Source organism: Accipiter gentilis, chromosome 21 (genome assembly GCF_929443795.1).
Source record: "Accipiter gentilis chromosome 21, bAccGen1.1, whole genome shotgun sequence".
Lineage (NCBI taxonomy): Eukaryota > Metazoa > Chordata > Aves > Accipitriformes > Accipitridae > Astur > Astur gentilis.
The window spans coordinates 12424274-12553432 of NC_064900.1; the positions used below are offsets into that span (position 1 = coordinate 12424274).

Here is a 129159-nt window from a genome sequence, read left to right on the forward strand (position 1 = left end):
AGCCCTCTCAAGCCGCTTCCCTCGGCGTCGAGGGTGCCACGTTCCAGGCGTAGTGAGGGGTGGGGGGGACAGCGCTGATCCGCTGAGCCTTGCAATCGCTCCTTGAACCCACCGACGACGGGAGCTTCCTTTTGGACCGCTGCTGCTGCATCAACCTCCCCCAGAGCTCAGCGTGCAAACGCTGGGCAGCAACGGGTGGGTAATGAGAGTTAATTACTTAAGCACAAGGAATGGGGTAAGGATGATTCACCTTGTAAGGAAGGGCCACGCAAGGCTCTTCTGTGTGGCACTATTGAGATGCTCCGTGACAGGGAGACTGTGAAACGGGGGCTCTGAAAAGGACATTCCTCCCGTTGGATTTGCTGACTTGAGGTTTTTGTCAGCTGGATCTTTGGGCTTCTTGCCAGCCCAGAAAAAAAACTAACAAAGGCCGTTTCTTCAGTTGCACAGGACCAGGGAAAAAAAAGGAGAGGAGGAAGAAAAGAAACGAGGGACGGCAATATTTTTAAAAGAGAAACATTTTTTCCAGAGAAGTAAAAATGTCTTATTTATATAGATACTCAGCCTCTGGTTACTGTGAGCCCCAGCATAATTCTTAAATCTCTGCAAAGTGGCACGGATCATATCACTTTAACGTAGTACAGATGCCATTTGGCACTACATGGAAAGTTAGGACAGTCTTGAAACTGAACCTACAATCCCACTGTGGTCAGAAATTAGAAAAGAAAAGATGCAACATTAAGACTGAGAGGGAATTGTTTGAACTGGATTTGTCCATCAAAGGCAAATTTATCATTTGATATATCAAATTAAAGGCTTATTTCAACTTACTCAACATTTTTTTCACTCAGTCTCCTAGGTTCTTCAGAGTGTTCATGCTCTTAAGACAGCGTTTATCAGGGTTGCATGATTTCTGTGCCTTCAAATAAAGAAATAAATAGGGTACTCATATGTCCCTATTTTTCAAAACTCCTCTTTCGGTTTTTTAGTCATTTAAAAGCTGTCCAGCTGAGCTCAGTGATTTCATGGTGCTCGTAGCCCCTGGCCACGGCATATTTGATGAAAGTTGAGCTGTTAGATAGCCTTTCCCAAACAAATTCCTGTACAGCTACATTTTCACATTCTCTTCCGGAGCTGTGACCAGTTACAAGTAGCACCATTTTCAGCATTGCCAAATTCTATCCAACTTCTCTTTAAAAGAAATAAAAAGAGAGAGAGAGAGAGAGGTGAAAACAACATATTTAATAGTGAAGTATAACTAACTATTGCTGTCCTTCCTCTGTATAAGCTGTTATCAAGTCTTTGAAGTTCTGCCAGCTTGTTTCCATTACAAGGAAAACCTGATACCAGCTGGAATTTTTGGAGTACAGAGGGAGTGATGGCAATGGTCCTGTTGACTTAAAAACTGTGCATAATGTCCAGTTTTTTATGAAAACAGAATAAAGAAACTGGAAACAGTTTTCTTTTTAGGCGTCTCTGCCTTTTCAGCAGTACTGCACCCCTAAGAAGCTCTATCTCTTTAAACTTCTTTCTAATGTGATACCCACAGCAACTTTTCTCATTCCCTCGTTTTCAGGGCTTTTATTTTTCGTCTCTCCTGCCCGTCAGTACTTCAAGCGATCAAATGTTCCAGTCCTGTGTTTATCTGCCCCACGAGAAGCCTTCCGGCTCACATAGCATAGCTTCTACTTTGTGTTTTGGGTGTTAGCTTCTGGGTTTTTTCTGCCATCACTACCCCTGAGAGTCTTTGAGTCTTCCATTTTGCTTAATGCAAGCCTGGGACTGATGAAAATGGTTATTAACACTTTCAGTCTAACAGCTGGCTGCAGCTAGTGACATAAACCCCAGCTGCCATGTTCTGTTGATCGCATGCATCAGTGGGCAGGTAAAGCTTTATAATCAAGATAATCTGTGGTAAGGATCCTTCCTAGTATACACAGCATGCACAAACAAGCTGTAGCCCTGTTTTATCTACAAAACATGGTTCAATTTCAGCATATGTACTGTATTAAGCTTTCTTTGCATCAATGTAAAAAAATCTTCTGCAATATGTCATGATTTGAGCCATATGGCGTGTGAGAAACAGGTGGAGCAAAGGCTGAGCAAAAAAGCACAAAAGGAGGAAAAAACCAATTTTTTAATAGTCAAGATAAAGGACTACACTTGTGGCCATCACCCTCCCAACAATTATTATCAGAATAAATAGTCAAGCCCTTCCTAATAAAGAACTTATCCAGAGAATGGAGGCTGAATATAAGAAGTTATCCACCAGCATGCTGCATGCTTGAGAGAGGTGCTGCTCGCAGTTTTTCGGTGTGTGTTATATATGGCTGTGAACTGCTACAGGACCGTTGTCTCCAACTTGTATGCTGAGTGTTCGCAGTCTGCTCTTTTTGCTACGATTTTTTTACCTCCGTCAGGGAGTTTTAGTTCAACGTCCCGACTGCGTGATTCTCAAACCCGCTAAGACTCTTTTCAAAGTGGTTGCTGGAGCAATTCCCAAGTAAATATTTGTTGAAGTGCTTATTAGCAAGACGATTTCCTTGTATATTTTCTGTTTCCATGAACATTCTTATTAGAAATGTTAACAGAAATGAGAGGCAATTTGCAAAATGTGTTGATATTTCTAGCATAGTTGAATAGGATGGTTTAATCAGGGTATTTACAATTGCAAGCCTTCTTTTTATTGTGCCTTTTGCTTGATATCTGTTTTGTTTTTATAACAAAAAAAAAGTAGGCAGTTGCATGTTCCTATGGCATGTAAAAGCCAAAGCAGTCATCCAGCTGTTAAAATTAGTGTTAGATCTGAATTTTCTATGGATTTCCCACTGCATGGCAGGAAATCAGCTTTCATTTCTGCTTCCCCCTCCTCCCCATCTAGCCTCCTATTAGATTAATACCAGAAGCATGAAGTAACGTTTAACAGAAAGTCGTTGCTTTTAGCTCTGGGAAAACTTGGCAGCCTCTCCAGAAATGAAGGGGGGAGGGGGAACCTGAAACCTCCGTTAACTAAAGAGGAGATCTGAGGCATAAAGAAACATTTTTCTCCTGTTAAATTTCTGAGGTTTAAAAAAGCATGCTAATGACAAACTGTTCCCAAGTCTAACGAGGATCCGCTGTCAGCCCTTTCCTCTCTCTATGCCTTCATCGCCTGGCTCCTACGGATTACTTTTGTGTCCCTGTTTCATATTGTTACCTAATTTATGTCCTGTCAGCAAAGCGTATCACTAAGATAGTGCATTTATCTTCTGCGTTAGAATGGGTTTCTAGTTTACAGGACAGTCCGGGGAGCTTGCAACAAAAATTAATGTTGCTCCTCATGAACGCTGGGATGCCTCCCCAACTGTTTTAAGGTTTCAGTAGTACAAAGAGAAAGCAAAAAAAAAAAAAAAATGCAACGTGCAAACAAGGCATTATGAAAAAGAAGCGAGACCACCCCTAGGCTCCTATCTCAGATTTCACAGTGGTCTTTAAACTACAGTACAAAATAATAATTTATTAAAACAATGTGTTAAAGATTGTCATATGTTAATTTCCTGTGATAGTCTGGGATCAGCAAGCATATTTTATTGCTTCCTGTGGGCCTAATCCTACATCAGTCAGTGGGAATTTCATTGGAAGCGTGTGGTGTCGTGGCCACAGCGGTGCAAGCCCAGACTGACGAGCGCGTCTAGGACTTCTTCGCAAACAGGCTACCCAGGCTGCCGGGAGCAGCGCTGCAGGACGGAGACGGATGCTCTCAGGTTAGCAACGTAGACAAGAATACGTGCATAAATCAGCAGGCTTTACACAGTCCAGCTCCTGTAAAATAGCATTTCCAAACTTCTCGTATTCCCTGAATAGCTGAGTTCGTTTGCTTTTCAGTTTACCGTCGTACCAGTAGCCGAGGTGGTGCCCTGTAAAGCTTCAGCTGCTGGTTAAAACGCAGGCGCCCTAGCCACTGTAGACTGGGCAGGTGGAGAGATGCGGGGCTTTGACTCTCAAGTACTCGAGTGCATTGCTTTCTTTAAAGAAAGTAAGCTCACAGGGCCAGCAGTTCTCCCAGCAGTTTGCAGCCTCCCTGCAGGTGCGGAGGGCAAGGTCGTCCGGAGCCCTCCCATGGTTTCACCCCCTGTCCCGCCTGCCAGAGGCCGATCCTGTTCCTGGCATGCCGACAGACCCCGTGAGGAAGGTGGCGTATCCCACAACGGGCATAGGGAAACGGCATTACCGGTAGGATGGTCCCCCATTGTTCCCCAGGGTAACCCAAAATGGGCCTGGCATAAGGGGAAAAGGGAAGAACGGGATGTGGACTCATGTGGCAGTGGGCATATGTGAGGTGTACGTGTCGTATCGTGCCTCGCACGCCAACACGCTCCCTGGTGCAGAAGCTGTCCTGGCCTCAGGAGCCAGATTCCTACAGCACACATCAGTTAAAAAGCCTGCGGGGAGATGCTGGTCCATCTTCCCCCTTCTCCTGTAGATTCTAACAGGAGCCAAATGTATTCGATTCTGCAACCCTGCCCCCTACCTTGCTACATTTTTAGGTTTTTGTTGAAGGGGTGTAAGTGCAGTGGGGAGGTTAGATGGTGGGTTGTCACTTGCCTACCATTTTGGTTTAGGGTGATTTTGCACTGGGCATTAGTGCTTCTTCAGGATGTTTATCTTTGAGTTTTGTATATTTTGTCTAAGCACCTAAGGCAGTTTTGAGTAAGGGCTACAAAGGGAGAAAATGGTTATAATTTATGGGTTTTAGTTGCTTTTAATCACACCCTTACTTGAAGAAAAATCCCCAAAAGCTGAAGCTAAAATATATGTCTGCATCTTATTCTGCCTCTATTAGTGCAGGAAAGTAGTAGCTATATTGTGTCATCCTTTGTGCTGCTAATGGGACTTAATTTCACATTTGGAGGCCATCTGCTGGGAAAAAGAACTCTACAACCCTTCTCAATGCACATATAAAAACTTGTCAGCAAAGGCAGCTTCATGAATCAGTTGCGAGGATGTATTTTATCTAAGCTTTGTTAGGCGGAACTTTTTCCTTTATGAAAGCCGCTACATCAATTCCAGCCTAAATGACTCCAAACACAATGAAGGAAGTTTTGGCAACCATCTTTCCTTTTGGTAGAAATGCGTTGTTTAACCTCTTTTGACTCTGTACTAATTAATTGAGTTTCACCTGAAGGGGAGGAATATTTTTTTTTTTTGCAGGAAGAAGAAACCAAATGAGTATTTCAACACAGAGATCTATGTTTACACAGACTAACTGTGAAATTAAAGTAGTATCTTGGGTTCTTGCGTTCCACACCTTGCTCCCACTGAGATTTCCTGTGTAACCTTGGACAAGTGGCTTAAATGCTTTTAAATTTATTTTAATTTCCTACTAAAGAAAGTACTAATTCACTGACATGACCCACCACATAGTTAGATATGTAAAAGATTTCTGCATCCAGGTTTGATAAATAAGGATAGAGACCAAAGGAGAACAGAAAACTTCCCTGGCTCGACATCAGAGGCAAATCATAAGGCCCCAAACTAAGATGCGTATGGGAACTTATGAATCAGCTTATTGCTTGCTGGGAAAAAGATAAGTCAGAAGGGGCAACTGTAGGACGAAGATAGCCTTGTATCCAACCAGTGAGTACAAAATGATTAGCTGCCTTAATCTGTGACTATAACTGTAAACCAGTGTAGCTATGGCATTTGCACCATGTCTTCTGCCAACCGTTTGCCTACTGACTTAACATCTATGAGGAGCACGGACCAAGGTTTTGCCTGTAGACCTAGCGCTTGCAGTTTTCAACACGTTTGCTCGCAGACTGTATATCAGAAACGTACTTGTGTACAGAACAACTTCAGTGACACCGTAGGGAGTTTAGCTGCACTATCAGAGTTGGCTAATTAAGCCCTAAGCCACTCCCATTTAGAGAAGCATGCTGATTCTAGCAAAGGGAAGCAATTAATCAGCTGCAAAGACAGATAGCCATACGCAAGCTAACAGGGTAGTGCTCTTGTGATTTGAAGCAGAGTAATGTCTGGCCTGTGTTAGAAAAATCCTTTTGATTACTAAAATGTTCTATTTAAAGACGAAAAAGAATGGTCTTTTATTGCACTAAATGGTCTAGTTGCTTTAATAAAAATGGTTACCTTTCCAACAAATCTTGTCTTGTTTGTATCTTTAGGCTATTAGGGTTACAACATTGCTACTACTTAAATGAGTCATTATGAGTTGCACGATTTATTGATAGAGACATTTTTAAGGTAGCTACTTATTATTAACGGAAGACTAGCCTAGATTAGTCGTATCCTCACTTTAATGGTAGTTCTGCAATGCAGCCATACTCTGAGCTAGGCAGTCAGCATCAAAGAAGAGCAGACCTCACAACTGCGCTGCAAATCTAGGCAAAGCCTCACAGAAGTGCAACAAAACCCATCTACCAGACCTGTCCCTTAAGCTCTGAATTCAGCTGCAAAAGCAGCCAGCACTTGACGATTCAGAGGAATGCAAAACCTAACCGCTTTCTTGCCTTGCAATTACAACTTAGTTAATTGTGTACAACTGTGCAAAGGAAGAGAGTGAGGAAATTCCTTTCTTGACCCTTCCAGCAATTGACTTGTGCCCTGGAGCATGAGATTTGATTACTCATGTAACTTATTTTCCCCAGGCAGTTTCTTCTTGATAGCTCTCCTGTGACAATTTCAGAAAGTTTCAGCCCAAGCAAGTCACAAGAACACTCCATGATGGAACCTCAGCTTATGTTATTTTATTATTGTTTGATATGCCTCTGTACTGTGTGCTGCATTAAAATATTTTTAGATTTTTAACTTGGATGACCAGTGTAACTATTGGGCGTGATTTTTTCACCAGAATGGTACTGATGAATGCAGTCATGCTCCGGGTTACCTTTTTATTTTGCAGAGGTTCCCAAGGAGCCTTAAAAATCAAGTTTCTTTCAGTACCTAGAATCCAGCCTGCTACACTGCCTCAAAACGTCTTTGAGGAAGTTAAAACAGAAGAATCACTGCTTGCTTTGAAGTTTCACCAGAAGTTCTGGTTGTGACCATTGTTATTATTTCCAAGCTATAAACAATTGTGTAGTTTTATTCCGCAATGGCAAGCAACAGCTGGGTTTCTTCACTGAGGCACTGGTTCAAAATGCTCTGGTTACATGCTGGAAAGCACTGGACGCTTACGACTTCATTTGTTGTGACACGTTTGTTCAAAAAGGGTGCAATTTAATAATCCATTGGTGTATTGGTGATGCCGGTTCAAGAAACAGAGGCTCAGCCTCAAGCACAGCTGCTTAGATCTATGTTGTTCCTCTTCTCATCAATCGCTCTAACGCAAGTACTTAGTTGGACCTTTTTCAGAGGTGGGAGAGGTGCAGGGAAGGAAGAGGTTTCACCTGGATCATTTTCTTGATCTGGTTTTCACAAATAACTGCGTCAGCCCACCAAAGAAGGTCACAAACTATAGGTTGGGAACCCAAATGAATAATTAAGGCAGGAAAGGGAAGAAACCAGACCAGTTTTGCCACCAGAGAAAAGATTGGGTGTAACTACACCCAGTCATCAATGGGTAGCTTTATCTCAACTGATTTTGTCAGGCTGGGTATTGTCACTCATCCTGCAGGTAGAATAAAGCCTGAACCAACTCCCAGCTGTGGGCTCTGGTTCATTTGACAGAAATGCAGTCATGTCCACACCTGATGTGGATAAAATCTGTAAAGGTAAGGGACCAGGTAATGCAGAGGTTGCGATTGTGGATGTCTGCGCAGAGGTGACTTCAGTTCTGATGTGGCTGAAGTGATCTCTCCTTCCAGAAGCATGGCACTGAAGTATTTTATTACTGTTTTCAATGCTCCTGATTAGAGCATACTTTTTGCAAACATTCCAACATTTGATTTCTACTTACATGAATTACCATGGAAACTAAACTTTTATTGGGCATGCTTGCATGCTCAGGGGTGGAGAATTTTAAAAGCCTCTATGATATGCAGTACAGTTGATGTAGCTGTGCAACTGCCATGAAAACAGTTAAAGCTAGCTAGGTAGACTGTTGAACCCATCTACAACTTGTAGCTCTTGTGCAAGTTTCCATACCCTTTTTCCTGACTTTCTTGAATAGTAATATCGTTGCTTTTGTTCCAACAAGACTTTCCAGCTCTTTAGTTTTCAGAGTTTCACTTGTTTGCTAATTTTCAAGTATTTCCTACTCATAAAATGTCCAAGAGAGTATTTTTTTGTTTGTTTTAAATGGCCAGACTCTTGCCTGTTAGACATTCCAACTTACCAAGTTATTTTAGGGCCTCAGCTATGGCTGGTTCTGAGTACCTCTTGTTATTTTAGCAATAAGCTTTATTCCTTATTTTTCTCTCCTTTGCTGCCAAGAAACAGATGACACTGTCTCAGATAAAATTTTCCCAGCGTACATGTATGAGGGGAAACACATGCTCTGTCTGACCCAGCCTTGCTGCCACCTCACCTACTGTGTAGGAACTAACTAAAAGAAAATTTCAGCCAGCGTATCGAAAATCCTTCAGAGTAACAGTTTAACCGCAAGTGCAGACTTACTCCTTTCTGTACTATTAGGCATTGTTTTCCCTAGGGAGATTTTTGCAGACTATTACTTAGAGTTTTCCCACTTAAAAGGAAAAGGAAGATCACATGAGATGAGGGAGAAGGCTGGCTGCTTTTTGGCTCTGGCTCCAGCAGGGTTAAAAGTCATCCTCGCCTCTTCCAGCTGCGAGCGTGTCCTTAACTCTGCATTCCTTACACGTATATGCCTTTATTTTTTTAACCGCATGTACTCCTTCTTGCTTGTTCAGTGAACAAAACAGAAGAGCCAGGTTCAACACTAGCAGCAAATGAAGCGCTCCGATGTTTGCGGAGGCATCATAGAAGAAGAGCTCGTCTAGGTTCTGGCCTGTTAGAGTAATTAGTCTCAAAAGCTTGTCAGCCAAGGACATTTCTCTTTTTTTAAAAAAAAAAAAATATTCTCTGGTACTGTGGGTGTTACTATACAGATTCCAGATTTTAATGAGTTTTTACAAAGTTTATATTGTGGTAAAGTCACAGTTTTAGCCAAGTAAAATATCCCCTGGAATACGCAAGGCAGGAACCGGATCACAACGAACCCCGATTCCCCACGGCAGATGGGAACAGTCAGGAATCACGGTAGCGGTTTACATCTGCCGAGCGCCTGTGAGCTTCGACTCATCCCGCGGGACCCCTGCGCAGCAGGTACGCGCTGCAATCCCCGAATTTCCTCTTTGGGAAACAAACGGGGAAAGGTAGAGTGACGAGGCCACACAGCACGAAACAAGATCGCTACGCAGGATACCCTGGCTCTCTGCCCTGAGCACAGTCCTCCAGCCTGGCTCGCATCTCTCCTCGCTGGAGGTTTCCTTACCAGGCTGACACTACACGTGCCCTCGGAAGGCGAAGGTTTGTTACGCGCCCCCGGCTCCCAGCACCCACTGATCCTGGGAGCGGGACGACGTCTCCCTGGAGGCTCTTCACCCTTTTTGTTTTCCTCCGTAACGGCTGCAACCCAGCGGTTAGCCTCGCCGCCTCGGTCTCCGAGCAGCCTCCCGAGGGGGAACCGCTGAAGGGGTGCGGGTCGGTCAGTGCCCCCCAGCCCCTCGCCAAGCACGCTTTGCCGAGCGGGCGTTGGTTCGTCCGCTTGCCTTTTTGGAAAGCCCCACCGCTGAGGCCCAGCCGGCCTGGCCGCCCTGCTCCCCGCTTCGGGACGGCGACCTGCCCGTGGTGGTGGCAGCTGCCACCCGCGTCCACCCTTGGCTGATGTGTGGGGCCTGTGTGGGGGCGTCTTTTGGGGGTCCTGTGTGGGTATATAGGTACACACAGGCATACGCAGGTGTGCATTTTCTTCAGGTAAGAGCAGAGGGTGACCCCCGGGCTGGGGCGAGCGGCGGGGACGCCCTGACAGGACACGGAGGCAACCGGGCTCCCCTCAGGAGTGGGGAGGGCGGAGGGCAGCCCCCTCTCCAGCACGGCTCCCCCGGGGAGGAGGAGGAGGAGGAGGAGGAGGGAGGGCGCAGGTGAAGGCACCCCCAGCCCTCGGCAAGGAAAACCGGGCCGGCGCCCTCCCAGAGCCGCCCTGTTTCCTCAGCTAATCTGGCGGGCAGGGAAATGCCTCACGCCTGGTATTTAGGGATCGGGAAGAGCCCGCGGCGGCCCCTCCGCCGGCGGTCCCCCGGGGCGGCCCCGGCAAGACCCCGCCGCCTCGTCGGCCGAGCCCCCCCCCCCCCCCCCCCCCAGCCCAGCCCAGCCCAGCCCCACGCCGTGGGTATCTCCGTGCCTCCTTCGCCTATCCGCCTTCCCCCCGTTCCGCCTCCCCTTCGGCCGCCCCGCTCCCGCGACCCCGGCCTGAGGGGAGCGAACCATTCCGCCCGCGGGGGTGCCCCACGCCCCGGCCCCGCCGGGGGGCGGGCGCGCCCCATGCGCGGGGCGGCGCTGGCTGCCGCGCGGGGGGCGGCTCCCGGTGGCGGCGGCGCTGGCGGCAGCGGCCGGGCGGGCAGCGGGATGCGCGGGGGGCGGCGGCGGCAGGAGGCGGCGGTGAGTGCGGAGCCGGGGGGAGCGCCGGACCGCGGAGGTGGCCCGGGGAGGGGGGGGGGGGTGTCGTGGCGCTCCCGGGACGCGGCGGCTCCGGTCTCGGCGGCGGAGCCCCGCGGGGATGGGGAGAGGGTCCCTCCCGGGAGGGCAGAGCACGGGCTGGCGCCGGCTCAGCTGCGCGCGGCTGTCCCCGGTTTTGGGGTACTTTTGGGGGAGTTTGTGCCAGCACGCGCCCCACGCTCCCGGCCCCCTCTCGCGTTTCTGACGGGCGGGGGCGGCGGGGTCTACCCACCCCCACCCCCCCTCCCTCCCCCTTGCCGCCCGGTTCGGCGGAGACCCTGCAGCTAAAAGGGACGGACGGCGGTACCCCCGCGTCCCCTTCGGCACCGGCCGCCTCTCCCTCTTTGTCCGGGTGTTTCCCCCCCGGTGCTGGCGGGCGCTGTCGCGTCCCCGCCGGCGAACAAAGCCTCTGCCCCTGCCGGCGGCGGGGGGCGGCGGGGGCGTCCGTCCCCGCGCGTCCGTGGGCCGGGGAGGCAAGGGAGGAACGGCGGGGCTTGGCTTGGCTTGGTTTTCCATCGGCGAGGATCTACCTGATGGAAGGGAAGAGGCAGGACGGGGCTCTTTGTCCGCGCTTCTTTGTTAGGCTGGTGGCTTTTAAAGCCTCCTGCGGCTGTGCGAAGGCTGCCGTGCCCAGCGGGGATGGGTTTCTCCCGGGGCTGCGCTGGTGATGGATGCCGCCTCGGCATCCACGGAGTTCAGCAACAGGGATCCGGCATTACGTCTGATTGGCTTGCGGGAATCGAGGGTTTGGGGCTGGGTCTCCCCTGACGGATTCGGAGCTCCTAAGTCACCCCCCCCCCCCCCCCCCCCCCCCCCCTCCGTGGAGCCCTGTCAGCAGCCGGGGCCGGGGTGTTGCTCGGCGGTGAATTCGGCTTGGAGAGCAGAGCCCGGTTCGGAAAGCTACCTGCTGCCCGCCAGCAATAGGAGGAACGGGCTGGAAACCAACAGTCCCCGCTCCTTGTCCTCCTGCCCCAAAGCTGCCGGAGGAATTTCCCCATGTGCAGAAGTGTAAACAGACCGGCTGTGCTTACATAAAGGCTCAAGAGATGGGCTTTCTGCTCCTGCCGCTGAGCGCTTGTGTGATCTTAAACACATGGCTTTTGTCACCGGTTCCTTTTCCCCCAAATGCTCGTCTTGTCAATGTGTCATCTTGTCTACCCGCCTTGACTCTGCACGTGCCCGAATCCTGCGCGTCTGCATCTCCAGGGCAGCTGGGTGGACGTGTTGCCAGTCACAACACGGTGAATATTTCATCTTTGTGCCGCACGTTCCGTTCCCTCTCCTTTGGGGGAAGAGGGAGATGAGAGAGGCGGTTTTGCAAGTTCTCTCATTTGGTGAACTTCTCAATTTTTTCCTTTCTCTGCATTCTCACAGATGAGGTCCCCAAAGATAAGGTATTAACATGGGAAAGGAAGAGAGATGGGAGGAGGTGAGGCATGGTAGTGCCAAATGGAATCGCAAAGGATGAGGATGGGCTTGCGTTCCCCCAGCAGAAGGAAGCGATGTAGGAGAGAAAGGAGATGAAGTAATCAGGAAATGGAAGAGTGCCTACCTTTGCTGTCAAGCGGAGGGGTAGGCTGAACTAAGAGGAGAACAGAGAAAGAGATACTTTTAGGGCAGTCAGATAGTAAGACTGTATCCTTTCCAGAGCCAATCATACCGTTTTCCTTCATTTTACACAGTTCCTTTTCCACACCAGAAATTTATTTCCCTTCCATTTTGACAAATGCGTAATTGACTCTTTTGTGTGTCCATGTTTTTACTGAGGGAATGGAAATCTTTGGCAGCAAGTAGGACAGGAAGAGTAGTCATTTTTTCCATTTTTTTCCATATCAGTTTCTGTCTATGCTTATCAGATACAATTAGCAACCAGCTCCTTGCAAGTATGCAAAGACACCAGTTGACCGTTGTTGGGAAGGAACAAAGTCCGTCATGAAAAACTTGGGAGTATTTTGTTTTTAGATAGGAAGCGGAGGATGGGTGAGGTAAAGATTGCAGGTCCACCTTCAGGCTGGAGTTGGATGAGACAGACTAAAGGGGTTTGGATGGGAAGATTTTGTCTGTCGTTTTCCACTTGAAGATACAGAGAAAAGCTTAAATACTGGAAGTGGGTAGGGGGAAGTGCTGGTGATTGTTTGTGAAGGAATTAATGCTGTGTTCTCTGCACGCGGAGTGTATTCTCTCCATTTTCAGCTGTTAAACAGTTAATTCTGATGTGTAGTAACTGCTAGTATAGCAAACAGTGCTTCCCATTGAATCAACTAAACAGCTACAAGACGATGCCCTGTTTTGTGTGTTCAGAGCAGATGCTGTTCATTTAGGCTTTGTTTTAGACCAGTGGGGCATATCCAAGATGCCAGGGCAATCCAAGGGGAGTTTTCCCCTGTAGAAGGTCCTCCAGAGACTGCAATATAGGAATGAACTCTCTAAATGTGACCAGGCTTGTTTTTTCTTACTCAAATCTCATGCAGGTGGGATCGGTTTTTAAGGGAACCATTTTAATTAACTTCCTTAATTATATTAAATGGTGTAACTGCAGGTATAGTACCTGTATTCCTGGCCTGAGGGAACGCAGTCCTGGGACTTGCAGGTAAAGGCTGCCCTGTATTTGTGCAGGCAGACCCATGGCTTGGTAGCACAGCAGCCGCGGCGGACGCCACTTGTGCTGTCGCTGTCACGATGTGGTTTGCCAAGCAAGTGTGATGAGAAGCATTTAGTCTGGGGGCATGCTCGCTGCCCTGAGAGTGCTGGAAAATGAAGAAGCGTTAAAGAGCTAGAGGGGACGTTTGGAAATATGGGGCAAGCATCTCGAGAAGGAGACAAATTGAGGAGAAATGGACAAACGAAATAAGAGAGACAGAAACTGTCAGAATAAGTGGGCACTGGAGGGAACCGATTAACGAAAGGAAGTGACAGGCACAAAGCGGCAGTGAAAGAAATCAGCACAGAGGAAAGCAGATCATGGGCAAAGGTTGCCTGAGAGAGTGGGAAAATGCAATAGACAGGAAAAAAAGGGTAACGACATCCAAGAAAGAAAAAAAAAAAAACAAGGGGGGGGGGAGTAGATGATCTTTGAAGCTGTTCTGATTAGTTTTTCTAGCTGCTTAGATTCTGGGGGGACTTGCCTACCTGCTGTGTACAGCAAGTTCTCATTGAATTTGTTAGGGGCATCCTAGAGGCAAGTTTATCATGTCAGGTAGGATGGGAAAGGAGAAACTTTTCTTTAGGGTCTTTCTGCTCTCGTACAGTGAGAATTTCTGCTCCTGTACAGTATGAATTTGGATTCATAATTGTTTTTCACTCAGCCGCCTTCCTTCAATTTTAGATGAATAAAGTCTGCATTTTCTGGGCTTCGGGAGTGAGAATTATATTGGTCTAGAATATTTATGTGCATTTATTACTACATGAGCTGTGGTGTTTGTTTTGGGTTTTGTTAGTCTGGACAATGAGATATAAGCAATCACAGTCCACCAGCCACCAGCAGAGCTTTCTGTTTGCCGTGTCGGTGTGAATTTTTTAAGTCTTGATTTGCAAATCTTTTGAGCATGCTCAAATTTTCAGTAGGAAAGGAGTTAATGAAATAGTGTCAGAATAATACCAGTGAGCTCGTTATTACTGGCGTGGGATGAATCAGTCATTGGGTCAGATAACCGACTTTTAAGCTTAACTGCCAGAAGGGTACCAAGATAGAAGAATATGACTTGAGGTTGGTTGTCCCTTGCCATCCCTGGTTTTCTGCATGAAGAAAGGAGTTCATTGTTTTAACAGAAATCTCTTCTAATACATTTCTATCTGTTGGTGGCTTTTGTTTGGGCAGAAAAGAATTAACTCTCCTTCTCACCTCAACTTTTCTCAGTGAACTTGTCAAGATGAAACGGTGGTTTGTGTGACTGCAAAATAAGGAGGCAGCAGTGATGTCTACTAAAATAATGCGGTTTGAGTAGGTGGTCTACTCTCCTGTGCTACCAAATGCATAGGAATGAGATTAGATTCATTGAAATTGAAATTCAGTTTCAGTTTCAGGTAAGAGTAGCTATTATGGCACAAAAGTCGTAAAGTTTCAACATTTTCACTGTCACTTTTGTTTGGACACACTCAGCAGTCGGCGTCTCTTATGTCAATGGTTTAAATCTCAATTTGTACTCACCAAACTATGGTATTTACATGGTAATGAATGTTTTCATTTTGATGTGCATTTAAAATTGTCAGTCGTCATGACCTGATTGAAATGATTACATCCACCTACTGGAAAGAGCAGTTGATGTGACAGTGCCTACAACATCAATCCTTATCAAGTAGGAGAGAATCATGTTTATATAGTAGGACAGAATAATTTAAAATGTCATATTTGGGTGCAATTTTTTGAGTATTTGGGGTAGTTATTCCAGTAAAATAGATGTGGCTTATGAAGGGAATAAAGTTATTTAGGGTGTTTTCTGTTGTTGTTGCATTGCCCTTTTTCTGCTCCTTCTCCAATATCCAACACGATAGTTTCTCAGAGGAAGAGATAAGCTGTAAGAGCGACTTCCTCTGCCGCTCCCTTTTCCACATCGGAAACCTGCAGGATTACAAGGGAGTGACTTAGTTAAATCTGATTCACAGATATTTGATTTTTAATTTCTTCAGTGTTGGTGAAGGTGCCAAGCTGTGAGCTTTGGGAGGTAAAACACCCTATGCCTGTAACCAGACCTTATCCTCACTTGCACTGTGGGGAACAGTGTATTGCAGGACCTATATCATGAAAAGCCAGGGAATGAGCAGATTTCAGGGCTGTGCTGGCAGGAAATTAGCTGTAGATTAGGGTCTAGTATATTGTGTTGTGGGGGAGGAGGAGGAGGAAATGAAGAAGGATGTTTAAGGCGACCTTTAGATAACAGCCTTGCGGAGTTGCCCAGTTTTTGGCAGAGTTGGCTGTGCTCTCTCTTAAGGATGTGTTCATTCACTAGTTTATGGGTACAGAATCTCCACCAAATTATGCAGGTGCCTTTCTGTGAATATATTGTTTTGGTTTGACAGTAGGCTTTAAGGGGTTGGGGAAAAATGGATTTACACTTAACTGGTTTTGGAGGTAAGCTATAGATCCCAGTGAGTTTTACTTTCCCATCAGTTTGAGCCTATCAAGACTTCTGTTTGTAAATAAGCAAAGTAAGTCGGGGGGGGGGGGGGGGGGGGGAGGGGGGAGGATGCGGGACAGGCTTGATTTAATCAGGAGCAAGTACATTGTCCTCTGATTATGCAGGAAAAAGGTAAAGCAGCTTGGTAATGGAGCAGTCCATTTATGCACGTAGGTGTGCTAAACTGTGGGAAAGTTAAATCTCCAGGCACCAAAGCCATCAGCACTCATTCACCAAATTTTGTTCAGGGTGTCAACATTTAAGAGGTTTTCTTGTTTCCAAAACAGCATGTGTTTTATTGGAATGGTTGAAACAGACCCTAATCATTCGAAAACCTTCTTGTTTCAGAACAAATTAAACTCTAATGGTGTTGTGTGGACGGTGGCAGTGATGGGGTTTTGTCCTCACTCTTCATCCCATCTGTTTTCCATGGGTTGCTGTACACTGCTAGATTTTCTGAAGAGGAGTGTCAGGGACAGGAGAGGGGACAGGAGCTGGCAGGAGCCACTGGGAATGTTTTGTGAGAAACTGAAAATGAAGAAACAAGAGCAGAAAAGCCTTAAAGGAGAGGTGGCCAAATTTGAGAGCTTTCTTTAAAATTGACTGTTTATTTTCAGTCAAAGGAGCACTTTAGCAATGCCTGAGGCACTGCGACCCAGTTGGTTGGTAATGTAAGAGCAAAGTGGGTGCCACAGCAGACTCTGCTAAAAGGAGGTGGGTATCAGCCCAGGCAGAAGTAAAGGAAGGGGTGAGAAACTATGTGCTGAGAAAATGTGACCCTAAATCTATGGCCTGAACGCCGCCGGGTAGAGCTGGACCTGCAGCATGGCCGAGCTGTAGCTCTAGGCTCCTACGCCGAGGGAAAGGAGGTTTTGCTGTAAAGCTACCCTGTGTTATAATATCTTAAAACCGGAATCCTTTGTTTGACTCGCCGCCTGTTTGAGTCGTGAATCACTGTTTCTTCTGGTTGTTAGTGAAACAAAACTTAATTTGGCCTGGGCACTGTAGAGATGAAACATGATTGGTAATGCTGTATACATTCACTTCAGATGACTTTATAAATCCCAGATGAAAGCATTTTGCTTCGTTCCAGCCGAGACAGAGTGTGGCATGTGCTCTGTAACGAGAGTCAGCCTTGCTGGTTGTTGGATGAGGCCCTGCAGAACCTTCATCTGAAAGAATATGATTTCATGAGAGCAGATGAACTGTGGATTTTGAGCTGTTCATTTGCTTAGCTCATTAATTCATTAATTGTTTCTTGTTTATGGTCACAGTGGAGAGTTTTAGAAAGTTCTTCCCCCCCCCCAAATCCAATTATTGCTAGGTGACGACTTCTCTGATCTTTCCTTGTCCGAGACGTGTAATGAGTTCTCAAACTTGAACTGACGCCATATAAATATTTAACCTTAAAAAAGACATTTTTCCTTTTGGCTATTAGCAAATCCAGGTATTCACCAAGCTGGACTGAAGATTGAATTTTCAATTACATAGAAACCCTTCCCTCTCAGCTCTTCTCTCCTTAATGTTTGTCACATTGATTAAGTGGTAGCCATCATCTTATGAGATAGAAAGGATGGGTTTTTTTGAGATCTTACCAATGATTTTAACCATAAAGCAGCACTGTTAGAGACACAGGAAATCCAGTTATACCTTTTCCTTTGTTTCAAAGGAACCCTTCCTTCTGTCTTTTAATTCCAAGTTGTCCCTATTTTAGTTTTCTGTTTGATGATAAAATTATACTTTTGTTACAGAAGAGTCTGAAATGTTGAGAGTCACTAGTTTTCTGTGTCACACTGAATATGTCCTGAAAAGTTAAATTCTTCGTTCTTTTCTGGGGAGCTCTGGGCTTGAAGTACAGTATTTTTAATAGAGATTACACAAGCGATATGCCAAGACGGCAACGTAGCGGCAGTTTTAACAGGATTTCTGTCCCAGTCCTTTGTGTTCCGTAGGCAGGCAAAAGGCAGAGAGCCAGTTCGACAAGCGGGAGAACCGCTGTTAACTCTTGCCGGGATGAGGTGCCTGTCGGCTGCAGCCCTGCCGGGGGGTCCGCAGGCAGCCCCCCAGCCCCACTCCTGGCAAGGAAGGCACCTGGCACAGGTTTCGAGTTTGGAGGATGAGAGGCAAGCTGGAAGGAATTAGGGAAGGAGTCTCTCCATGGGGTGGAAGACCCAGTAAGGTGAAAAGGACAGTGAATGTTTTATGTCAACAAAATAACCTGTTGAGGATGAAACCGGGGTTGAAAAGCTATCTGCTGTCCAGGCTGTTTCCCACCGTCTGCTCTGGAGAGCTTCACTCCTGTGGTGCTGGAGAGGGCAGGCGGGGTGGGCGAGTCCCCCCAGGAGGTACGTATGGCGCTCTGAGGGTCTCCTTCCTCGCCCTGGCCCCTTGGAGGGCAGCACCGTTTTCGGGGAACGGTAGATTGCGTGCTCTTGGAGGAGGCTGTCAGGGTGAAGCCCACCTCGCGCTGTGAGGTGGGGAGAGGTGCCCGATGGGGTGGAAACTCTCTCCTTAGGAGTGAGACGTGACTTCTGCAGAGGAAGAAAAGGCACTGTGAAGTGAGACCAGGGCAGGGGGATTCCTGGGGGAGCAGGGCAGAGGGACAGGACCTGGCCCCCCGTGGGTGAGGGAGAAGCCAGAGGTCATGGTGAAGGAGCGTCCCTCTGCAGAGATTAGCAGTCAGCTCCCTTCGCCCAGGGCTGTCCTCCCAGGAGGAGAGCGTGAAAAAGCATGGCGCGAAAAGTCTGTGCAACAGAGACCTGAAACGGTTGCGGCTGTTGACGACTGCGGTTAATTAAATAGGTGTCTCGTCTCTAGACAGCCCAGACATCTGTCTCCATTCTTCACTTGTTTTTCTGCCGCGTTTCTATTTGCTTGTCCAGAGTTAAAGCCCAGAGGACCTACAGATGGTCACAATTAATTTTGTCACTCGATGCGATTTTTTTTTAAAGCTTTTTTGTCAACCTTTTACAAATGTGTGTGTATTTAAAAAAAAAAAATCTTTTAATACAGAAGCTCACTAGAGATCTTCTATTTGGATTTAGATTTAATTTTAGTCTTTAGTGGCTGGGATTTAATTTTCACTTTTCTTTTAAGCCAAGTCTCTCTTGTAGCCATATAATTTTTATTATTATTTTTCTTTTTTTTAATAAACTTTAAAGAATCTCTGCATTCCTGGTCTGGCCTCTTTGGAACCTTGGAAGTCATTGCATGCCGAAACAGTTTCTGTGTTTTGGATCGCATACCTGTTGTTGCATAGGTTTCTTCATGATTACAGGATGCTGGTGTTGTGTGGGCTGAAATTGGGCTATGGGCTTTCAAAAATAAAATCTTCAGCAGAAAAGTCCAACCTCGCAACAATTTCTTAAGCAAGCCACAGGATCACAGACAAAACTCGGGAGCTGTGACTAGTAACTGCCTACACAAAGTCAGGATCATAGATAATAGCTGATTATCAAATCAAATTATATGGACTTTTAAGCTTATAAAACAACTGCAAACAGGTTTTTTTCCACAGTCTCCACGTTAAACATGGAGTGTTCTTTCCAAATATCTTTTAACATATTTCTGTTGGAGTTGTCTCTGGAAATTTTACCATAAGAAAACCCAATTTTGCTCTATACTATACACTTAAAAATATTCTCAGAATACACTTCTTAACGTAACATTTTTTTCTTTTGTTACTTTATTTGCAGGTCAAAATTTATCTGGTTCACTCAAATTAGCATTGTGTTAACCAACCTGTAGAAGACGAATATGATGCCAAACAGAAGTAACCTCTCCTCCTTTCAGAATGTTGGATCAGGTAATCAATTAATAAAAATGAAGTTTGTTTGTAAATGTACTGATATCTTCTAGAATTTGTTACTGATTTTGGTCCTTTAATTCTCCTGACACATAGATAAGATCAGCGCTTTGTTCTTATTCCGTGTCTAACTCCATTTACCAGCCAAAATAAGGCCACAGCTGGATATGCTACAGACAGCCAACCCTCCCCCATCACTTTAATGCCTGGCCAGAATAGATATCAGTGACCCCCAGCTAAGCAACTCCGGAATGGAAGAAAAGGAATGAGGGGAAAAGAAAGAAAATAAAAAAACCGGAAGAATTTCCTTCTGTATAGCTCCAGGCAGCAAATACTTTGCTGAACAGAGGAGCCTTGCGCTGTGCGCTGAAGGTTGGGAAGCAAAAGCTGGGGCTGACCTGGATGCAGGATGGGTTTAGGGCACGCCACGTGCCGGAGCTCCCAGCCTCAGTCCCTATAGCTGCATGTGAAGGCGGCGTCAGCCAGGATGTGTAGCGCATCCTGGCATATTTGTAAAGTCTCATCCCAAGCATTACCCTAAAAATAAACAAAACAAACAAGATCTGGTTTGTGGGAAGCAGCTATGGTTCAGCTAAACACGTGCTGTCGTCCAGTTGGGATTTAACCGTATGATTGCGGGCACTGTGGTGCTGGAACCAAAAACGCAGAACTGGCATAAGGTATGGTAGAGAAAAGTTGAATCCGAGTGGCTACATGAAAGTATCGTGACCTTTTCTTACTCTTACTGTACTTGCTTGGATTTCAAGTACAATGAACCCTTCATTGCTGCGGTGAACAGGCCTGAAAGTTTCCGTGAGCTAACTTGTTTTTTTGGCAAAAGCATCCAGTCTTTGTAGGATTAAATGTGCCCTACTGGTGTTACAAGGGAGTAATAAACAATAATTAATGTCCCATTAATGTGTCTGCTAAGCTATTTATATAGGAGCCAGTGGAATCTATGCAAAAACATTTGAACTTCAGCTGTATTCAAGTTATGATTTGGATGGTGCAATTTTGATATGAGATTAGCTTTCAATTTTAGGAGAGGTTTGGAAGAGGGAAGGAGAAAGAGAGACGAGGATGGAAATAAGGTTCCATTCCACAATGGAAAGTTACATATACAAGGCGTACACATTGTGCTTTATATCTGTGCTCTTAAATAACTTTTACATCTTGTTCTTCTTCCTTATAACACCGCTAATATGATGAATGCTTGATCTTTTCCAGATGATTTTGTCTTGTCCCGACAAGAGTTCTGTTGAACGTGTGTCACGTTCCTGCTTTTGTTCATTTGGACTTCATCATTGCTGTTGATCAAAAATTATGAAAAATAGCTAAAAAATGTCAAGGAAAATGTCAAATTATAAGAAACTGCAGTTTTACTGCTCAGTGGTGATGGTCTGACAGAGTTCTGTGAACTTAGTGGTTCAAAGGCAACTTAGATAGTTGTATCATTATAACAAACATGTTAAAACTACAGGAAAAAAAATCAGTCAGAATAAAAATATTAAATTCTGTGTAGTAGTAAACCTGAGGCTTGGTTTTGAAGCTGCAAGTTAATGTTTTTGGCCACTACCAGAGCTTGCATTTAACACATGCTTAGCCAGGTCCACTATGCTCAAGATGGTGTTTGGGTTTTGGTGGGGTTTGGTTTTTTCTTTTTTGGGGGGTTTGTTTTGTGGTTTTTTTTTTTGCTCTCCCCCTCTTCCCAGTGCTGCCTCCTATTTATCTTCTGCCTCTTCAATTACATTATTAATGATGGTTACCTTTGTTCTTAAACTTATGGGTTTGTTCCTTAAGAATTGAGGAGAATGTCTTGTTATGCACTTAGACTTACCACAGTTTGCGTGGAGGAAGCCTGTGCAACAGAGGTCTATTGAATGATGCCCTGGACAGTAATGAATTCCAGGTTTTTTTGCCTAGTTAGCAAGGAAGGTCCCAGAAATGAGGACCTGCTCAAAGAATGCATTGCCACCTTTAACTAGATAGCGTAACTTAGCGGTCCTCAATGAAACCAGATTGTATCAGCTCTGGTGGGGGTGGGAATCCAAGTTTTGTGTCTAAGTTCATATAATTGTCTGAAGTGGTACTTGGAAGAGGATTAAAGTATTGCCGCTGAGGATTTTAAAGGCACTTAACACATTTGGATGTTAGGTTTTCCTGCCGAGTGACAAGCTGAAATTAGGTTTCTCATGAGGTGGCTGAAGTCACAGGTGAAATGTGACTGAGTCAAGAGTAAATCCCAGAAATGACCCTTATTTTCAGAAGCAATACTCACTGGTATTGCAGGAACTGACACTGAAGAGTGCTTTATTAACTCAAAGCACAGCCTAGCACATCCAGGGAGCTGCTGTAAATGTCAATGGTGCCATTTCTTCATCAGCTGAGGTCTGAGTGTGGCCTGCTGGGGGTCCTGTTTATCTCTGGCAGCGACTGACACTGTCAGGAGCCGAATTTCTTTCATTGCTTTCGGCAAACTGGGGCTCAGAACTGTAGGCTGGAGCTTGACGTGTTGTTGAACAGTAACATCCACCACAGCAAAGGCTTTTTCAGTCGGTGTCCTCTGCCAGAATATAAATGATAATTCTGAACAAACGTCAGGACCTGGAACCTTAAACCCCTGTCAGTGTCTTTAATGGTCGTGTGTTTTTGTTGTTGTTTTGAATGAAGTCATGGAGCTTAGCATTATACTTCTTAAGACTATCTTTTAACTAAGGTGCCATTTGCAGATGTAGTTACAGCTTTGTATTTTAAGAGCACTGAGCTGAAACACCTTGAAAAAAGGGCCTCCGTTTTGTACTTTTCAATGAAGCTTTGCATGACAATTCACAGACTAAGCAGAAGGGTGACAAATTTGAATTGAGCTCATTAGTATATTGGGGCTTGGATGCACTAGCTGCACAGGTTAAAAGAAGAGGTGGTCCAGAGTAGTATCCTATGTTCTGTATCCTGAGCCCTGGGAGACCTGCATTCAGTTCCTTACCTTGCTGTCTGCTTTGCATCTTCTCCCTGCACCTCAGTTCCTCAGCTGTAAAACGTCAGGACACTAATGCTTCCTTACTTCATGGACATCTTAGGAGGCTCAGGATTATGAAGGCTGAGCCATAGAATCATGCAATGGATAGAACACCAAAGGAAGGGTCTAGCCTCTTTCCAACTGTGTTGCTGATTTGTAGGATGAATTTGGCGATATCCCTCTACCCACATTTATTACAAGCACAGTAATTATTACAAAATGTGTTCTTTTCAAGTTAATGTGCAGGCATGCACATGCAAGAGGCTGCTTACTTGCTAAAAACTTTTTTTTCTTGTTTTCTCTTCTGTACAGATTCCAGTAAGATTATGGCAGAGTATAGCCACACACAAAACCAGATGGAATTACAAAATACTAGTTTGGGAAAGGGTTCTGTGGCGAATTCCCTTGAAAATGGCCTCCAGGATATTATGGAAAACCTCAACCCGAAGAAATATTCATCAAGTCTCAAATTTAAAACAAACGGGGACTATGCTGGCTCGTATTTAACCCTTTCACAACCTATGCCAGTTAAACCTAATCCTTCCTCCAGTGTTAAAAATACACACTCTATTACCAAAATTCAAGGAGGCAAGCAGTTCCCCTGTGAAAGCCCATATCTTCCAGATAAAAGCATCTCTGTAAAGCACTTGGGTTCTGTATCAGGCACGTCTCCATCCCTCAGTGGGTACAGTTTAGGAAGGACAGACTTTGATATTCATACCGGCAGAGAAAATGAAAAATCCCTTGGACACATGGATAAGTTTCACTACTCAAAGTACAGTCAGAAAAACAAATCGTATGACAATGTCTACTTCCCAGGAATGCTGGAGACGAAGAAGATCTCGGGCTCTCTTCTGACAATGTGGAATGGAAGCTCGGGGAATGAGCTGATGCTTTCACCTGCTAGCAATTCGGGGGCGGCCAGCATGCCTTCTAGCCCAAAGCAGGGCAGGAGGATGAATATTGAAGACAGCCTGGCCCTTCACATAAAACCAGTTAAGCACAAGGATGTGGTGGTGATGGACACTCTGGGTTCACGGCCTAGGAAGTACTCTGGTGGATCTCTAAGTCATATGGGAATGTACAGTCGTTCCCTACCCAGACTTTATAAATCAACAGAAAGCCAGCTGGTGCCATTAAGTTTGCCTCCCAGAAGCTCTCTGGGTAACACTAAAAGGAAAAAACTTGGAGAAAAAGATCTACCTCAGAATGCTTTAGATGCTGATAATTACCTGAATTTTTCTTCTTGCAGCTCAGGGGTTTCACCACATGCCAACTCTGTCTCTGGGAATAATCCCTACGTCAGTTCAACTCTTAGTGTTCCTGCAAGCCCTCGAATTGCTAAAAAAATGCTTTTGGCACCTTCTTCCCCATATCTTTCCGATGATTTCGATAGACTTGGACTCTCAGGAACAAGTCCTAGTAGTTCTTTCTCCCCAGTGGATTTTGACAGGTCTTTCTCTGTCCGAAGAAACCTTTCCACCAGTTCCATGGAACTTGACGACCCAGATCTGGAAAGTTACAGACAGACGCCAAACTCGCTGCAAACGTCCATGCGAGAGCGGAAGAACAGCATTAGCTCCATTTCAGGAAGAGAAGACCTCATGGACTATCACAGGAGGCAGAGGGAAGAGCGGCTTAGGGAGCAGGAGATGGAACGGCTGGTAATTTTTTCTCTTCCTTTAGTTTTTCTTGGTGGTTAGCATTTGCAGTATGTCCATCCCAGATCTAGCCATCAGGAGGGTACAGCAAAGCATAAGCTGCCATATTTTGAAATTCAAATGTTACCTGTTTCAGGTGCCTTGTATTATTGCAGTCTGTGAAGGTAATGCTTAAATAGCATGCTGCTGTAACAGCTCAGATGGACAGTACCATTCAGCCATCCTAAAAAAATGTTGGAACCCATGTAAATTGCCTTCAGTCATCCTGCGGGCTCTTTTAAAATGTCTACATACATAAAACCCACAAATTGCACTGCAGGGATCCAGCACTTCTTGTTTTAGATGATGGCACCATTTTGTGGGTAAGTGGGTAAAAAAATTGAGACTGCTATAAGCTGTTCAGCTGCATGTGCTGTGGAGTCAGGTATACATTGGTGTGGGTTCAACATCCATCATCAGAGCTTTCTCTGCTTGGTTGTGGTTCTGAGTATTTTCATTAAAATACGGGTCTCCTTGCTTCTCCCCCTTCCAAAATGGAGAGTAGCAGAGTGGGACAGAGTTTCTCTCTTTGTCTCTAGTCAACGTAAAGCAGTGCACACTGCTTCAGCTCAGGATTAAACTTGGTAGTCAAATGTAATTTATGTATTACTGAAACAACTTTGGGGTAGGAAAAAAAAGGTCTTCAGAACACACAAAGGTGGTTGAAGCAGTTTCTTATTGAAACTGTCTCTGAAAGGATACTTAGCATTTCTTTGAAAAACATTTTCTCAGCAGCTACAAGTCTCTGACCCTATTAACATGCATTCACACTGTACTGATGTTACCATCCATGTAGAAACCTAGGCGGGCAGGAGCCTGCCTTTTCATCCCTAATCCGCTTGGTGCTGTAGTCTATAGGATACAGGTGGTTGGTTTGCCTGCTTAGAGGCAGGGCTGTAGAGTCCATGCCCCTGCCCTGCCTTGCCCCCTTTGCCCCCCAAAACCTCTGCCAGCTCCCCTTGGAGCTGTGGCTTCTTGGGAGAAGGGGCCAGGCTCCCTGGGGTGAGGAGGGCCAGCTGCCAGTGGAAGTGACTGGGCAGCTTAGGAAAGGTTTTTACGCTTGTGCTCGCAAAAGTGGGAAGCGTCAGCAGAAATGCTGGCGGGTTATTTCTCTCTCTTCTTGCTGTCTCTGCCTGCCGTTCCTCCGCTCCTTTTGGAAATCTCCTCCATTCTCCCTAGTCCTGGTGTTTTGTGTGTGGCAAGTGGCATTTGCGTCTTATCAGAGGGTTTTCCAGACAGTCATGCTGTAAAACCTGAGATAATCAGTCATAAAAGACAACGTAGTAGAGCGTGTTTGTATTTCAAAGAGAACAGCTTTTTGGGTTTGGGTTTTTTTTTTTTGTTTTTTTTTTTTTGTGGTGAGGGATGGAAGATATGGGGTTGTTTCAGTAATCAGTAATGCTAAAAATTGTTCTGGTTTTATATTTGGATCTAATGACTACATTTCCACACACACACAATTTCTTTTCTTGCCAGACAATACTTCCTTCAAGTCCTGATTCATGAAAAAGAGAATTTGTGTACTGTTTTTCCGAGCATGTTAAAAGTTTTTGAAAAAAGATGATGCTTTGTGTGTTGCATCTAATTTGAACATGAAGAAACTTCCTCTTGCTTGAGTTCATCTTCTGTTCAGGATCCCACTTGACATTCCCCCCCACACACACCTTTTTTAGAGCTACCTGGTAGAAATGTTGAGTATCAGGAGACTGCCTCCTTCCAATGATTTGAGATTCTGAAAAATGCCATAATTAGTTTTTTAGATCTCTGAGAAGAAGGAATAAGTTAAAAAATTAAAAAAAAAATATAAATCCACACATCAGCTCTTTGTACGTTAGGGCCTGTTCTGTTTTGGTTTTGTTTTCTTTTTGTCCTGCGTGGATCTAGTCATGGGTCTATCCAAACAGGGTCTTTATATATGCAGCCTGAGCTTCCAAAGAGCAGTTTTGTCTGACCTTGTGTACCGTGAGTTGGACAAAGGTTAGAGATCCAGGTCTGCTCAGGTCTTTCTTTTTTTGGGGGTGGGGGAAGGTGTGAATAAAAAAACCCCAACTAAACAAGCACCCATGGATAGCAAAAATGTGTTCTTTGGGTTTTCAGTGCTAAGTAAAAGCTCAGATTGAGTAGCTGGTAGAAAGGGAGACGTAGTCCCTCTGTGCACAAGTGTCAGACTCTTTTCATACTGTGTTTTTGAAGCAAGGTGGGCAGAAGAAAAATGTAGGACCACTTAGAGAACTTAATCAGAAACATAAGACTCCTTTTTAGAGGATTAGACTGCTCTATGGCCCAGATACAAAGTAGAGAGCATCTTTGCACCAGCACTGCCCCTGTATCTATCCCGGTGGCACAGAGCAGTTTTGGGGTATTGCATTTGATAGCTGCTATTAACTTCTAGACTTCTTTTTAGTAAAATCTATGCAGACATTGTAAACTGACTTAGTATCTGTCCTTGGTCTCTTGTATTTACTTTCACTTTTTTTTCTTTTCTTTTCCATATAAATTATTCTATGAGTTTTACTTGTGCTTAGTTTGCTTTTTAAGTGACAGAGGGTCCTCTGGAAGTTTGCATTTTGAGCCGCTGCTATGGCCTGTGTATGAAACAAAATGATCTGCTGTCATTGCCCAAAGAAATAAACAGACAATTAAAAAAAATGGTACAAATAGTGAAAATAAGCATTGCAGGTGGGGTTTTTTTTTTTTGAATGATTTATATGTCTCAGTTTTAATTTGTTCCCATGCACCAAACAGAAAAGACAGGTATGTACTTGTGTAGGATTTGGTGTTTCTCCCTCTCTCTTTTGATTTGCCTTTCACGGCTGGGTTCACCCAAACTAGCTGAAGACTGGTGCCACTTCTGTTTTGCCAGCCTGTTCCTCTGTGACTTGAGGAGCCGGAGGAACTGGAGTTCCCGTTGCTGGCACTGGGGACTGGTGGGCTCTGGGAGCAGGTGGGATGGCATGAGGTTGCAGGCTGGTGGGTCACAATCTGTTTCTGCTTCCTCTCCAGCCCAGCTGACCAGACACTGGCATCTTGGCATAGGGATGTTTATACCAGCTTTACACAAGTAGAAGTCAGGGTTAGCTGAAGCTAGCCCAGGAGCCTTATAAACAAGGAAAAAATTTATCACTGTGACCCAAGGATATTCAGTGAGATTCAGTTGGCTATTGAATTTTATTTATTTTTTTTAAAGAAGAAATGTCACTCTGAGATTAAAGCCCAACTTTGGTAGCTGCTGGAACTGAAAGGCAATCTTTCTCTTCAGTCCAGGGGGAGGTTGGGGGTGGAACAGCACAGACGACATAGTCAGGTAGATATTAAGGCCATCTGTTTTTCTAGATCATAGAATTGTTTAGGCTGGAACAGACCTTTAAGATCATCAAGTCCAACCGTTAACCTAGCACTGCCAAGTCCACCACTAAACCAGGTCACTGAGCACCACATCTACATGTCTTTTAAAGACCTCCTGGGATGGTGACTCCATCACTTCCCTGGGCAGCCTGTTCCAATGCCTGACAACCCTTCCGGTGAAGAAATTTTTCTTAATATCCAATCTAAACCTTTCCTGGTGCAACTTGAGGCCATTTCCTCTCGTCCTATCTCCAGCCACCTGACAGAAGAGACCAGCACCCACCTCACTACAACCCCCCTTCAGGTGGTTGTAGAGAGCGATAAGGTCTCCCCTCAGCCTCCTTTTCTCCAGACTAAACAACCCCAGTTCCCTCATCCGCTCCTCATAAGACTTGTGCTCCAGGCCCCTCACCAGCTTGGTTGCCCTTCTCTGGACACGCTCCAGCACCTCCATGTCTTTCCTGTAGTGAGGGGCCCAAAACTGAACACAGGACTCGAGGTGCGGCCTCACCAGTGCCGAGTACAGGGGGACAACCACCTCCCTGCTCCTGCTGGCCACACTATTTCTGATACAGGCCAGGATGCCGTTGGCCTTCTTGGCCACCTGGGCACGCTGCTGGCTCATATCCAGCCGGCTGTCAACCAGCACCCCCAGGTCTTTCTCTGCCGGGCAGATTTCCAGCCACTCTTCCCCAAGCCTGTAGCGCTGCATGGGGTCGCTGTGACCCAAGTGCAGGACCCGGCACTTGGCCTTGTTGAACCTCATACAGTTGGCCTCAGCCCATCGATCCAGCCTGTCCAGATCCCTCTGTAGAGCCTTCCTACCCTGGAGCAGATCAGCCCTCCCTCACAACTTGGTGTCCCCATAGACTTGTGTGTGTCTAAGTGGTGTAGCAGGTCACTAATCATTTCCCGTTGGATTGTGGGGGGCTTCATTCTGCTCCCTGTCTCTGTCTTCCAGCTCAGGGGGCTGGGTACCATAAGAACAACTGGTCTTACTGTTAAAGACTGAGGCAAAGAAGGCATTCAGTACCTCAGCTTTTTCCTCATCCTTTGTCACTGTGTTTCCCCCTCCATCCAGTAAAGGATGGAGATTCTCTTTAGCCTTCCTTTTGTTGCTAATGTATTTATAGAAACGTTTTTTATTGTCTTTTACAGCAGTAGCCAGATTAAGCTCTAGTTGGGCTTTGGCCCTTCTAATTTTCTTCTTGCATAACCTTACGACATCCTCATAGTCCTCCTGAGTTGCCTGCCCCTTCTTGATACCTGCTCATTTGAATAGCACTGAACTTGATTTTTTCTACAGCTAGATTTTAGGCAGTACAATGTATTTCCTCTAGATGGTGGTAGGTACTTAAAAATTACATGTGCAGTATCTGTGTGGTACCTTGTATAGTCCAGCTGTCTGTATGGATGTTGTACGATGCTTGTTAATGAAGTTTTACTAGATGCAGGAATTGTTCTGGGAGAGATTTCAGCTTGTATGACCGATGCCTGAACAATCAATAATAAATTTCAAGGAGCTTATTCCATAGTCTACTTTTTCACAGTCAGAGAAGTATTGAATTTCATTAAGTTTATTCAGCAGGTAGGAAATAATACATAATATCTCTGTGCCTGGTTTACACTGATGCATTACAATTTAGTAAGATGTATTCGTGAGAGAGGAAAATGAAATGAAAATATTTTGGAATTTTCAAGGTGATACTGCTTTAAAATTATGGGTAATAGAGCTTATGTAAATCTTCCACACAGCTTGGAAAAACTTCATATGCATGTTTTATAAATTTGTATTGGCACTCTGTCTTTTTATAGACCCTTTAAACATAAGGTACCCAAGCTGTATGTAAAAGTGTAAGTGAAACCCCAGCCAAGTAGACAAAGGCTAGATCAAGTTAATTTTTCCCACCACTAGCATTTGACAGTCTCTATAGTGTTGCAGAATTAGCTACTTAACATCAATTTAGTTTGGTAAAGGAACAAGTGCCCTATAATAGGATAACACCCCCCCCCCCCCCCCCCCCCGAATATAGCTAATACTGACAACTCAGGAACATTCAGTTTTAATTGTGTTTCAAAACATTTCTGTGAGATCTTTAATAATCCAAAGTGTGGATTACATATACTTAATTTTTGCAGCTATATGTTTAATGCAAATGAACGTTATGTGCCAGGAAGAAATCAATTTCAGGAGAACTGTTCTCATTTACAGAACTTAAGTACTGCACTGGAGCTCTGGTCTTCAGGCTCCTGCCCTCAGCATGATTTGAAAAGGAGCCTCTGCATAGGTACTGTAGGGGCAAAAGGGCACTGGTCTGAACAACGCTGTTATTTTGGAAGCCGATGGCATTTCCTCAGGAGCCGAATACGTGCCTGCAGATAGAGGAGCTAATTCTGCAGAAAGTCGTCTGCTCAGTTCCTCTCTGGAGGCTGGCTCTACTCCATGCCACTGATCTCTTCTGCTGTTACCAGTCCGGTGGTTCTGTGCCTGTACTGGGAAGAGATAAGGACGAGGTGTGCCAGCCTGGTCCCTGCAGCCGGCCCTCTGCTCTGAGCTGAGGTGGCCTCTGCAGCGCTTCTCCGTGCAGGTGCCTCTGCTGTGGAAGGCTGCCTGCAAGAGACAGACGTGAAATATGGGCACTTTTTCTGAATTCTGTGCTGTTAGTGGTAACCTCAGAGCCAGAAGATTGAACTATAGCAAAACAAGGACTGAAAACGAGGAAATAAATGAGGATGGAGTGAGAAACTGGTGCAAAGTGGAGGGAAGGGGAAGAACAGTTGGCAAGCTGTTCTCAGACCCAGTTAAAGTCTAACTTTGAAATAAGTTTCTTGGTATCTGACAGACGTGAAATCACCACCTCCTTAGAAATGCAGAGGGAGGAGAAGCCTTTCTCCTGCCTCTTGTCCGTGGGGTACTGAATGTATTTGTAAGAAAGAAAGTTTGGGGAGTTTCTGCTGCTCTCTTGCCTGGTAGGTCTGCCTTTTTTACCCCCCATCCTTTTCAACTAGCTGCTGTTCCAGGCTTTTTCTGTGAAGGTGGTTGTTTGCCTGCCTGTGAGGTTTTAAAAAGCAACAGTGGAAAAGTGCTGTTCTTTGGTAGCCGAAAAGAGCAACAGCTTCTTCTTCAGGCAAAGGGAGCCCTGGCTGCACGGACTAGCCATAATTCTCATTAGCGTTGGTCACGAAGGATAGACTGCATATGTATTTTTAATGAAATCTGGTGTTATCCACTTGCTAATGACACTTATCTAAAAAGCTTTCTGCTTGCAACAGCTGATTAACCAAGTCTTGCCTTGATAGCTAGATACAGCATCACCTCTATGCATTTGTAAAATTCATATACACGACAAGCAGCAGATGAACAAATCCAGGAATCACTGACATGGCTGCTGTTAAAAAAGTGGGAGGTATTTATCTCTGCTATTTTGGAATATTTTTGTTTACAGTGAGCCAGGCCTGCCTCTTAATGTCATTGTTAATCAATAACAGAGGAGGGTGGTTCTCCCGTTTTTCCACCCTTCTCCTTCAGCACCTAAATTTGCAGCCATCCATAGGTGATGTGCAGCTTTGTCAAAGCCAGGAGTGGTGAAACTGCTCAGGCAGAAAGTGCACGAGACCTGTGCACCCCTTCTCGTAGCAGGTAAGAGATCCACAGAAAATACATGGAGATGTTTTAGTCTGTTAGAAAGGACATTTTATGGGGAAATACACTGAAAGGCTTACAAGGCTTGATTCAACACCCCTCCCTTCCACCAGAGCCAATTTTAAACCGATTTCCTTCTTTTGGCATACCTTTTTTTTCCTCTGCTGTGTTCAGTGTTACAAATAACTTGTGGTAATTCTTGCAAAATTATTGACTGGATTTTCCATGTGCTACTGCTTTTGCACTTTTTATCACAGGGGTGCTTTCCTAGCTTGCTGCTTGACTCAGAAATTTGTGCTGGAAACAGTTAAATGCAGGTGTGCTGGAGCTGGAATGAGTTGGCCAAGATGAAATGATGAGAATAGGGTGTATAAAATAACCACAGAGCTTCCTGTCCGTAAGCCTCTCAGCACATGTCAAAATAGAAGTGAGAGGTATCGGTATTTCTGTAATGTGTCTGAAAGTTCATCAGGAATTTTTTGAAGACTGGCAGAGATTTTCCTGCAATTTTTAAGCTTTCCTGAGCATCTGAGACTTGGGGGAGGGGGGGGGAAGAATCCTTGTTTTTTCCTGACTGCTTAGCAAAGGACAGGTTTGCAGTGAGAGCCCCTTCCCTGAGCGCTTAGGCTAGGATGAACAGCAGCTGCGCTTTGAAATTTGCCATTTCCTATTATTATTGAAGGAATGGAGGCTTGGCACGGGGCAACCCGGTATACCCTGTTGTTGCAGGGAAAGATGGGACTTTGTGTCCTGATGTCGTGTTTCCCATCTATAACCATCACGACGACTGTATGAAGGGCCAGGCCCTGTGCCGTCACAACGGGGAGAGCTGCATAATTACCGGCAATCCCAGCCAGCACTTGCACAGTGCTTTAGGAATTGGGTTGCGTGGCCAAAAGACTTAGTAAGAGGGAGGATAGCGGCATTGGAGGGGTAAGGGAAGAAGCTTAGGGTCTGGCGGTGGTTGCCTGGAGGGAACGAGGCTTTGGGGAGTTATAATTATGTCGATCATTTGGGGTTGAAGGATGTCTGCACAATCTGCTGGACCCATTTCGTGGAAAATAGAAGCTTTCAGTTGCTGCCCCGCAGCTGCCCCAGGCTTCGTTATTTCAACAGCTCGTCTCTGCCAGTGCTGTTACAGGAGGCTTCAGAGGAAAGCTGCAGTGCGAACCTGGGAATAAGCTACCTGAAGGCAAAATTTCTGTCTCGTGGCGCGCTCTCGGTTGGGTAGTGCTTGGAAACAGATGGGTTCGGATGGGTTCTCCAGCTCAGAAATGCAGCTCTTAACTGTGGGTGATGTGGGGTGATGTAAATTTGTAGTGCGTACAACCGGGTAACCTCCTGGTAGCTGCATAAAGAGCTGTGTGCTTGTAAACCAGTGTTAAATTTTCATAAAACTCCAATGGGTTGCTGCAGGGAAAGGGCAGGCAATGCATTGCCCGAACTGCTTTGCCTGATCCTTGTTATCACTTGCTGTCGGGCATAGGGAGTGTTAGGACTGTCAGAAATAGCTGCTTTGCAAATGTAATGCCAGATAGAGCTTGGAAGGCGAATATGTCTGGAGTGGTTCCTGGGGAAGGAGGCTGAGGATTTGGGGGTTTTTGGCTTTCTTTTTAAATACTATTAAAAATAAGGATTTCCTAGAAATCAGAAATGAGATCATTAGTGCAGGTATTAATGCCAAGCATGGAACTCTCACAGTGGTCTTTTTTTTTTCCAGCAGAATTTTCAATAGGCTTATGGTAAGCAATTTTTAATTTACATTATTTTTCTTTTTTTAGCAAAAGAAACACAAACTTACATAAAAGCATTACCTCTTAAAAATGGAGAGGTGAAAAAAATGTCATCTGAAATGGAGGTTACCGGAAGCTATGCATACAGTAAAATAAAACAAATGTAGCTTTCTGATACTTTTTATAAAGTATCATAAAGATCTAGAAATCCTTCGGGAATTAAATGTTTATAGCAACTTGAAGCACATCAGGTCAAACTGGCGCAGTTTTTCAGATTCTTGAGTTTGAAATATTGGTATGAATCCATAGGAAATTTGAGTTAACTGGTAAATAAAGATTTCCCTCACTTCTGGACATTTAACATCTGTTGTATTTTAGATGTGATGCTTCATTTTTCTGTTAATGCTCCTAAAACTGTTTGTTTCAAAATGTGGACTAATTCTCTCCCAAAAAAGGGAATAAAAGTTAACAAAACAGAAAATCCAAAAAAGTCAGTAATGAGTGAGTTCATGGAAAATCTGTGCGATATTTTGCAGCTTGGTAGGAGTATAGTGTAAGTGTAAAGTGGAACAACTGGTGATTTACACAGTGAGCTCACTGGACATGTGTACGTACAAACGGGGTATGGTTACAACAACCTGAATAAACAATATTAATATTAACATTTTCTACATTGGAAAGATAAACAGGACATCTTATTTAAGTAGGTATTCATTTCTCTGGAATGTACTTCTAATTTTTTAAGTTCTTCTTCCATGTTAACTTTGATTCTTCATCTTGCGCTGTAATTTATTTACGTGTATCTCTTTATTATTTCAAAGTGCTAGTGACACACATGGAACTGGAGGACTTTAATCCTTAACTCTAAAAAAACCCCAAACAAAAAACCCAGCAGACTTTTTAACTTCATCTTTACTTTAGTTCACATGTGATGCTCAGTGCTATTATCTTTTTTAAAACTAGGAACGACAGCGGCTGGAGACAATCCTCAATCTGTGTGCAGAATACTCCAAATCTGACAGCGACCCCGCTGCAGCTACAACAGTTGCTGATGTTCAAAAAATTAACAAAGAACTCGAAAAACTTCAGCTCTCCGATGAGGATTCGGTGTTCGAAGACTCCCAGATGAATCTGGAAACGAGGTTCAGAGGCCACTTGAAATCATCTGCAAGCGATTCGGATTTCTCGGAGCTGAGCAGCCACAGTCGCAGCACTGCTGCTTTCCTCTCCTCTAGAGGGTTGAGAGCCGACGAACACTTCAATGAAAGCGCAAAGCCTCCGCATTTCGCTGCTCCCACCTTCCTGAAGGATGCCACCGAATCATCCTACCTAAGCATCACACCAAAGGTAATGCTCTGTAAGAGGAAAGAGTACCATCCAGGTTTGACTGCCCGAAATCCTCCTCTAGGAGTCAGCTGTCCTGGCAGGGGCTACAGTTAGGATGGCTTAGGTGTGAGAATTGATCTCAGAGCTCATACCACTTAGCAGCCAGCAAATGATTATTTCATTTTCTGTGGAAGCTAGGAGCACTGGAAGGGGGGTTGGTTTCAGAGGTAGGTGCAGTTCGTGAAGACTTTTTTAAGATTTTAAGATTTTTCGGAGGGAGAAGGTTTGCTTGAACGATTATAGCTACTCAAATAAGGAAGTGAAACCTTGGAAACCTAAGAAAGTGGAACCCTGCTTAGCACGGTGCTGGGGTGTAGGAGGGAAGGGAAGCTCTGCCATCTTCTCCCAGCCTGAGGCTCCCGTCTTCTGTAAGAGGAGGGTGTTTTCTCATGAGCAAACGAGAACAGTCGCCTGGGAGGTGAAGAGGAGTTGCCTGAGCCGAATTTACTGTCCTGTCTCCTTTCCCGGGGCTGGACCCGAGCCACTTGTCAAATCAGCTGCTGCCTCCCGTGGGGCAGGCGGCGGCAGCCAGCCTCCCGCCTCTCTAACCCAGCTCCTCTCTTTCTTACTGGAGGGAAATTGTCCTTTAAAAAATGAGCTTCGAGAAACAATTTCCTTCAGCTAGGACAGCAGCAGCCTCCTTTGGGCTGGGGCAGGGGCCTTTCGTCGTTTTGGGTCAGTGCCTGGGTTCTGGTGCGCCAGACCAGCAGTGCAGCAAATCTTGGTGACAGGCAGTGTGTTAAATAACTATATTCAAGAGTTAGAATCAGGAGGATAATAAGACCAAGCAAAGCCACAAAAGCAGGTTTCCGTTTAACAAACTCACACCTTCGAAATACTTTGTGTCTCTCCTTTTTGCTGTTATTTACACATTGTATGGGCTTCAGCATGATTGTATGCCTAACGTGAATTGTATTTAACCTCTGCTTAACTTTCTTACGAATTTGTAGTCAACAGAAGTGTGTACGTGTAGAAGAAGAGAGAGGTGTGATAGAAAAACATTTTATCTTCTAAAAGGGATCTCTCTGGAAATCCGTCTGCTGAGTCTTTCAGTGTGAAATTATGCTGAACAGAAACGTGCCATTATGGCTTTACTTGGTCTTTCCATGTTGAAAAGGTAGTAAGACATTCCACTTACAAGCTACTGTGGTCTTGCATTTCTTTCCCATTTGTAGCTTTCTTCGTGCAAGTCAGCGATGCTATTTTAAATCCTTATTAGGAAGTTGAAATCGAAGATGTTATGTCAGCATTATCCGAACAGGATACCGGACAAAAAGAGGCTTTCCTGCTAGGATTACTAATGCTAATCAAGGAATACCATTCATTCATTCATTGTAAAGGGTGTTCTGCTAAGCCCTGAGAAAAGCAATAACAAGTAACTGTGTTAATGAAACACAGCTCATTGTTTTAAAATATCGAGATCAGATTTGTTCAGGATAAAATGCCAGCTCTCAGAATAGCCATTCAGTAGCTGAGCTGAGCCTCTTTTGAGCAAGGCTGTGTGGTCCAGTAGTTAACACGAAGCCCTGCACACAACCCGCTTCTAATCCTGATTGGGGACAATGAGCGAGCAGCCTTACCAGAGTAATTGGATCGCAAGGCCCTGGGGTCAGATGAACACGAAGAACACATTTGAAACTCAATACTCTTTGATCTAGCCTTTGCTGGTATATGATCACAGGTATTTTCTTAATAATGTTGTTTACTTCTTGGCACACTTATCTAGTAAGTAAATGGCAATGAAAAGAGCAACGTTAGGGGTACTACTTCCTCAGTGCTAACTGGGGAGACAGAACCAACTTTTGTCCTTATTTTACAGAAGCTGCCCATCTTAATGGCTAGTTACGAAAATGTCCTACCCTACCTCCTGGCTTTTATTATATGAACAGCTGAAATTTACATAAAAAGCGTCTTCATCTATCTGTGTTATTTTTATAAGGGAAAATTTGGATTTTTACGACCTAAATAGCCCAGCATGTAAAGTATTCTCAAAAGTTAGGTTTTAATAATTCCTGTAGAATGAATAGTATTTACTGTTAAGTATAGTATTTACTTCCATTGCCTGGAAGTAAAGTATCATGTTTGTTTCTCTTGTGCGCCTTCTAAATATAGAAATAGCAATATAGTAGATATGAAATAGGTAATGGATTCAGAACAAGCAGTACCGTACTTGTCTAAAACGCACACAATATGAAAGGGGAAGGAAAGACAGCGTTTAACTCTTTTTCTAATGAACCTCTTGTAACGTGCAACTGCAGATACCAGAATGCACAAGTGATGAGCAAAGAGGGCAGGAGCTTGGTCGACTGGAGGAGGAGCGCATAGTAATACTGAATAACTTGGAAGAACTTGAGCAGAAGATCAAAGATTTAAATGACCAGATGGATGAATCCTCGAGAGAGGTATGAAATATGTTTGGTTTTAAGTGTCTTGCTTGTTAGGTATGTCTACATAGCATAAGTCTGATGGGTTCAGCAAGTACATATGTATGTAGCCTTCATAGTCTGTGCATTTTCACCAGCATTAGGCACAGAATCACGGACCTGGCAGTGTCCTACTACGAGGGTTATTTTTCCCCAGCTGGGAGATGGATGTGATGCTCGGATTAGCCTTTCCCAGCTGTAACTATTATACTCCTCAGTGGAATTAGAACAATCTTGCTTGTTTAATGGTCACTCAATTGATCTAAATACCTTGTGTAACTTTGGAGTTTTATGGTGGTATCTCCTGTGACCGTTTAAAGAGAAAGGAAGTGAGACAACTTCCTTTCAAACCTGCTTGGCTTTACGGTGGCAAGGGTATGTTGGCACCCTCTTGCCTTCTGGAATCTCACAGTTGCAGACTAAGCTGGCCAGGCATTTGGGTTGTGCTTGCTCCAATTATCAGTGACAGGAAAGAAACAGCTGTTCCAGGAGGGTTTCCTACAGAGCCCGGGCACAGAGAGTCGGTACAGTATCATAACAGGAGGAAGCACAGAGAAGAGATAGAAAAGAAAAAGTTTTGGGAAAAAAGAATCTTCAAACTAAAGTTGGTTTGGACTTCATTTTGCAGTATTTTATGTTGCAGTTTTACTTTTTCTCAGATTTCTGATCTCTTTTTAACTTTTGTGGCAGTAAAACTTACTTTTTTTTTTTCTTCTTCCTATTTTTAAAATGTTTCTTTCTTGTGAATAATCACCAACTCACTCCCTTCCCCCCAGAAAATAATGTGTATCAAGATTTCTTCTTAATCTGGACTGCTTCTGAAAAATGTTTTGTGTTCCTAGTTGGATATGGAATGTGCCCTTTTGGATGGGGAACAGAAATCTGAAACAACAGAGCTGCTGAAAGAGAAGGAAATATTGGATCATCTGAACAGAAAAATAGCTGAGCTGGAGAGAAATGTTATTGGTGAAAAGACAAAGGTAACTGAGTTATCTTAGCTAGCTGTATGCTCTGTTCCCCTTGATCTTCAAAATACATTTATATGATTAACATGTTGATGGAGAGTTTTTTATGAAGTACTGTCTAGCAGTAAATTTGCTTGATAAATATGGAAGAAAAAAATAGTTGTCTCACCATCATCTCCCTGTAACAATCTTGTTTCCCAAGCTATACTTGACAAGCAAAATATAGTACACTTTAGTAAAAAGACCTGACCTACTGTGAAGATATTTTTGATTAATAAAAAATCCTTGGACTTGAGTTACCTGTTGTTTAAAAGAACAGTATTAATTGAACTGTTCCACTACCTTCCATTGTAGGTTATATATTTTGAATTAAAAAAAAAAAATAAATCCTTTCTCAGCAAAGGAACAGAATGAAAGAAGGCTGTGGTTTCAGAAGATGGCTCTATCTATTGTTATACAGAATGATATATAAGACATCTGTCAAGTACATAATTTTAAAGCAGTTATTTTGGTTTGGTTTGTTTGCTGACTGACTGACAGTTTTAGTACTGTGGAACATTCTCGCTGTGATTAAGTCCGAGGAATTAATTAGTTCTCCTATACAGTCAGAGACTTAATTGCTCTCAAATGCACAGCAAATGTATATATGCATATATTTGCAAAACAGGATAGCACTGCAATAGGATTTTCAGTACAGAAATAGAAAGGGCCTGCAAGATGAAGCTGTCCCCCTCAAACCCGGGAGAGCTGGTTCCCTGCAGCAGGCTCTGCTGGCCTCTCCACGGGGGCAGTTCCCTTCTCCACGGGGGATGTGCCACGGCCAATAATACCTCAAGGTCAGGAGGTTTTTCCAGGGCTTTCAGCCAGTAATGTTTCCTTTTAAAATTTCATCCTCTACCTCATAATTTAAACCTGTCACTTGAGGAAATACTCTAGCTAGTCTCTCCCCCTCTTTTTTTAAGCTTTCCAGAAATATCTGGACGTCTTCTGCATTATTTGCTTTTGCTTAGCCAAGCTGCACACTTTTAGCTCTTTCACAGTTCCCGTTTAATTCACGCCTTGCAGCTTGCATTGTTTTATTCTGAGCTTTTTGTCTTCGCTTTCTGCCTACCCTGTCGTGAGCCTGAATGCTGGTTTGTGGCTGTAGTCATCAAGCCTGTGTCTGAGAAGGAGAATAGTGCTCCCACCTCTCTGCCCTGCGGAGTGACTGCGCACGTCCAGCTTAAGCCTGAAATTCTGTGGACTTTCCTGCCTGCACTTTTCCGTACCCCTCAGCAGTCCTTCAGCTTTCAGTGTTGCCTGTGGTCACGTTTTAAGTTGTCCATGGAACATGTTCCGTACTTGCTTTTTGGTATAAAGATGAGTTTAAAGTTGGTAACAGCAGATAGAGTGGTGCAAGCAGATACCCTCCAAAACGACAGAAGTTTTGGGTGGTAGGTGGTAACAAATAACACATCCAGAAATTCAAGAGATCTTTTGCCTTTTGTATTCGTTATCTAGTTGCCTCAAAGTTCAATAAAACTAATGGAAATTATTCTAAAACCTGTAGGTTGTTTAGATTTCTTTGCAATCGTATGATGGAGCATTAGCGTGTAGCGGTCAGAAAATTAAAATGCCAGGTCTCGTTTAAATTTTCAGTTGAACTGAAACATGGAAAGCAGCCTAGAAAAAGCACTCTTGTAATTTAAAAGGCAAGTTCACTCAAAACATTTTTTTCAGTATGAAGCACATCACTAGTCAGATCAGTTATGATTTTTTAGTTGTCTTTTCTTTTGTGTTCCTTTTTTTTTTTTTTAAACAAACAAACAACCCAGCTGTGAGTGCATGCTCTAGGTTTAAAGCCATCGCTCAGTTAATACTGAGATTATCTTTGTAGAAATAAACTCTAGGAGAGCCCACAGGTTTTGTTCTGGAAGATGTCTGACAGTATTGCATGGAAGTGAAAGTTTAAAAAAGAAATGGGAGACAAGCTTCTGCAAACGGGCAAAATATAAAGCGACAGCTGAAGTGTTCTGGAGAAAGTAGTGTCAGCCAGCAAAACAGATGGCACACATCATGTCAACAAATAAAAGTTCTGGCTGACTTGAAAGAGCAAGCATTTTTTTAAAGCTTGATTTGTGTGTCTGTACATTTAAGGTTGCAGCCCTGCAGATCTGATGCATGATAGGCAATATCGTGGCTCTGTAGTAGTACAGGGTCAACTCCCCAGAAAAGGGCTGCTCGGGTGGAGGTGGTAGGTGGTCCTTTTTGCTGAAATAATTTGAAACTTATGACCTCCTCAACAGAGTTAAGGCTCAGGTTTTGGCTAGTGATTGCCACCCTGCTGATGGTACTTTTTGTGTTGTTTCTTGCAAGAAAAATTGTCCCAGTATCCGCACAATGGTAATGGTTTCTTCTACTTGCCTGAATATTTCACCCCAAATCATACTGGTGGTCTTGGTTTTGGTGGGGCTTCCTGGCAAGAAGCTGTCGGGTCCCATTGCTCGGACAGCGGTTACGTTTCTGTCAGGGTAAGAGAGTGATATCTGAATACACCGCATGGTGTCGTCTTGAAGTGAGGAGAAGAGTTAATTTCACTCACGAAACGGTGGTGGGGCGTTAGTGCTGTACATGATGGCACTTGTCTCTGGAGCGACTTGAGTGTCTCCTGGAATTTGCCACTGATCTCAGCACCTGTTTGACAGGAAACCCCTGCCCGGTTGTGTTTCATCCTTACCCATGCACCTGTTTGAAAAACTTGTGAAATTCTTAAAAAGAGAGATCATAAACTACAATCTAATTATTGGGCCATGATTATGTACTTGAAATAGACTGTAGGCAGAAGTTCTTGTACTACTTTCTACCTGATTCTTTGATTATTTTTTTGAAATTTGTTTTTAATGCCCTGTGCACAATTTGTTTGGATGAGGACACAAAGTTTCGCCAACTTTTGCACGATTTTAAAGCCACAGTTTTAAAGCCACAGTTTCTAGCACTTGCGAGGGAGGAGAATCGACTGGAAATCATACTCGAAGGCAGATGGCAGGACAGTTGTGAGGTTGGTTTTGGGCTGTGCCAGTGTGCTCTTTGCTGTGGTACAACGTCTGTGTCCCAGCACCTTGCTTGTAAATCAGGAACGGATTTTGCAGGCGGGTTTGTACGTTATATGGTAGGCTGCATTCTGATCTCGTTCGAGTCCTGTGCTCAGCCCTACCTGAACGTGTGTCAGGCAGGACTAATGGTGAGGAAGAACGAGTGAATCGGTGGGGGAGATAATGCAGCGCACACCCTGTGGTGAGTTCAAAGTGCTTCCCTTGTTTTGTGAGTATGCCAGCACACACATTGTAAGGAGCGAAGCAATTAGTGTTCATTTACTTCAGTTTTGGAAATAATTGCTATGAGCGGTTGCCGTTTTGAAAAGGAGATGACAGAGCCTTTCAGTGTCGTTGCAGGACTCGGCACAGTTCTGGCTGTGGTGCGTCTCTGCCAGGTACAAGTGCTGACAGGACTCAGTTGTCCTGGCTGGGGTAGCTACTTCCAGAGCTGTTTGGCATGGCCTGTGCTTTCAGCTGTGCTGGAAATCGTGCTAGGGTATGGAGGAAGGTCCGGCTTTGCCTCCATGACCATGCTTCTCGAGCACAGCCTACAACTGTCTCTTTCTTTCTTTCTTTTTTTTTTTTTTAACTACCATGTGCTACATATTTAGTTTTATCCACAGAAAAAGATGACCAACTGTATATTTTGAATAGCAGCATTTAATTAAGCAATTAATTGCAAGTTCCAGTTATGCAGGGACAGCCCTGATAAGTCGCTAGTAACACAATTTGACAGATGTAGCTTGAAGCTTTCCAGGAAAGAGCTTTGCTACAGGTATCGACAAAATTACTTTGAGTGCAGCCTGCTCTGGAGAGAGCTGCGCTGGGCAGTGCCCAGCAACAAGCAAGCAGGTGAGCCAATCCCTCTTTTCCCTGCCGTCCGGGCCCGGCTCCCTGTAATTACTGCGGCACTTATTCATGTTACTGTACTGTAGGTGTACAGCATTGCTATTGTTTCAAGTGGAATAGCACCTCGGGTCCCTGGTGCTATTTACAATTATGACTTCCTCCCGATGACCCTTTGCTCACGAGACTTAGTTCAGGATTGACGCATGTCTATAAGGAAGCTGGAGAAAATTGTATTTGCCCAATTGGATGCAATCCAGATTTGCAAAGTACTTTCTTTTCATACAGTGCTTCCTTAGTCTGTGTAGTTTTAAAACATGCAGTCCAGCATATGTGGAGAAAGGTGCTTAATAATTAGCCATGCCTGACGTCTCCAGGTTAAAGCGTGAGTTGAAAGTAACAACATAGCTGGGGAAAGAAAAAAATGGATCAGCAAGCATGAATAAACAGGAATAACTGAAAATGAGTAATGAATTCAGCAGAAGTGCTGTAGGAGGTAATCATAGCTAAATGAGAGTTTTGGCAGAGAGTTTCAAAACAATTATTTGTGCAAAAGTTTAGACTGCATTTTAAGAGAGGGAGGTTATTCATTTTCTTCTGGAGGGCCTTTGCCTTATGCGTGGTGGAAATACGTACTCTGGGACTCTTTATCAGACTGGGTTTCCTGTCCTTTTTCGAGAGCAGAAATCAGGAGCAGCTGGTAGCAGATAACTCATCTTTTTTTGGAATACATTTAATTTTGTCCGCATGCTTTTGTGGAAATATTTTTCAGTCATTAACAGAATATCCCAGACATGCCAAAACGTTTGAAGCTCGGCCTCTTTGCTGAGTTAGTACTGCAAAGACTTGCAAGAATTGAGCCAAGGAAAGAGCAGCTGCCTGATGAGCCATATGAAGGGGGACTCCAGCAATCAAAGTAAAATATACTGGTGGTCTCAGTCCTTTCTCTTCTGGATTCAAAATTCCTGCTGTTGTTTTTCATCCTGATGAATCTGACAAACTTATGCCTCATAGCATAGCCTTTTAGATCTTTCCTGGTAAGATTCCAGTTCAGCAAGATGTAAGCAAGTGATTTAAAAGGATGAGTTGTCATGTCTATAACATTATTAACCTCTTTAAGATACTCAAGATTAAGTATTCTGCAGAATACTTGCATCCACTAGATATATCCACATAAGGATATCCTGTAGAGAGAACACTAGTGAGGAAAAAGATGATTATGAAGACTCAAGGAGAAAAATCTGTATTCACAAGCCTTCTTTTAGAACAGTCACAAGGGAAATAGCAGAATGGAATGTACCACTAAGGGAAATCCTCTTATCGTTGTGTAGATGTTGAAGACTATACAGAATTTTAATTTTCTCACTTTTTTCTTCTGCTTTGAATGATTACTTCTACATTTATGAAAGAGCAGGGCTCTAGAATCAGGGATTTTCTTTTGCCTCTCCATCTGTTCACTAGAACAACAAATTGCAATGGTTGGAGAATGAGCTCAGAAATTCCAAAAAACTTGAGTTGTCTTAGGAGCAAGTTAATGTGCCCAACTATTGTGACTTTTTTTACTTACAGCAGAGGGATTGCTTACTCTGTTTTAAAATGCTTTTTAACATTGGCTTGATACATGCATGTGAAACAAAACCATTGAGATCTCATACAGATGCCATCACTGTATAGTCTGTTATGCTGCATATAATAAATTATTTGCCACTCATACAGTAAAAAGAACTATTATGAAATACCTTCTTCTATCATATTATGCTCCTTTTCATATGCCTGGCATACTTTTTTTTGTTTTCCTCTTAATGGCTTCTTTCATGAAACTCACAGGGATTTAGTGACAAATAACTAAATCATGATAAGTTTTATGCTTCTGTCCTGAAAGAGATCAAGGAATGCAGGAAAGAGTAGTCTGAAAAATATAGAAAAGGAGCATGTACAGTTTGTGCACAGGACTATCTGTTTCATTTCAACAGTATTTTTTTAATCAGAGTTGTATGCAGTCTGATTTGTATCAGCCATAGCATGGGAAATGCTTTCAATTTGCAAGAATGCTGGAAGAGTTGGTAGACCTCAGGTTTAATGCTTTCCCCAAATGTACCATTTGCCCCTTTCAGCAAGTAACCACTGAGGAGCAGATAACATTTCCTAGCCTGCTTTCTGTTAGGGACTAGACTATTTTCTTACAAATTCATGGCAAGGGTTAGGCCAATTTCATCAGTGAGTTGTTAAAGTCAAATTTTTTTCCTCTTCCAAATTGTTTTACTGAATGGACAAACTCTGTAGCATCACACCACTTCCGACTGGAAAGGAATAATTTCTGTAGTCTGCTCTTTCTCCTCCACTGCTAGCTTTTGCAGTCCTGTTTGCTGTAGATTATTTTGAAGAAGGGGAGGGATGTTCTTCTGGAGTGTAAAATAAAGTTTGGCTAGAGATGAAAGCATGAAGATGAGATGGATAAGCTTTTCAGAACAAAGAATTGCATGTGCTTCTCCTTATTTTTCTGAAACCTGTGAGAGTTGTGAGACTAGCCGATTGCATACCGAGAGACAGGGCACGCATGTCTGAAGTTTGGTGTGGGTAATGAGAGGTTGCTACCTTAAAACACGATGAGTTGCAGGTGGGTTTGGCTGAGGGACATCCTGGAGTACTTCAGACTGCAACATTTAATGTATAAGAGCCTGTTGGATGGGAAGGCATTCAGTACATTTTTTGCTTTGTTTATGGCTTGTAGGTTTCTTTGCAGTTTCTCTTTCCTTCTGAAAATAACACATAAGTTGTTTGGGGTTTTTTTTTGGGGGGGAGGGTGGTTGGGGAATGGGGGTTGGAAAGTTGTAGAGTGAGCCCAATTCACCTAGCCATACAAGCCATTTCATAGTGACCTGGTAAAAATGATAGGTTTCTCACTTCGTTTTTTTTCCAATTTTTGAGAAGCTTTCTCTGTTTCATCCACATTTACTCTGACTCATTTCTGCAGAGTCTACCAGTTTAAGCAGGAAGGTTGATTCAGAAGGCACATACACATGCAGACACATGCCGCTCTACAGTTTTAGCCTGCCTGCCTACAGTAGCAGAATGTGATGAATGACAAATCAAAAAGTAGGATGACTTCTCTGCGGAAGGGGTGTGGGGACCTGCCAGGGTTTTAAGTAGCAGTATCGATCAAGCACAGGGCATCCTCAACCACAGGAGACAGCACTGAGGCAATTGGTCTCTTTCTGTTGTTCCCGTTCTTCTAGGGGCTATGATTGTCCATTTATCTCCTCTGTGTCCTCATAATCTATGAGGTGTGTTGGATATATATTCTTTTTTTCCTCTCTCTTTGCCCTAAAATCAATTCTACCAGATCTAAAGGTTGATTTCCTTCTGTGACCCATGTTGATCACTTCTGGTCTATGTTCATATCATGGGTGCTCTGCTGACATCCTATGGCTGTGCTCTTGGGGGACGCTGTCACGCATCAATTTTTTCTACTGCTATCCATCACAATATTCAGATATCTTCCAAAACTGATCCAAGCTGTGCCCCAGCATCATCAAAAAACAAGACAGTCCTGCTCTGTATCCAGGCTGATCCCAAGTTCATTTAACATGTATCTAGAGGCAGACCATGGGGCAAGTTGGGCAGCAGGCTAAGACCAGATGTTATGCTTTGCTAAGCTGTACTTCTTTTCTCTGGAAACAGGATGTTAAGAATTCAGCCAGACTGCAATTAATGCGACTCTGGAGTCAATACCGGGGCTGGGAAGCAGTTGTCTGCAGAGAAATGTTTAACAAGTACAAGCTCATGCGGTTAAATGAGGATGAGCAGCTGGAGCGCATGGGTTCTGTTCACAGCTCTGCTGCTGGCTGCTCTTGAGCAAACAGCTCGCGGAGTCGGCCGCGGGCCCGCCTCGTCTGCATCTTGCGCTTAGCTTGCAAAGTTATTAATCTTTTCCCTTCTAGAAGAACTTGCCTTGATCCATTTATAGAAGAGACTGTATGAAAAAATTCTGATTATTCATTTATTTATCAAATTCCTTTCTGTGACTTCAATGAACTTTACCAATGCACAGCCAGAGATGTCAGTGAACTTAACTACACAGCTGCAAAACATATAATGCCTCTCATTGCTGAAAGTGGTATTTCCTGTTAAGACTGCACATTTTGCAGGGAGCCAGTTTGGTGGGATGTTAGCACTTCCTATGCTATAAATAGACCAGATGAGTATCGCTTTCAATCTCAAAGGAATACATTTCTAATTTCTTGAGGGAAGTAACAGTATCTCTGGCAGGATTCTCGGGGAGTTTTATACTTGCTGATGATGTCTCCTCACACTTGAGAATTGACTCGCTCGTTGATGAATGAGTGTGCTTGTGGCAGCGCATAGACTTTTAGAGAGCTATTAATAGCTTCAGAGGCATGATGCTGCAGCTAAGGTCAGAGAAGTCCTTGCTGCTCTAGATTGCAGGGCAGGCAGAAAAGGGAAGCGAGAAACAACGTGGCAGACCGTAGGCTGAATGTTAAACAGACAGCAAGGTTTGCGAGGAGGGCAACTACCAGTTTATTCATAGGTTTCTTTCTGTGTTGAAAGTAAGGTTGATTCAGCAAATGGGGTTCCTTGGGGACAGGGGTCTAGAGGTGACCTCTCAAGAGCTGCATGCTTCTCCCTCATTGTGCAGCTCGCACGTGCTACATCCTCCGTATTTCTGAGGTCTTCTGCTGTTGTTATAAGGCAGAAGCTGGTTTAGGAAGTCCAGGTAATTGAATATGCTGGCTCAGTTGTTCACTTTTACAAGCTTAGAAAAAAACCATAAGCTTTTGTGTTCAGCATTTTGTTTGGCTGATGGTTTGAGCCATGAAGCTGCACGTGTAAATGAAAATAACAGAGCTGGGAATTTGGTTGACATTGAGCTTGAATGAGAATGCTTCCTGTTGTTGTTTTTAAATACTGGGAAAATGAAATCTGAGCCCCTGATCCCACTTAGATTTAGAGATAAAACCATAAAGAAAGCAGGCAGCTAATACATGTTCGTTTTTGTGCCTCCACCGTGCGTGAGGATTTGAGAACCTTGTCAGGAACAACAAAGAGAAAGTTTTGGGGAAAGACCATCCCACAGTTTGAAACGGCAAGTGCTGTATACTAAAAGAAGTTCCTTCCCTATGGCACATGCCGTAAGGGTGCTGCAGAGTGTCTGATCATACAACACCTGCTGAGCCATGGATTTTATTTTAAAATTAAATAACAGTTGGGACTGGAAAGAGGACAAATGAGTGGATGCTGTGTCAGAATTCAACTGTTCTTGGAACATCCAAAAGAAGAAGCTGAAATTTTGGGGCAGATACTGTTAATTTTTGAGTATTACGGAGAGTTAGAGGCCATATGACAGGACATGCACAACTACAGAACAAGAAGTAGGAAAAGGCAACTATGCCAGTGTGACTCTAGAAGGTAGCAGAGAGCTGGGCTTCAGGGACTTAACTTGATTATTTCTGCCTGGTATATCAGGCATATTGTTTTTTCCAGTTATTAGTTGCTCAGTTGAAGAAAATGCATCTTCTGCGTTGGCCAGTGTAGATGCAAGTAAAAGGCATTGAAAAAATTGTCTGCAGTCTGATTTATTGGTTCCCAAACTTTGGTCCATAGTTAAATAATGGCCTACAAGGTCGCTTTAAGTGATCTGCAGCCAGTTTTTGGACCAGTGCCGCATGGTAAATCATGTAGTATTTTATTACAAAGATTTAAAGGTTAAAGGCTTTTGAGGGTGAGAAGCAGTGTCCCGAGTACTGCTACTCGAGTGGAGCAAGAGGAAAACTGAACTAGTTGGAGGAGACCAGGGAGGTTGAGCAGTCCCCTTTGATCCCTGAGAACAGGTTACAGTTCCTGTATACTGAAGTAAATTTGCTAAATCACTTGGTGTTTCTGCTGCAACAGGATTTCCTGGCCCAGAGTTATTTCTTTATAAAGCTCTGTCTCATTCCATTTTTTCACTGCTTGCTAAATGTACTTATCTGTAGAGGCACATAGGCATGTAATTCATTCTCCTGGGAAGATCCATTTTCCCCTCACTGCCAGACTACAGTCATTTTCCATCCATTTTGCTTTCTAAAAGCTACTCTCTTCTCTCTCCTTCATCAGTTACCTCACTAACATGGCTACTATTTCTCCTTTTTTTAAATTTTTATTAGGTGAGACAAGTGTTTGGGCAGTGGGCTTTAATGGCATCATCCAGGCATGGGTACAAAACACAGTGACGAGGGAGAGAATTAATCACCGCACTAAAATGATTAATGTTTTGTGTTGATCATTTTGCACCCCACCATTGCATTTCAACTAACAAGAGATTTCTGTCTTTGACCTACGTGCTTCAACTGTTTGTTAAGGTTTTGCCACACACTGTCATAATCACTAACAACTGCTTGGGTTTGAAGGTAATTGTGTTTATTTTCTGGTTCATGCTTCAGGAAAAATTAAAACTTGATGCTGAGAGGGAAAAACTAGAGAGGCTTCAGGAGCTTTACTCCGAGCAGAAGACGCAGCTTGATAATTGCCCTGAGTCCATGAGGGAACAATTACAGCAGCAGCTGAAGAGGGTCAGTAGCAAGTTTCAAGATTGCACTAACTTTTTTTTTCTGTTGATTTTTTTTTTTTTTTGAGTTAAGTGTAACATATTCTGTTTCAAGTATCCAGTGTCTGAACGTATTTGCAACTTATAATTGGTAATAGTCACGAGGGTTATGTTTTTTTGTGGAATGCTTGTAACAGATAATGTGTATGGTGGCAAACGAGTAGAGTGTGAATGGGCAGATTGGAAATCATTTTGTGTTGAATGTTTTTAAAGCTTTGGGCTACTTGCCTGTAACCAGCACCTTAGGCCTGCTGGGTGGAGTGGAAGCTGTCAGATGGATGGTGGAGCATCACTCTTTACCAGTGTGAGCAAAGGCAGGAATTGAACATTGGTCAGTGGTATCAGCCATTTTCCTGCTGCAATCGTTTGATCCTGTTGTGTACTCCTCCTTTGCAATGCTGTAAATGGCTGTCTCAGTGAAGCCATGGATAACTTCTTTTTTTCAGTATATAACTTAGCTGTTAGCCTGAACTGTGCTTTGAAAAATTCATTCTGAAGATTATACTACTTATTGTAATAGCTTTATTTTTTCCTAGACTTTCAACAGTTGCACATTGTTATAATAACCTTTGCATAAAGTCTAATTGCAAACTGATTTTGTTTTGTACTATTTGTAACCAAAAAAGCTACAATGTTGCCTGTGAAGGTACAGTTATTTTCTGTGGAAAGATTTTAGTATTCATTAATGTTAAGTGGGTTCTACAGCACATATAGTTAGCTTTAGTGGGGTGGGGGAATCATTTTCAAAGCATCAATACAGCAAGCTCAAGAGGCCATCTGAAAGTCAAACTCGATTTTTTAATTTTTTTTTATTTATTTTTTTCTGGCTTGGGTGTTTATATTAGAAATAAGGGCTGTAATAGCAGTGACCAAAAAAGGGCTTTTCTTCTTTGTAGGAAATATTCTTTAGATTTTGGTTTATTTGCAGAATTCTTTTTTTTTTTTTTTTTTTTTTTTTTTTAATTTTTATTCAAAGAGCGAAAAGTAAAAAATTCCAGCTTTGGAAATAACAATGTTAAATTCTTCTGCAGTAACTGAGAAGTTTGCTGGTTTTGAGACAGTTAAGTATTTTTGTAAGTTACCTTTAAAAAAAGAAAAAAGGCAGAATTATGCAGTATCTCATATATATTAAAAGGAAAGGAAGCTTTTCCTGTGCAGTCACATACTTGAAGGTATGTGAACATGAGAAGTTGCAGTATTGTTGCTGTGGCATGGAAGTAAATCCCTTCTCACTATCGACCACCAAGAAGCTTCTAGAAATCTGTTTAGTTAAATTCTTTTAATTTTTTGTTCCTTCCAAGTTGGCTTAATAATGATTTTGGATTTGAAAGTGGGACAAAACTTGAAATGTGCAGGTGTAGTTAAATGTCCAGTTAATTCTATTGCATATTATTCCCGCCCAACTGTAGCAAAAGTTAGCTGTGGCTGCTGTGGTGGAAGCAGTAGATTTTTATCACTGAATTAGTGTACCGTAGCGCTCAAATGGATATCCAGTGTGAGAGCAGTTATGAAATTACTGTAAGTATCATACCCAAAATAGAGAAAATATCTTTTTCCCCCCAAATAAGCCCGGTACAGGATTAAATACCTGAGTCTGCAGCAGGTTACGTTGTGCGACTACTGCCAACGCCGAAGGTGTGAAGGTGATGAATTCCCCTATTGCTTCACCTCTGGGACTTCAGTAACTTCGTGATTTGTGCCCCGGGGAGCGGGCAGCCAATTTCCCTGCAGCAGCTGGCTGCAAGGGGGGGTCTGGATTTCGGGCTGGCTTGGCAGCGGGCGGCTGGCACGCTCTGTGTGCTGCCCGGTGTCCGTCATGAATATACGCTCTCCCCATCGGGCATCAGAGACTGGTGAAAGGCACCGAGGAAGGGCTTGTGGAAGGCACTGAGGGAAAACATTCATCTTCCTGATGGCTTATTTAAGGTTAGTTAGCAGGATTCATCCTTCCCTGTTAGTATGAAAGCATCAAAGCTTGTTTGTTCTCGTGTGCCTGGGTTCACAGAGGTACGCGTAAATGGAGAATGAGAATAGATGCCAGGATTCCTGCAGAGATCTGAAAAGATGCTGTCCATTGCTAGGAAATACCTCACTCTTCAGATAAAATTCTCCTAATTTTCACAGATGATGTCGGCCCGTGGAGCTCCCGCCACATCCTGAAGTAAGGGCCAGGTTCTCTCCCATTGAATTTTCTCCAGTGCCATTACTGAAGTAATAGAGATGCAGGAGAAATTTATGGTTTGGAAATCCAATATGGAAACACTGTGTCTGTTGTTTGTTAATAGATTATAAATTACAATATGTGGATGTCAACGGTCTTCATAAAAAGGAGGGAGTACGCTTGCTACTTGGTTCGGGAAGCCATTGCCTACAGCAAGAAGGCAATCCTCCTACAAATCCTATGCTGCCGCGTAGGATCCTTGTGAGGGTTGCGGCAAGGACTCTGTGGGCACGTCTCGGAGCCAGATCTCGTGCCCCTGCCACTGTGCCCTGCTCCCGCAGGCTGCCCGGGGTCTCGGTCCCTGTGGGACTGCCTGGCTGGCGATCTGGCTGCAATGTGCCTGCAACCACTGGTAGAGCTACGCTACTGCCGTTTACCCTTTGGAGGGTTTTTAATTTGAAAATGGACTTGGTTTTGCATGAGGTATGTTTGTTTTTCCCCAGTGGGCACAGTGGTACAGAATGTGGTGAAGGTCTTGTTCCATAGCACATCCCACAAAGAACAGAGCGTTTTGTGGGCTCAGCTGGCTACCAGCTGCCTTTCTGGCTATCATTTGCCTTCTCTGAAGTCTGTTCTTCTACCTCAGTAGCAATTAACGTGGTATCAAATAGGCTGAATTTGTTGACTTTCATGGCACGGGCAAAGTCCTTCTGTTTGTTTTGAATACTGAAGATGGCTGACTGGTTTGAATGAAGCAGTTCTGTATAGTAGGTAAACTGCTTTCTTGTAATTTTTACCCCACGCCTTTGCTTTTGATATCTTCCCTCTCTCGTACAAGTGAAAGGCACATCTGGAGAATAATGGGAAGATATTGGTATTTCATATAGTAACCTGGATTCTTCAGTTTCTGCATCCCGTCTCTTTCCCTGGTACATCAGAAGCTGGTTTTGAATGCCTTTATAGAGACCTGTCTGCTTATCTCAGTCACTAACCTTTGCCCTAGGTCAAAATAAGAAAAGGAGTAAGTTTGCATTTCTCTAAAATAAAAAATTGCTTACAGGATGTAGGTTTTCTTGTGTAACAAGTTACGTACAATGAACCTATTCTAGAGAGCCTTAGCGTTTAGTAATACTGTGATTATGAAAAGCACCCTTTTCTTCAGAACTCTGGAACTTGCAAGTAGGAATTCATGTTATGAATACACAAAAGTTGCAGGAGAAAGATTATCACTCAGTTCTTGTGCTGAAAAGCACCATAAGTTTTATCTCATCATCCCTAAGCGGAAGGCAGGTGTGTTCTTATTTCTTGGGTCTTTTCTGCAGCATTCAACCTCTTTTTCCTGACAAAACCTGGCGTTGGTCCAGGGGAACGCATAAAAGCGGGCTGGTATCTTTTCTGAAGTAATACACCTACTGGCTAGGGTGGATGACTAGAGTCCTTAATTATGTGTTTGCACAGGGAGCAGTTGTCAGCACCAATTCGGTGGTCCACGATCAGCCTCTGGCTGAGCAACTTGCACGGTCGGACGTCACTGCTGAGGTGATGGCAGTGTGCTGATGGCACACAGCTCCACCTATCTTTTGTCTTATCTGACCCTATGTCTGTTAATAAAAACAGTTGCTGGTACTTGGGCTGGACCTGAAGAAATTCTAACTGCAGTTCAGACTCCTTCGTTTGAGTGTGTATTCCCGTAATTAGTTAATTCAGTGTGCAGTTCTCCAGTGTCACTGGGATGATGCTTTCTGTCCTTTTTGGTTGGTAAGTAGATGCTCTCCCAGTTTGGCATGTGACAACCTCACCAAATGGGTTCAGGCTTTGGTGGTGTCACAGCTAGGCTACAGCAGAGTGATCTGCCCGGCCAGGGTACCCTCGGTGCTTAGGATGCTCCAGCTTGCTCTGAACACTGCAAAACAGCTTCCTCAATGTACAGGTGCTTCATCTTTCTCAGCTGGGGGAGACAGACAGTAGGAGTGATGCAGAAAGCAACATCAGGATAATGATTAGCCCTATTTGCTCTCTTATTATGACAGTAGGTCATTAAAAGCATTGAGCTCCTTTTGAACGTGTTGTATGGGTTACATAAATACTGTTTTATACTGATTTTTGTGTTTGTTTGTTTGTTTGTAAATATCTCTGCATGATTACTTCTTTCTTTTTTTTTTTTTGCTTAAGGATGCTGATCTTTTGGACATAGAAAGCAAACACTTTGAAGATTTGGAATTTCAGCAACTTGAACATGAAAGCAGGTTAGATGAAGAGAAAGAAAATCTGACACAACAGCTCCTGCGTGAAGTAGCTGAATATCAGCGCAGCATTGTCAGTAGAAAGGTAAAAGCACTAACACTCGCTTCATTTGTTCTTTGTTGTTGAGCATAAAGAAGATGAAATGGAGCTACAACCTGCCCATCTGTAACAAACAATGCAAAACTTTTCTCTTTGAAAAAAGCTTCTGAAGCAGAGTGAAGATGATAGCCCAGTAACATCCCACACAGATCAAATTACGCACTTCTCCAAAAGGAAATAAATAAATAAAATTCCATGCCCTGTTTGTATATTGGCATATGCAAATTAAACCCTTTAATTTGCTACAAAAAGTACCAAAGCGTTGTTTTTTCTTCTTTAAGAAAGGAGATTTGTACACTTTGGACAAAACTACAGTTGTTTTATGATCATGATTGATGTTGATGTTAGATGATTTTGTTAAAATAATAATAGAACATCAAATTAAAAGAACATCAAATTAAAGAAGTGCCTTAATTTTTAAGATCAGTTGTAAAGGTCCTATCTCAACCAATTAAATACCAGTTTTGCAGAGATCAGAAGTTGCATCTCTACACCAGTTCTGTTCAGTATATAGATGCTAGTCACCATATTTTCAAAGAATATGTGCAATTGTTCTTTTGTCTCTGGAATAAATTCTCTTTACTGTCTAAGTCTTGTTTAATTATCTCCTTCAGAGCAGTGAGCTGTCTTGTAAAAACTTCTTTTCCTACTGCTTCACTCATATGAATGAGTGAACTCTTATGAATAGGATCCTTGCTGCAGGTTGTCTTGTGCTTTGAAAATAAAACATGTAAATTGTGATTATTTTCTTTTTATATTAGGAAAAGATTTCTGCTCTCAAAAAACAAGCCAATCATATTGTCCAACAAGCACAAAGAGAACAAGATCATTTTGTAAAAGAGAAAAACAACTTAATAATGATGCTGCAAAGGGTAAGTATTTATTGTCTTTCAGATATTTTTAGCGTGTAACAACAGAGCATTTCATAGAATAAAAGAACATAGAGCACAAGAAAAGCATCAGTTGTGTAGAAGCTAGCAAGTATGTAATAATGTGATAGACACTGTTTGTCTCCATTAACCTTTAAAAAAAAAATCTTTTGTAATTAATCAGCAGATTTCCTAAGAGAAAATGCTAGTGGCATTTGGTAATCAAGAGGGTTTTAGAGGTGCCCCCCTTCCAGAGGACTCAACCAGAGGCACCCACGTGGGTGCTGAAGCTAGAAGCCTGTGTTCCCTGTGTGGCTGCTGGAGCTGTGCACAGAGAGCTCAGATTTTTGCCTTGTAATAGCCCATGCTAGGCCACAAGATGACCTACTTAACATCAGCTAACATCTGGTTAATGAGAAACTGGCATGAACCCTTTGCATCCATTTTATGTTTTGCTTTTAATCGTGAGAGAAATCATGTTTAGTTCATTAAGAAGAATCAGCATTTTCAAAATGCTGAAGGAAGACCTGTTTGGTTTGTCTCTAGTTATTAAGTAAGATCTTTCACTAGCTTTTTGTTCTGTACTTCCATTTTTTTGTTCAGTTCTGCTGTAAATGGATGAAGTTGAGGCTCTGCTATGCAGTTTCTAGCCTTCCATCTGAGGATGTTTCTTTACACGGTTAAGAAAATGGCAAGCATTTATTTTCACTACATGGCTGTTGGTATTTAACATAAAATGTCTGTTTTTAACAGGAAAAAGAGAACCTCTGTAATCTGGAAAAGAAATATTCCACGCTTTCCGGAGGAAAGGGATTTCCTGTCAGTCCCAATAGTCTAAAAGAGGTAAAGAGATTCACTGCTTTTGACTTTACCATAAGTAACTTTTAATAACACTTCCTACAAAAGCATTTTAGTATTTAGTGAAATCCTATTCATGTAAAATTTTTTGAGATGTGATGAAATTACTGTGTAAAGCTATTCATAGAAGTCCAAATGCATGCGTGAGCAAAAATAGCTTCTCGTGACATTTTCCCAGATGTGACTGGTATCTCCTTAATCTCTCGCTCTGGAAAAATGATCGGTTTTATGTGTGGGGTGCGTGTGTCTAATTTTCTCAAAATAGACAATTAAACTTCATTGAAGTGAAGAAGAATGAGGTCCAGGAATAACTGTTCAAGTACAAATACAGTTCAGTCTTATTTTTGCACTGTAGATTTTATCATTGCCTCCCCTCCCTTTATTCTAAGGCTCTGCAGTAGAGCATGACTACTGTATATTTTGATCTTTTTAAAAAGCATTGAATTGAAGACTTCAAGCTATTGTGGCTGTGAGATACCTATTAAGCTATTTATTTAACTGTTTTGAATAGTTAGAGTAGGTGTCAAGTATTTTTTGCTGAAAAAAAGTGAGTTAGTTTGTGTAATGCACGATGAGACCCAGAACTTACCTCAGATGTCAAGACTTCATGGGTTTGAGGTTACTGCTTTAAGCCTCAAGGTCCTTGAGCAAAGTCAGCGTAAGGTAAGCAACAGCCCATTGCAAAGATTCAGTTAGCATGTACGATATTAACATTAACTCCGCATATTAATCTTCTTGACTTGACTTGATGAATCTGCAAATTGCAGATAAACATGAAGGTGTAACTGGAGAAGCGGAAAATCTAGCATTTAAAATACACTGACAGGTATCTATGGCTGCTTCATTAACTTCTGCTTAAGAGGTCTGACTGGACTTGCTGGATCTGCTTGTATTGAAGCCCTGAACAAGGTCTGCCACATCTAATGACGTAGGCTTCACTGTGTGAAGTTGGGCTCTTGACGTCTAAAGCAACCACGTGTCTTTTCAGCACCTGGGAAATGGCATCTTGCTTATTTGGCCTCCCAAGTTCCTGGTGAACCTGGGTGGCCTCCAGCACATGCCAGGAGGGCTGAGCGCTCTTCCTCACTGCAAGCCATGCTGCAGATGCTTAGACTTTCAGTGTCCTAGGTTGTGTTCTGACCTGGACATCTGACCTCCCACCAGGACATCTGGCAAGTCTAAGCTTCATTTTTTTCATTTTGAGATGGATCTGTTCATTGTCTCACTGAAGAGTGGGTGCTATCTCTGATTTGGATCTTCATATCCACATAATGGTTTGTTTAATCACAGATATTTCAAAATGCAACTACATTAAGTGAGCCTGACACTCCTTTTATTGAAACGGATTATTCAGCAGCATCATTCTGATCACAGTAGTGAAGTCAGTTAGGACTTACTCCAAGGCAAATGAGAGAAGGAACGGCATGCGTTTTCTGTTTCGCGCTCAGTGTCCCCATAGGCTCTGTCCTATAAAAGAAATGCCTTTCCTTGCCAGATGTTATGTTTGTCTCAGTCCAGTTTAATTTTTCTCTGACTGCTCCAGCACCTTTAAAAATCAGGCACCAAATGGTACACAGGCTTAAAGAGACCGCCTGCACACAGAAGTTAATTTCACCATGCGGTTGCTCACCTATCAGTCGAGTCTGCAGTCCAACATTTCCCAGCCCCTCCTCACAAAAGCACACATTTTTAACTCTCTTCCATTCATCGTGAAGCTTAGTCCCTGCATGCATAGCAATAGAGTAACATGACCTCACGTAGAGAGGCAGGATGCTTATCCCAGTACTTAAATAAGTGAGGAAAATCAATGCTGTTTAAAAGTTCAGCGTTGACAAAATGGCTTGATGCCTACACTGACTTGAAACCATTTATTTAATCTAATGTAATAGGGGCCTGAGTTAATGCACGGCACAGTCGTTTGGTTGGTTGCTTTTTTAACCCCATGGTGAATCCTCATTGGAGTTGTGAGTCTGAATTGAGTGTTTTTCATATAATGGTGAAAGTACTTTTATCCTCTATAAAAATTAATACGATATTGCATTCATAGACTTGCCAAATTTTGGTTACTGATATACTACTTCTACAAGATGGTTAAGCAAGTTTTATGTTTATTCTTACTGGACTCTATTTTACTGTAATATGGCCATGTATTTTGAGAGGTAAACTTTAGTATCTTACCCAATCTCCTTCTCATTTAATAGTTCATCAAATAATATCACAGTTAAGATTTGCCTCCTATTTCTGGAGTGTTGTGTTCACAGTATGGTACTTGGTTTTCCAGAATTGTGTATCTGCTTGAAATGACTGATAAAATACCTTGAAAATTATGCTAATAGGGTGTAGGGTTGGTATTTTTTTCAGCTTGCCTTCTATGATCATTGCTAAATTTATGCATTTTTAAAAAGAAGAAATACTATAGCAGTCTGTGGCTTCTCTTACTGATTTGCTGAAGTATACATACTGGCATGTCCGTGTGCTGGTACAGTAATAGAAACATGGGCACTTCAACATCTTCCAAACTTAAAAGCAGCTTGCCATCTTGATTTAAAAAATAAGCATATTACTATCTCATTTTTATGATATTGCTTCAATGGTGATTTATTCTTCCTTTTGCATAGCCTTGTTTTTTATGGACAAGAAGTTAGGACATTTGACTTTTTACAGTCTGGCATCCTATACACCATGGATTAGAATTCGTATTTTATTTTTTAGATCACAATTATTCAGTTAACACCAAAACACATGCAATAATTGTATTCTGCTGTTACATCTCAAATCTGGCTCCATAAATCTTCTCTGCAGGCAGAAGCACACTCTGATGTCCGTGCCTTTCCTCAGTCCATCACCTCCTGTATGATTGTTTAAAATAAAATAAATAAAAAATCAAATTGTAATGGCTATGGGGCTGTCATAGCCAGCAACTAAGCACCACGCAGCGCTCACTCAATCCCCTCCCCATCCAGTGGGATGGGGGAGAGAATCAGAAGGAAAATGGTAAAACTTGAGGGTTAAGATAAGAAAAGATTAATTGAACAGAAAAGACGACAATAATAATGCTAACAATAACAATACTAAAATGACAATGATAATAAAAGGATTGGAATATACAAAACAAGTGATGCACAATGCAGTTGCTCGCTACTCACCAACCAATGCCCAGTTAGTTCCTGACCAGCGATCCCCCAGGCCAACTCCCCCCAGTTTATATACTGGGCATGATTTCCCATGGTATGGAATATCCCTTTGGCCAGTTTGGGTCAGCTGTCCTGGCTGTGTTCCCTCCTAACTTTCTTGTGCCCCTCCAGCCTTCTCGCTGGCTGGGCATGAGAAGCTGAAAAATCCTTGACTTTAGTCTAACCACTACTGAGCAACACCTGAAAACATCAGTGTGTTATCAACATTCTTCTCATACTGAACCCAACACATAGCACCGTACCAGCTACTAGAAGGAAAATTAACTCTATCCCAGCCAAAATGAGGACAGAGGCTAATGATAACAGCATCTTACCTGAGTCTCCTGGTAACACCTAAAAGTTAGAAGCAACTTCCAGACAATGCAAATGGAAGTTGTTGTGTCAGCATAATTTATAGAGTACCAATGGCTTGTTCTTATGTAAGTTCTTCTCAGTTCCATTAGTCATTTGGTTTACTCAAACTAGTATAATAGTTAGGCAAGAAACAAATCAGGGTAGGTTATTTTATTTAAACATGGACCAAAAAAAAAAAAAAGAAATAAAAAGATGGGTGAATAAGATTTGTTCTTCCTTTTCCCCCAGTCTGCTTTCCCAAGAAAGAGCTACATCATTTCTAAAGGGTATTTACATTTTAGTAAAGTCTTTTGGTCACTTAATGTACATTTGCTTTTTGATTACACAAATGTTTTTGGAATTAAATGAAGAACAATTTTCAGAATCCAAGGATTTAACATTTGAAAACCTTGATGGTAATTTTATTTTATTTATGATTATTTCAATGATAACAAATATTTGGCTGTATCACTCTAAACTAACTTTCATCGTACTGGATACATTAATACTCTTGCACGTCTTTTGGCTTTTGCTCCTTTTAACTTCTGAATTCCTCCTTTTAGGGCTATATCAGTGTAAGTGAAATTAGTGAGCTGTATGGCAATTCCACGAATATATCCCTTTCCACTCAGCCCCCCACAGATGCTGAAGCAGTTGCCACTGAGCCTTCCACGGCTGTGCTGACGAGCCAGCCACAAAATAAAGAGGTTTGTTTGAGAGACATTTCCCTTTGTTTGCATTGTTCTTTCATGGCTGCCTTTTTATTTTCTTTTTTTTTAATTTCATTTTTTGGTAATTCAACATGTAACAAATTGACCCTAAGGCAAACTGCTGTCTGACAGTTACCAAGTCAGATAACAGTTTAATAGTAAAGCTGAAGGACTGCTCCAATTGTAAAATGTCTTTGATGATGTAGATGGGACTTTGAAGGCCAAAAAACCTGAATGCTTATGACCCAAGCAGCAATAAGTGACAATCTTTGCATGTCAAACACTAGAATGTAATGCACCTTTGGTAAACGGTCTGTGGACACACTTAGTCATTACTTGATCAATGGTGCTTAGGAGTTCATTTTTGTGTTGTTTTTTTTTTCTTTTTCTGTGAGGTGGTAGAAGTATATCTTGAATATTTGTGGGAGACGGGTAGCTTCTACGTATCTTAGCTATTCCAGAGTCTGTCCAGTCTGTATCTTCTAGCTTACTCTGTCTTTTCGTCATCCTTTGTGATTTTTTTGCCTTTGTAATGACGATAGCAAATTTTGAATAAATCCCCTTTTAAAGGAATGGAATAAACTTATGAATGTAAGCCTTTGTGTTGTAAAAAAGCAGCAACTGGTTTAGAATTTGGCATTTCTGTGCTGCTTCTGGTAGTTCAATATGCCTTGAGAGTTGCAATACAACACATCTCCTTTCCTGCTAAATGCTCCAACAAACACAGTGCTAAAACTGCAGCTTGTATGTGCCGTATCTTTTGAGCAATTCCAAAAAGAAAACTCTGTGTGTAATTTCTCTTTTTTCTATAAAGCTAAGATCACCTCTCTGTTCTGGATTTGTATTTCCTCACTCTCTTTCTCCTCGCTCTATTGCTCAACTTCCATCAGTCCATTGGCCTGAGGTCATGGCTACTCATGTAGACCCTATTCCTTTATCTGATACACCTCCACCTCTGCCAGCTAAGAAACACCGCAGGCAACAACAGGTAACAGATGCAAAGCTGATACCTTGGGATTATTTTCTTTGTTTGTTTTTGTTATGGTGGCCATGAAGTTGATTTACATGTGAAGTTTATAGAATGATACGATGGATCATAAGTTGTTTGTGCTTGCAGAGTGTTGCACTGAAAGGCCCTGCTCGTTTAAAAATCAACACAATGCATTACAGAATGTTAGTGAACAAAAATTCTCCTTATATAAACAATCCAGAGGCAAATACTAATATTTAGGAGCCATTGTAACTCTCAGAAGACTTGCAGCAATGAAGTACAAGTGGCTACATTTGAAATCGTAAATTATTTTTTCACTTATATTTGAACAATGCCTCTGAAAGTTGTATTGGTTTTAAGCCACCAATTTATTAGAATAACTTGAAAATAAATGTTTTTCTTTGTAATTGGATTCCACTTGTACACTAGACTTGAGTTTTAAAAACAAAAAGTAGGTAGAGGGACAGGTACACAAAATGCACACATGAATTTAATGCATTTTCTTAATCAGCATGATTTTAATGTGATATTTGTAGAAATCCTAGAAAGCACTGTGAAGCAGGAGGTATTCTGTATTTTAGATTTCGTTCTTTCCAGTGAAGTTCCCAGACTTGTCACCTTCAGTATATTCCACATAGAGCATAACTGAGCAAGTAGGTCGATTCATTTTGTCAAAACTGTAACAAATTACATTTGAAGCATTTCAGAAATCTGGAAGAGCGAAAGAAGCAGCACAGGGAGTGCATGTACATGAGTGATACTTTACCTCGCAAGAAAACGACTCCGTCTGTATCACCGCACTTCAATAGTGCTACGCTTGGACGAAGCGTCACATCTAAAGTACGTAGCTGCATGCTATTAATAGCTTTCCAGTGTCTGTATAAAAACCTATGTTATGTTAGAGGTAAGGTTGGGTAGCACTGTAAGCATTATGTAATCCCCCAAATTCACATCTGAAAATGACTTTGAAAGAACTTCAGGTTTATTAACGTATGGGAATATACATGAAGCCTTCCGTACTTCCAGCCTTTATTCTGGCCTCTGGAAATGCCATGCTGTGGTACATAACTCGTAAATGCATGATTACTGTCTCCAGGATTGTATTTTCAGGATAGTTTGAATTGATTCTAGAGACATAACAGGTTGTTTTCCTTCCTGCCTAAGGCCTCTAAATGGTCAAGATAAAGTTATGTATAAGGTGAAGATACGCTTTATTTGTGACATGGTAAACCAACAGACAGCGGGAAGGTGGAGCTAATACTTTGAAAACATTTTGGCCTAACAGGGACTGTGCACAGCTAAAATATCCATAGCTGACTGATATGACATTGCGTTGATACCCATGACAAAGCAAGTTATTTTACCATTAGTTCCTGATACAAAAAAAGTCTTGAAGTGTAGTTTTAAGCACATATTTACAAAATTTCCTGCAGGGACATTTACCATTAGGACAGAGCAACAGCTGTGGCAGCGTACTTCCTCACTGCCTGGCAACCATGACCAAAGAGTCAGAGTCGAGAAGGATGCACAAAGGTAAGACCGTTTTATTTGATTCATTTCTGTTTAAAGTCAGTGTTCAATTTTTCAGGAAATAAGTCTTGTGTTGCTATAATCAAGAGGGCTGTAAAATAAAAGTTTACTTCTTGGTGAAAAAAACAAGCTCTACATGTAATTTTCAGGTATTGGCAAAATAAGATGTTATGATTGTGATGTAGGTGCACATGTAGTTTTGAAGTACGTGGTCACCAAGTATAATCTAGTAAACAAGAAAAGTATATTGAAAAATACACATTGGGTTAAGGGGGTAATTTCTGTGAGAGATTCTGAGGCAATATATTACATGTTGCTTTCTTTTTTCTTCCTTTTTTTTATAATACTTTTCATGTTGTGATCTTAAAAATGGTTTTTCACAGGCATATATTTTTGCCTGGACAAATTCCCCAGACAGAGATACCTTTGGGAATCTGTAGCTGCGGTATTATAAGTGGTCTTAAATATTTGGGCTACAAAATATGAAAGGAGAGAGGTGTTCTATCATGGATAGATAGCTATGTTTTTGTAATAGGGACATGACAATTCTGGATCCAAAAGAAAGTTACACTTTCGAAACACAATCTTGTGGGCTATGAGATTCTGTGTCTGGTTTTGTTGACCTGAGTCGATACACTTAATTTCTGCTTTAATGAGATGCATTATTCCTAAGTATCCTATCTTCAAACGGAGTTGCTCTCCTCAGTGCCATCTGTCAGTTTATTTTCTTTGCAGCACCTGCATCATTGTTATCAATATAAGTGCAAGAGGTGCTTATGTAGAATTGCACGGGCTAAGCCTGAGCTGAGATAGGATCCATCCTGTTGTTACAGGACTTGTCAGAGCTAGCAGCTCCTAAAGGTCAGAGGACGACTGAGGTCGGCCGTACGCACCGAGATGACTCAATACAGGGATGGAACAAGCTTGCTGAGAAAGCATCATGACTACATTCACTTTATAGAGCTGTGATTTGTTGGCTTGGAGCTTTAGTTATGCAGCAGGCCTTCCACAAACCTACAGTGTTGTCGCTAACTTACCTCGAAGTATTTCAGATGCAATGCAAAAGGAGCTTCATACTCAGCTGGGAAAGCTTCTCTGATGTAATATGTGTGTAAGGGTGGAATAGCTTGCAAGTACATTCAGACTCATCATTATGCTGTTGTGCAGAAAACACTTTGCCTCAGTTTGAAAATCAGTAAGGATGTTTTGGTTTAACTTTGATGACAAGAGATCAAGTGTTTAAACTGGGAAATATTTCTGTAAAATGCTTGCAAAAGGGCGCTAGTGTGTGACCTAAAACACGATTACAAAGTGTTACCAAACCTAATACAGGCAAAGATTTAAAAATAAATCAATCAGTTTTAATGTTTAATTTTTTGTCACCATGCAACTAAGAGAGTTCTAAGAGTAGAGTGAGATTTCGTGTCCTAAGAGTGAGAATGAAAGAAATGTCACGAACCAAAACTGAATTATGGCCTGACAAAGAAGAGAGGCAGGGGAGAATGAGAGAGGTGTATTCATTAAGGCACTTGGCACAATACTTGTCATATACCGCAAGGGATCATGTGTGCTATACTGCCTGCCGTGCCAGTTGACCCTTATTTTTTTGTAAGATCCAACAATCTGAATGGAAATACTAAATTATGAAGAGACCCTTAAGGGATTAATTTGTACTGGGAAAGAGGACAGTTCTAGGTGTCCTTTTCTGAAACATCAGCTTTGCCAAAGGAAAATAATGCTGCTGACAGGTGCTTTACTTGAATGGTCACAGGATTTGCGCAGTAAGAGACAAAGTCAAAACACAATGGATACGGGAATGCAAGGATTGTTTGTTGCTTGACTACCTCTCTTAGTGAAGGGTTTATTCCCTTTGCATTCAACATGGAGCTCACTGAATTTATTGCTGTTGAAGGAGCTTGAAGAGTATAACTGCTTTCTCTTGCTCTGAAGTGCCACGTTTCTGTGTTGGGGAAAGCTCCTTTGTCTTGGTAACACGCCATGAAAGTTTTTGCAGGGCTCTTTCTGCACTGCAGTGCAGAACTCGGCAAGCACAGAGATGTCCAAGTCAGGTGCCTAGGGTCAGATCCCAAAGTATTGCTATCCAGCTATACAGAAGGGCCGGACGGAGAAACAGCGTTCAGACACCTTTCATTCAGCCTTATAGGCATAGCCTTAATTAATGTCATGGTATGAGCTGGGAAGGGACTGAGTTCAACTTCATGTGATTTCTGTTTCCCCTAGCACCTCGTAACCACACTCCGCGTGCCGAGGAAAAATAAGCTTTTCTTCAAAGTAATGAGTAAAGAAAGTGCATTTCTGTGGGACAGTGAGAGTTGGGAAATGTTTTGAACATGGTGTTGTATTTAAACATACCACACAATGCAACTGAAATGGAATACTATTGTCAATTAAAATCCTGAAATCTTACGTGGCTTCCACTAAAATCAGCGGGACTTGAGTCTTTGTAACTACGGTTAATTTCAGCAGACATCCTTAAATACATCATTGAAAACCAAGCCAAATGTCACGTCAGTGGACATCCTTGGCAATGTTCTTTTATTCCATCACTCTGCGATAAATGTTCATTATATAATAAATACACTGTATTTCTTACAAAAACATTCTTGAGGTAGATCAGGTTTGCCTTTTTGGACTAAGTGAGTATTTTTGAGGAGTAAGGTTTTCTACCAAATCAGTGGAACTCTGCAAATGTATAGATACTGCTTATACTGATAAATACGCGCTTACTTCTCTTCCTGCTTCAAAAATCAGTTGTTCACCTATAATAGGTGACAAATAGGTAAAAAGCGTTCTCGACTTGTCATGTCTATTGAGCCACTGCTTGCTTTCCTTGCAGTTGTGGGTTTTTTTTCCACTTCAGAGGTTTTTCACTCTGTCAGCTTTCCGTGTTCAAGGTGATGTATTGCAAACGATGTGGGGGTCTCTGGTTACTGCTACCTTGAGCAGAGAGCTGCGCCAAGTGCGTCGGAGCTGGGTGTGCTCGGCTCGGCGGAGAGCCGGGGTCTCACAGGGTAAATGCATCCACTCAGTTTGGAGCGCTGGCTATCGTGCAGTGTCCCACAGACTGCTATACAAAGAGGGTGATGCGCTCCTGAAGCGGTATTAGTAGCTTAACTGCGTTCCGTAGGCCGTAAAAGCATTGTGCAGACTTCTAGACCAGATGTTTGGGCGTGTTTGTAGAGGTCTGAAAACAAGTATATTCAGTGGTGCCTCAAGGAAATGGCAGCTCGGCTAGTTTAAAGGTAATTCCTGAGAATTCTCACTAAATTAGTAATGGTGTAAAATGAGTTTTCTCTAATGCGCTGTCTCCAGTTTTTCTTATTTCAGTCCAAGAAGGTAAATGTAAAAGTCTGAGATGAAAAATTCAAAGTTAAAAATGGAGTCAGGAAATGAAGAACAGCCAGTTGATTTTGAATGTGGATTTCAATCTCATTTTCTTTGTGCGGGAACAAGTAATGTCTATGAATAAATTATAGGCTGGATCCGGTAGGAAATATTTCCATAGATTTTTAAGTACTAAATAGTCTTTATTCCAGGATTACCAAAACTGTGTTTAGTCAGTCATGTGGGTTCAAGAATTGTTCTTGAAAGAAACAGTCACTGTCAGTAATCATAGCATGAGTTAAGAGCAACTTACAAAATGTTTAAGAGGATGAATCTTTGGTATAAATCATTAGTGGAAAAAACGGTTTCTTAGCAGCCATTCATGAGGTGTTTTTGAAGGACTGTATTTATACCTTTACCTCCTGTGTACACGCCTTTGTAAGCAAACTATGTGCAAAAAAAAAAAGAATGAAGAAGCTACTATTTGGTACAATGTAGAGATTTCACTGGGCATGCACAGGTTGAAACTTGGCCCCAGGAAGCACCCATGGGGTGCTGGGTGCCAGAATCCTGCACAAGGACAGGCAGGAGCGAGGAGGGAGGGTTAGCTAATTCATTCCCATTGATTGCAGAATGGAGTCCAGAAGGGAAGAGGGAATGGTTGCCTGGGGGTTAAAATGTAGGACCAGACACAGCACTGGGAACAAAACTGTTGGGACAGAGAAGTTAGGTACCAGCAAGATGATTATTTGTATTCTTTCTAAGCTCTACAGAAAAACAGTATACTGAGGGCAAGGTATATATGTACAAACAAATTATAAGCTTTTCAAAACAGTTTGCTTTTATTTATTATTTTTTTTTAACTCTTTCTCTTCTTGAACTCAGGAAAAGCCAAAAAAGGTATGAAAGCATCCCCTTGTCTGGCTGAATCTATCATTGTCATGTTTTGGCAAAAGTACCGATTGCATCAGCACTGTCAAGTACTTCCCAAAATCTTGGAAAACTTTTCAATAATTGTTAAATAATGATAGCATTTCAAAATTTCTTTTTTTCCTGCTGTCAAATAACCTGTCACAACAAAACTTCTGATTAATGCTAGTCTCTGCAGAGCTACAGCTTTGTGCAGGCCTAATTTTTTGCTTCTTTGCTGATAGCCACACAAGTAGAGCAGAAAATTTAGAAATCTTTGCAGATCTGTGGGTGACAATGACAAGGTAGACAGACTTGGGCTTCCTACTTTGGCATGTTTCCATACAAAAGACTTATCTTGACATGTTAATGTCTATCTTTTAAAAACAAAAAAGAAGGAAGAATAGAAATAAAGGAGAATGTAGTGTGATCTTTTTTATGAAATACTGGGGTTTTTTTTAAATACTTGACAGTGCCACTTTCAATAACAGCTTTCACCTATAGTTCTATTCTCACCAGAATTTTGTGGTGGTATATCTGTTTTTTGTGATTCTGCAATAACTCCTTCGGAATATTTTTTTTAATGATATGGCTTTATGGATATTTGCAATATTTTGCTCCACAGTATGTCTGTTAACAGTGTTAAGTTTACTGTTTTACTACAGAGAATACAAGTCAATGCAACAAGAAACATTTTAGCTCTTGTATCACCTTAGACTTGGCTGACACAAGTCTTGGCTTGGCTTGTGGGAAACTTTTAGTGAAGTGCTGGCTCTTAAGAGGAGTCTAATATTTTTAAGTGCATGTTCTGTGGATAGGCACCTGAGCAGTTAAAAATTCCTGAGGCGACAGATTGTGCCTGCGTGATGTGTAAGTGGGGCTGTAATGGAGGCAGGTTGGTTGTGAGGCTTCTCGGTGTCGGTATGCAGCTGAGGCTGAGCTTTGAACTGCCTGTTGCTTACAGCATGAGGAGAAAATGAGAACATTCAGTTACGCTTTGTTTCTGTGAATGCATCTCATTTTGCGACCTAACAACTGCATAGTTCTTGCAGTGTGTAGTTACATTTGCATGATTACATAAATTTAACTGATAAATCTTCTACTTAAAAATGGTTCTTTATCTTCATGGAAAGTTGACTTTCCTTTAGGAAAGCGTTTGTCAAACTGCTATGTTTCTCTGTGCCTTTTAGATGGGTTTATTTTTCAGTGAAATACAAGATACGGAATTAAGATTTCAGAGTAGACAAGGTTTTGCAAAGGGCTTAACAGAAAAACATGCTTTTGAATAAAGTTCTTTCAGTAATATATTTTTTTTCTCTCCTTCCATAATGAATAATTGATAACCATTTCACAGGAGCAATTAGTCATTCCAAAGGTTCGAGTATGAAAGGTAATTTTTTATCTGCAATAACATCAGCATTTGCTATGATAATGGGAAAAAACCCAAATTGCACATGTGAGTCAGTAACACCTGTGTTGTTGTGTGATGCTATTATCTAGGACTGCTGAGGTGTACTTGTGTCCCTTTTGTCTCTTTTACTAATAGGTGCAAATGAACTTTTATTGAAATTTAGCGTTTTTCAAATGGCAAGTGAAGTCCTATTAGTTCCTTAGAAACCAGCTTTAATTGTCTGCAAGACAATGGTATGGTACAGAGGGAAGTGAGGAGGAAAGAGGAAACTATCCGCCTTGGAAATGCTTGTAAGGCGTGATTTCCTTAATAATATGCTTTAATTATTCAGCTTCAGTCATGCTTTTCAGATACCGTTTGGCAAATATTATAGCTTTGCCAAGGTAGAGCTGCAGTTGTTGGCTCCTTGAACTGGGATGCTCTCTACTCCGGCATGGCAAAAAATACCAGACGGAAACCTTGTATGTGCAGAGAATGAGAATAAGACAGGACCATATTCCCACTTTAAGCATGTTTTCCTAACAACAGTGTCGTAATGATGTCTAGTAGAAATTTTTATCTGGACTTTACTGCATTTGTACATTTGTCTGCATTTTTCCAGTGTCTGTTTATCTTAAATATGTGGAATTTCAGTGGCTGCCTTCCTCTACGAATGGGAGGTTTTCATGTAGTCTAACAGTCCTTCCTAATCTCCAACACTGCCCCCAGCTCAGATTTGGGGTCAGGAATGTACAGAGAGTATTATAAACTTGACTGTGTATCAGAACTGTGAGAAAGTCTCACTTCTGGCATTGATTGAAGGAAAAGATGGGCAGTGCAGTTGCATTTGTAATCACATAGATTAAACAAACCTTAAAAGGGCACTGTAAAATAACTTCAGCAGTTAAAATGACAACTGTCATTATACTCTCCTCTTCATCAGGCAAGCTCAACAACCTCTCCGTAAGTCTGTATAAATACTGCTGCGTTATTTACAAAGAGCAATGGAGACATGAGATAAAAATAATTCTGAAGAAATATTTTTTAAAGGAGACATTGCCAAACAAAGCTCCCTGCATTCAAGATGGATGGCTTTTCAGAAAGGATTATTTTGTTGAAAAATAACAGCACAAAGAACTTAAATGTTGCATAAACCTTGTTTTTCTTTACAGTCATTGAGCTATAGGGATCTGCTTCAATCATGTAGGGCGAACTGCAGTTTCAATCTCCAGGAAAGTACCTCTACACTAGTATCTATGATGATGTGCCAAGTAGCCTATATTATTTCAGCTGCAACTAAAAGCTCAACTTGCAGTTACCAGAAGGCAAAGTTCCCCAAACAGACAAAAAATAATCCATATTCAGTAAAATCAACCAAACAAGTACTCAAGACCATCAAATATCAGGACTTTTTTTTTTTTCTCTTTACTTTAATCAGTGTCAATTCTTCTAGATCCCTGAATTTAGCTTCATTTCTTTCCAGATTAGGCCTAATTTTCATTTTAAAATGAAAACTTCATTCATTCAAATTAAATATTCATAATACACATATAAGAATATATATTGAAAAGTCAGCCATACTAATCTGCATATGTTTGTGTCCATCATAGATAAAACAGGTATTTAAAGGTTTTATTTCAGTTATGGTTAACTTGTGAAATTAACCGTAATATTGTAGTACCCTCGTCATGGTGCAGTTAAGACCAAGGTGATGCTCAAAACGCTTGTGCTGCTAACACGTTATGTTTGGGTCACAAAATTTCTGTGTAAAATGTATGTTTCCTCTGTACTCTGTAGGGTATAATCATCAGCGTATCTGCGAAAACCAAAGGCAGAAGTCTCCTGAATTCTACAGCAGAACAGCATCCGAATCGAATGTGTATTTGAATAGTTTCCATTACCCAGATCGTAGTTACAAGGACCATGCCTTTGATACATTAAGCTTAGACAGTTCTGACAGTATGGAAACAAGCATATCAGCATGCTCACCAGATAACATTTCCAGGTAAATCATCTTTCTTTCCAGTGTTGTAATGGTCATAGAGTTGTAACGAAAAAAGAGAATATGCACATGTTGATGCTATGGTAATGTGAATGCTGCTAACTGGTTAAGAAAATATATGACCATTAGACAGGCATAATATTTAGGATTTGTGTAGCCCTTCATAATAAGGTTTAACTATCATCTCGCCTCTTTATTGGAAGATGGAAAATAAAAATATGGAGAAACTAAGTGGTAATGTTGAAGGCCACAGAGAAATCAGTGTCAGTCCTGAACTGAAATTATGAAGTTGTCGATGCTCTTTTCAGAGCCACTGCAGGGAAGGAATTTCCTGTGATAGGAAATTTCTCAGACATCTGCCAGCCATGAAGTACACTTGTTCTGCAAGTCCAGCATGTTAACTTACCTAGAGCCTTATGCTGAAACACTTAGGGTTCCTTCAGTGGTCTTTTTTGCCGTTTCCTCTCCCTTTTCTGGGTCCGTAAAAATGAAGAGATGACACTGAAAGGCTTAGAGCCCTCCACTGCTTTTCTCATCCTCAGAGGCTGTCAGCTCAGACACCACTCCTCAGATGAAAGAAACATCAATGATCTGTGTTGAAAGTCCAGCTGAGTCTCAAAACTGTGTGCAAACAATTTTCTTCTGACAGTCTGGTTTTGATGATAATACTTTCACTTCTGCTCACAGTCCTGCCCCAGCAGTTTCACAAGCATAAATAGAGGCTGATAATTAAGTACAATGTTGTCACAGGATTAAGACTCCCTTGTGAACACAAGGACAGCTTTTTTGGCTAGCATGTAGTGTTTTATTCAGCATCTGTTTCCTGTATCAGGGTACCAGCCCACTGATTTCCTCTTGTAGTCTTTATCACTGCAGTGATAAGGGTTTCAGAAAATACCAGTGGCACTCACTCTGCTGGCTGGTGGGTTTTTTTGTTTGGTTGGTTTGGGGTTTTTAAAAGTAAAAACATTAGGACTCGGGTTTTGAGAATTTCTGTTTTAAATAGATACACAGTCGGCAAGTTTCTGATAGCTGGAGACAGGCTGGGAATTAACTCTGTCTCTGCAGTGATCTAACATGGCAGTGGTATGAAATCTGTCTCTCTTTGACTTGCTGCTCTGACCATTTTGGAGGAAGATGGTGTGTGTCTGAGCTACCTTGGGGCCATCTCATAAGTGGAATCTCTGGCCAGGGATGGGGAAGCCCTGATGGCTGTTGAATTTCACCGGTGCTGTTTGCCCTTCTGCCTCCCTTTGGCTCCTCTGCAGCTTCCAGCCAATGCCAAAAGAAAAAAAAAAACAAAACCAATCCAAAAACCAGAAAAGGACCCATTCCAACAGTTCTTTCAGTTTCTCACCAGGCAAACTTTGGTGAGGGAAGAAATGAGCATGGGTTGATTTTGTTGATAAAACTTGGAAGATAGGCAGTTAATTTTCCTTGACAGAAGTTCCCTTAAGCAAAATTAATTCAGATTGTTTTAGGTGGTGTTTGGGAATCTTTTCTAGCCATATCAGACTTTAGAGAAAAACAATTTAGGATGCTTTGTTCTGGCATATTTAAAATATGTAAGTTATATTCTACCTTGTATAAGGCGAGAGAGACTTTTTTTGCTGGAAATGCGTAAAATCTGTCTGTGCTGAAAGTACAGAAGAGAGAGAACCACTGTAGTCATTCATCAACTCACCAAACAGTAGTTGTTCCAAGGTTCATTAGCAACTTATTTTTCATGGCTGAGGTTTCAGAGACACTGATCTTCTGCTATGCATTAATTTCTGTGAGCAGGATAAGCAAATCAAGGATGAAAAAGTTTAAATAAGCTGAAGTGTTAACCAGTTTAATATGGGAAAACCTACTGCAATTAACTATCTTCCAGGTTGCTCAAATGACTTCTAATTTATGGCCCCACTGCTTTTACTGAACTTATTTGACCCAGATTCTCTTGGCTCATCAGCTAAACATACTTTGACCAAACTAGGCTTAGGCATCTAAGTCAGTGGCCTCATTTTTTTCAGAGACACTAAGCTTTTAGAGTTCAGATAAATTTCAGATGGATTATACCTTTTCTGCAAGCTTGGGTTAAATGTTATTTTTATATTGCATTTTATCCTCTCATGAAACATATCCCCAGTATCAGACAGAGAAATGTCTTCTGAAGACTGTCATACTTCTGACAAAAATCCTGGTCTTACAGACATAAGCATTGGAGGCGTGCTCAGAAAGTGAAGGATGTTGTTCCTACTTTTTTCTTTTCCTTGCCCAGGACACATATTTGGACTACTTCCATTCTACCTGCGTCCCTTCACAGTTGGTCTCTATGCTATTAAGTAGCATGAACAAATCTGCCACCTGACACCCAATTCCACTTCAGTGGTCATATAGCATTTTCAGTATAATCCCAAGTCAAGTTTCTCTCTCTGCCCTAAACATTTGAATCCGTTCTATTTCCTCACATTTTGCTTTAGTCTAATGGCATTATTAATGGTAGTACAGTAATATTTAACATCAACTGTTTTTCTTGAACAGCATAAGATGAAAAATAAAATAATAAGATAAATAAATAATAAAATAAAAAGCTCAGTGAGACACAAAACAAAGACAGTCTACAGCCAGAAAGACTGGTATGTTCAGATGGCTGCTAATGCCAGCTCTGAGGATCAGTAGTTCATTTTGTTAGAACACGGTAACCATCTCCATGCATATTCTGTTATCTGGGAGAAGATGACAGATCACAGGGGACTGACAAGATGCATTTTTAGGCACTCAAGTCTGCATTTTTCACAACTCTGCATGGGGAATGTATACACTGAGAGCGAACCATATACTTTATACATAATTTTTTTGTTAGTGCCTAGTGCACTGAATTAGATCAGAACAGTATCAACTCCATTCTTAAACTGTCTAATGTTAGACTGTAAAATATGTCTTTAAATACCAAGTATTCTTTTTAAATAACTCTGATTTTTTTGTTCAGTGCTAGCACTTCAAATGTTGCAAGAATAGAAGAGATGGAGAGACTTCTGAAACAAGCACATGCTGAAAAAACTAGGCTGCTTGAGACCAGGGTAAGCATAATTTAATGAGTGAAACTAAGAGTGGGCACATTAGTTAGGTAATATCCTCCTAAATGCAACACTGGACCCTAAATAGTTTATACCTAATAGTCACTTAAAAAATTACCTCTTTGCCCTTAGTTTGGTCTGGTTTCACCTTCATACTACATCTTTGAGCAACAGCTGCTATCTCATTGGGTGAGTTGATGGCAAAATCCCATCAGAAGCTAGGTCAGCATTGCTCCTACGCCTTCTAGAAGAGCTTCTTAAGAAGAACCTTCATTTCTAGAGTGGTAATATTTGCAATTCTGCTTCCAATTCTTGGTCCACTTTGCTGGATATATATTTCTGCCTACTTAAGAGGCAAAACCGGATTTAGTCCTAGCTTACAAATTACATTACCAACTATAGTTTCACATTTAATGGAAGTTCTGCATGTCCTGTGGTATTTAGGAACGGGAGATGGAAGCTAAAAAACGAGCTCTGGAAGAAGAGAAGCGCCGCAGAGAGCAACTGGAGAAAAGATTGGAAGAAGAAACTAGCCAGAGACAAAAATTAATTGAAAAGGAAGTCAAAATACGAGAGAAACAAAGAGCACAGGTGAGACGTTGACATGAAATGGTTTTTAAGTGCAAGACTTCCCCTTGATATACAGAAGGGACTAAATGTATTTCTGCCAATGGTAAACAGAACCACTTTCAGTTGAATAGATGGATTTAGTATTTCTGAGGTATAACTGTGCTGCTAAAACTATGTTTGGGCTCTTGAAGCCTTAGATAGATGTCCAAGTATTCATGTAAAGTTGAATAATAGCATAGATATCCATTTAACATCTTATATCTAAAAGTATAAATATTAATTCTATCAGGTTTGTTACTGCGTATGGGCAGAGCAGATTTTTTTAGCCTGAACAACAGAAATTTGTGAGTGTGTTTAATTTTATAAACAATTGGTATGTTTTTTTCTTTCTTTTAATACATAAAGTATCTGGAATGTGAATTGTCATTTCCAAATACTTGACTGAAAAAAAAGACAGATAAAGAAGCTTTTCCAGCTCCACATCTACTGTAGGGAGGAAATAGTATTTCTTCTAATGTTACTGGGACTATACAACATGAGAAACATTATTTAATTGAAACAGTGTTACCTCCTACATCTTCTTGCTTCTTAGAGGCATCTTGAGCTTTATTTAGACTTAAAGGTCTTACCTATTTGTTTATTCTACCACAACTAATAAGATCTATATGGTACAGCAAATAGGCTAGGCAGTCATTTTATCATTAGTATAATATAGCAAGACAATGTCTCCATCTTAATATATGTATCTGAGTGCAGAAGATTCCCTATCATATCTTAATATCTTTCTGCTTTTATCTGTGCTACCTTTGCTAAATCTTTGGTTTATGAGTTACTATTATATTTTGTTATGAACTTTCCTACATAACTTGCCTTTCTAATTGATAACACTAAATCAGAACAATAGGACAACGCCAGAGGAACTTTAAGTTGTTTCTGGTTAAATATATCCATTCCTTTGTTTTTATATAAAATGCAGTTACCACATGTTAAATTTTATGTGTACTTTACTTGAACGCCTTCTTTTTTCTAAGAAGTTCTAATGACAACTCCAGTATGTTGTAAACAACGGTGCAATGCTTATATCTTTATCCCAAATTGGAGCATGCATGTGTTGTAATAGAATGCCCTATCAGTTACGGCTAATTGGCAGACTTGGCAGAGAGGCTGAAGTCTGAATTGGCTGGAAGACAAAACGTATGTGTCAAAAATAGCTACAATTTTTTTGTTAACTTTTTTCTTTCCTTTGTACAGCGAAGACCCAATTTTTAATTTTTTTCAGCGTGTCCTGACACTTAGAAATGTAAACTGGGGGAAGGAATGAGAGTCATGAGAATGCCACGAGGAAAAGTCCCTTCAATTTGTGACTCACCGTGGGATTTAACAGGCTAACTTTAGGCATGGAGCAGGGGCAGATTAGACTCTCCAGGTCACTGACTTCTCTGGAGCTGGGGGAGAGGGGGAGGAAGATGCTCCTTTCACAGGTCATTCAAAGCACCTAAATTCAGCTTCTGTTCCGAATCGCCCTGTGATGTAGCCTCTGGCTGCCTTGACTGCAGCGGGAGCCTTGGGAAACTTGCCTTATGTGTTTAAAATGGAGAGGGGTTATGCACAGACCCTTCAGGCACAGAAAACAAGCATATTCCCTCAGCTGGCAGAGGTCCCAAATCACTGCCTCCTCCTGCTTGTTCTCCCAACTGATGCTATCCAGGCTTGGTGCAAAGCCTTGAACTGCAGTCAGGAATGAGGCACCGTTTCCTGCGCTGCTTTGCTGTCTGAGCAGAGGGGTGCACTTCAGCTCTCTATACCGTATTCCGGACTGTGAACTAGATACCACGCTTAATTTGTTCAGAAGAAAATAATTCTATTTTGTTCATAGCAATCTCTGTGAGGCTAACGAGTGATTACAGTTCACTGTCATTACTAATTTTTCCTGTAATAGCATCTTCTTATTATTGATATTATACTTTGCATGAAAATACCTGTAGCAGTAAAATATTAATGAGTGAGATATGTGTAGTGAGTACCTAGCCCAGAGAAATAAAGGGTTAACTTAACATCATGCAAATGAAGTTCTTACACTTCATCTAAAGCAGCAACACACCTTTACATTTAATTAACGTTTCAATTCTAAAACAACCTTTCTATGGTGTGGCCCCTGTTTTACCAGCGTACCAACTGATTATTTCAGGAAACTCCTATGCTCTAATCTGGCTTTTATAAAGTTACCCAACACTATGTAAAGTTACAAGTTTTAAGGATTTTTTTTTTTTTAAAGAAAGTCAGGGCTGTAGCAAAAGCTTTTTATTTTTCTTATGTTCATTCTTGGAATCTACGGGCAGTTTGCAGTTATGTCCTTGCAGCAGAAAGAGTGAAGAAGTTAAGACTTCTGTCAAAAATAATGTGATTTTCTTTTCTTTACTGCAGGCCCGTCCCTTGACTCGCTATTTGCCCATTAGAAAGGAAGACTTTGACCTACGAAGTCACATTGAAACAGCTGGTCACAACATAGAGACCTGTTACCATGTCTCCCTCACGGAGAAGACCTGCCGAGGCTTTCTGATTAAAATGGGAGGAAAAATTAAAACATGGAAAAAACGATGGTTTGTTTTTGACAGAAACAAGAGAACTTTTACTTATTATGCAGGTAGGTTGCAGCATCACTACTAGGGTACATCTGTCCCTCTATTTTCCTATCAACCTCAGCTGAGTTATGAACATGTAGGGAGTCCTGAATAAAACTTACATTTCCATTTCATCGGGTGTTTTACATGCACACTTAGAGCTTGTGCAATCCCTTCCCTATAGTGTTTAATCCTAATGCCAGATAAGGCAGAAATGAGCATTATAGACAAAGGGAGAGATGTGGATAGGCAAGAAGAAAAAATAGAATAGCATCAGGTTCCTAGCACACAGAATAATGGCTCCACGTAATTTAAACTATTATTTACTTCCCCTCATGACAGAATGATTTCTCGCACCCTTCATGCAAGAATATAATTTATTATACTTACCATGAAAATTAAATGGAATGCTTCTGCAGTCCCGTTGCTTGATGTGCTGAAAAGTCTTTCAGGAGATTAAGTGTACAGGAGTAGACTTTTTGAGTTTGCTGTATTTTGAGAGTCTAAGGAATTTCAAATGAACAACATGCAATACTCTGCAGAGGTTTCTCTACACTAAGTTGTGTTATACGATATCTGGAGCCGTTATAAGCATTACGTTAATTTGTTATCTTGGGGTAAGCCCAGGAATTTGGAATTTAAGGACATATATGTCTCTCTGATTGCTGTGCAAATCTACACATGGTCTGACTTTGAAGTTTCAGAAGAATCCAGAAAAATGACTTTGTGTTCTGAATATTTATTGTTAGGAGAGGCCAGACAGGGGCATATGTAGGATGTTCATTGCTAAGAAGCTGAAGAAAACATCGAGTACAAAAACCACCCAAACAGTTCCATTTCCTTTTATGACATTACTGCTTTCCAGCAACTTATAAGGAACTTAAAATTGATGGTAGGGTTATGCATTACTCAGTCCATCTTTTTTAAAACACATATTTGAATTCATTACATTCATTCATTACATACCCACTGAGTATTTCTTACTAGTTTGCAGTAATACTATGAAGAATGTGACAAACTTTTTTTTATTTTGTTCTTAACATGTGATTTATTGCTTAGCAAGGCCTGTAACATACAGTAGTGTTCCCACCTGGTACTGTTTTTTTTCTTTTTCTTAGTAGTAGTTATGTTAATAGTTAACAGTTTCGGTTTTGAGTGCAGTACAGTTGCCATAATGCAAAAAAGAAAACTTTTCATAATATCTCAAGAACTGCAGCCAACAAAGTTTGTATGAGTGAGGATCCATCTAGATCTTTAAATATATAGTTAGACTTCCAAAATAAATATTGATGCTGTAAATTCAGAGTAATTGAACTCTAAGTGAATATACTGGTATATTGTTTTAGTTCTGCAAGTGTACTGAACAAAGAACTTACCCTAAAGTCTGACAATTTGGCGCAGCAGCTGAAGCATCTGCAGTTTCTGACCTGAAGCGCACAGGGAACTCCACAAAGACTGGGAGCTTGTGGGTACCTGAAATGCTCTTGTAACCAAGACCCCAGCTGGGGCTTGAAAGGAGAGTGGATCACTGTTTGCTTGTACGGCATAGACAGTATACTTTGTATGGTATTGCATTTAGCTTAGTATAATGTGTGCTATAATGTTGTAATCTTATATACCTCAGTACTTCTACTGGTCCCCTGGGGGCTGGCAGGGAGATTCCCAACACTATCTTGTTTGGTCTCAGGGATTTCTTTTTGCCATCATATGAAGCTTTCAAAACTGCCTGCAGCTACCGGTAGGATGTAAGCTGAGTTTCATGAGTGTTCAAAATGACAGCAGAATCTCTCATGGGACTGATAAAAGATGTTCGGCATGACTGTTCAGTGTTAAGGTGATATTGGTACCAGAAACACGGTACCACTGGGTAACAACCTACTCCTTGTTAGCAGCCTCCCTGGAGTAACTATCCATTCAGCGTTCTTGTCTCGGGCGCTCCGAAGCAAATGGGGAGTTACCTTTTGCAACAGGGACAAAGCACGTCTAATTAATTTGGCTTTTAACGTGGGTGTCAGAGTAGGAGAGTACAAACAGACAATTACGATGCTGCAGCTGGTACCCAGGAACTTTTAATCTCCTGTAAACTCTTCCATGTCAGAGCTCATAGAAATTCGCCTACAATCTGCTAGCCTCACACTTGAATAATAAATATTAGCTTGAGACTGAGGGAGATTATTATAAATGGGAAGAAGCATCTTTTTTCGTAAGTAGAAGCAATGATGTTCTAACGTAAAGCTTTTGCTATCAAATTGTATTTCAAATTTGCTTATCGTGACAGTTTTCCTTTGAAGGCAAAGTGTAGGTCTTGGCCTGCGAGCTATGTGAAGTCTGGCTGGCTTTCATGGAATTGGAAGATGGGATGTATCTCAGAGACTTCTGTCCTTCTGTTGGCTGATACCGGCCATAATGTTTAGACACTTCAGTGAAGGGAGTGACTTGCAAATAGATGAGGAAATTGTAAAAGCTTTATTTCCTTGGAAACCAGGTGGAAAAGAAAATATATTAAAGTAGGAAATGCATCTCTCAATGAAACCGACCAACTAGTAAGAAAGGTTGGAGATTTCTGTGGGATTTCACAAGCACAAGTGTTAATCCAGTTACTTGTCAGCTGAACATATATGGAAATACAAATTAAGCTTTTGCTTCTTGAAGTACTGTTCGTTTCAGTTCTCAAGTGATTCTCTCTTTTCCATTTTAGACAAACACGAAACTAAATTAAAAGGTGTAATATATTTTCAAGCTATTGAAGAAGTCTATTATGATCACCTAAAGAATGCATACAAGGTAAACTTTGTTATTGTTTTTTTAACTGAGTATCAGGTAGCAGTACCCAAAGCACGGTAAAGTCAAAGAGAGAGCTGACATTATTAGAAGAAAAAGAAACAAAAAAAAACTGGAGTGGGGGAAAAGGAAGATGAAGCCAGATCAGGGATTGGCCCTCCCCCCCTTTTTTTTTTATAGATAAGAGTGTCTGCCTGCCAAGTGGGATTTGCTGCAAGGAATTTACTCGTCCAGTGGCGAGACCACTGAAATCAGTGGCTTTGGCAAATCAAGGAATGGCTCTATGCATCTGTCGCAGGGAGGGAGTTAACTGGCACCGGCAGCTCATGGCATCCCTGCCTTTCGCCTGTAATTTAAGTGAGCTGCGAACAAACTGAATATATCCTTGGTGCGTGAGTTTGTGAAAGCCAAGGTGGTTTTGACCACTGGACGGAGTGGGGGAGTTAGTTCTTTGAGCAAGAAACAACAGTTGGAGCCCTGTACTACTGTGTAATACTCTAGTGGAAATACATTGTAAGAACTGTTTATGGTGGATACAAACCCTTTAAACGCATCTCTGCTTCCACTGCTGCAATGTAGGATGCAGTGGGTACCCCGTTTTGCATTTTATCTTCCTCCTTAACCCTACTGTAAATCTCCCTGGAAGTAACTTCACTTCTGGTACCAATAAATGGCTTTGATTTCATTCTTTTGATATCCTTCTTTCTGTTTTATTTTAGAGTCCCAACCCGTTGCTCACTTTCAGCGTTAAGACACATGACCGGATATACTATATGGTTGCTCCTTCGCCAGAAGCCATGAGGATATGGATGGATGTTATTGTTACAGGTGCAGAAGGCTACACCCACTTCATGTTGTAATAAAAGGGGGCAATAGGGCATACTGCAATAACGTAACGTATGAAGTTAGCCATATGTAGTGAAATCTGAAAAGCCAGTGAATACTCTGAAACATCCTCCTTATGAAGTGCACCAGAAACCTCAGAATGAGAGGGGTTTACAAATGCATTGAAAAGGGGGGGCGGGGGGGTGTCGTTACTTGTTTTAGTTGATCTTTATAGGAATGAAAGAGCTAAAGCTGTTGAGAGAATCGTAGTGCTCCAAAATGGATAATCAGGCAATTTTAATTACAGTATCTTGATTCAATGATAATTTTCTACAAATTCTCTTATATGGAGAATGTCTTCATAAACTCATACTGAACAGTTTACAAATGTGTGTTTTCTCATCAGTATGCAAAAATTCTAGTAATGGAACAAAAAAGGTGTAATAAGCATATATTTTAATATGCAGCATTTGACATTTATAGATGATTAGGTGACTTTTTAAAACTTCTAGTCAAGTATTTTATAAAAATATAAACAAAAAAGCAACCCTAAGGTACACACAGTTCTTGCCTTAGTAGTTAAGTATTACAACAGAGCCAAAGAGTTAGTTATACGATTCCCTTATCATAATGTTTTCATATTGTTAGTTGCACCTAACTTTCTGTAAGGGGACAGTGCCAAAACTCTTCATGACTTTTAATGTAATTAAATTGTTACGATATTCTGTGTGTTCAAACACTCAGTGACACCAACTGTTTGTTTAAAGTCTGCATCTATGGAGCTCAACAAAAAAAGAGGACAGCTTTATAAAGATGCATTTTTCCACAAGGATATGAAACAGAAACACATGTATTAACTTCCTCATAAGGAGGGGGTTTTTTATCTTCCCTGTTGAATAGAATGAGCTGATTCTAGACCCTACAGCAATTTTCTTTTATGTAGTAAGGTCCTGGCATGGCCCTAACCTGACTCTGTGCCAAGTGAATGCTCTACTGAAACCTCTCAAACTTTGGTCCCCTTGAAGCCAGCATCAAAATCTCTACCTATCTGAATTCTTTGGAGCCAAGTTTTCAGCCCTGGAGAGTTTTTTTAAAATGCATTATCTGCACAGAATTATGCTGTCAAATAGAATAAAAAGAGAGAGGCAAGTTCCAAGAGTTTACACTAAGCAGTGTATGAATAAAAAACCCTGAACATTTTAAGAAGCAGAGATTGAGATTCCTAAAACAACAAAAATACTGAGGGTGCAGTGGTCTTCCATTCTAAAATCACTTCCAAGTCCTTGACTAATATTGCAGAAACATAAATTATTTAATTGAACTGAACTTCAAGAAAGTCTCTTATAATATGACTTTAAAGAGGTTCTATTTCAGTAATCAAAACTTATGTGCTATGTGGTTTGTGTAATAGAAGAAAGTACATTAGCCTTTTTTTTTTCCTTGATGAAAAGTTAACGGCTTTTGATGGAAAAAATAAAAAACTGAAAGCAGAATAGAAGTATGCTGGCAGAATATTTTTGTCATACTTTTTAAACGCTGTATCTGTAATGAACGGGTTGAATTTTTTGTGGTATACACAGGTGATACGGTTGCTCTAGCATGACGAACATCAGTTTCCACTTGAATCATGAAAGGGACTGTTATTGCGAGATAATTGTTATCATCTGTGCAGATCACAGCTTGTAATCTAATGATTTAAAACCCTATCAGAAATAAATTGCTTTGATTTATATAATTATTATTTTTCCCTGATGTATCTTGATTTTACTCCTAAGTATGTTATAAAGGTTTTCTAATAATGATTTTTGTATCCTGCATGATGCAATGAAGGCATTTCAATAAACATTTTTAAAAATACATTTGTTTTAAATATTCACTTGCTGCTTCATCTTGGGACATTTCTGCTTGTCTTTTAAATAGTCATAGACAGTTGTGCAAGCAATTTTGTATTTCTTAGTAGAGCTTAATCTAACCATTCCATGTGTTTCCCCATAAAAGAGCTATGGAAAATAATCTTTCAGATGGCAGTGAAATTAGGAGCGTAGTCTGTTTACTGCATGTATATAAAATAATACCGTTCTCATTTTTTATGACCCTGTTTGAAAAATTGATCACCAGCCTTGGACATAGACAATTTTTTTGTTTAACTGCAAAACAGAAGTTGCTGAAGTTTAAGGGTTTCCCAGTTTTCGACTTAGACATGACTTGAATTGCAGGAAGCATTAGATCATTGTAGCAGCCCATGCGGTTTTATGATTTTTTTTCACTAAGTTTGCTAATGTCATCACAAAGTGTCGTGGGTTTTGTAGTGGTGCACATCAAGACAATGTAAGCAAAGCATGGCGGTGTTGTCCCACAAGCAGGGTTCGTTACCCAATGTGCAATAAGCCAATCATATACACAGAGCCGGGATACGTATTTATTTCATGTTTGCGCAAAGATGGGTGCTAGGTGATAATTCCACAAAGCTAGCACGCCACACCAAAGAACTACAATGTATTTATTCTGTTACATGATTAGTTAAAACCCACCTAAATTTACCTTCATTGGTTGGTAGTCACCATCTCATCTACTATTAGCTATACTTAAATTAGCCTCGCTTGTTATGTAAATGAGCAAGCACGCTTCTTGCAGGTGTGTGGGTCAAGTCTTTCCAGTCTTGAACCGAGTTGGAGGTCATGATCTCATCCTGCCATGTTTATCTTTCCCCTGGTTCATGCTTTGGCAATCATCCAGCTTTGGGTGCCTTCTGGAGCAGGATGTTTCCTTTTCGTAGGTCTTTATTTCCTTCTTCAGGGACATAGTATTAGCAAAGCATGCATCATTTATACAAAGTAACCAGGCCTACATAGTGAAACTATTGAGTAATGGTCCTCCTGGAAAGACAAGGCACCACGTTTAACCCTAAACTGAGCAGTATCACCATGGCTAGGCCATAACTCAAACATATGGGTACAGTAGTAGATGCTATCTTTTACGATCAGTCTGTAAGCCCTCCAAGCTTACCCCTATGGGAGTCAAGTACCCACTTACCCTGAAGGATCTCAGGCAATTGCAAGCCCCGTAGGCTGTGTCTTACAAACCTCAGCTGCTGTGTCCCTTCACCTACAGCTGCTGACAGGGGCTGGCCTGGCGCTTGCCTGGGGAAACACCCTTACCTTTGCAGGCACTGGCCTTTCCTAGCGTTATTTTCCTCCTTTCTGGGTGGCTGCCGCAGCCTGTATGTAAAAGCGCATAAGGACTCTGTTTTGGCAACCGCAGCCATACAACTGAGGCCGGTAGAGGTAGGTAAGGAGGTGTCAGCTGCCTCAAACGCCCTGCAGGCCAAGCAACGGCCAGGCCCGGATGCCTCTGGAGAGGTGACTGAGGGAGGGACGATGGGTTGTGAGGTGTCCTTTCCGGCTGGCTGTAAGGGCCAGATAATCACGCACATTACGCTGTACATATATACACCAAACATACACTTCGTAACGGTCTATACCCTAATATATCTAGGCAAGCTGAAGTACGGGGGTTTCCAGAGTGGGTCTTACCAGCCTTGTACGGTACAGAGAGGCCTTCAAGGAGGGTCCACAATACACACGCACTTAGGGAAATGCTCATTAAGTGTTTTTGTGGACAGAACCTGGTTTCTTTACCTCACAAACAAGCACACGGCTTTAATATACTGACCAAAGCCGGCCCGCAGCCCTCACCCTCCCGCCCACGCCACGGCGCATGCGCGCCCCTACTCCCTCCCCGCCCCGCCCGCCGCGGGCGAGCGCCGGTTCACGCGCACAGCGGCGCCACGCCAGCCCGGGAAGGTGGGAGGCCGTGCGGCGCATGCGCGGTCGCCCCGGCGCCGCAGGTGGCGCCTGCGCCGTGAGGCGCCTTCCCGTCGGCGGCGGGGGGGGTGGGTGTCTTCGGCGTGAGGTAGTGGGTATGGCGGCGGCGGGCGCGCTGCGTCGTGCCTCGGCCGTGGTGATATTGCTGTCGCCGCTGAGGGCGGCCCTGGGGCTCCCGGGTAAGGGAAGGGCCCCGGGGCACTTCTGCTGGCACTCCGGCGCCGCTCCTCCTCCGCCTGGGAGCCCGGGGGGGAAGGGTGCGTGTCGGTGGCGGGTGTATCTCCCGTGTGTGGTGGCCGTGGGGAGGTGCGTTTGCTCTCGGCAGAGCGCGGGGCGGGCAGCAGGAGGTGAGGCCCCGTCCTCCCTTTCACCGCCGTCCGGGTCGGGAACGACCGGGCCGCGTACCCGGCGCCGGGGGACGGGGTCCGTGACAGGCCTTGCCGAGCCTGCGGGCCCGGTCCGGTGCCCGGGGGAGGGCAGGTGCCGCGCAAAGCTGTGCGTCGCCGCAGAGCAGCTGCTTTCCCGCGTGTGTCGAGTTCGCTGTGAGCTCGTCCTGCCGCCGCGGCTCCCCGGGGAGCTGGAAGTAAGTGGGACAGTTCGCTTGCTTGGGGGTGGAACACGCCTGCGTGGGAGGCTTCACCAGGCACCTGGAGAGCTTTGCTGGCGTTCGCTTCTGAGTGAGATGAGCCTCTGCCCAAACGCGTACTGCCCCTCCTTGCCGCTCCAGGTGCAGCGGTCGTCTGACTTGTTGAGTTTATTCATTGCCTTAAATTTTGAGAGACAGCTGCTCTTCTTGATGAGGTAATGAACCTCGTCTGAGTTTGTCCGACGTAGGAGTGGGTAAAACTTACTTGCCACTAAGGGTGTACGTGTCGTATCTGCATAAAGACATGAATGTGGTGGGGTTTTGTTGATGTTCTTTCTTTCTGTGTCTTCAGAGCGATAGTGTGGTCAGAATAGCTGGTTCATGAGTGTGCCGTTAGGTGCTCTGAGACCGGGCTAAGCAGCAGTTCCTGCTGGCAGAACTGGTGGCCGCCTTACTGCTGTAGCGTAGGTGATTGCATGAAACAAGGTGCGGACAATGTTGTATCCGTTCTCTACCAGAGCTGTGTTGATCTGCTGCTGTTACTGGCAGTGGGGAGGTCACAGTGCTGGAGCATTCCCAAGGTTATTTGGAGGATTTCTTTGGCTTTGCATGTAGCACTGGTCTCGATCACAGTGTCTGTTGGTCATAACACAATTAAAATTGCACAGTGATTCTGATATGAAGAGAATTCCATAGCATTGGGCAGGGGTCCTGTGGTCTTCCTGTAGCTAGCTCCTTCTGTCTGTAACTTGCTCTTGTAAATGTTATGTACCACCTTGCACCTTTGAGGTGTGCTTCCCTGCTCTCACTAAGGTCTTTCACTGAAATCAGGAGGAGAAATTACTGGATAGCTGCTCAGTTGTTCATGTTTTTGTTTGTCTAAAGGGAAGTCTGAGAGCATGACTCCAGTGAGCCTTGCTTTTGGATTGGCTGCGGTAGTTGCTTTAGGGTTTTGCATTATTCAGGTTAGGATTGCTGCTGATGCACTTACAGTAACTTGTTAAATGCAGAATACTAGTGTTTGGAATAGCTTAGCGGTTGTGTCTTGTAGCTGCGGTCTAAACCCTGCCCAAATGTGTCGAATCAGTTTGAGCATACCTCCAGAGTGCTGCAGGATGGAAAACCAGTGATTTCAGAGATGGTTACCAGGGCTTAAGGGGGAAAAAAATACTCCTTTTTCTATCAAGTTTAGCACTTCTTGGTGTATCTCCTCTGTTACTGGCAGGTGAAGAAGTGACTGGCTTACTGATAGAGACACAAACCAAAAGCCATAGCATGGATGCATCTGAGTAAATATACCTTTGATGTGGCATTTATACCCTTTATAATAATTGTTGCATCAATAGGATAAAAAAAATCATTTTATTGTTTCAGGAAAGATGTAATGTTTTTAATCTATAGTTTAAATGGTATAATTTCTGTTAGACTGTAGGAAAGCGCTGGATGCTAGCTGCATCCTTCATCTTCTATGCATCCACATTTACTAATGCACATGCAAATTTAACAACAAACAAAACTCCCAAGACCCTTTGAATGTTATCTCTCCGATGGTGAGAAAACAGAACTCAGAGCTGTGGAACAGTTAAGTGGTGTGATGCTGTCACGGCCTGTTTTTGCAGTATTTATCCAGTTGTTGTGCCACTAGGAAGCCCTGATGTATTTGTGGTTGCATAGTTTTTGTAGCCCCCTATCGACTGACAGTATTGAAAAACCAGTCGTCTTCTAATCTAAGAATTACGAGTATCAAAGTCTTAGAATTCTCGACCAAGCTTTCAGTTTAACAAATTATCTTGCTGAGTGGGATAATAGAGTGGATTAATTCTCCATAACACCTCTCTACAAATCACTTGCCCCCACCCATAGCAGAGGTACAACTGACTGCTAAACTTGGATTGAATACTATAGCAGCTGTTGAGACTCATCATAGTTATTCATTAGTTAGCATTTCCTTTGTTAATCTTTTTTTCCTTGTTTGAAACCAACTCAACTTTCTGATGGTTATTAATGTGAATAACAGAGTCTACCCTAGTGTTTGCTTTCCAAATGCGTCTGGTTTGTTATCTTGAACTAAAACAAAACAAAATAATTTTAAGTTTATGCTGATAGGAAAACTTCTCGCTCATGTAATATGTTGCAGATCACTTTGACAGAAGTTGCACTAAAGGATCTTTCAATTTTTAAATATTTGCAGAATATTTAGGTTTGCAAAGTGCTACTTCATTCTGGATAAACATAGAACAATCTGAGTATTGGAATAATGTAACCTCTCCAGTGAGAATACACCAAACCATGTAATGGGGTATCTGTGCCTCTTCTGGAGATGCATAAGAGAATCATAGCTCTGCAATGGTCGACTCTGTTTCTTATGGGATATTTTTAATGTATTGCTCTGTATTTACAGAAAATGTAGCTTTATTTTGTTTTTTTCTTACCTTCTGTGCTTCATATCTGAGAAAAAGATTGATGTTAAGATGGCATAGTGTTAAAAAGACCCTCTTTTTCAGTGTCCCTGGCAATAACCTTTAACTTAAGCAGAAATAGCTACTGATGATATGATGAAAAAGGCTAGGTGTTATTTATTTAATTTGGTTTTAAACAATGCCAATGTTGGTTTATGTTTATCATGTTGAAAAAGTTAGACACAAGATTCTTTCCTAGTTCCCACTTTTGAACTTCCCCATTGTATATCTCCTTCACAGATCTTGTGGATCTGGAATTTTGATGAAGATGTAGTTTCGTCCTTCAGTTTTAATTTTCATCAAAAATTTGTCACCTCCTGTACTTGTAAACTTACCATTGCACAGAGTACTTCAGTCCCCAAATTATATATTTTTTAAAATTCAGTTTGGAAAAAAACAAAAAGGAAAAATAAAAAGTTAAACTAAGCAGATGAAAAATCTTACCATTTCATGTGAAATGAATAAATATATTCAAGATGGTATAAAACGTGAGGACAAATGAAGTATAGGAAATCCTAGCATTTGGCTTCAGTCAACCACTTTGCTAATTGTAGAGCGAACTCCTTACATGGTTGGCATTTAATGATTTGAGAATGAATCACAATCAGCTTTCCGTTTCAGGTTGATCAATATTAGTTAGTCATTAAGGAATACAGGAGATACTTTTCTCTTGAGCCAGAGTATTTTATTTTCACATAATATGCCCGTATTTCCTGAATCCTAGTTTTATAAAATGTTAGTACTTCTGCCAAGGTTATCATGATGATTGTACTAAATAGCTCTTTTTATTAGTTTGCAGGCTGAAATCTTCAGTCAGCTTTCTTACTCGACCAGATCGACCAAATCTTGCTTATCATAAACTAAAAGGCAGGAATCCAGGGGTTATTTTCCTTCCAGGCTTTAATTCAAATATGAATGGTCAGAAAGCAACTGCCCTTGAAGATTTCTGCAAATCTCTAGGTCATGCCTTCATCAGGTACACGCAGAGCATTGTTCTTGAGAAAATGAAACTAGTATCATGCATTGGGGGAAGGGGTTTTAACAAAAATATGTTAACTTTGGCATTTGGATTGGAATGCATGCTGTACACAAGCTAAGAAGAGTCTGTCTTCCATTTCAAATGTAGGTTTGCTGTCTGTAGTGAGACTGAGGTAAATCAGGAGAATGTATTCTGAAAGTAATTCAGAAAATTCTCTGATAAATTTCTGTAGTCTAGCCAGTGCTATGTGTTACATTAAGGCTATAGGCACCAAAATGATAAAGAAAGGACCTGGAGTTCTAATTTTTTATGTTGCCACTATAAGCATGCTTCTTAACTGCCAAATCTTACTAAATTATACAGTATCTTCAGGTTTTAGAGGAACATGTACATGCTTGGTGATACTCTCCTTTGATAGACTAGGTTGAATGCTGAGTTTCCTAAGTCTTCGTATTTGGGTATAGCACTTGAAAGTACATTTTAAAAATACCTTTAAAATTGAATTATTTGGGGTTTTTCGTTTGTAAGGGAAATTCTTTGTCTGGAAAATATACTGGTAAATGTGGATATTGTTATGTCAAATGATAACAGAATGCTGCATCACTTAGTTGCATATGTTGTGTTTAAACCTCTTTTCGTATGATTTCTGGTGCTAGTGATATGTGGGACCAAGTAAGAAAATACTCAGCGTGGTATCTTGTCCCCCGTTTAATTTGATTAAATGGTACTGTTTAGTTAGCTTCTGTGTTGCTGTGGACAGTACTATGACTTTCATTTTGATGGTTCCTTTTTCAGATTTGATTATACAGGATGTGGAAGTTCAGATGGTAAATTTGAGGACTGTACAATTGGGAAGTGGAGAAAAGATGTTCTGTCCGTACTGGATGAACTTACAGATGGACCACAGGTTATATTTTATTTTTAAATATAGAATGCTTTTTGTCCTCAAGGTAGAACATTAATCAAAAAAATGCCATAATAGGTCTGGTCGATAGTAGCTTCCATTTAACAGCTGACACCTGCTTGCTTTCAAGCTGAATCATTCGAGAGGTCATATTCATCAGAACTCTTTTGCAAGCAAGGTAGATCACATAATCATGGAAAGATGGGTTGGCAGGACCTCCTGGAGGTCGTTTATTAGAGCCTCCTGCTTAGAGCAGGGCTGTCATCCTAGGGAGGCTCAGAAAGCCTCATGGTGGAGGTTCCACCTGACAGGAGACAGGGAGATGTTCCAGTGCAGCACAGCCCTCTTAATGAAAAAGTGTGTCCCTGTCCCATGCTGATGCATTAATTAAAGGATTTGCAGGAATGTTACAAGTTAAGATACTCTAGATGACAAAATAGCTTAAAAAATAAATCACCAGAAGCAGCATTTCACTTCTTCAGTTACTTTAGAAATGACTGTGAGAAACTTGAAATCTCCTGCAACCTGGAAATACCTAGTATTGTGTTTAAGACAATTTGTATTACGAATTCCTTGTGTTGACCTCTTTCACTGCACTGAGCCTTTACCATGTGCATTTATTTTGAGAAGGAAACATAAAGTATGCATGTGATACTGAATTGTTTCAACTCTCATTTTGTTTACAGTGTTTCAGTCTCAGACAGCAATAACCAGCCATGCCAAACAAAAAGAATAATAAAATACCAGAACCTGTGGTGCTTACTCAGGCAAAATTTCCACTGGAGGTGACAGCAGTTCTGCCTGGGTAAGGACAGCAGGATTAAGCCCAAGGTTTAAGTATTTAAAAAATTGAAAACTGATACTTTGTAGAAGAAAAAAAAAATATATTAGCTGTTTCCTGTAAAATAATATCTTATTTTCTCTCTTTTTCAGATTCTGGTGGGCTCCAGCTTGGGTGGATGGCTGATGCTTCATGCTGCAATAGCACGCCCAGATAAAGTAGCTGCTCTAGTTGGAGTAGCTGTAGCAGCAGACCATCTGGTAACAACTTTCAAGAAGCTTCCCATTGAGGTAAATGTTGACGGTTGGCTTTTGTGCAATCTAAAAATCTATCAAGCATTTAAGAAATTCTGTTGTTCAAACTACTTTTCCTGCAGGTATTCTGGTAAGTTTTCTGTGTTTGTGGTGGAAGCAAGCTGAAAATTTACATTAATTTAGAAGTATGAAAAATACTGTGCTTCTAGTATGAAGCTAGTGTGAGGACTACCTAGATTGTGTTTATATTATTACTGTGGCATATAGGGTGTGAAGTCAGGTCCCTGTAGTTCAGCAGTCTGTTAGATTTCAGTGTTGAATATCATGTATTTGCATCCAGATTGAATCTTTGTGCCTTCAAGGACAGAGTAGTAGCTGCTAAAGTAATTGAGATGACATTGGATAAGATGAGTCTGGCACAGGTTGTGTGTCTAGAAAGGGAATTCTTCAGATTAGTGTGTTTGTAAAGACTATAAGATTTAGGTAGTGGGATGTCTCTTTCTAAGTTGCTTCCTTGATTATGATAATGTCCAGTCTTCAAAAAAGTAAACCAGGTGTTATAATGTGACAAATATGGCAACAAATAACTCATACTATAGAATAATTACATTTTCCTGATTTTTATTTTTTTTTTCCTGAGGCACTTCGTAGTGTCAGTGTTTCTACTTAAGACTAAGGTAAGATTCTGGAAATACAGTATTTGGACACAGCTATTGTGGCAAGAACTGAAAAGACCCATCAGTGGAAAATTCCTTTTTCCTAGGATTCTCCTTGTTTGAGGTTCCTTGATTGAAGCCAATGAGACTTACTGTTCACAGTGGCTATACATCTTTTTCTTTCTGATAGATTCTGGCTGAGAAAATTTCACTGGTGAATCCTAACTAGATTAATTTGCAGGAGAGATGTACAGAGTAGCTTTTGTGACATGGTAGGGGGTTTGTCTTCTCAGATGCTGGAAGGTGAACAGGAATATACCTTCTCTGCTAATAAAAATGAACAAAGTGAAATTTTACACCTGGGAAAGTTTTACTGCATTTAGCACAGAAATAAGCTGAGGCGCTCTAAAGATCGTGTAACATCTGTATTGTCTATTCTTTGCTTTCTTTTTTATAGACACAAAAAGAAATAGAAGAAAAAGGTGAATGGAAGTTTCCAACAAAGCATAATGAGGAAGGATATTACTCCTTGACATATGACTTTATCAGAGAAGCAGAAAATCACTGTGTGCTAAATAGTCCTATTCCTATAACATGTCCCATACGACTTATCCATGGCATGAAGGATGGTGATGTCCCTTGGCAGATCTCTATGCAAGTTGCTGATCGTGTTTTGAGCAAAGATGTGGATGTTATCCTCCGCAAAATTGGCCAACATCGGATGAGTGAGAAGGAGGATACAAAACTTCTCGTGAATACTGTTGATGATTTAATTGACAAGCTGGCAACGCTAATATAAGCCACAGAGTAGCATAAGTGCATGAACTCTATACCTGACTCTTTTCCATGAGTAGCAGAAACCCTGTTCTTAACAAGATGGTACGAGGCCTGTGACTATCACAGTAGGAACTGAGCTTTATCTGCTGTTTCCTTACCTCTGTTTCGTAAATACAGGTATTTTATTAATGCTGCATTTGCACAGATACCCCAAAATGTGGAGGAGTGCTGCTGTTGTGTTCAGAACCTCTCCTTCACCACTTAAACCTTCTTTTGCAAACTTCCTACACTTTTGTACTGAAATGTTGATTGATTTTTGTTACTATTGGCCTGTACAGTAAAACTTTTAATTTCCCATGTCTTTGACACCTTTTCAGTATTGTCGTTTTCCTGTAACATTCTTGTATCTTTTGTCTGAAACCATCTGTGCAAGGCAAAATAAAACTTGTTTACTGAAGTTATTGTTATTAGAAATAGTGAATAACATGAAGCATAATAAACAGATTTCAGATAAATTATTATGTTGTTCTTAAGTACTGTTAAAATTGAAAAGTGGAAGGCACACCCTGATGGTGTGCTTGGGGTACTACATAAGGAAGAAGTTAACTTCTAAGAACACAGGGCCTCAAAGTGCAGGTAGACCTCTTTTCTATGCTTATCATTAGGGTTTATGTCCTCTTCTCCAGGCTGTCTTTTTGTAATAGTTAATTTGTGGGTCTGCTGTTAAGGGAACAACATATAATCTTGGTGTAAATGGAAACTGGATCAATACAGTGACTCTTTTATAGTAACTTCCTTAAAGTGGGCAGTACAGTACCGTAGAGCACCACTGCCTCTTTCCTATGACTTGAGAACTGTGGATTACTAGGAGCAGTGCCTTCCCGAGTTTGGAATTTGAGGTGTATGAGTGTAAGCCTGAAAACTGTAAATGAAACTTGATAATTCTTGTAAAGTAAATCCATAGAATTTAATAGTAAATGGATTTAATTGCAAATGTCTGAAAATATGGTGCCATCATATATTTGAGAGAGAGAGGAACTTAGGTGAGAGGCTGGAATTAGTTCAGGCTGGCCTTAATATGAAACATCAGTCAGAAGTATATGGTGGTTTCTGCCTTTATTAAGTAGTAAATGGCATCACTACTGCTACCTTAAAACACTAAAGCTCCTGGGGGTAAGGTATTTCTAGAGAGTTTGTCATTTTCAGAGTTAGCATTGTCAGAAGTATGTTGTATGGAGCTTTGCTGAGGTAGTGGGTTTTAATTAAAAAAAAATCCCACATAACTAAAATAAACTAGAACCAACAACAAAACAAAACCCCCCTAAATTTCAGATGAGTTCCTGTAGTATGGTTTTATTTAGGCTTCAATACTGCAAAACCCAAGAAGCTGCAATTCTGCTATAAGAGTAAAAAAGATGGCTCTAGTTTAGATGCAAATGTTCTAATTCAAGTGTACAAATTCCCCAGTTCAATCTAGCTCAGGATACTTGTTTGAGAAATTACAACATTCCATGAAATAAGAATTGTTTCCAAGGGTTTCTGTTTCTGGAGTAGATTTTTTTTTTTTTTTCCTGTCTATATGAATATGCAATTCACTACTTTCTTAAGCTTTAAAACTTCTTCAATATGTTTTTTACTTTTGAGAAAAATTAGTTCAGATAATTTATGCAAATTGCTCAGCCACTTCCATTCCTGAAGGTTGAGCCATGTTTATGTGTTGTTAAACAGTTGTCATCTTCATATGTATTCGTGTGACTTGCATCTGATAAAATCTGAAAAATAGATTTTGTGAGTTTTAATTGTGATTTGACTGTGTCTTTAAGTTACTTGAAAACTTTCTGCTCTTAGCTTACCTATGACGGGTTTTAATCCACTTTTGTACATCTCCTAGATTGCTTAATTGGAAGAAAAATTTGAAAAAAGTGGACGGCAATAATTCCAAAGTAGTTAGTTTTAATTAAGGTGCAAAGTTACCAGTTGTGATAGATCTACTTTTTGTTTACACATAGTAAAGTTACTTCAGTAACTGAAAAGTTTTGAGCTATTTTTTTGAATTGAGAGTTATACCTATAAACACTCAATTTAACTGTAGTACTTCAGACCGGGAAAGTCTTTATCTGTCTGTGTAAACTGTAGCTGTGTATTTCTCTTGAAAGAATTGCATTGTATTCGTTGAAAGCTTCATCTTAGCCTCTATTAAATAATGGATATTTTATGGGTAAGGTCTTTTTGTTGCAATGCCTTAGAGCGAGATGGTTGAAAACAAACGTGAAGGGGAGCAGTTGTGTGAGTAGTTTTCAGGGTTGTGGGGTTTTTTTCTTGTTTGGTGGTGGGGGTTTTGTGTTTGGTTTTTTTCCCCGTTATTCTGCTGTAATAACATTAGGTGGGAGAAGCAGCATAACAGCGTTGACACAATTGTTGAAGATACAAAACTGCAGCATCAGTTGCTTAAACCACAGCATTACTGAAACTTAAGCACGGGGAGGTGGGTTTTTTTTGCATGCTACTTGTTTTGTAGTTCTAATTTTCTCTATGCTTGCTAAACGGAGGTTAGTGGTAGCATTTGCAGTACAGGTACACCCCAAATTAGCTACATACAGTGAAGGTAGAGGTGATACTTTCATCGTAGAGACAGTATTCCAGATAGCATTTTGAGATTCAGTGATGCTAGTGCCCATCTCTCTGTGTTCGCTTACCGTTTTCTAAATTCAGTCTATATTCCTTAAATATTAAGAGGCGGCTTTGAGGTAGACCTTATGCAGACAGACTTTTTCGTCTAACTTTGGCACGGTAGTTCCATTGGTATTTTCTTCACAAGCATAGCATTTTTCTTGTGTTTGTGTTGGAAATTGCCAGCATTTATGATTACTGTCAACTTGGCATGTTCAAATGCCTGAAAGAAGGGTTAGATCGTAAGCAGGAGACTAACATCCTATGTGTGACTAGCTCTTGACCTATCGGAAAGTTTTCACAATCTTGAATAATGTAATATTCACATATGGTGTCATTCTGATTTTATTTGTTGCTATGTTTTGTGCCCCGAGTTAATGCCTGTGTCATATCTTTTGTCTTTGCCAGTAGATGCCTAGATAGTGAATTATTTTCAAGATTAGTCACGTTTAAAAACAAGTATTTCTTTCCTCTGTAGAAATACTGTATTAAACTAGGTATTACATGTTTGGAAGCCTCTGCATGGTGCAAATTTTTAAAATCCTTTGTAATGAATTCCTATGTTCTGTATTTTTTCTTTGTTATGGACTTCTAATTTGCTGCCAAATACGAAGTATGTTTTGTGAATATATAGCATACAGTTCCTCAACAGTAGGCTTGACTCAGATGAAACAATCAGTGTCTTTCGAATTTACCAACTCCATCTTGTGCTGCCCGAGGGGCATTGGTTTTCTCCGAATACCTTAATCTACGCTTAATTATTTTCAGTAGCGCTCTTAGCTTAAGTCATTAGCATTCTCATTGTCATTCACTTTTGACAGGTCTGAAAATGAGTTCTGGGTTCATCTGTTGCTGAGTGTAGTACGGACATGTTGGGGCTGAGACTGCTGTCACAGTACAAGGAAGCTCTGGACAGTAACTGAGCAACTCAGCTGCTTGTGGTGGTGATTTTGATCAAACAATAGTAGTTGAATAAGCACCTCAAGGTACTTAATATGTAATGCTTAAACTACATAACATTAACTCCTGCTGAGGAGTTAGTTACAGTCATTCAAATTTCATGAGTAAATAACAAAAAGCTTTTATAGATAAGCAGGAAGCTTAATGAGCATATAATACCAGAAAAAATGGGTAACATTTTTCATTAAAAAGAAACAAAAGCATTACCAGCTGAGTTCAACTGTCCCTAGTCCTTACCAACATTTTCATTTCAGGTCTGTTGCAAAATCAAACTACTTGAGACTTGAGAAACAAACAATCCTGCTTTCTGAAAAGGAAGAAAATGGTGAGGCATATTTTCCCGTGTTTGGCATTAACCTCTGCAATGCATCTGTATGTGTTGAAAGAGCCTCTTGAGGTCATTCAACTTGTTTCCTAATAAACAAGTGCTCTTATTCTGTGTATATTGAGCAGTTTCATATACGCTTATTTTTATCTTGTCAAGTATTCTACTTGTTTTGTTTCTTCTGTTATTTGGCTTTGTATTACATACTTCAACTTTTTTTTGGAGTTAAATGGTATTAAGTGTTTCATGTAGTTTCTGTTTAGTTAACTTATTTTCTCTTGCATCAACACTAAGTACAAAGCAGTGTTCACAAAAAGACTTAGCTGGATACGCGTTAGAAGAACTGCCTCCTGCTGTTTCATTTGTATGTTAATTTTGATTAGGGCTCTCTTGGCCACGCAGTTATTCAGTGAGGCTGAGATTTATGGTACCATACTTTTCATATCAAATTAAAACGTGCTTAGAGAGAAACTTTCAACCAGCTATGTGTCTGCAGCTGCTCAAATGTTTTCAATGCTCTAGTTGTACTGCAATACAGAGTTAATTTTCTGAACCAGTGCCTTGGTCCAAGTTGCTACATTATGTCTGTGCTTGTCCTTTTTCCTGGGCTCCTTTTCCCTCGGGGTGGGGGGGGAAGTGGGAGGTAAAATCGTGTCCTGGGGAATAATGAGACTTTAACCTCTTTGATTTTTAAGTTACTCAGCTGTGCTGTTACAGAGAGGCCTAACTTACCCTTTCAGATTTATTATTTTTTTTAAGTGCTAAAAAACTATGTTAAAGGTGAAGGCTTCCCTGGAAATAGAACAGGGTTACGTGTTTCACCTGTCTCTTAAGATCAGTGGTCTCTGCTTTGGGCTGATGTACAAATTCAGTCAGATGTGTGAGAATGCAGAATGTCACTAAAGCTTGGTGAAAATTCAACAACTGTGGGAGGAACACATACAGAAATGCCAAAAATCAGTGCGCGCTCTTGTCCTTCTACCCTTGTTCTCAAGCCCAGCAGGGACAGGAAAGGCAGAGGGAACTCACCATTCTGTTAATAGCAGGTGGCTTGCTACGTACATGGTTTTAATGCCACTGTGCGTGTTGCTTTTCTCCTGGCAGGTGTCTTTTAGGGGAAGAGATTACTGTAACAGTTGGGAAGAAGAGACGGAGACAAAGGACAAAAATATACTGCTCACAGATTTACTGCTCGTAGATCAGTTTATATAGCTCAGATTTACTTTGCGACTGTAGGACCTCATCTCTCTTCAATATATATTTGCCTAGAGCAGAAAAATGTTAGTTACAGCCTTGGCCGTGTTATGCATAAATCTAAATTACAGGACCTATTGCAGTCTAGTTGCAGGCTTGACCTTGTGTTGCTCTTTCAAGTCCTGCATATGTATGTTATATGGTTCAATGCTTCTATTCCATTAAAGAGAAATGGGCGTCCTCCATATGATGCAGTCAGTAATTGTAGCTTGTGATCTGCTCACGGGTGAGGGATAGACATGTTCTCAGCCTGCCGCAGTGTCTTGATTTGTGTTTGGCAAGGAGCTTTGGCTAGCTCTGCATTTATATTTGGAATGAAAAGCAAATGACAGCTGCTAAAACTTCCAGTCACTTGGTTCTGAAACTAAAATACAGATTTAAAATGTTTTTAGGCTGGCATCTGAAAGGTTGTGTTCTTTTTGGGCCTTCTGACCTGCACCGTGTTGTCTGCTTGCCTCCCACGTGGCAACATGAGAAGGTCACTGCTGCCTGTCTGGGTGGAAGCAGGTGCTCAAGGTGTGCTGAACAGTAGCACGCTTGAAGGTTGAAGTGGTGTAAATGGCCTGCCCAGACTTTGGTCCTGGAAAAGCAATCCCTGAAGGACATGGGCTGCCTAGGATCAGGTCTGGGCCTTGTAAGAATTCTCTCCTTTGCTTCTGCGTTGAACATGGTTTGCTGGTAGAAAGTGCACCAGGGTGTGCTAGTCCTTAGGACAGCAACTCTTGAAAAAGTCCCTGACAGCCAAGCTAAATCCCTAATCATAAGAAGCATTTATTTAGGTAAGGGATTTGATCTTGGTTGGTTGGTTGGTTGTAAATCTTGCTGTCTGTTTTGACCTGTATTTCAGTGAAATAAAGATATTGCTTCTTTTCTGTTCTTCTGGTAAATGTGTATCACAATGCATAATTTTCAAACCAAGGTAGTTCTCAGAAGATATTGTTTTTACTGGGGACAGATAAAAAATTGATATGATGAAATGTGTTGGTTTTCTTTCAAGGACTCTGTCAATCCAGCACAAAAGATCCTGAGAATTAAAATGCACAGTTCACTTCCAAGGTCGCATTGAATATCAGGAATGCTGGCAATTACATCCACGGGAGTTGGTTTCCAGTGGTAAGTGGTACTTTTCTGCTGGCAAGCTGCCTGGAAGGTGGTCAATGACTTGTGAATCCCAGAAACACTTCTGGTCATGGCAACCTTAGGAGCTGCCTTGTTCCGCAGACCGGAGCGTCGGTGTATTCTGTTCTGTCCCACAAATAGGAAGGTCCTTCCTTCCTGAATTACTTCGCTTTTCATCCCAAATTGGAGGTGTTCAAACTATGCACTTGCTTGGGACTTAACATCTTCAGAGCTGGCAAAGAAACCCTTTTGTAGGTGAAAGAGAAGATACTTGCTTAAGTTAACACTATTTGTCTTCGAGGCTCTCCAGATTTTAGATTTCAAACTAATGGGGAAATTAGAATTTTTAAAATTGATGTACCCTGGTTCTGATATCTCTGCCAGCTGGTTTGCACAGCTGAAAAGATGGCAGTATTACAATAGCTGCTTTTTATCCTGAGTCTGACTAGTTCCCTTGTATAGAACATCTCCAGGTATCTTAGGACAAAGCAAGGCCATGAATAAAACCAAGGGACTACAGAGCACTTCCCTGGCCTTGCGGCGCCTGAAAATGGCCCTGTACTTGCAGTGAGCTTGTATTGAACCTTAGCAGCCTCTCTGCAACTCTAGAAAATGTGACATCATGGCATAGGCATATATGTAGGGAGCATTTTTCAGCAGCTCTTCAGAAATTTCCTTGTGAAGGGAGGTGTTGTAAACTGTTTTATAGCTTTGGAAAAGTTCCTGATTTTTTTTTTGTTGTTGTTGTTGTTATGAAAGGTTCGTTATTGCACAGTGGCAGACCTGGGAAATGGAGCTTGGACTTCCCAGTTATTCTAATTACTGGATAGCTTTGTCTGATAGGAATTGACCCAGCGTACTTTGAAAGATAGTGCTTTGGGATGGCTGAAATACGAGGCTCTTTCTAAGGAGGGAATTGCCAAACGGTGAATCTAACAAAGGTTAAGGGTTGCTCTGTAGCAGGATAAGTTTTACTTTTCCCTCTGTTCCAGCTGGAAGACACTGAAACCTATTGAGTTACCCTGGATCTAAATGTGGGTAGTGAGCTAATTAATGTCAGGTTTTTTTGTTGTTGGCAGCATTTGTTTATAGTATAGGGTAATACTGTGATTATCTGAAAGTATAAGATGAGCCATAGCGCTTACAGGCGTGAAATCCTACTTAAAGAATTCAAGCTTCATCTCTGTTTTTAGTCATAAGTTCCAATCTTGTGTTTCCAAGAAAATAAGAGGACAAAATCCATTGGAAGCTGTAGGTGGAGCGTTCTAATGGTAGTACCTTTGCTGCTGAAAACCTGCCCCTTTCTTCCACACATTACATTTCTAGCCGTCAGGCTTTAATATGCCTGTGTCCAACAGAAGCAACTCGAGTTCCTTCAGTTCTTTGCTTTGTAGCCACATGTGCTTGCCATTTCTTAACTTCCAGTTTTGACGAGCTAAACAGATAATCCTTCTGAAGTGGTTACTGTAAAGGCTCTAATTTTCAATCTTCTGGTTACTGAAGTGACTATTTGAATTTACTTCATTCTTTCACCACTTTTTCTGGAGAGCGATTGCAGAACTGGATAGGATATTCCCATTGCTGTTGCACCTCTTGTTTTAGTCCACCAAGACTTTCGGTCACAGTGTCTTCCCCAGCTTCTGTGCCCGCCTGCTTATCCTCCATCACCCTCTGCATTTTTTCTGAACATTTGCGTTTTCATAGGACAGAGTGCTACGTTCTGAAAAGCACTGTTCTGAAGATGGCTAGACTTTGGCTGCAATGAGACACATTTTTGCCTGCTTCCAGGTAGACTGCTTTCAAGGAGTTTTCTTTATGTTTGTTGTTTATTCATCACAGCTTGCATAAGCTGGGATCTTCTTGGGAGTCTGGGCTTCTTTTGTGACTTCTAATAACATATTAAATAGTGCAGGCCTGGGAACACATTCTTGTACAAACTGAATAAACATATACGCAATCATTAATGATTTTTCAGTTACAGTCACGTTATAGGACCTACTAGTTAGTCAGCTTTAATCTCTTTAATGTGTCATGTTGTTTCGGAGTCACTTTAGTTCCCCAGTCAAAGTGTCATGCAGTAGCCAGCTCTAATGTATTGCAGAGCTTTCAGTAAATTGCATCAACACTATCGCTTTAAAAAAATTAATTCATTCCATTGTTTTTCCCAGGATTGATGGCACAGAAACAGACTTACTCGTACTTTGGAAATATCGGGGGGGGAGGGCTGGCACGTTTCCAATCCTCTGCAGCTTTCCTGGTTTTCAAAGCCTTATTAAAAATTGATATTGATGGCCAAGCTTGCTTTTCAGCTTTCACAGTATGGAACGGTCCCTCGAGAACAGGTTGCATAGCCAACATCTGTGAAGGGGGAGACCTCCGCTCTGCAGCTTAGGAGAGTTAAATTACCCGTGCCTGGCCCCAAGTTAGGAAATGGGGTCAGAGGCTGATGCAAAGGTAGGTGGCTTTCATGAAATCTCATTACCAGGGAGCACCGAGCACCCTTGTGCGACCAGAAACAGCCACGCAACCTAGGTAGCTCCCTTCTAAACAGAAGAACACAAAAAGTCCTGAAAGTGCAAAATAAAGCTTTGCGGGACTGGCTGAGGAGTGTAAGGCCTGGCCCTTAACAGTTCCTTGAACGGAAAGGACGTCAAATTCATGTACTGCCTTTTACTGTTGCAGCTGCAGTTTACTCCTCCTCTGATCTCCAGGCTTGGTTTGCAGTCTTGGTTCCTGCGCGTTTGCTGTGCCTTCGACAGCGTGTTCGCTGGGATGGAAAGTGCTCAAGTGGTGGCCCTGTCACGTAGCAGGCTCTGAGTTATGTAATCAAATATTTCATAAGGTTTTAAAACTACCAGTGCAGAGAAGGGAAAGCACTAAAAGAAATGCCTGTGGAGGACACCAATGAATTAGGTGATCTATTAAATTTTTCATCTCTTGAGTCTGCTCAAGCCCTGCAGCATCCAAAGCAGTATAAATCTGAGAATTCATGGTCTAAAAATGAGAAAGTAATGGATGAAGAGGCCATTATGAGATAGATATACAAGGAGCTGTATTCCTTCCCCCCCCCCCCCCCCCCTTTTTTTTTTTTCTTTTTAAATGCGGCAGAAAGACTTCTTTTTGGCAAAGCTGACTGTGAATCCACCTCAGATTTATCAGCCTCCTTTCATATTAAGCTGAACATGAATCACTTGGCAAAAGGGAATTATTTCGTAGCAGGGTGGATAATACAGCGTGGATGAAAGACATTTGACAAAGTCTGGTGCAACTCAGAGGGGAGCAAAATGATTTTATTTAATAAAGGATAGATCTGTGCAAATCAGAACAGAAGAAAAGTCTCTTGTCTTAACTTTCCTTCTCTCCCCTCCCACCACTGCAGTGGTATAATCAAAATTTAAACTACTCTACATGGGCATAGCTCCCTTCTGTCACGGGACGTATGCTGACTCATACAGCAGAAAATACAATCCTTGTGCTTTATAGTAGGTTTGCTAGTTTTCGGTGATTTCCCCTTGGTTTTAGTGGTTCAAGTTGTGTTCTCGGGACGCTATTGCACTATCGGATAGCCCAATATATACTAACAATAGGGTGATAATAATATTCTACTACCTGCCTTCTCCTCCTCGACTTCTCATCCTATTGTCCCCTTGTTGAAACTTTTTATCAGCACGTGAACAGGGAAGAGGAGAAATTACTTTTTCACACTCTAAGCCTGTTAGCATCGTGATGCAGAACAGGGAGAAAAAGGATTTGCTTCTGCTTTGTGATTAAAAATAAACGAGATGCGTAGTCATTCCTGTTACCTTTGTTTAACAGTCTGGCGGGGTCCCTCTGTTTGTACTTCGAACTATCTGGCGCTGGGATGCTTGGTGCACTGTGGGTTGATGCGGACTAGGTGGAGTAAAACTGAGACTGTGGGGTGTACAGCGCGAGGCTGAGGAAACGCGCGTGAAACCAGGCTGCGGATGGGCGAGAGGAACGGGATCCCGGGCTGTGAGTGAGTAGGCAGGCCTCTTTAATGGCTCTTAGCAACGCCCCTGCTTTGACCCTCCTCATATGTGAGGAAAATCAAATCGATACACTGTTCTTCAAACCACGATGCTGCTGCAGCAGCAGGGCATTGTGGCAGCCTTCGTCTCTTAAATTCACCGAGGCTTTCCGATTTGCTGATCTCCGGATATCCCTCCCCGCATCTCTGCTGAGGAAGACCCTGACTGCATCTTTAATCGGATTGCTTGAGCTCCCATGTACAGCCGCCTTCTTGTTAGCAAGTATTAGGTAGGCAATTTTAAAGTGCTTTTGGATTTGCAGGCAGCTTTAACATTGATCTGAGAACTCTATTGTATTCTCTGTAAACATAGCAGAAGCCTCTCTTTAAAACTACTCTGTTTTAAATCTTGCTTTGCTTCTGTTTTTGTGGTTGGGCAGGGGGGACTGCTGGTTTTTCCTTCTTTAAAGAAAAAAAAAAAAAGTCGTAGCCGATTTGCCCTTTTGGACAGGGATATTCCCTCGTTGATCCCTCCCTTGTTCTGCACGACAGCTATAACCCGTGCCATACAGTTACTTTCAGTGTTGATGAACATCTGTTCAACTGTCTAACGTATAGGGCAGGCTGCTCACTCTTTTATTCTTTAATTTTCCGGTGCGGACTTCAAAGCTGCAGATCAGGACTCTACCCACTAAGTAAGTTCTGCTTTGGTTGCAGAGATGGCTAACAGAGGACCAAGCTATGGCTTAAGCCGAGAAGTTCAGGAAAAGATTGAACAGAAATATGACCCGGAATTAGAGTCTAGGCTGGTGAACTGGATTATTGTACAGTGTGGAGAACAGATAGAGCACCCTCCTCCTGGAAGGCAACATTTTCAGACCTGGTTGATGGATGGAACGGTAAGTGTTTTGTTCAATTATATACTTGCATGTGTTCATATGCACAGTGTCCTTGGGTTTTGTCTTCACCTAGCTATACTGGTCAGAGCTCATGGCCAGCGCAAAAATATAGATCTTAGTATCTGATTTATTTCCTTTTGACCAGGAGTCTAAATCTCAGAAGAAAATTATTTTACTAGTGCACTGAAATTAGTACAGTACTTATGATTCTTATGAGTCATGCATGTTATATATGAGTATGACTCATTCCTTCAGCACCGTTTCTCATACAGTTAAATGAGATCTGTTTTAAAATCAGATGTATACTTTTCTCTTTAAGAAATAACCGGCGTTGACAGGGAAACGTGAAGAGATATAGAAAATTTGAAGGACTGGATTATGTCATAATTGTTTGCTTCTTGGGAATAATTCTGTAGCTGAAACATTGTATTCCATTGGTTTATTGAACAACAGGCAGATGCTGCTGTTTGCAGTGGGCTGTAAGAATACGCTAATCGTTGATTCTCTGCCAATGTGCCTTTAACAGTATTTCTATTGACATTGCTTATTTTTTTTTGGCTCGGGCATGTGGTTTCTTCTCTGTCAGTTGTTATATAACCTTTACCAGTGATTGCTTTGTTGTTTCTAGCAGATTAGGATTTATATGGCCAGGCTATTGCTATCAGTTAATGAAAGCTTTAATGCATTTCTAATATACTTTGAGTATTATCAATTCACTTCTTTGATTTTATTTGAAGAAATTATGTCCCTGACAGAAACTGGCCAGGTCAAAAGCATTTTGCAGCATCATTTCATGTGCAGAAATTGCCTTCTAGTTTGGTGACTGCTTTCTAATTTTGTTTCTGTATTTGTCTCTCAGCTGTTATGCAAGTTAATAAACAGTTTACATCCAAAGGGAAATGAGCCCATTGCAAAGATCTCTGAATCAAAAATGGCTTTCAAGCAGATGGAACAAATTTCTCAGTTCTTAAAAGCTGCTGAAATCTACGGAGTAAGAACAACAGATATTTTCCAGACAGTGGATTTATGGGAAGGTAAAAATAATAAACTGGAATTCAGCTTGCAGTCTTCATTTTACTTCGCTTTGATGGGTTGTAATGGTGCATTTTGTCTAAGGCATATTCTCTAATGTAATTATCTTTTGTTTCTGTTTGCCTTACCTCATTACCATGTTCTTCCGGTGGTGTGTTATCTCCTCTGAGGGATTTATGTTACCCTGAGGACATAACGGAGCATTTCCAAGCTCATGTGTTATCCAAAAGCCCATCATTCTGATAGAAATCCACAGACGTAACAAAACAAATGTTCTCTATGCTAATTATTTCTAAGTAAATAGCTTCTAATAGCAAATATGGAAACCCCTTATTTTCTGATGACAAAATTTTATTGCAGTTTTCAAATTACAAGCAAAGCTTAAATTACAGCTATAAAGTACATTCCCAGGAGCATATATGCCCCTGCGAAGCTTACGAGGGCTCATTTATGACTCGCGAGAAGCAAAACTCACTGCTAGCACCATGTTAGCTGAGCATCTCTCTCTGAGGATACAGTCTGTTAAGACAGGTCACTATGGCAACAGCAAAAAAAATAATTCAGAGTGCCCCTGCGGTTTTGCAGTAACCCAGGCGAAGGCTATCTCCATCCCATGCTCAAAATGGAAGCTGCGAGTTCTAGTTTCTGAAGAGCTGAGTCATCTGTGCGTTGGCACGGCTGGCTTTGCCCTCTTCTGGGGTGATGCATCCCTTCCTGGTGCTCTAGCCAAATACACCGTATATCCCGTCTCTCTCTGGACAAGGTGACGCAAAACGCTTTGTGCGAGGGCTCGGAGCAAGGACGGCTGCAGGGTAGTGAAAGGCAGGCGCAAAGGGTCAAAAATCTGCCATGAGAATGGAACAGTGGAAAGAGGAAAACGATCCATCGAGAAAGCTGGTCAGCATAGTTTGTGTAGGAACGCACGTGGAGCAAAAAAAGTAGGGTCTGTTTTCACAGGCTGTCGGGGTACGTGGAAGGGACCACTCCTCTGAAGGACAGCTTGAGGAACGAAAGACTAGGGAGCTCTTTGCAGATGGCTTAGAAGGGAAGGACACACTGACAGCTGGAGTTACTGGGGTCCGTAATGTTCTCAGGGTGCCAGATTTGCTTGACAAATGCTACCTTTGGGCACAAGGGCAGGACTGTTTCTTCCAGTTCAGCCTTTAGTGTTTCATCCGATCTACCTTTAAATGTCTTAAATGAAGGCATTTTCACTTCCCTGGAGTAACACATACACCCCCCCCCAGCCTAGCAGGCTGTTGAAAGAGAAGCTCCATCTATCTTGTAAGGGATGATGATAGCTCATTTCGGATGGCTGATCTTTGCAGTCTTTTGCATCTCATAATGGCTTCACACCACGCAAATGAAAGTATGGTACATTGATCCTTACAATGAAAAGGACTTGCTTTGAAGACAAAAAGCTCCTAATGATGGTGGCTTTCTCCTCATTTCTCTTCCTTTCACTCATGACCTTTTCTCAACAGATGTAAGGAAAAAAGCTGGTAACTTCCAGGGGACAAGGAGTCAAAACACAACTCCCAACCTAGGAGGGAGACGTGCAAGAATTTTCTCCGCTGTTATTTTAGGACTTCCCCAAACTAATTTGTGTCTCCTCGCTTTCCCACTCCTTTTTCATCCCTCCTGCTGCTCATTTCAGTGCTGAGATGAAACAGTATGTCGCTCCAGCAGTGAGTCACTGCAAGCTTTTTGTGTCTAACCATAACTCTGACCTCTATCATCTGTGCTGCTTCAGGGCTGAATCGTCTGAACCTGGATGCATTAGCTGGAGAGAAAGGACAGTCTCTTTTTCACTATGTCATAATTACGGCGCTCCTACACTTCAGGCCATAACCTCTTTAGAAAGAGAGAGAGGAGATGTCATTGTATGTTTATAGGGAAAGAAAAGCATGTGTGACTGAAAAACAGCTTTTCTCTGGCACTAATTGTTTTCTGAGAGCTTTTGCTTTGAAATTCTTAGTAATGATTAACGGAAATGTTTTAGGATGCAATCTGCTGTTGGCTGTTTTGAACTCACCCAGTCCATCTGGTGCATTTTTCTTCATCTCTGTGACTTCTTGGCCCAGGAGAAGCATCGCCTCTCTTCTGGTCCCTTCTTGCTTAAATGTACTGTGCTGAGCAGCTTTCCCTAATCCATGCCCAAGATACTACGTTCGCTGGTTTTTACAGATACCACCCCGGTATCTTTCCAGGCAGGCAGGAGGCAGCTGTACCTCTGAGTACTCGTTCAGCCTTTACAAAAAAGCATTTCAGGAATCCTATGCGGAGCAGTTCTCCATCTTTGGGTTTGAACCTTCCCCTTTCTGGACCTGGAGAAGGTGGCCTTCCAGCCAGGTTTCCCCCAAAGAGAAAGGTTTCCCCTAAGAAGTGAGCAAAGACCCCTTCCTCCTTGTGCAGGCAGTGCCAGGATCCCCTGCGAGGCTGTGCTATTCAAAGCACACTGCAGAGGACACTGAAGATGCAGAGGCAAAGAGGACACTGAAGATGCAGAGGCAATGCTGTCGGCGTGGATCCCCGCGGCTGGATTCGGGGAGGCTGAGGCTGGGGGCCCAGGCAGCCCACGTGGCTGTCGGTGAGCAAGTGCTGGAGCTGGGGGAAGGCACCGACTGCAGTTTTTTGCAATGCCAGCGTCAAGCCTGGCTTCAGAGGATGCAGGTTATCCCTTCTGTCAGGTAGCTGCAGCTGTAGGTGAGTTTCTCGGTGGGAATTTAAAATTTTTCACAGCCCTTTTTATGCTGCCCACCGAGCCCCCCGTATCCTTTGGTGGAAGAGGGCAAATGTCACAAGACCACACAGAGTTGGGGTGTTCCCTCACCCGCAGCACCCCTCGGACACAGCAAGGAGGCTTTGCAAAGCAGGGCCGAGGCCGTGGCTTTGTTTTGTCACGTGGCACTCGGCTCCCACTCGGTCTGTTTTTCCCCTGCAGCATCTCCCACTCACCAGTGACAAATACAGCAGAGCTGAGCACGGAGCTGGAGGGGGGGGGACGACACTGCCAGATGGCTCGCGAGGCCGATCATCATATTTTGCTACCCGTCTTTTGTTTCCTTTTCTTTTTTTCTGCCCTTGCCTTCATTATTCAGCTCATTCACTTTTAAATCCTTCCTCACGTCCCTCTTCATCCCAGCCAGTCGCCGCGCTCCTCGTTATACGGGAGGCATCCCAAGGACGCTGTATGTGGCAGCTGTGACAGCGTATGGTACATCTGCTGCTTCGGGGAGCTCGGAGGGTTTCTGCCTCGCGCTCTTCCATGTGCGCCCGTGTACGGGCGCGTGTGGGATGTCGGCTCTTCGGCCGCCCTCTTAAGCAAGGACCCTGTCTGATGCAGGTTGTGTCAGCAAATACAGTAAAATGAGGATTCTGGATGGCTGACAATTTATTTTCTGAGCAAATGGTCCCCTGCAGATAGGATTGCTATAAACTTTAATAGGCTGTGTATGACAGCCACAGTTGGAAGCTGCTATATGTTTTCAGCTTTAGGGTGTCTTCCTCACCTCAGCCAGTGTGTTACACATTTGGGTTTGGATGAACCAAAGCCCTGAACCGCATCTGCCTGTAATCAGGGTGATGCATAGCATAAACACGAATGCGCAGCGCTCGCTTCCCTCTACGCTCCGGCTGGTCTACAGGGATTTTCATTAATATTGGTCCACTGGAGGTATTTCTGAAAGCTGTTATCATCATCCTGTCTCTAGTATCTCATGTTTTTATGAATTACTTATTTTCCCATGTGAAGAACTTACAGTCAGAATCAGATCTCTTAACTAGATAAATTATTTTAGAAAAGAGGAAGAACTGGAACAGGAAGAAAGGGAGGAGAGTCATGGAAACACTTACGGAAGGTTTTCAGATGAAGGGAGAGGCAAAAGGCAGATTTCAAACAACTTACCACCTCACACAATTGGAAATAGGTGCTGCAACTCGTTTTTGCTAGAAAGTTTTCCAAAAGTTAACATGTCTGCACTGGGTAATGAGTTAAAGTCTGTCTGACTGATGTCTATATGTTCCCTGCCCTTTTTACACCAAGTGACAAAGTACAGGGGAAGAACCAAGAAAAAAGGAGCAATGTTAATTTTTTTAAAAATTTCTGTGTTTCCCTTGTTGGTTTTGGTTTGGTTTCATTTGTGGTTTGTTTTTTTGTTTGTTTGTTGTTTTGTTTTTTTTTTTAATTCACTGGAGGAATCAGAAAAGATGTTGACCAAAAAGCAAAATTTATTTATTATCTTCATTTTGGAAGGAGTCACAGGAGGAGGGGATACCAGTTTTTAAATGGAAACCTCTATCGAAAATAAGCCTTATATTTAAAAAAGTGTAAGGTGCCCTTTTGGAAACCTGGTGAATTTTCAGTTAGGTGGAAGTTGTGCGTCTAAGCAAGTGATAGGCAATTTCACCCTTCCCAATACAGATGGCATAAATTATCCCCTGAGAAGCTTTTCTCTCACTGTTGTTTATGTAGGGAATCTAAAGAACCAGTGATGACCAGATATGTAACTTTTACTTGGCTAAAGATGAGATGAGGCCTGACTTTTTGAAATGAGGAATGAAGTGAGGTAACATAGGGAGGAAGGAGAAGAATAGTGGGCTGGATGGCAGGAGCCACTGGAACAGGTTTCCCAGAGAGGTTCTGGATGCCCCATCCCTGGAAGTGTCCAAGGCCAGGTTGGATGGGGCTTTGAGCAGCCTGGTCTAGTGGAAGGTGTCCCTGCCCATGGCAGGGGGGGTTGGAACTAGACGATCTTTAAGGTCCCTTCCAACCCAAACCATTCTGTGATTTTTGGCAGCTTGAGAAAGGAAGGATTTGGGAGGTGATCTGATGGTTAAATTGGGAAGGACTGATAGGAGTTATCTGCAGAGGAGCTTTCCAGGACTGCTGTGAGCTCTGTTAGCACAGGGACTGTCTGGAATTGCCAAGGGTTAAATGGTGGGATCAGTCTTACCAGTTTACAGGTGAAGAAACTGAGGCACAGCACTGTTATTTAACACACTGTACACCTTAAGCCATGTTTTACTGTGTATATTACCATTCTTTGTACACCAAAGCGATCTCTTCTTAGGAGAAAATTTTGCCAAAAGGGTTATCTAGAAGGACTTAAAATAGTATGGGGGAAGGCATTAAAATAGCCCAGAGGCCTGGAAAAGTCTGAATTGTTAAGTTTAGCTTTAACACTGTTCCTTTGATGACTTTTAATAAGCTCTTGCATGTCAGTACCTCCATTTCAGCAGCGGTATAATAGCATTTGTAATGCTATTAATATATAATAGTGCACTTTTTCAGGGGAGCTGAGGGAGTTTGTTAATACATTGGATAAGACTGTTTATCAGTGTGCCAAGCTATTTGTTGCGCGAGGATTTCTTATATTAATTTCACTGTCTGGCTTTCTAGGGAAGGACATGGCAGCAGTGCAGAGAACCTTAATGGCTCTAGGCAGTTTGGCAGTCACCAAGGATGACGGCTGCTACAAAGGGGATCCATCCTGGTTTCACAGGTAAAGTCCAAAGCCCGGCTGCTCCGAGCTGTCTTCCCCGGGAAGCTGGTAATATTGTCTGCCTTTAGGCTTTAAGGAAATTTATTGGGAAAGGAAGAGAAGAGTTTCCTTGTAATGGAGGGACTTTCTCTCCAGAGTCTAGAGGAGGAAGCAAAGACCCAACCAGGCAGCAACATTTTCTACCCTTCGCTGGTTCCCAACTTGATCAGCATCACGGCTAGGTCCACGTCCCACCGTATCTTGTTGGCCTAGAGTTACACCAGGGCTGCCGGGGAGGAGCCCTGTGGGAGCTGTGCAGCGCAGCCCTTTCTCATGCAAGCCCTGTCCCACCGCCTTACTTCTCCCTCCTGCCCCGGAGCAGGGACAGCACGACTGGAGCTAAGGAGCTCATTGCCCGTGGCTCCGGCGCTGGTTTCCTCCTGGAGGCGCCGCTTTTGGAGGAGGCTGTTACAGGCTGTGTTGGTGGACGTGGGCGTGCGTGGGGACCCTGCCGGCTGGCTGCCTTTTGGTAGGTAGCGCACGCAGGCAGGAGCGCAGCGTCCTGCTGCAGGCACCTGCGTAGCATAGCCGTCTTGCTGCGTGAGCACACTGATCACTGAAAAAGAGACATCATTTTTTTTGTCGGCTGACGTTACCCCTGACTCTTATTCCCTAGAAGGAGAGCAATGATACTTAGGAAATTCAGTCACCGCTTTGATGACATTCATCTATTTAGCAGCTTCGCCTAATCCTTTATATCTATTTATGAAGGAAAGGGAACGAAAATGGCAGCGGCCGTGCAGATATGTGTGTCCCAGGATTAGCCGGCAGGAAAAGTGTACTTTTGCCTGACAGCAGATAACAGACAGAAAGACTAATGAAGACAAGGGTGTCATGGATGTCTGCAAACCCCCATCTAGTGACCCTTTTACTGAGCAAAGAGAAGGCATGAAGCCTCTTTCCATTTTTCATCAAACTAAAAATGATTTCATTTCCTAGTCATCCTTTTTTTCTTGGGGAGTACCACTTATCTGTGAAGAATTCTCTGCCTTGGCAAAACTGTTTATTTGCTCTAAAACTCCATTTGTTTTGGCTAGGGAGGCTGAGAAGCAGGGACAGGAAGAAAAGGCAATCTTCCCACAGTTAGCCCTCCTGCCCCACAGGCATATTATTAACATGAGATTCTGCCACCCAAGAGTACTTCTGATGCCAAAAGGTCTAAGGCGTGTTAGCAAAAAGAGTGCTGGCTGCTTGTTTTCGGTTTCCTTGAGTTTTCGGATGTCTTGGTGAGGCTCAGCAAAAGTAAACCAAACTTCACTTGGGTTGTCTTAAACCTTGAGCTGGTTTAACTGAGGCTAAGGGAGACTTGAATTTTAGGTGAATAAGTCCTATGCATTCTTTATATGAAATTAGTTTAAATTAACTTAATACAATACAGTGCACGAATAGATTTGTATTTATGGAATATAATTGGCTTTAAAATTGGGTTCAAATCCAGTTACATGCTTTAATATAAACCAGACATGAAATCACTATGGCCCAGACAGGCTTATTTGTTTTATGTTACTAAAACAAAGTCCTACATGGAAAAATTAATTTTCATCTGGACTCTTAATTGTGGGTGGGAACAGTTTTCATTGGCATAAATGAAGATGTGATCACCTCCCTTCTCCCCTAGCTGTCTGCCCTGCCCGTACTGCTTGGATAGCCAATCCATATCTATTGCAGCCCCTGAAATACCATTTTATAGCCACTGCCTTAAGGAAAACTGGCGTTATTTCTATAAGGAAATAACATATTGCAGATCAGGAGCTGTTTTCTGAGTAGCTCACGCATCCCATCAGGCAGACCAAGCCCCCTCACTGCCACCCAGTGTTAGTCAGGAGTCAGGGCTTTCAGGCTGATTCTTAATTGCCTTAAGTTAAAGAAGACAAGATTAAATTAAGTGTCTCCATGCACGGATCTACAGAGATTAAGATACCTCCCCACTTGAGCTAGGCCATTTAACTTTCCATTGCCAGGGTCTCCCATACCCAGTCCCACCAGCCCTGATTCCCCGCTGCCTTGTGTGCCCTAGCAAGGTGCATGGATCCACGGCTGTTTGTTACCTTGTGTGCTGGCAACCACAAGCACTGGTGCAAAGTCGGCACAAAAAGTTAACAGATCTGGCGGGCTCAGTTTGCGGTAAGAGCGATGCCAGGTGATGGCAGACAGGCCAGACCTTGACATAGTGTGAGGCACCACGGGGAATAGACTTACCCTCACCTCTTTTTCTACGGTCTCAGTTAAGGCCATTTCCACCATCCTAAAAGCAAAACGTAAGTACGTGTTGTTATCTGTAAGACTATCATATACTAAATGCGGTGCTTGTGATGGTAAAAATAACACTGTATGATCCAAACTGTATATGTAATCAACTTCTATTAGCATATCCAGGCTTCCCTTTAGTATCTCTTTTTATTTCCGCTTTGCAGTTCTCATTTTTTTCCTGTTCAGAGTTACTTTTCAACTTTCTGTGGAATTACTCCACAAGACAGCTGAAAATTTTAGGAAAAAAGAGAAAAAAAAAAAAATAATAGAATGTGTTCCTGGGATTTTAATTAAAATAAAGGCAGACACAGTGAACCTGAGATTCAATTAGGTAATAGGAGTAGTTCTAAAAACATCCTCTCGTGGAGATCCTGGCAGTAATTTGGTGCCCGTGTAAATATTCTGGGAAAGAAATTAAGCAGCGGTGACTGGGGGTTGCTTTCGAGGTGCCTGCAGTTCTGTGTGCCTGCCTCCAAACCAGCACGCTTTCTGGCAAGAGCCGTGGGATCCGAGAGCCTGTGATGGGCTTCTATAAGCCCTCTTACTAGTCTATACATTAACACCGGAGACACGTACTAAAAAATGACAGGTCAGTACTGGTTTCCTGTGGATCTTTCTCACCTTTCTGTTTTGCTGGGCTTTCATGCCGATGTGGGATCTTCTCCTGCAATGTCCTGAACACCCTGAGCCTACCAAAGAGTTTAAGTGCTTTTTTTGGACTCGAGCCAGCGTGCTCAGCACAGTACAGGATCAGACCCTCACAGAGAGGACCGTTTTGATGGTTTTCAATCACAGCAGGCGCCTAATCTAGCATTCTCATCTAGTGGTGGGGTGGGGAGAAAAGGGGAATTGCAAGGGGATGCCATAATCCAGGGTAACCCGATCCAAGGACAAACAGACCCAGTGGGGAGAAAGATTGTACCTGGGTGGGAGTAGAGTCTGCTTGATTGAGAGCCTCCCTCTGTCTGGGGCTCTGCCGATTCATACAGCTTATTTGGTAGCGACGGACTGATCCTTCTCCCTTGTAAATTACTTGTTTTCCCCGCCTTGTATAAATGAAAGATTAATCTAAGATGAACAATTTCTCGCAAGGCAGCAGGGTACAAACGTTTGTGTTGCTTCTTAACTGCCACTTTGGCCCTCAGTGCTATTTTCAGGGAAAAGAGGCTCCTTTTAAACTCCAACAAAGGTTCATTGATCCAAAGGGCTTTTGAGACCAGGGACACCGAACAAAAGTGGTCAGTATGTTTTGACAGAAGATAAAGGACTGTCATACAGTTAAGACACAGGTGGAAAGGGGAAAGTCTATTGCTTAGAGGAGAAAGATCTGGAAATGGGAGCAGAGCAATTCTTCTGTCCTGCAGGAAACCACCACCCGCTCTGTGAAAACAAGCAAATCACTTCTCTGTCCCATTGTTTCTCTGGGTACATTCAGCCCTTATTTACTCCACCGAGTTAAATTATACCAATTTGTGCTGTTGCTGGAGATGGGTATCAACTTGTATTATAGCACAGGTGTCCCATTGATTAGATTCCATGGACTACAGCTGTTAAGAGCCATAGGGCTTAACAAAAATTAACCCTATTATGTGTGTTATATACAGCACTACATAAATATTTTACCTATCATAGCCGCTGGGGAAGTCTCTTGAGGATCTGGAATAAGTACTACAGTGAAAGTCTGAAGTGGTGTAGGTTTGACTAGAGCATTACTTCTAACTGCAGGAAAGCAATTAGCCCAGCCAGTATTGTCCAGCCCATGGGATGGTGCAAATGAAATATTGCGTTACGGGGGACACGTCAGTTAACATGAGCCAATTTCAGATTACCTTTCACGATCCTCTGGGCATATGCAGAATGATGGTATGTGTTTATGTTGCTTTTTTTGTGTCTATCTGGACAGGAAAGCACAGCAGAATCGACGAGGATTTTCAGAAGAGCAGCTTCGTCAGGGGCAGAACGTAATAGGCCTTCAGATGGGCAGCAACAAAGGAGCATCACAGTCGGGTATGACAGGCTATGGGATGCCAAGGCAGATTATCTAAAAGCATCTCTGTCTGTAGAGAAAACACTCCTTCTGCAGCATGGTCTGTTTAAAAAAAAAAAAAAAAAAAAAAAGGCAAAAGAAAAAAAAAAAGCTCTTTATTTCCCTTTCTGCCTGTTTTTTAATAGTTAGCGCGCTCTGAGGTTTGGGGTATTTTTGGTTTGTTTTATTTGCAGCTGCAAAAGTTCATCTAGGAACTTGGGTTTATCGTGGTGGTGTGTGTCAGTTCACAGCACGTGCGCACTGCTGCCTCCTACTTTTCACTTCTGAACTATGCAAAGACAATTATTCTGTATTAATTTATTTGCAAAGTGTTATCTTCCATGTTTGTCTCACACTGCACTTGTATTTCAACCAGTAACCTCGTTCTTCAATTCAGTGATGATATTGTTTGACCTAAGAATAAAGACAAATTAAAGACACCTCTTAGACTTGTTATTTAAAGGAGGTAAAAGCAATTAAAACCAACGACCACGTGGTACAGTGCTAAGGAGTTAAGTGTTTTGAATGGTCAACCTGTCTCACCCCTAACCCAGAGCCCTCTCTGACTTACTCCTTGCTATAGTGTTTACAGTCGTGTGTTACATGCTAAATTTAGTGTTTGTTTAAAGGCACACCCAATGTATTTTCCTAAAAAGAAGAAAAGATGTATTATCCATCGAGTCTGATTCATGTAGTCCCACCCAGTTTAGCTCAGATTTCCCTTGACTTAGTGTGCTGGGTTGACTGCAGCCAGCAAACTTGTAGATCAAGCTAAAATCAGTTTAATAAGGAAAGCAAAAGCTGCGTGTGAAACAAAGCAAAATAAGGCATTAATTCACACCTTCCCACTGGCAGGCAGACATTTAGCCACTTCCCAGAAAGGAGGGCCTCAGTACGCACGATGGTCACTTGTTACCACAGACGTACCCATTTCCTCCTCTTTTTCCCTGAGCTTCTGTTGCTGACCAGGACACCTTATGGTCTGGAATATCCCTTTGGTCAATTGGGGTCAGCTGTCCCAGCTGTGTCCCCTCCCAGCTTTGGGGGCAGAATGAGAAAGGGGGAAGACCTTGACACAGTGCAGGCACTGTTTAGCAGTAGCCGCCACGCTGGCGGTCTGTTATCAACTGCTTTAGTTACAAATCCAAAGCACAGCACCCTACGGGATGCTGGGGAGAAGGTTAAATCCATCCCAGCCAGATCCAGTACACCCAGTGGCAAGGTGAGTCTCCAAACCTGGGGAATTCTTCACCGTGAAAGGACAATCTGTCAGACAACGGTGAGAACAGGCTTTACCTTGTGATAGTTGATATTATATCAAACAAAATTCTGCAAAACAAAGCGTGTTTTAAACACAAAGGAAGAACTAGAAGAAAAGTGCTAGAATGCTTCTGACCTTAAAAATGCCCACCGTTCAAATAATCTGTTATGTTCACCTGTGATGGGCTGTAAATGTGGCTGGTAATTCATTTTGGGACAGTTTCCTGGAGACTCAGGTGAAGAACTGGCTGACATAGTCATCTGGCCACAGTTGACCTGCTGGTCAGTGCAGGTTGCCTTGCGGCTGCGTGGCACGTGCGCTCGAGGGATGCACGCTATTTTCTCTGCAGGGTTTTCTTGCTGTTAACTAACTCTGCCAGCTTCACTCACAAAGCCCAATCGCTTCTTGCCCTCAGGTAAGTGGGAAGGGAAACTTATCAAATTTATCAAAATTATCAAATTATAATTGAACTCTGTGGGCTTTTTTTTAAAATTCATGACAGACTTCCAAGAAAGCCTGAAAAGGTGATACCTGGGCAGGTAACAAATGAAGGGGTAATCTGTTCTGACAGCTGTCTGCCTACGTAGATAGGTAGGGGTGACTTCTGTCTGGGTTTGAACCTAGTGACACGTGGTGGCAGCTAGTTGTCCACTATGTTGCCCTGGAGCCAGCGACACACAGATTGATGTGGTTTCAAAAGTTTCTACCACTGAGTAAACTGAAAGGGTGATTCCCCCAGCTCGGATGAAGCTCTATCTTCCCTGTCGGGAGGAGGATGGGAATAACACCTCCCCACTTGAGTCAAGCTTTGCAGAAGCAGTGTGGAGCACAGCAAGTGAGGAGGGATGTAAAGGTCACCTTACATGGTTGGGGCTGAGGAAATCTGTAGCAGCTGCCACTAAAAAGGTCCTGCCCCCACTTGTACCTCCTCTTACAGCTGCCAGGGCATCTCTGCTCCTCCACTCTGCTCTTGTCAAGCACTTTTTTGTGTTTACTATCTGTTTAGGGCTGTTTTTGGTCAATTAGCTCAGCAGGTGCCTTAGGGGTAGGAGCTCACCTTTCGGCTGTGGTGGGGTGTTAGCTCAGCGCAAAGTATAACACGTAACTTCCCCCTAGTATCACGTTAGGTAATGTAAAGTTACATTAGGTGTAACGTGAAGAGAATAGCAGTTTTTCTTACTAAAAGCAAATAAGCCGATGAAGAAAATCTGGGCTGATGGCAAGACAAATGACTGCCACCAGAAATTTCACCTTTGCGAATGTGAACAGGGACCACCTTCCCCTAACAGAAACTAGAAAGTCACAGCCACGGCAGACAAAATGGCCGGATGATTGGAGCTGGCAGATCTGCCCGCAGGTAAGAGGTCTGAGAGGTCCCAGCCTGGCCCCTCTGCCCCACACCACACGCATGGGGGTCACAGCCTGCAGGAGCTGGGCCTGAGCTTGGTGACCTGAGTCTCTCCCTCCGTTTGGCTGCAGAATTGCCTTTCTGTATGCCTGGAAACACCGTTTTTAAGTGCCACGTGCCAATTGCTTTCCCAGAGTATGTTACTGATTTTCTGTATCCCTGATGCCACGCTGCGGCATCACCTGCCCCCCCTTCTCTGTCAAATTTTCTCCCTGGCCTCAGCCTGCAGAGGGGACCTGGGCAAATTCAGCTCCCCCCCGTTAACACAGGTGACTCAGAAGAGCAGACAGACCTATTGGTCTGAGCAGTGGTCCATCTAGCCCGGCACTCTGCTCTGGCAGTGGCAAAAGAAGAGGCTACTTAGAAAAAACACTTGAGCCCAGCCACTTGCTGCAGTCCCTGCCCTTCCTTCTCCATCAGCATCTGCAATTGTCGCAATAGGGATGAGATGTATCTCAGCAGAAGAAAGACCATGCTCCAATTAAATGTTCGTTCATCAGAGCTACATTCCCTAGTTAAATGTGCTTTCATTAGGTTTGGCATTCTAACAGCCTCATTGAAGTTATAGAAAACATTGTGTGCTTGTGCAGAAAAAAACCCCCACATGGTAATTTTAAAAACCATATTAGCAATATCACCTAAGTGCTCCAGGAAAGAAAATCTTTACCCTGTGGCTGCAGACACAGGACCTGGTTAGTGTGGGAACAACAGCAAGAAAGACTGATTCTCCAGGATCTTATTTTTGGTATGCCCTCCCCAAGCTCACAACATATTCTTTCATTACCTTAAACCATCAAACTAATCTAGCTGTTAACATCTGGCAGTAGATGCTGCAAAGCACACTTTATTCTGTGGGTTAACCTTATCCTTCCATATTCCCATATGATGGATATAGAAATATTAATGTTATTATTAATTAAATATTAACACACTCTGGCCTACTAATGTTGTCTTACTAAAACATCCTTACTAGTAAGTCTACCAGCATCTTAAGCTAAGAAGTAAATTAATATAGTACAAGGCTATTTTAGTAACCAAGTTAACAGGAAACGTTATTGCTTTTCTTATATTAACAATAAACCATTGCGAGTTCGCTTCTACTGCATCAAAAACACTTACGCAGGTCTCCCAGAAGCCCAATTAATTTCTATGACAACCTTCTGCATTGTTACTACTAAAAGCCTCGATATACATTAGAATAGAGACATACAGGAGTTTTGAACACATACAGAAGGGTATGGTGTGAGTGCTTGGGAGGGGACGGCAAGAAAGCCCTCTCCTAGCTATCGGGCTCTCTAACGCTCAGGGGAGGGTTCCCTCCGCAGATCACGAACAGCATCTTACTTAAGGCTGTGGACTCAGTTTGACATCAAGTATGAGCTAAGGTAAGACTGTTCGCATGCTGCCTATAACCCTTCTTGAAGCCTGGCTGTAATTTGGTCTACTATCCCAGCTTAAAACCAAAATAAAATATTTTTGTGAGAAAGTGCTTTAAATATGCTCCACGTCCCCCCCGTCCCCCAACAGCTGTATCAGAGAAAGCCCCATCATAGCAGGCTGGACCAGAAACAGCTTAAACATTGCTGCCCTTGTGCTTGAGTTTGCCATACCTGTAGAAATGTAAATGAGGTTTATCTGCCTTCGTGAACGTTTTGTAATCATGTCCTCATTATGAACAATTGCTTAGTAACTTCTTTTCACCGTTAAGGTGACATCTAATGGCCTTCTGAAAAGATGCTGTATGGGTGTGTGAGTAAGGAAGAACCACATACACGAGCGTGGAATCCAAGTTTATCCCCATGTATAAGGAGAGCAGAAGGCAAATACAATGAGCAGAAAGTCAATATTAAGTTCAGCCAGTTCAGTTAAGCTGGAGCTTGAGGACTCTTAGGCTAACATAACACGACACGTTTTAAACAAAAACTGCTGAGGGTGAACGGCATGAAGAGGCTTCGCTCTTCAGTAAATTTGTCCGCAGCATCACTTTGCAACGTGCTCCTGCTGAGCAGCCTCCCCCGCGCTCAGCCAGGGTGTGAGGAGAAGGTGCTGCTGGCAGCAACGGGCGCCAGCCGAGCCGTCCCTTCTGCTGCCAGCGTGGGCTGTTCGCACGCCAGCCACAGCACGTTCGGACCAAGCTGACTTGTTTTACTAACTGCTTAGGCCAAAACAGAGCCACCGGGGAGGAAGGGTGAGGGCTGAGGGCAGCAGGGTTTCATTTCTATGTCTGTAATCGATTGCCTTTGGCTCTGGCTGCATTGTTTGCCTTCGCTGTTTCTCTTCTCCCTTACCAGCGATGGCTTGAACAGCTCAGGCGTTAATAGCTTCAGTGATATGGTAATGTCCCCTAACTAGAAATAAGCTCTAAATATCTTGAGAAGGCAAGAGAGCACCTTTAGATGAAAGAAATTCAGCCACTGACTCCAAGCCCCTTCTGTGACTGCCACGGCAGTTCCTGAGCCAGGGAGCGAGGAGCCGCCAAGGCTGGAGATGAGCATGTGTACACAGACACCCTCCGGCTATTTGGTCTTCTATAAACTTAAACACAAAAGCTGATTTTGTAATGCATGCATAAGCTACTGAGGCAAACGACCTGTGACACCCTAAATTTAAGGTGATCCCCAAACAGATGGGAAAAGGAACAGGCCATTTTGTCAGCACAGGCATTGCGCACAGTATGCTCTTGACTGGAAACGTGTTTTCCCTCTCTGCGGGGCTTGGTGTCCCGCAGAAAAGGCAAGTGACACGGGCACAAAGACAGCACAAGCGACTGCTAGGGCAACGTGCAGGCAGCCACCTCTCCCCATTCCAACAAACAGATTTACCTGTTTAAACTTTGCTGAGGTTGTTCTTCACAGCTGAATCTCCAAAATAAAAACACCACAGGTCTGTGACTAAGCTCAAGCAATAGAAAACCGTGAGGTAAAATGGGAGGGGGGGGATGAAAAAAAAGATATTAACTATTACTATAGGGGAAAGTCACAGCCTTGGATGGAAGGAAATTTTTTGCCTCTCATCTTGCAGTTTGTGCGACAGCACAGTGCACAATGCTGTGACATTCAAGTAAAGTTATAATGCCATTTCTCAGATGCAGAAATAAATTTGTCTGTAGTCCTATTGGATTTATAGCAGAAATTAGAAAGGTGACCTTTCTCCCTAATGAAGTTTCTGTTAAATGGCTCACTTTGGTAGAAATGTTACTCCGTTATTGCGCAGGAGTAAATCCTATGCTCTAGTGAGCCCGGGCTCTGCAGACCGTGTGGCAGGTTCAAAGCCCATGTCTAGGTTCAGAAGAAGGGGTGTCCAGAGAAGCAGGAGCGGTCTCTGCTCTGCTCCGGTCTGAGGATCTGCAGGGCCAGGCTCGCCTGGCGGGGGGAGAGGCAGCGCTTTCGGGAAGGAACAGCCACCCCCAGGCACGCGGCTTGTGGGGGCTCGAGGCAGCACAACGTGTCTGAGACAGACCGACGACTGCTGGGTATTTCCAAACTGGAATTTAAGAAAGGGTATGCATTGTCATCTTGTCGATAAAGGCGTGAGGTGGATGACAGCTTTTGTGTTTGCACAAAAATCAGCTAAACGCTCTGTTTCTCTCATTTCCTGTTAAGGCACAGAAAAAGAGAAAGGCAAAAGTGAGCAGGGATTGTTTTGAAAGCAGGTTTTGCGTTAGTGTCATTATGAGTCAACACTTAATTCTAAGTTTCTTTGTATTAGCTCCCACACAGAATGCAGAAGGAAGGATAGCTCTGCCGCTTCCAGCTTCTTCCAACATGTAACCCAAGAGGTGTCGCTTTGAGCAGGTTCTTAAAGATGCTGGAGCACTCCTCCCCACCTTAACACCCCCCCAGAGCTGCTCAGCACCCGACCTGGCCTTTGTGGGTTTGGTTCTTGGTAAAAGGGGGACAAAACCACTTCCTCATCTCGCAGGAAAACAGTCACATCAGTGCAGGTCTGGCGTTAAAGCGCTTGGATACCATGGCAACATTGGTTTTCCAAGTGAATAGAAAAAGCTTTTGATGCAAGGAGGAAAAAACCCCCAGTACTTGAGGTAGCAGTTTGGAAGGTGCAAGTGGGATATCAAGGGAACCTGTGCATGTGTCAGGAGCGATCATCATCTCCTGACATCCTCCAAAGAGACCTTTTCCCCTGCTCTGCCACGACAGTTCAGATGAATCAAGCACGGTGCCACGGTTGTGGCAGTGGTGTTAAATCAAAGCAGTATTTCTTAGATTCCCCCTACCTCAGAAGGGTATTTTGGAATATGGTTGATGGTTGGACTCCATGATCTTAAAGGTCTTTTCCAACCTAAATGATTCTATGAAGATGGGCTACAGCTGTGTCCCCACCCAAATAGCAGGTGGAGAAGGTTTCGCTACTGAAAAGCAAGAGTTTGAGCTGTAGCCAGGTGGATTTGGTTGCTGGATTGCATGAAGGAATTGCAGTGCAAGGGTCAGGCCTTGCCTGAGAAAGACAAGGTAAGGTAAGCAAAACTTAGGTTCATGTGCATAAGCTGAAGTGTGCTTTGCTGTCCTTTTGTGGGACCTTTTGCTCTGGGGCAGTGTCCCTAAAATGGCTCAGCACTGGCAGGGTCTGCTGGGAACGTAGCAAAGCAGCTGTTAATCTTTCTCGGCTGTTTGTTAATGGCTGTGGTTTATTGCTGGATGTAGATGGAGCTGTTATTAACCAGGGATGGTGTGGCCACAGCTGAAAGCGAGCTGTGTAGAAGTGCAGGGGTACGAAGGCATCGGTCTCCTGGGTGTACTTGGTCCTTGCAGGAGCTGCTGGGGGCAGAGGGCAGCTCTCTCACGTGAGAAAGCTCATATCTGAGATATGCTGACTGCCACCGGGAAGGTCAAGGTAGTGAGTTTGAAAGAATGGACCTGCAGTTCCTAAGTCCTGGGTATTATTTTTCAGACACCTGTCCATTCAGTTTTGTTCTCTACTGTCTGTATCGGAGATGCATTCTTTAAGATTTCTTAGTGTAATTAAAAAGTGGTTCTGCTCAGGTGTCAAAGAGACCCATTGAAATCGTAGTGTGCATTTCATAAGAGATTTACTTAGCTCTGGAGGTCTTGCTTAAAAACAAAAGTTACTTTCTTTTCCTGCTGTTACATTCTGTGAATCCTTCCCCCAGAAGCATTACCACAATACAAGCTGTTTTATGAGGTGCCAAATACAGTGGCTGGAACAGAGATGGTTTTGGTTTGGTTTTTTTCATGTGTGTGTGTGTGTTAAGTCAAGCTATTGCCGTAACGTTTCAAAAGAGAATACAAAGCAAAGTACTATGTGAAGGTGTGGTAGGTTTTTATTTTTTCTCTATGTGAAACACCTGTAACCAGTTAAGTCAAAGTAAGTAGAAAAAAAGAGTAGTGCATTTGTAGTAATTGGGTATTTTTCTTTTTTCCTATTACTTCTCTTTTTCTCTTTCTTTTTAATATGCTTGGTGTAGGATGAGGATCAAAAGAAAAATTATTGTTTACAGCCAGATTCAGCAGTGTCTATATTCTGTAAAACGAATCCATGAATGATTAAACAGTTTTTGTGCTGTTTGCTTTTTAAGTGGGAGTTGTGAAACAAAGGTAAGCCGTAGTACTGCCGTGTCACTGAAGCAGGCTGCATGAGTGAACCTCGCTTTGGCAGAATATGTTCTGTATTTAAAATGTCTGTCTCTGTGTAATATGGGGAGTCTCTTAAGAACTACCTTCTGCAGTTGCTCTGTGAATTGCATTCCCACTGGTGTCAAGTACCTCCAGGCAAATTGGATTATTAACTGGAGATAAATGGGCCTAGGGAGCACTTAACTGAAGGAGTGATGATGCTCATGCCCTTCAACTAAGTATCAATGCTGTCTCTTACAAAAGCAGGAGGAATGGAAGAAGGAGGTTTCAGTTCTGAACATTGTCTACTTTCTTTAAGAGGCTGTGTACTAGCTATAATGGGATGAATCATAAACCTTAGTGCTCATCTAGAATGAATCTTTAGTTTTGAAGACAATGAATTTCAGGAAATGTTACCTTCTTCATAGTAATTTTGAAATGAAAGGAGCAATTTAGCTTTTTGCTTGGGATAATCTTCTTAAAATGATATTGTTAGTTTAATCTGTACTAGGTATAATGTGTGATTAAGGTCAGCTGAGAACAGTTAGTGTGCTTTAAACTTCAAAACCTTTCCTTGTAGTCATATTTTTAGAGTATCAGAAAATGGAGGATGGAAACAGCTGGATTTCTTTGTTCAACGTCATGGTGGTGAGATGCGAGCCCCCAACAGAGCACTGTGTAGTCAGTGAAGTCTACGAGGAACTGAAGTACAGTGGTCATGACTGGTGTAAGGGGGGGATGATGCAGGCAATACCCCATAACGGGCAGAGAAAACTAAGGTATTTTTTTGATTCCTGGACTCCTTGTTTAAATCTGAACAGATGGTGGTGCAGGGGAAATATGGTCTGATAGAAAAGAAAACCAAAAGAAAACATTACCTATCTGCTACTGACTTGACTGTTTTATACATGTGGTGGGTCTTTATGAAAAAAATGTGAATTAGAAAGTAAATTAATTAGAAGAATAGATGGATTTAAAGTTGTTTTTCCAGTGAGCAGGCTTGAAATAACCCAAGAAATATGGGGAAAGATGGACAGAATAAAAGATGTTCTCAGAAAAAAAAAAAAAAAAGATTAGAGTGGAAGGGATCCCTAGGAGGGGAACTACCTGCTCTATTAGAAGGAGGAGGATCCCCCTCATTTGGGAGGAGGAGGAGATGAATGACCTCTACAAATGGAAATATAAACCAGTCAGACTTTAATGTTATCAATACCACTCCTTCTGTCATCGCAGGTCACCACGGGTCTCAAATTTTAGTTGTCCCTTTGGTCAACATTTGTATATTCTCACTTAACGCTTCTAATTTAAACCTATACGTAGCAAGTGAAGGTGAAAGTCCTGTCATCTTGGCTGGGAACGAGGGAAGGCAGATCTTTATTCGCATTAATGGGGAGTTGTTCATAGCAGAGACCGGTAATGTACATTGCTTAAAGAGAACTGGCATTCGCTTGTTTACTTGGCTGTCTAAAAATAAGACTGAATACACAGCAAAATGCACATGCTCCTTCCAGAACCTCACCTCTGCACAGGCAAAGCTCCTGCACTGGGATAAGCTGTTCCTGTGTCTGGTGGGAGCTACTGAAAGAACAAAGAAACAAAAGTCAGTGTTCCTGCTGAAGGGTTTTTATTCTGAGATGGATGAGTGGCTATCCACCAAAAGGAAACCAAGACCTCCAAAAGAACAGGGTTTATTTTTTTTTTTAAACTGTTTTGCTCCTTGGAGTGAGGAAAATTACCTCCAAAAATAGCTCTTTAGAACATTACTTATGAACTGGGCGCCTGTAACTACACTTTGTCCTTTGAGATAAAGGCTGTGGCTATTGCTGTTTGCTTGGCGTTTTACAGAATGAATCACGTTTCCTCCCTCGGGATTCATTACAAATGCAAAGCACTTCTGAGACTTACTGTGGTGTCTGAGAGTCCTTTAAAATCCTCAGGAGGAGGGCTGCACTGAAAATGCGATGTATTATGAAGACTTGTTGAAAAATACGGTTTCTACAACCAATTTAAACCATAGGAATCATGTTGTACATACAGTCTTCTACCTCTCCCCCGCCCCCCGAAACATATGGAAATCGGAGTCTAAATCTATTCTTAAAAATGTTACTAGAAAAAAGTTTGAGAAATGATCAGACCAAGACAAGTTCAGAAATTAGGCCTCTTGAACAGGATCCCAACGATGTGAAGGGTTCGCCATGAGCATGTAAGGGTAGCGGGGTGCTTATGGCTGCCTCATGGCACCAGTTCTGGAGCAGAAATATTGGGAGCCCTGCATGTCACTCGCAAGACTAGGAGCCGAGACACCACGAGGCCGCACAAGATCCTAAGCTATGTGAGGAGGGGTTCGGGCTGTCCACATAAAATTGTAGGTATTTTTTGTCTTGTTTGTATTGTTATGTGGCCATGGCAGTAAAAGCTCTTAGGAGGGTGGCTCTGCCAGTATCTCAGATGATCCTAAATTAGCTCTCTTCTCCTTTTGACTTGGCAAAACACCACATGGAGGAATCCCTGTTGGCTGTTAACATAAATCCACTACAAGCCTGGACAGGCCAAAGGTAGGAAGGTGACTGGCCAACGTGGAAGTGGATATAGGGAGCTCCCTGTGTCTGAAGGTCAAGGCACACCGACGTTCAGCTCTGCTCTGTTACGCAGAGGAAGCACAGAGTCTTGGCAGGTGCTGACATTACTGTACACAACGGATATAGTGTGGGGATCTTAGCCTATGCTCTCCAGACAGCAAAGGATACTGAAATTTCACTGCAGTAGGCAAGTGGAACTTACGTGACCTGCTATCTTTTCTAGGCACTGTACTCATACCTGTGTGATCAGCTTCTGTTTTCCATGATAAGCTCCTGATCCTCGAACAAATCTCAGGTGGCTTCCCCAGTTTGGCCAATTGCTGATCAGACTGATTTCCCCAATGGTCTTGATTAGCTTTCGTGAGGTGATTGGTTCTAACATTGAGCGGGTTGAACCTGCTGACGTAGGATTTTTATTTGAAAGAAAGAATATAGAGCAGGGCCTGCTTGTGGAAAAATACAATATTTAAATCCCAGATAAAGCTTTTGTCCACAGAGCTAGCTCAAGTGGTGTTGCTGTGAGATGTTGAGTGATGGAGCTGGATAACATGACAGTGCTGGAGGTAGGTTCACAAGCAATTTGACTTGAGTCTGTACGGAGACCTAAGGGCTGGGAAGGGTGCTTCTCTCTGCTGAATTTCCACACAGCATACACAAAAGGTAAAAACAAAACAAACCCCCCTCAGCTCTAGTTCAAACGATGGTAGCGTATTTTTAGTCAGGGCTCTGTGATGACATTGCAAATGGAGTGGACAGGGCTGTAGCTCCCTCCTGTTAAAAGCTCTTTAGTTCTTGCAGTTTCAGCACGTGGCAGTGAATGCGTAAGGACACTGCCATATGCAGATCATGACTACATCCAGCCCTTTGAAGTCCAGCTGCTCTAACCAACATGCAAACAGCAATGTCTATAACGCAGAACCTAGAAGCAGGTGGGAGAAATGAATGCAGCTTATGTGGATCACAGTAACGAGTTTTGTGTTTAGACTTTCATTTTTGTCTCCATCAGTCCAGATTCTCCTAACTTCTGCCTGTTATTGCACTGCACGCAACCCAAGGGCACGAGCAGATATTCAAGGTGCTGATCAACCCCTAATGAAGATTTGTGTCCCTGCAGCTGAGGTGTCAAGGTCAGAGGGGACTGCGATAACCAACTAGATCATCAGGAGTATCTCTGAAAAACAGTTCGAACATGGGACCGTGCAATTTGGTGAACAGGAGTCAGTGCGATTCTTGGTCAATTGTATTCATGGTTGACAGCCCTTGCTAGTGGTTCATCTTGACTGGTTTGTCTGTGCTCATGAGTGGTTTTTATTCTGAATACCAGATTTTTTTTTTGTAAGTTACTTAGTTGCACTGCCCTGCCTCTGCCAGCACTTAAAAGTCTCATCGTGTTGGTGAGGAGCCTGCCAATAACAGAGGTATGCAATTCAAACACTAAACATACTTTTGTTTAAACTTTTCCTTGTCAGATTAACTGGACTAACCTCCTGGCGTCCCTCCCTGTCAAGTATGTTTCTTCAGTCCTTGAATGAACTTCTGAGGTTTCTTGGGTACTCTGCTTATCAAAATTTTGGTGGGTGAGGGATGACAACAGGAGTGTCAGTTTCTTTTAAGGGATGGAATGTCGAGCTGCCCCATAACCCTGAACAAAGAAACTGAACCCCCAAATTCACCAGACTGAGTGAAACATCTTGTTTAACACATGGAAGTGCAAATAATCTTATTGTTTAATAGTAGGTTAATTCAAGTTGCTTGCTTTAAAAACAACAATAATTATAATAAAAATATCAGTTCTGCTCCTTAACAGTTTAGAGTTGTATGTGCTTGCTGTAGTCTGTCACGGCCTGGATGATCACATCACAGGACGCTGTGACCTGACAGAGTAGGGATAAAAGTGGCACAGGTGGCCTGAATGCCCTGCTGAGGTCTTCTAGGTGGAAGTAATGAAGCCAGAAAAAGCTCCAGGGTTTTTTTCAGGCTTTTTTTTTGTTCTGTCCTCCTACTTAGAAGATGATCAGAGAAACAGCAATGAGATGAAAGGCCAAGACTGAAAGGAAGGGGCATGGGTAGGTTTTTGAGAGAGAGAGGAGGGAAGACAAGGAGTTAAACTTCCAGTGCTGGTTTTCTTCCAGGGTATCGGAGGTACTCTCTGCTTAATTGCAACGAAAATGCAACTGTGGAAAGGCAGGACAAGTAGATTACCTTAGTGATTTATAGGGAAACTTGTCTGTGGCAAACACTGGGGCTAGGCTGGCGTGAGGCTTGCAGGGGCCTTGGGCACAGTGTTTCCTGGGGGAGACACTGCAGTCCGGCATACGCGAGTGGGATATCTTTGGTTCACTTGCAGCCGACAGTAGCCTGGTTTCAGCTGGGCATCTGTTATGGCAACTGACCGCTATGGAAGTGTGGGAAGAGAGATGTTTTCCTGTTTGCCTTCTATGTGGCACATAGGGTTTGATGACAGAGAGTGGAGTATCCATTAATCTTAATGGCTTCTGGCGGTCTTAGCCCCACGGACCAATGCTTTTGGACAGCACTGCTTATAAGCCGAAGCCTTGAACTTACAAATTTCATCTTTCTTCACTTTGAACAGGGCACCAGTTAAGGACCAGGTCATCAGCAGGGGTGTGATTTGCAGGGGGGAGCACAGACACATTCACCGGTAAAAGTGCTTTGACTTGGCTTGTCAAAATCTGCTCAGGCCTGACCTATCCAAGCACACATGGCTGAGCACTCTGATAGATGGGAGTTTGCACATCAGCACATCTCATTACCTGAAAAGCTACAAACGTTGCTTTTGCTTGGCTGAAGCGCTGCCATGACATGGCTTCTGTAGTGGGTGTTATTGCTGGCTTCAGTGCTAGCTGGGTCAACCACATTACTGTAGAAACTCTATTTTTTTTTAATATATTATTTTATTTGAAATACAGCAGGTTTTCTAGCACTGTGATTCTCCTAACAAGCCACATTTAATCTAGTGGTATGATTCACGTACACTGTGTCAATATTACTTGTCTTTTTCCCTGCCGCACGTAGCTGTCCAGTTTCACATGAGGAAGAGAGAAATTGAGAGTAAAATTAGCTAGTGGCCCCGATAAGAGGCGAGTGGTGTAAGACCATTAACTGATGGAATAGCAGGGCTTGTCTGTGCTTAAAATGCCACAGACTGATAAATGGATACTCTGCCCCAAAGATGTGCTCACTTAGCCTTTTTATTTTAATTTCAATTGCTGGGGATACAAATAACTAAGCTGTTCTCGGCCTGCATAAGCGAGGCAAAATAGCTTTATTAGCAGTCAGGCAAGCTGCCTATGCAAGGCGGTCAGCTGCTTCATTTCAGGTGATGTGCTCTATCAACGGCTGTTACATGTTGTGTCTGCATCTTTGAAGACAGCTCAATTGCCTGTAATTTCCAAGATGATTTTGTCTGTTGGGAACTGTTTTGTTACATCAAAGGCCTCTATTGCATAGTCTAGCATTGTCAGGAATCAGAAATTAAGTCAGAGCCCAAGGAGAAGAAAATAAATAGGAGCACTGTGATTTGAAGCTCCATCTCCAGATGACAAAGATCTTGAAAGCGAGCAGCATGGTATTCGTTCAGTGGAGGAGGAGACAGAGGTTGAAAGTTGATACTGAAACATATGTTAGTAGACAATTATTAATAATTTAGTATTTAGCAATCAATTGCCACCCACTTCCATACTTTGGTAAAAGCCTCATTTCAACTTGCTCACAGTTTCGGCTTCCAAAAACTTAAAGGAACAGCTATTGTGTGTTGGTTCTGTCTCCTGTGATGGAAAACGTGTATTCAAAATGTTAATGACTTGCCTGTCTGTACGCCGATCTTCACAGACTATTAATACCACACCAGTTATTATTAGTACATGTTTATTGAAGGTATAGGTATTTGACCTTCTCTAGGTTCAAAATGAAGCTGAATTACAAATTCAGCTGGGATATTTGGAAGGACAGCCAAAACCTTTTCTTCTTCTGTTGGAAGTAATCTTGGCTGTAATTTGAAGAAATTGTTCAAGGGACAAAATATGCAATCATACAGAGTTAGTCTGTGTCAGCTCTGATGAAAATTGATTGACTTAAGAATCTTTATGAATGCCTTCTCAAATGTTATCATAAATCATCACTTAACATGTCTGTGAATGCTAAACAAGGGATTAAGAACTGTGCTTTACCTGAGTTTTGATTAAAGAAAATCAGATACAGGCACTATGCAAGAGAATTCTTGTAGGTACTAAAAGCAGGCTTTAGTAGAATTAATTTTGCATTGTGTATGGATGTTTCTCCCTCCCATGTTTTTGTGCAGCTTGTTAGGCTTAGTAAAGGGAGATCCTGAAGTACAAGCAAACTGTCACTTTTGAAGTTTGGAAAAAATATAGTGCTGAGGTTAGTAGCTCTCTAGAGTATCCTGATGTGTTAGCGTGCTGATGCTGGCAAGCTGGTTCTAGGATCCTGTCAGTTAAAGGAGCAAGAAAGACTGCCTCTGAATTGGTCATGAAGGCAGCTTTGGTCAGAAGGGAAGGACGTCTATTACACAGAGAGGATTTGGTAGATGATAGGTTTGATAAGCTAACTGCCTCTTTTTTTTTTTATCTGTACTCAGTGGTGAAAGCGTGATTCATCTTCTCTGTTTTGTATGCTTCTCTGTCACCACTGTGAATAGACTGAGTCTAGAAAACAGACTTGGATTTGTATGCCTAACTTCTATACAGTCTGAGATGGGTGAATGAACCCTACCTCTCTCCTAGCATAGCATGAGGTTTGTGCAGCACGAGACGAGTTTTTTCTCCTAGAGAGCTGAATCACCGGTATTCCAGCTTCCTCCATGACATGTATGTAATATAGGCAGACATCTCGGCTGTGGCTTGAGGCTGTCACATAGATTTACTGTAGCCCTTCTCTTAATCAGGGACTTGGTGGGCTGGGGGTGTGTGTGTGTGTGTGTCACAGATTAGACTAACAGGCTGCCCCTGGTTGTGTGTGGGTCTTGGAGAGAGAAGGAACAGAAAGTCAGGCTGCCAAACAGATGTGCATGAGGAAACCACAGCCCTAAGAGAGAATGATGCAAGTAAAACCAAGTGTCACTGTCATTGTGTGAATAAATTGAGAAGTTTGTGATTTGTGACGGTGGGTTTTGTAGTAGTAGCAAAGCGTGAGGAGGTGGAACTGATCTGGAAGCCATGACAAGGGCAAGAAAATAGGATGCATCTGAAACTAATCACCATAGGTGTTATGTTGATTTGGGTCAGAAAGAGATAAGATTCATGTATTGATATGTATTACTTGCAGGAGATAAAATCAAGCTGCTTAATACCAGTTCATGTGTACCAAGTAATGGCTTAAAGCCGGTGGCCCTTTCAGGTGGACCTACGTGAAAGTATATTTCTCCACAGAGCTCAGAAATGGAATAATTGGCTCATATTAACTTTTCAAGCTGACCCAGAGTCACTGGTATCTATCAGGGGAACCTGAGAGAGTAAGGCTATGGTTTGTGTTAGCTTTGAATTTTCTAATCTTCAAACTTTTTTATATAGGGAGCAGGCAATTAATGAAACAGAAGGAAAGAGCAGTGCTCACTTTCATGAGATGATTTTATTTCTAATGTGTTTCATGTTTTATTTCAGTGTGCCAACCTCTTTATTCTTAAGTTTACTTGGAAATGGAATGCACTTATCTTGGAAAAAAAAAACCCACAACAAAAAACCAAACTCAAACCCTAGTTTTTCTTTTTTAAAAGGAGGAGAGGGGGAAGTAAGCACCAGGTGCTGCAACACTGTTGTGGGTTGGCTGTGGTTATCAGCCAAACTCCCACCCAGCTGCTCAGTCCCTCCCTCCCCTCCTCAGCAGGATTGGGGGAGAAAGAGAAGAACAGGAAGGAGACAAAAATAATGGTTTGAGATGAAGACAGGGAGACTATTTGCCAATTACTGTCTCGGGCACACCAGACTCAACATGGGGAAAATTGACTTAATCTATTGCTGGTTAAAATAAAAATGTAAATACTGATTTGGGTAGTGGGAAACAAAAAGGCAAATGTTGAAACAACACTGTTTCTCCCCCCTTTCCAGGCTCAACTTCATTTCTTCACTTACAACTCCTCTACTTGCTCATCCCCCAAACCCTGAGTAGTACAGTGGGGATAGGGGGTTATGGTCAGCATACAACGGCTTCTCTCTGCTGCTCCTTCTTTCTCTCTCTTTTCCTCTGCTCCAGCATGGGCTTTCCATGGGCCGCAGTCCTTCGGGAATATTCATCTGCTC

The 129159-nt window shown here is 42.3% G+C and overlaps 3 protein-coding genes across 10 annotated transcripts; all 3 read left to right on the forward strand.

Annotated features, from left to right (window-relative positions):
- Positions 1–9147: 9147 nt before the first annotated feature.
- Positions 9148–80616, forward strand: PHLDB2 (pleckstrin homology like domain family B member 2). 5 transcript variants are annotated; one of them, XM_049824268.1, is made up of 20 exons: positions 9149–9222; positions 19424–19533; positions 22862–24213; positions 33934–34317; positions 36615–36758; positions 37622–37759; positions 48105–48233; positions 52602–52757; positions 53534–53644; positions 54395–54484; positions 58590–58733; positions 59551–59724; positions 60427–60567; positions 61161–61260; positions 68699–68906; positions 71875–71965; positions 72407–72553; positions 74957–75176; positions 77852–77937; positions 78654–80616. In XM_049824268.1, exons 2-20 carry the CDS (start codon positions 19485–19487, stop codon positions 78792–78794), a joined length of 4005 nt encoding a protein of 1334 aa, XP_049680225.1. In that variant the 5' UTR covers positions 9149–9222; positions 19424–19484; the 3' UTR covers positions 78795–80616. The 5 variants fall into 5 exon arrangements, with proteins under 5 accessions (XP_049680226.1, XP_049680225.1, XP_049680227.1 ...); XM_049824269.1 differs by lacking the exon at positions 48105–48233 and having other exon boundaries at positions 9148–9222; XM_049824270.1 differs by lacking the exon at positions 59551–59724.
- Positions 80617–82634: 2018 nt separating this feature from the next.
- Positions 82635–91763, forward strand: ABHD10 (abhydrolase domain containing 10, depalmitoylase). 3 transcript variants are annotated; one of them, XM_049824293.1, is made up of 5 exons: positions 82635–82651; positions 86421–86604; positions 87403–87514; positions 88445–88582; positions 89660–91763. In XM_049824293.1, exons 2-5 carry the CDS (start codon positions 86540–86542, stop codon positions 89999–90001), a joined length of 657 nt encoding a protein of 218 aa, XP_049680250.1. In that variant the 5' UTR covers positions 82635–82651; positions 86421–86539; the 3' UTR covers positions 90002–91763. The 3 variants fall into 3 exon arrangements, with proteins under 3 accessions (XP_049680250.1, XP_049680248.1, XP_049680249.1); XM_049824291.1 differs by lacking the exon at positions 82635–82651 and adding an exon at positions 82660–82762; XM_049824292.1 differs by lacking the exon at positions 82635–82651 and adding an exon at positions 82786–83166.
- Positions 91764–100143: 8380 nt separating this feature from the next.
- Positions 100144–112479, forward strand: TAGLN3 (transgelin 3). Of its 2 annotated transcripts, XM_049824300.1 has the most exons (5): positions 100144–100585; positions 101013–101194; positions 102054–102228; positions 107628–107730; positions 111923–112479. In XM_049824300.1, exons 2-5 carry the CDS (start codon positions 101015–101017, stop codon positions 112062–112064), a joined length of 600 nt encoding a protein of 199 aa, XP_049680257.1. In that variant the 5' UTR covers positions 100144–100585; positions 101013–101014; the 3' UTR covers positions 112065–112479. The 2 variants fall into 2 exon arrangements, with proteins under 2 accessions (XP_049680257.1, XP_049680258.1); XM_049824301.1 differs by lacking the exon at positions 100144–100585 and having other exon boundaries at positions 100682–101194.
- Positions 112480–129159: the final 16680 nt, after the last annotated feature.

Bases quoted from the DNA above. Each gene is read 5' to 3' on its own strand.
- PHLDB2 (XM_049824268.1), top strand. From the start codon at position 19,485: ATGATGCCAAACAGAAGTAACCTCTCCTCCTTTCAGAATGTTGGATCA. The intron at 48,234-52,601 runs GTCAGTAGCAAG...TTTTTGCTTAAG, and splicing joins TACAGCAGCAGCTGAAGAGG to GATGCTGATCTTTTGGACAT. The intron at 53,645-54,394 runs GTAAGTATTTAT...TGTTTTTAACAG, and splicing joins TAATAATGATGCTGCAAAGG to GAAAAAGAGAACCTCTGTAA.
- ABHD10 (XM_049824291.1), top strand. From the start codon at position 82,681: ATGGCGGCGGCGGGCGCGCTGCGTCGTGCCTCGGCCGTGGTGATATTG. The intron at 82,763-86,420 runs GTAAGGGAAGGG...TCTTTTTATTAG, and splicing joins GGCGGCCCTGGGGCTCCCGG to TTTGCAGGCTGAAATCTTCA. The intron at 88,583-89,659 runs GTAAATGTTGAC...TCTTTTTTATAG, and splicing joins TCAAGAAGCTTCCCATTGAG to ACACAAAAAGAAATAGAAGA.
- TAGLN3 (XM_049824300.1), top strand. From the start codon at position 101,015: ATGGCTAACAGAGGACCAAGCTATGGCTTAAGCCGAGAAGTTCAGGAA. The intron at 101,195-102,053 runs GTAAGTGTTTTG...TTTGTCTCTCAG, and splicing joins CCTGGTTGATGGATGGAACG to CTGTTATGCAAGTTAATAAA. The intron at 102,229-107,627 runs GTAAAAATAATA...CTGGCTTTCTAG, and splicing joins GACAGTGGATTTATGGGAAG to GGAAGGACATGGCAGCAGTG.